The sequence below is a fragment of the Vulpes lagopus genome, chromosome 9 (genome assembly GCF_018345385.1).
Source record: "Vulpes lagopus strain Blue_001 chromosome 9, ASM1834538v1, whole genome shotgun sequence".
NCBI classification, from domain to species: Eukaryota; Metazoa; Chordata; class Mammalia; order Carnivora; family Canidae; genus Vulpes; species Vulpes lagopus.
This window is the reverse complement of record NC_054832.1, coordinates 40,856,539-40,983,319: the sequence shown is the minus strand read 5'-3', so window position 1 is coordinate 40,983,319 and position 126,781 is coordinate 40,856,539. Positions and strand designations below refer to the sequence as shown.

At 40.0% G+C, this 126,781-nt stretch overlaps 2 protein-coding genes and 1 pseudogene across 11 annotated transcripts; all 3 read left to right on the top strand.

Annotated features, from left to right (window-relative positions):
• The first annotated feature begins 423 nt into the window (after positions 1-423).
• ESRP1 (epithelial splicing regulatory protein 1) lies at positions 424-54,858 on the top strand. 5 transcript variants are annotated; one of them, XM_041769653.1, is made up of 16 exons: positions 424-907; positions 1,287-1,415; positions 2,321-2,434; positions 5,374-5,488; positions 17,204-17,302; positions 17,438-17,492; positions 19,374-19,484; positions 19,603-19,735; positions 19,826-19,868; positions 22,477-22,778; positions 26,166-26,384; positions 28,486-28,684; positions 32,636-32,804; positions 40,306-40,456; positions 44,464-44,573; positions 53,328-54,858. In XM_041769653.1, exons 1-15 carry the CDS (start codon positions 776-778, stop codon positions 44,536-44,538), a joined length of 2,046 nt encoding a protein of 681 aa, XP_041625587.1. In that variant the 5' UTR covers positions 424-775; the 3' UTR covers positions 44,539-44,573; positions 53,328-54,858. The 5 variants fall into 5 exon arrangements, with proteins under 5 accessions (XP_041625587.1, XP_041625582.1, XP_041625585.1 ...); XM_041769648.1 differs by having other exon boundaries at positions 633-907; positions 28,486-28,672; XM_041769651.1 differs by lacking the exon at positions 40,306-40,456 and having other exon boundaries at positions 633-907.
• Positions 54,859-57,950: 3,092 nt separating this feature from the next.
• On the top strand, positions 57,951-58,130 carry LOC121499208 (annotated as a pseudogene).
• Positions 58,131-65,732: 7,602 nt separating this feature from the next.
• On the top strand, positions 65,733-126,176 carry DPY19L4 (dpy-19 like 4). Of its 6 annotated transcripts, none has more exons than XM_041768990.1 (20): positions 65,733-65,953; positions 66,549-66,643; positions 70,515-70,625; positions 73,233-73,357; positions 76,643-76,733; positions 77,100-77,221; positions 77,319-77,464; positions 87,764-87,887; positions 90,100-90,234; positions 91,779-91,910; positions 92,007-92,105; positions 92,862-92,935; positions 96,641-96,799; positions 97,725-97,844; positions 104,157-104,277; positions 106,902-106,958; positions 110,658-110,740; positions 113,726-113,858; positions 120,390-120,548; positions 122,172-126,176. In XM_041768990.1, the coding sequence occupies exons 2-20, from the start codon at positions 66,553-66,555 to the stop codon at positions 122,334-122,336; spliced, it is 2,247 nt and encodes a 748-aa protein (XP_041624924.1). In that variant the 5' UTR covers positions 65,733-65,953; positions 66,549-66,552; the 3' UTR covers positions 122,337-126,176. The 6 variants fall into 6 exon arrangements, with proteins under 6 accessions (XP_041624924.1, XP_041624926.1, XP_041624927.1 ...); XM_041768991.1 differs by lacking the exon at positions 65,733-65,953 and adding an exon at positions 66,235-66,342; XM_041768992.1 differs by lacking the exon at positions 66,549-66,643 and having other exon boundaries at positions 65,752-65,953.
• The last annotated feature ends 605 nt before the right edge of the window (positions 126,177-126,781 follow it).

Sequence of the window (126,781 nt, the reverse complement as noted above, 5' to 3'; positions counted from 1 at the left end):
GGCCCCGCGCGCCCCGCGCCCCCCCGGCCCCGCGCCCCCCGCGCCCCCCCGGCCCCGCGCCCCCCCGGCCCGCGCCCCCCCGGCCCACTCCACCCCGCCCCCCGCTTCACCCCTGGCCTCCTTTCCCCTCCCCGCGCCAGGCCTTCTCCCCGCGGCCCCGTCCCCCTCGGCCCCCTCCAACGAGGGCGGCCCCGGCGCCCCCGGCACCCCCAGCCGCCCCGCCCGGCCACGGCTGCCCTCGAGGTGGCCGCCGCCCGCTCTCCGCTCCCCGCCCCTCGCCCTCCCCTCCCCATTCATCCAGCCATTGTCTCCCGCCCTCTCTCCCGGCTCCCCGGGCGGCCTCCTCCCCCACCGCTGCCACGTCGTGGTTTGAAGGAGCCAATGGGCCGGCGCCGCCAGGTGTCTCTTACCTGCACCACGTGGGGGAGGGGGAAGGGGCGGGCAGGTAGAGCCACATCCCAAAACAGAAAAGCTTTCAGCCATTGCGCGCTCCACCCGGGGTGCAGCCCTGCTCCTGGCTTTTTGCATAGACGCACGGGCGACCGCGTACAAAAAGGGCAGGCCTCCCGCGCCCTCCGTGCCACCCCTCCCTGCCCGGGGCGCGCAGCGCCGGCCAGGTGTGCGCCGGGCGGCGGTGACCGCTTCTGCACCCGCGGCCGCGCGGAGGGGGTGGGCGCTCTTTCTCGTTCTCCAAGGAGCGGCTTCGGCACCGGCCTCCCCGGCCTCGCCCCACCTCGCCGCTCCCAACCCCCCTCTCCCCTCCCCGCCTACCGTCATGACGGCGTCTCCGGATTACCTGGTGGTGCTTTTTGGGATCACCGCGGGGGCCACCGGGGCCAAGCTGGGCTCGGATGAGAAGGAGCTGATTCTGCTCTTGTGGAAAGTCGTGGATCTGGCCAACAAGAAGGTATTTCTCTCCAGGTTTCTGGCCCAAACGAGCGGAACGGGGCCAGAAGTTGGCCCTACAAGTTTGGGGAGTCGGTAAACAAGGGTTCCGGTTGGGCCGCCTACGAGGCCGGGCCCGAGGCCTAGGGGGTCCGGGCTGCAGGCGGACGCGTTGGCCGACGGCTTGGGCCCCGGTTGGCTGATCCCAAATCCGGCTCGGGTGGGGAGGCGGCGCGCGGAGCCGGGGGACCCCCGGGGCTCGGCCGGATCCGCGTGGGGGCAGGGCCGGGGCGCGCGGGCCCCGCCGCCCGAGCCGCCCGCGGCAGGTGAGCTCTGCTGGGGGGCGCGGGGGGCGCCCGAGCTGGGGAGCGGGACTGACCCCGCCGCTTTCCCGTCTGCAGGTGGGGCAGCTGCACGAAGTACTAGTCAGACCGGATCAGTTGGAGCTGACGGAGGACTGCAGAGCCGAGACCAAGATCGACGCGGACAGCCTGTCCTCCGCGCCGCAGCTGGACCAAGCCCTCCGCCAGGTGACAGCCCCGGGCAGGTGGCGCATCCCCGGGCAGGTGGCGGGACGCCGGGCCGCGGGGGCGCAAACCCGGCCTGCAGGCCCGGGTGGGCCCTTCTGCTTGGGGGTCGCCGCCCCTCCCAGCCCCCCAGCCCCCGGGACCGCGGCCCAAAGTCGCTGCTTTTCGGGTCATTCCTGGGGACCCCTGAGCCCGTCAGGTTTTGCCAAATGAATGACGAGCGCACTTTGAATGCTGGCGCCCCAGGCCCTGACTCCGGCGGCGCCTGTCCCCCGCGGGGTTTGGGTTTGGGGCCGGCACCTGTAGGGCTGCTCGTTCGGGTCACCGTGCAACGGGCGGGATCCCCTTAGTGCAGCTTTAGGGCTGCTTTGCGGTTCTGACGGGTTACAGGATCCGGGGGCGGGGCGGGGCGCTGCTCACCTGTGCACAAGTGCGTGTCCGATCTCTCCGGCCCCCACCCCCACCCCCAGCACACAAGTTGCAAATTATTAGGGGAAAGTTCTCCTTTTGGGGTTGCCAGGCTTTCCCCATTAATCACGTTTGTTTATCAGACGCTGGCATCCTTCTTAATCTCGGAACATCCAAACATAAAGTAACAGCGGGGAATGATGTAATCTGAAGGCAACCTGCTGATGAAACGAGGACCCGACTTGAAAGTCTTGAATGTGGATTTGTTGCAAAAACGGAAGAGGGGACGGGCGGGCCGATATAGATACTGAATTCTCCTGTCCGGGAAATGTGGGTTGATTGGAAAGCTTTCCCAGCTAAAGGACCCTTAGATGGTTTGTGGGAAGGGAGCTGCCCCAGCCCCGCCGCCCCCCTAGCGGAGCGCGGTGTTCCTTGGTTATCAACACGTGGGGCCACTTTGGAAATCCTGCATCAGTTGCGTCGCTGTGTCTCGTTTTCAGTTTAACCAGTCCGTAAGCAACGAGCTGAATATTGGGGTCGGAACCTCCTTCTGCCTCTGTACTGATGGGCAGCTTCATGTCCGGCAAATCCTACATCCTGAGGCTTCCAAGAAGGTCAGTGTGCTGGCTTCTCAGGGAATGATTGGACTTTTGGGAGTGACCGGAGGCTTTTTTTTTTTTTTTTTACACCTTATTTTTTTTTAATGGTTTATCCAAGTTTCTCCATTTTAAAAAGATGCATGTTGGGAGTTACTGTTTCACGGCAGGATTTCAGCTTGAGAAGATGACAAAAGAATGGTGGTGATGGTTTGATAACAATGTGAATGTACTTAATGCCACTGAACTGTACACTTAGATGTCAAAATCCGGTGTTATGGATATTTTACCACAAAAATATTCATGACCCTTCAATAGAGGTTATTTGAGATGGCAGGTAATTTTATAGATGCTTTGTGGTGACTTAATTAAAGTTTCTCTTGATGTTGAGTTTTGACCTAGTCTCCCTTTTCCGGAGCATATTAGCTGAATTTTTGACATTTCATTTACTAGCAAGTAGGAGAGAACATTGACTTTTCCATTTTTAAGACCTTGTAATCTTCTCTGTGTGGAAAATGCCTTATCCTAGAAAGGAAGGAGCAAAGCAAAAAGTTCAATGAAATCTTAATTGTAACTAATTCATTAAAGAGCTTTGTACTGGGTAGAGACTTAGCCATATAACTAGTGAAACATTAATTATAGCCTGCTGCACTTTGACTTAGCAAATGTTCAAAACTGATTAAATATTGTATTGAAACAGTAGGGTCAGCCTCATCTTTTACCTTGGCTGGTCTCCCTGATGTGGAAAAGAATATAGAGTGAGAAAAATACGACTTGACTGCAGCTTTGTGATTTCTCTCCCTGGGAAGGATACGGAGGGGCTGTGAGGAAATGGAGAGCACAGAGGGCAGGCCCAGTGTAGCCAATCATTGCTAATATAGTTGATCTTATCAACGTAATTAGCTTGAGCTGTAACTTTTTATTGTGGGTAGGCAAATACTGCACTTGAAAAGTGAAATATTTTTAAGGAAACTGGATGAGGCAAGTCTTCAAAGAAAGCTCTAGACTGACATTTGATGTCACAAGTATCATGGCTAGTCAGTGCAGATTTCCCTTTTTGACCTCACTAGGGAAGAAATGGAAAGATACATGTTAAATACATGACAATTTCAAAAGTCTGAAGGAGAAATTCAAGTTTCTATATCTTAAGAGTTGAGAAAACCACTCCTTTTACAGCAGTGTCAGTAATTGTTCCATTAAAAGGGGGAAGTGTGTTTCACTCATGCTAGACCAGTTGTTATGCTCTTGATCCAGAAATAGATAAGGATTTTTTTTTCACTCCCCCCGAACTCCTATAGAGAGGCATAAAACTTAATCCTTTCCCTGTTGGGCTGGAGGAAAACAGCTGTTTTTATTATTTTAGAGGGACTGCTTTAAAAATGGGAAAACCCCATATTTTCCTGAGTCACTTCTATTAGGATTGTGATAAAGAAACCTAAAACAATGTAGTATCCGAAAACAAGAAACTAGTTTAGTATCATAAAGTAATTCTATTTATTAAGAAAAAATAAGGAAAATGGTAAAATAATCTTGCCATTCAGAAAACTGTATTTTTCTCTAATATGAACATATTTGAAAATATTTTTCCAGGTTTCTGTAGAAAAGCAGAAAGCTTCTTTCTATTTTTACAAGGAGCATTTATACTACATTTTTTAGCCTACTTTATAATTTAATATAACATCAATATCTTCCTTTTTTAACATCAATATCTTTCATAAGAAATATAGTTTACGTGGTTACAGCAATTTAAACTAATCTTTTATTGTTGAACATGTGAGTTATCAACAGCTCTTAAATGAGCATTTTTGTAGGTAATTTTGAAGATTCACCATTTTCTTGGTAACTGACCATGGTACAATATTTATTTTATTTTATTTTTTAAAGATTTTTAAAGTAATCCCTACACCCAGTGTGGGGCTGGAACTCACAGCCCCAATATCAAACGTGATATGTTTTACCAGCCGAGTGCCCTGATATCTATTTTAAATATAGCAGAAGCAGGTCTACATCTGATAGAATCCACTTTGGAAATCTGGAAGAAAGAGACATTATTGCGTAAATGTTACAGGTTGCAAACATTAAACAGTCTTTATTTCCTTGACTTTCTAATGTATAGAGGGGTAGAAATTCCCAGTGAGTGAATAGAAACGATTCTGAGATTTTAAGAAAAATCTGAATTCAGTTTTAAAGAATTGATCTTTCAAAGTTATTCAGTGTGGGGTCTCCCCCTCCCACTAGGAGAAGCAAAAACATAATAGTATAATATTTGCCCAAACAGTTGAACGTGCTTAATAACCACAAGAGTGGTGCTAGTAGCTGAGAGCGGCAGGTAACTATTTCTCCTTTGCACTTGAGATTTGTGGTATCTTTTAAGTCTAATTTGAGTTCTCATTTATAGCCACAATCTTGGTCGGGGGAAAAATGTGGAACTGTTAACTTGGCACAAAAATCATCCTTTTTGGGTAATTAGGAATTTGCTATCTTACTGTGATTTCAGTACAGAAAATCTGTATTATACAAAACCAATATTTAAAAATACTATGTTTTGTGACTGAATCCAGTATCTAGGTAGACACTAAACATAGGTGTCTTTATGAGAACTGAAAGGGCTGATATTGCTGCCTGAAAATACACAGGTGGGTATGGCTGAAAAGTGTGTAGTTCTATCAGTCAGGAAATATGACAGCCCAAATGTATTATAGCTTGAAAAGAATTTTGAATGGAACGCGTGATGGAACACAAATGTAACCTATTACCTTAAAGTAAGATCATTTTTTTCCATGATACTTGTATATAGGATATGATACTGTGCTAGAAAATAACGTCACTCATATTTGATTTTTAAAAACTTAATTGTGGTAAAATATACTTCCATTTAATTCTTAGGTTTCTAATTATTAAAGATCCATTGAACTAAAATTCATCTAGTTAACAGTGTCTACCTTGTCCTTCCTCAGAATGTATTATTGCCTGAATGCTTCTATTCCTTTTTTGACCTCCGAAAAGAATTCAAGAAGTGTTGCCCTGGCTCACCTGACATTGATAAACTGGATGTTGCAGCAATGACAGAGTGTATCCTTTAAGTGATTACCCAAGAATCATTTGAAAAGGTAGCTCCAGACAAAATGGCCATACAAGAGATTTAAAATGTTTTCTAAAAGATTGATTTGAGAGAGTGTGTGCACGGGAGTGTTGAAGTGGAGAGAGGGGCAGAGGGAGAGGATCTTAAAACAGACTCCCCCACTGAGCTGGGCACCTAGGCAGGGCTTGATCCCATGACCCGTGAGATCATGACCTGAACCTAAACCAGGAGTCGGAGGCTCAAATGAGCCATCCAGGGGCCCCTAAAATTTAAAAAAAAAAAAATTAATTTTACAGAGAGAGTGTAGGGAGGGCAGTGGGCAGAGAAAGAGGGAGAGAGAGAATCTCCAAGAGAGAGACTCCTCACTGAGTACAGAGCCAGACTTAGGGCTCCTTCTCACGACCCTGAGATTCTGACCTGAGCCAAGGTCAAGAGTCAGTTGCTTAATTGATTGAGCCACCCAGCTGCCCCACCTCTAATATATATATGTATATATATATATTTTTTACTTTGTGAGTGTATGAATGAAATACCCTGTCCAAAATTTATCTGTTGTATTAGGAAGAACTAATAGTACAATTACAGGCATTTAGTTAGATGGATTTAGAGTTGGATTTTTGTGAGTTGAACGCATTTAAACAGAATTGAAGTTTGTATTATGGGAGTGTTTGATTTTTGTTGTTGTTGATGGAGAATGTAGAGACCACCTTCTCTGATACTGATTGATTCTAAGGCTACTTGTTCTTGACTTTCCTGGTTTTAGGGCTTACTTTGACCTCTTTTGAATGGATACAAATTTTTTTTAAGTAGTGGGTATTTACTGTTTACAAATATTTTCATGGGTACCCCTTTTAACCCTCCTTGGGTTTCTTAAATACACATGAGATTGTGGTGACTATAATGAGTCATCTTTTGAGATGGTAAAATGAGGTTGATGTTTTACCCCCAAATTCTTTCATTACCAGGATAGTATATTTGATGCACTGTGTATTATAAAAGTAAATTTTATAATCACTAATCTCGTAGTCATGACTGACGCATCATCTTTCATCCAGTAAGTCTTTAAAGTGCTAACTAATAAGCAGTCATGTGCCAACATCAGATGTGAAATTGAGTAATAGAAGAGTTGGGCAACTCACCCAAAGCCACTATGAGAACGAACTTGAAGTCGGATTTAAGTTACTTTCAGGAACTTGTGGGTTATAGATGTTTATTCTTAAACTTACTCATTCTTTTCAGGAGCTGAAGCCTGATTCTTGTTTTATTTCAAAATTTCTTTTTCTGATTGGAAAATACTGTTTGTACGTTTTTTTCCCAACCCTTTGTAAGCCGGTCAAATCCATTGTGTCTGCCTTCTTTCTGGAAGTAGTTAGCTGGAAATTTGCTTTAGCATCATTAGTGCTGGGGAGAGGGGGTGTGTATTAAGCTCATTTTGAGGGGGTTCGTGTAAGAATTAAAAGGTTGAGACAGCAAAAAAATTCTTACTAATTGTTTTGTTGGTTCAAATGCTATAGTAGTCGGCTAGGGCTACCATAAAGATTCTATTAGACGGTGGCTTAAACAACAAATATTATTTGCTCACAGATTTACAGACTTACAGGGAAGTCTAAGATAGATGAAACAGAGAACCAAAAAAACCTAGAAAAAAAAATAGGTGGAAGGAAAATCTAATTAAGTTATCTAATTTAGAAAAAGACAACTTGAGTAGAAAAAGCAGTGTATCAAGAATTGTTTATTCTTGTCTATTCGGTAGCCTCTTTTTGGCAAAAACCATCTTCCCTTAGTGATTATAGGTCACATGCTGGTAAAAATTTCCATAGCTACAAGCAAGAGGTTCTTACATTTGGGTTTTTTCAGTTTTCTCAGTGTGTTGACAGTTCAGGGAAAACTTAATAAAAGTTCATCTTTTTTGTTTTGTTTTGTTTTTGTTTGTTTTTTCTCCTCAGTTTCTTTTTAAGACCTTCACATGAATAAAATTTGGGGTAGTAAACATTTTCAGTGTAGTAAACTGGACTTTTTTACTTGCACTGTGCTTTATTATCTACACACCAGCATATAGTACTTTTTAAATTAAAAAATTGAACTATCTGACATTTAAGTGAATAGATGTGATGCTTTGCTGATTTGTTTGCTTTTGGCATTCATTTTAATTCCAGCTCTACAATTATTTGTTGGTAGGTTTTTTTTTTTTTCTTTTCTTTTCTTTTTTTTTTTTTTTTAAGATCTTTATTTACTTATTCATGAGAGACACACAGAGAGAGGCAGAGACACAGGCAGAGGGAGAAGCAGGCTCCATGCAGGGAGCCCAGTGTGGGACTCCAGGATCACGCCCTGGGCCCAAGGCAGGTGCTCAACCACTGAGCCACCCAGGGATCCCCAGTAGTTCTTTTTTCAAGTGCCATGAAGATGAAAATCGGAAATACTTGCCTATAGTAAACAAATTAATTGTGAATAAAGCTAATAACTTGGTCTCCATTTCAGGCACTTGAACTATGGAGAAGGAGCTCATCGCCACTTAGTAATTCATTCACTGGAAAAAAATAGGGCATTTTCTATTTCTTAAATTTCTTAATTATATCCTACTTTGGGCTTACATTGGAAGAGTCTTGGATTTACGGTGTTATTACCACCCAGAAAATAGAATTTTAATATTAACTTTTTATTAGTGTTTTATCTGCATATTTATTTCCCATTTAATAGGTAAGGATTCTTAAGCTTTCCTGTCAGTGTTCCCCCCCCACCCCCACATTGCAGCTGTGATCAATTATTTTATGACTCATGTTGAGAGGAAACATTATTTCCTTGACCGGGCCACCAAAGTCCCCAGGTCAAAAACAATCCTACCCAATTTGACTGTGCACTCGCCCTTCTCTATGCTGAGCATTTCTACAGTGTCTGAAGAGTCGTGCTCTTTCAAATCACTAAATATTTCCCTTTCTGATGGGGAAATGACACTGAATTTGGAAACGTTGAGGTGGACATTACACCTCCTCAGTGGTTTTGCCAAGTAGATGGGGAGTCATTTGCTCCTGAGGGATTACCTGTTCAACCAGGTAAACCGGGAGAGGGAGAGGCTCTTGGGAAGGAAAGTTACTTGCCTTTTCCAAGCCTCACTTTTAGCTCCAGTACTCCCCAAACTCCCAGAACCAAAACTCCCAAAAGGAAAGCTTTGTAAACCACCAGCAGCTATGTAAATGAAAAAGTAGGACTCCTTTGATGAAATAAAGGGTTTAGGAATTTCTTGAATGCGGTTCTAGTCCTTAGTTTTAGCACTTATTTCCCTCTTTTGTCCTCGAGTTGGTTCTGAGACTACTTAGGAGTTCTTCAAGTTGCCGTTTTGTTACCTGTGTTTTAAAGTATGTGGTCGCAGGAGAGAAGACCTCTGTTAGCAGGTGAACTGGGGGTAGCGTTTTGTAAGCTTTTTATTTAATCAAGTGAGATGCTAAGGGTGTGAAAATAGGAATTAGGATATCTGATTTTTTTTTCTTTTAGATTTTATTTATTTGACAGTGAGTATACACAGAGGGAGAAGCAGACTTCTGAAAAGCGGGGAGCCCGACGCAGGGCTCCATCCTAGGACCCTGGGATCATGGTCTGAGTGAGCCCAAGGCAGATGCTTAACCATCTAAGCCACTCAGGTGCCCCTGGTTTTTTGGGGGTGTGGAGAGAGGGAGGGAGGAGTTCTCTTTGATTTTTTTTGCAGGGAATTTATGCTGGTTTTCTTCTGTGAAAAAGACATTTCAAATATGGGACTGTTTGTATGAATGACTTCTTTTATCCATTTTAAAAGAAGAGCAACCCTATTCCCCCGCATGGTAGATGGAATTACTTCCTCCAGTCTTCTTAACCCATGTTTTCTTTTTTTTTTTTTTCCCATGTTTTCTTGGCTTTGTGATTCACAAACTAACTTATTCTCACTAATCAAGACCTTTTCCATGGTGTTTACTTTGTCAAGCTTAATAAGAACTTTTTAATAAAGTCTTGACCATGTAAGGAGAGCAGGTAAAAGAAAACGAGGGAGTTAGGTGCTCACCTGTATGCCACCAGCAGCCTCCTAACAACCGGTAGAGGAACGTCCTCTCCTTTTTACAGCTGGGGAAACAGAGACTTAGAGGTTTTAAGTGGAATCGCCAGCATTTGAGCCAGAATCATTCTGATGTAAAAATCGTGCCCCTTGACCAGGGGATAATATTCTGGAATCTATAAAGTTCATTTGAGGGTGGGGCTGGGTCTTAACACAGAGGACGTCCCTTGTAAGTTCATGTTGTGTTTCCTGAGCACATACTGACCCAAGGAGTGTTCGGCAAGAAAGGGGAATCGATTTTGTAAAATTTCTATCCAGTTGCATGTGTGTGTGTGCTGTGTATCATTAGCAAAGGCCAGTTGACTAGTGCAGTTTTCCACTGTCAGGATAAAAAAAAAAAAATCCCTAAACTACTCTTGTCTGCCCGTCTGAGGGTCAGTAGGTGTGTGTGTGGGGGGGGCGGCTGTTGGGCCACTTCTGATGGGGGTGAAGGATGCGTGTGCACCCACGTGCCGACGCCGTGACACTGGCCTATTTTTCCCATACGTTAAAGATGAAGCTAGAAACCTTAATAGCAGAGTGGTGAAGAACACGGGCACTGGAGACCTACTCGTTGGGGGTGAACCTAGCGTACCCCGCAGCCTCCCTTTTTTCCTGTCTTACCATGGGCAGGACCTACGGCCACGCAGCCACTTTCCCACGTGGACTGTGATCCCTGGAGCCTCACTGGGTTGCTAGGGGGTCTCGGATGAAGAAAAGCAGCTTCCGAGGACTTAAAAGGACATCCTTCCTGATTTAAGACCTTATTTAAACCGTCTTACACTTAAAAACATTGAACTTTGAGTGAGGTGGGATACAGACCTTTAAAACCCTCAGCCCGGGTGGCCGCGGCTGATCTTGCAGGTGATTTTGCTTCCCTCCTCGCAAAGCCGGGGGTGGCTCACTCTGCCTGTTCTGACCCACGGAACTGGGTCTTTACAATTGCATAAACCCCCTGCCCTGCCTGAGGAGGGGAGGGAAGTGCTGAAGCCTCCTTGGGACCTTTTTGCGTATGAAAGGGATTTTAAATATCGCCAAGTGTACAGTTAAGCTCGGTTAGTAGTTGACCTTGTTAGCTGCAGGGGGAGGAATTATCTTTGGCATCACATCGGCGTGATAGCAGCCAAATCCACAGATACTCTGGCTTGTGGTCTATCGTAAGTGACTGGAGAGACTGTATATTCTTGGCCAGCACTCACAGTTTTGTTAATTTTGTGTGGTTTGTTTTTATTATAAAACAATATTCTTTTAAAATAGGAGTTTGGGAATTTCAGGATAATTTTTTGGTTTGATTTAGAAGGCATTAGAACACTTGCTTTCTTAGTTTCTTTCTCTCCTAATTTGTCCCACAGAAGTGTTTTTTTTTTTTTTTTTAACTAAAGTAAAAATGGTCACTCTTTTGTTGCATTAGCCCCTACTTCTCTTTTTTCTTTCTTTGAGGGTACAGTCGAGTTGTCAGTTCTGTGTTTTGTTACACTAATACCTCCTGAAGTAGTATTTGTTATGACGGGTCTTACTGTTTTTACTCTTGGAAAGAGTAAGCTTCTGAGGAATAGAGTCGAAACTATGGTTTTAGATTTTTTCCCCCCCCAGAATTTTATTACTGGTATGAAAAAGCTATTGTTGCCATGACTCCTAGTTATATTCTTGATTTGCTTCTTTGAGAGCTCACTTTAAAACCTAGAAGGTTATTTATAGGACCTATTTTTAATTTTTTTATTTTTATTTTTATTTTTTTTAAGATTTTATTTATTCATGAGAGATACAGAAAGAGGCAGAGGGAGAAGTAGGCTCCCTGCAGGGAGCCTGGTGTGGGACTCCCTCCCGGTCCCGGGATCACGCCCTGAGCTGAAGGCAGATGCTCTGCCACTGAGCCCCCCAGGTGCCCCAGAACCTATTTTTTAAAATTATGTGACTCATTTAAGTGTAATTTATCACTTCTTTCCCTTCTTTCCTTTACACACTTGTAGGAAATTTGGTTCTTCTTTGGGGTACTAATTCCATCTTCCTGAATCCTGTTAGCTAGTCCTTTGTTCATTAACATAGGCATTTTAGCGCTCTTCGTCTGGCAGTTAAGCCATTGTGTTTTAAATAAGAGTAAGGGGAGGAAACAGACTGGTCTTCCGAAGGGTCTGTGGCAAGGTAAAAAAGGCTTGGGGTTAGAATTTTTAATTGGGATGCAGTCACGACAATGTAGCTTAAACTTGATCATCCCCCAATGTGCTTGTTATTTTTATACATGTGATTCTGAGTATAAACTAAAAATTTAGTTTCAAAACAGATTACTTACAAATGAAAATTTATAACCACATGTGTCCATCTGTAGGCAGTCAGAAAAGGTAACTCTTGAGTGGATTGACTCATCGTGGCAAGCCTTTAAGAGGTGGTTTTTGCTTTTGTTTTCTTGAGATGGTTGAGCTTATATTGATGGACTCTGTAAAATCTTGCTTTCTGAATTCCACCTTCAGCCAATATAAGTTTGAACTGAATCCTGAAATCCATGTCACTTGAAGGCGGCGCTAGGGAAAAACGTCCCTTGCATTCAAATAAAGGCAGAGCCTGGATTTCTGCGTGAAGCTGTGTCTGTGTCGCATTTTGCTCCATTGTAGCCTGAGATGTTTGTGGTGTTCCCACCACGTCTGGCTTTAGCCTTCCGCATTTCCTCCTGGCATCTCCCATTTGTAAAGCTGGCTAAGCCTGTTCGTGCTGTTGTGGTGCCTCCGGGGCAGAATGAGTAAGTTGCATGATGAGCCATAAATCGGGAGGGTATAAGACTCATCTTTCCTTCTCTCAAGATTAGACGTGCAGCAAGTAATTCAATATATAATTATAAATTGATACGGCAAAGAGCTGGTACTAAAACTTTTTTTTTTTTTTTTTTACTCTGTTATTCATGTTAAATTCTGGTAAGTATTAGGAATCGAACAAGCCTTCTGAAGAGAGGGTGTGTGTGTGTGTGTGTGTGTGTGTGTGTGTGTGTGTAAGTTTGGGTTTTGGTTTGGGCATGCAGGAGGTTGGGTGACTTTTAAAAGTTGTCAGGAGCTTAGGGCTGCTGATCCCCGGTGTGTGATGTCTTGAAGGGAAACATGTTGGGACGTGTCATGTAGAACCAAGTTAGCCAAGTGTCTAGAACATATCCCTCCTTGAAAAGTGGAGTTCAGTAAATAATTCTTCGTCTACTAATCTATGTCTACGCAGACAGTATGCTTTATATTTTTACTTTCGTTCTTTTTCTTATTTATTTATTTATTTATTTATTTTAAATTATTATTCATGAGAGACACACAGAGAGGGGCAGAGACCCAGGCAGAGGGAGATGCAGGCTCCAAGAAGGGAGCTCGACTCGGGATTCGATCCCAGGACCCTAGGATCACATCCCGGGCTGAAGGTGGTGCTAAACCCCTGAGCCACCCGGGCTGCCCTCATTCTTTTTCCCTTGACTTTTATACACACCTTGAGAAGCACCGCTGCTTATCTTAGTGTGGGGACCTCTGTGCCCGTCGTCCTGTCAGAGCTGAACTGTGACCCCGGCTCTCTCCCCCACCAGCCAGGAGACTGGGCAAGTTCCGGAGCTTCTCTCAATCCTAATGTCTTCATCCTTTTGGTTTTACCAGCGTTTACCTGGTAGGGCTATTGGGAAAATCAGAGGAAACAGCCAGTGTTTGGCATGAAATGGTGTTTAATGCCATCCGTTTAGGTCCATAAACTCTGAGACCTGCTAGATGCTGTGGTTGTCGATAGAGATCCGAGGAAGATGGGACCTGCGCTTGGGAGACGTGTAGCTCTGTTGAGGAGACAGTAGAATTTTATAGGAATAGTAATATCTAATCAGCTCTTAAATGGATGGTTGCGGCCCAGCGCAGTTAGAGAAAGTATTGGTGCTGGGTGGCAGTTACCTAGGACCCCACTGGTTAGGGGATTAGGAAGATGCGGGGGCTTCGTGGAGGGATCACCTGAGCAAAGGTGAGGAAGGCGAGATACCTCTTAGTTATAGAGAAGAGAAACCAGTGGTTGGAGTGAGATATCCTCTCCCACCCCTATTCCCTCAAAGCTTAATTTCTCTCCAATATTCTGTTTGGGGACAAAATGTTGTGATGCAGTAAGCATTCCTGTGGCATTCTCTGGTTTGGGCCAGCTGCAAGCAATTCCTTTGGTCTGAGGTCAGCAAACTTTCAGTAAAGGTCTAGGTGGTCAAGAGTTTCAATTTTTGTAGACCGCATATGGTCTCTGCTCATAGTCTTCTTTTTTTCTATCCTTTAGCCATGTAAAATCCACTCTTTTTCTGGGCTTCACAAAAAAACAGGCTGAGGACCATGGGTTGACTTCTGTGTTTTTTCTTTCATTTCCTTTTTTTTTTTTTTAAAGATTTTATTTATTAAAAAAAAAGATTTTATTTATTTATGCATGATAGTCAGAGAGAGAGAGAGAGGCAGAGACACAGGCAGAGGGAGAAGCAGGCTCCATGCACCGGGAGCCCGATTCGATCCCGGGTCTCCAGGATTGCGCCCTGGGCCAAAGGCAGGCGCCAAACCGCTGAGCCACCCAGGGATCCCCTTTTCTTTCATTTCCAAAGGTAGAGAGGGTGTGTGTGTGTGTGTGTGTGTGTGTGTGTGCGCGCGCGTGCGCGCGCGCGCATACTGACGGGCTTTGAGAAAGCACTTTACTGGGTTTGTAGGTGGTGTTTCTTTGGCAAATTTTCTTGAAAATCTGTTCAGTAATGGTCTCATATCAGTAGATAGTAAGGGGTGAAGCTGGAACAACTGGGAACTGTTTGTCTCTACTAATGATTTTCAACCTGGGGTGATTTTTGCCCATTCGGAGACATTTGACTATGCCTGGAGATCCTTTTAGTCATAACTGGGGTGGATAGAGACCAGCATGCTAGTAAAAATCCTATAATACACAAGACCCATCCCCACCCCCACACACACATACCCCAACAAAGAATTATCTGGTCTATGTGGCAGTAGTGTCAAGGTTGAAACAAATAGTGATTTATTCAATGGGATTGGTCTCCGTTTTTTGGATATTTTTGTCTTGACTCCGTTGTGTAGCCCCTGACAAGGCTAAAGGCATTATTAGAATCACAGCGTACCCAAGGACTGTTTGGTGGCAGTGTTTGTGTGATAAACTATGGTTACTCACAGCTAATCCTTCCTAGTTCCATACAGACTCTCTTTTTTTTTTTTTTTTTTTTTAAGATTTTATTTATTCACGATAGAGAGAGGCAGAGACACAGGCAGAGGAAGAAGCAGGCTCCATGCAGGGAGCCCAACGCGATGAGCCCTATCCCAGGACTCTAGGATCGCGCCCTGGGCCAAAGGCAGGCGCTAAACCACTGAGCCACCCAGGGATCCCCTCCATAAAGACTCTTTTTTTTTTTTTCCCCATAAAGACTTAAAGCCCTCCCACCTCCACACCTGCCTCCCCAGAACATTTAGGGCAGTTGTCTCCCCAAAATATCTTTATCATTTGGCTCTTGTTTCTCTGTCCTGTCATCATATTCCTTGAAAACAACACTGGATTAATACTTTATTGTATACCTTCTGTGGATAATCATTCCATCCTTTTTTTTTTTTTTTTAATTTTTAAGATTTTTATTTTTAAGTAATCTCTATGCCCACTGTGGGACTTGAACGTACAACCCTGAGTTCAGGAGTCACAGTGCTCTACCAAATGGGCCAGCAATGCCCCCACCCCCACCCCGCCCCGTAATCATTTTAATGACCCAACCCATGCTCCTTGCTCTGTTGCTTGAGCATCTCTTGGGGTGGTTTTCCTAATCCCTTAGCGGGCAGCGAATTTATTTCATCACTAGATGATGTAAAGGGTGGGATTTCAGGGGGTGGGGAAATGCAGAAATTATCTACCAAGTCAGCTTGATTGTTATCCTGTGAGTATACAAATAAGACATCTGGTGAATGACCCCTCAAAGTATGATTGTCATGGGTTATGAAAGTTGGCCACCCAAGGGTTCTAGGAAGAGGGGGAGGACATCACTTTTTATAATGCCTGCTTTGTGCCCTGGGCTTGTTTTATCTCATGTAATCTTCACAAAAATGCCCAGGGAGGTAAAGATTATCACAGCTTTGGCCTCTCAGATAAGCTGAAGTTTAGTGGGGTTCAGTAATTTGCCAAGGCACTTACGGCTGTATTTCTACCTGTGGCGTGTTGAACTGCAGAGAAGTGTAGCTGGATGAGGGACAACCCAAAGTGAATTTGCCCAGCGCAGTGGGAAAACAATGTCTCCTTAGTGAAGCAAGAGGTGGGGTGAAGGGTGTGTAGGGATGAAATGGAAAGGGATATTGCTCATTGAGTTAACTCTTAAGATGTTGGCTATAATGCTTGGTGGAAGGGAGCTCTCTGAACTGTCTTAACCTTGTGTCCTCTGATTGCAGGGAAGTAGTACTTTGATGTCTGTCTTCATTTTTTACCCTTATAAAACATCAGTTAGAAACTAAAAGAAAAAAAAACTAAAATAAAGGCAAACGTTCTAATAACCACCTCCCCAGGTAACTCTTCCTTTTAAACTTGAGGAAAAAAAAAAAAAAGAAAGGAAAAAAAAAAACCTCGAGAAAAGACAACGTCCCAGAGTGTTACCTGTTGTATGCATTGTACTACGTCACGAAATTTATGCAAATTTACACACAATGCAGAGTGTGACTATAGTATCAAAACTTAAAAATAAAATTAAACATTTAAATAACCGTTAGCTTCTTCATAAAAATACATGCTTATTTTAGAGAGATTATAAGTTAATAAAGCTTGCTGGAAATCGCTTCTGGTTTCACCCTTCAGCTTCTTAAAAGCCTGTTTTCTGGCTTCCCCAAAACATGTATTCACTTGATCAAATCCCACGTTGGCCATTGTTAGCTCTGAGTGTTTAAATTATTTCTACGAATTTGCCATCTAAGAGGACTATCCTATATGGGTCTAAAATTCTTCCAGTAGGGAAGTTCTCAGTAAGAGTGGCATTCCAGAAATGGTGTCATCAGTAATCTGAAGTGTCTTTTTTTTTTTTTCAAACAGCCTAAAAAAGCCATTTAATACCTCATGGTCTTGACTATATAACCATGTCTTTAAGTCCACGTGTTCATTGCTTTGCATATGCTATAAAGATAACAGGGGCATGGAATTTACTGCTCTGGTGTATACTTCATGGTTCAACACTAAATGAAAGTGCTTAGTATTTCATGCATTTGCTACTACTCAATTATAGAAATTTTATTTATTCTTAAAGATTTTATTTATTCATGAGAGACACAGAGAAGCAGAGGGAGAAGCAGGCTCCATGCAGGGACTTGATCCCAGGGTCCTGGGATCGTGACCTGAGCCAAAGGCAGATGCTCAACCACTGAGCCAGGACCCAGGTGCCCCTCAATAAACAAATGTTACTACTGGAGGTGCCTCAGGACAGGATTGTTTTGGCCATTTTACTCTATATTTACCCAGGACAGTTATTGGAGACTCTAGGAAGTGTGGGTGAGGTTCAGACTGACACAAAGCGGCTCTTCTGTGATTTCAAATAATGCTCTGTCTTCGAGGCATTTTACTTGGCTTCTTGGCTCTGTGTGCATTAACCCTTGGGTTAGAAGCACTTCACTTTACTTCCTTGAGATGTTTCCTTAACTTGATATCCCAGGTTTAAATTTTGAGAAGAATAGTTTGGTCTCCCGGTATGGAGCCTCCCAAGTTGAAGATATGGGGAATATAATTTTAGCAATGATTTCAGAGCCTTATAGTAAGTATTGCTGTTGTAACAGCTGCAAACCCAGAATCCCCTCCTGCCATGTTTTCCTCGTATACCCTTGAAAGCCCTCCCACAGCTCTGTCTCCTTAGTAGCTAAAACGAGGACTTCTGTGTTCTCATTTTTAGATCACAGGTTTTCAGATCCGGAGAGAGTAAATTACAAATTTGAAAGTGGCACTTGGTAAGTACTAGAGCGGTAATCCATTTGAGCTTTTTGTTTTGTTTTGTTCATATTCATCATGATATTTAGCTCCCTTTGTATTTCAGTAACTTCACTAAACCTTTCGGCTATCCGTTTTTTAAATATCAGGTTAATTTTATAAAAGAAGGTTGTATCTTAAAGTGAGCTTGGATGTTAGGATTAAACTTAAAAATATCTGCATCCTTAGTCATCATGACCCTTAGGTATCGTGTCGGTGCTTCGTATTTCAGCCTCTGAACTATTCATCCTCTCACAGGAAAACCTACAGAGGGAAAACCATAGGCTTTAAAAGTTCACGAGATTTTTACTGAGATAATTTAAAGTATGTCCTATCAGCCTGTACTTTAAAGCAAAGGAAATAACTGGCAAGAAGTATGAAACGGTGGTATCTCTTCGTGATCACAGGTAGACCTGTTTGCTTGTGAATCACTGCAGTGAATTCCTGAGATTGCCTGGTGCCCGAAGTGAACAAAAACTTCTGACGTAAAAAAAAAAAAAAAAAAAAAAAACTTCTGACGTCACTGCCCATAGAGAGACATTGGGGTCTATTTAGTTGGGGAGAAAGTGACTGATTTGGAAAGTGTCGTGGGATTACTGGAGATAGGAATATGGGAGGAACAGAGCCCCCAAAAGGTGTCAAAATGTAGACAAGGTAATTTGCAAACTGCTCACGGGTGTGGGAACTGGAACTCCGTGCGCTTCCCTAACCGCCCTGCTTGATAGGGGAGATGGTTCAGTGGCAGAGCTCTGACTGCATGCGCGGGTCCCTCATGCGGGTTAATTGCCAACTTTATGCAGATCTTAGGTTTTGCTGTCAAACTGGATTGAAACCCCCACCTGGTATACTGGCTAGATCTGATAATCGATTTAAACCTATCCTTGGTTCTAGGAACCTCCTGGCTATCGGGGTTTTGGGAGAACTCTGCTTCCTATCCATTTAGCCTGGGTCCTTTTTTTTTTTTTTTTTTTTTTTTTTATTTATTTATGATAGTCACAGAGAGAGAGAGAGAGAGAGAGAGAGGCAGAGACACAGGCGGAGGGAGAAGCAGGCTCCATGCACCGGGAGCCCGACGTGGGATTCGATCCCGGGTCTCCAGGATCGCGCCCTGAGCCAAAGGCAGGCGCCAAACCGCTGCGCCACCCAGGGATCCCTCTTTTTCTTTTTTTTTTTTTTTTTTTTTTTTTATGCCTGGGTCCTTTTGAGTTTATGGCAAGCAAGCGGCAACTCAGCCAGTGATTTGTTAAGTGGGCTAGTTGTGTTAGACCTACATAGGCATTTGGCTTTCTTTCTTTCTTTTCTTTCTTTTCTTTCTTTTCTTTCTTTTCTTTCTTTTCTTTCTTTTCTTTCTTTTCTTTCTTTTCTTTCTTTTCTTTCTTTCTTTTCTTTTCTTTTCTTTTCTTTCTTTCTTTTCTTTCTTTCTTTCTTTCTTTCTTTCTTTCTTTCTTTCTTTCTTTCTTTCTTTCTTTCTTTCTTTCTTTCTTTCTTTCTTTTCTTTTTTTTAAAGATTTTATCTATTTATTCATGAGAGACACAGACACATAGGCAGAAGGAGAAGCAGGCTCCATGCAGGGAGCCCCATGTGGGATTCAGTCCCAGGACCCTGGGGTCACGACCTGAGCCAAAGGCAGATGCTTAACCACTGAGCCCCCTAGGTGTTCCAGCAGTTGGCTTTCTTTCTTTCCAAAGAATACTTTGAACAGTGCCCACATAATTTTGAGGTTATCAAATAAATCAGGCAGTCTTACAAGTCTGTCTGAATACCAAATAATACCTTCTGCATAACTAGGAAAATGGTAGCAGGGAATAGGTCAGAGTCTCTAGCGCTGATTAGGCAACCTGAAGTTCTGCTTTACCCACAGCAGCAAGATGGAACTTATTGATGACAACACCATAGTCCGGGCGCGAGGTCTACCGTGGCAGTCTTCAGATCAAGATATTGCAAGATTCTTCAAAGGACTCAATATTGCCAAGTTGGTTTTCTTTAATCTCTACGTTACTTAGTAATCCCAAAGGGATAACGGGTGTCCTATCATTTTTTCCTGACTGTACTTCCCACCCCCCTACCCCCACTCTCTGTCCTTTTCAAAGGGGAGGTGCAGCACTTTGTCTGAATGCCCAGGGTCGAAGGAACGGAGAAGCTCTGGTGAGGTTTGTAAGCGAGGAACACAGGGACCTAGCATTACAGAGGCACAAACATCACATGGGGACCCGGTACATTGAGGTATGTCCTTACAACTTGAGATCCTTGACATGTTGAGTATTCATGTTGGAAGGCTCAGAAACTGTATTTAATTTCCCTTTCTTTTCTTAGGTTTACAAAGCAACAGGTGAAGATTTTCTTAAAATTGCTGGTGGTGAGTGCTTTTTATATAATGTGGGTATGAGAAGAATCTGAAATTTATTTATACACCAGAGTAGATAAATAGGGTCATGAATAGTTTTTATCCCCTAAAGAAACCTAGGAATTGACTTTTTTTTTAAGTTGGAAGAAATAGCACGTAGTATCAGTGAGTACAGTGTATACACTTGCCCTAAGGCTTCAGTCAGCCAACCATAGTTAACTGGCCATTAAAAATAGTACCATTCAGGGATGCCTAGCTGGCTCAGTCAGCCGGTTGAGTGTACAACTCTTCCTCTGGGTTGAGGGTTCGATCCCCAGGGTGGGTATCGAGATTACTTCAAAAAAAGAATAGGACCCTTCAGGTGTGCCTGGCTGGCTCAGTCAGTGGAGCATCTGTTTGACCCTCTTGATCTCGAGAGTTTGAGTTTGAGCCCGAGCCCCACACTGGGTATAGAGATTACTTAAAATCTTAAAGGGAGAAGAGTAGTTTTTGAAAGAAATTAAATAGTCTGAAACCTACTTTTATTTATTTATTTTTAAAGATTTTATTTATTTATTCATGAGAGACACAGAGAGGCAGAGACACGGACAGAGGGAGATGCAGGCTCCCTGTAGGGAGCCCGATGTGGGACTCGATCCCGGGACCCGGGGTCATGCCCTGAGCCGAAGGGAGACGCTCAACCACTGAGTCCCCCCAGGCGGCCCTGAAAACTACTTTTAAACAGCCATACTAGAGTACCTGGAATTGTTGGATATGTGCTTGTAGGATTTTTTTTCCTCCAGCTTCCAGAACTCCTCAATGGCCAGAACACAGTAGTTTTCTGGCTCTGATATATTTGTGAGTACATAGTGTTTGCAATAATGACATCAGAAAAGAAATGGAACAGATACTGTCTTTATCTCATTAAGTGATTTGTTACTTTAAAATCTGTAACGATGCATAAAAAATGTTGATATGGTTTGACAGATTTTTTTTCTATACATAAAACTATCTTGTAAGTTTCTAGTTCTCTGTTTATATAGCTTTATAACTTTCTCCTTTTAGTATATTATGAATATTTTCCCACATAACTACATTTTTTAAGTGTTAATATACAGTATTATGTACCATACTTTTAAAAAATATCCTGGTGGACATTTATAGCTCGTTTCCAATTTTTCCCCATAAAGATGTTGCAGTGAATATTTTTGTATCTCTGTATATGCCACTCATTAGGATAATTCTCTAACCTTAGGATAGCTAAATCCAAGAATGTAGGTAGACCTTTTAAGAGGCTTTTGAAAATATACTATTGCCAAATATATACTAGAGTGACTTTCACTTAAATATGGAGAATGTGTGTATCTCAGGGATATATAGCCCTGGTTAAAATCCTTGGAACTGTGAATTCATAGCAAAAATCTCTCATTTGCACAATTTGCTGGTTTATTTCTGTTCTGACAATTCTTTAGATCTACAAAGACTTCCAAATTCAGGGCTTCAGGTTTGATAGTGTTTCCAAAACCCCAAAGTGATGTTTGATACTGGTTGGGGATGAAATATATTGGGAGTTGCATGAGGTTCCATGATAGATAGCAAAGTTAACTCCTACATTAATACCTGAGAGTTCATGGTATGTGGGTAGTATGAGAGTCTGCTCTTTTTATTTTTTAAAGATGTTATCCATTTGAGAGAGAGAGCACGCACATGGAAACAAATGGGGACAGGGAGGCAGGCTGAGAGAGAGAAACAGACTCACCAAGCAAGGAGACAGATGTGGGGCTTGATCCCAGGACCCCAAGATCACAACGCTTAGCTGACTGAACCATCCAGGCGCCCAGAGACTTTCCTCTTAAAGGAAAATGTTAATGGGACATCTGGATGGCTCAGTAGGTAGAGCATGCAACTCTTGATCTAGGGGTGATGAGTTCAAGCCCCACGTTAGTGGTGGAGCCTACTTTAAAAAAAAAAAAAAAAAAAAGGAAAATGTTATGTGTACACGAGCTTGAAGGATGTGCCTCTGAGTATTTGCTACCTGACAGTACTGTACAAGATGCTTTATGAGAGGCAGGATGTTATAAATCTTAAAACTGGCTGCTGTGCATATTCATTATACTCCCTTTTACTTGAGTAGGTTTGAACTTTTCTTAATAAAAAGTGATCAGGAAAATAATAACAAAAATCACCAAAGTGCTTTATGTGTAGTAACTTATTTAATTATCATAATCTATGAGGTAGATGATTTTTCCCCCATTTTACAGATGAGGACACTAAAACATAGAGGTTAAACTAAAGTCCTAGCCTAGTGCATAGCAAAGTCAAGATTGGGCCCGGGCTCCTTGACCTGTGCTCTCACCTAGCATGATGACTTCCTCTCCACGAGAAGAATACAGTGGTTTTCCATGATTTAATTGTCTGGCCACCTTCCTAAGTTAAGTGCTTTATGAAAATGGTAGGGGAATAGTTGCAAATTGTTGAGGAGAGAATTTGGATTCCTAGGATGTTGTCATGAATTCAGTGGGAGTGGGAGTTTTAATTTTAAACTACTCAAGACACTGCCAAGAATCTTACCATTTTAAGTTTGGTAAAGTTGACGTCTTAACCATTTCTCCCCATGCTTCCTGGTATTTGTGTTTCCTAGGTACATCTAATGAGGTAGCCCAGTTTCTCTCCAAGGAAAATCAAGTCATTGTCCGCATGCGGGGGCTCCCGTTCACGGCCACGGCAGAGGAAGTGGTGGCCTTCTTCGGACAGCATTGCCCCATCACCGGGGGGAAGGAAGGCATCCTCTTTGTTACCTATCCAGACGGTAGGCCAACAGGGGATGCCTTTGTCCTCTTTGCCTGTGAAGAATATGCACAGAATGCATTGAGGAAGCATAAGGACTTGTTGGGTAAAAGATACATTGAACTCTTCAGGAGCACAGCAGCTGAAGTCCAGCAGGTTGGTTTTTAAGAGCATTTTGGTGGCTTTGTGTGATTATTCTATTTATTTCCAAGAACAATCCAACATTATTGTGTTAAAACTTGAAAAATACAGAAACTACAGGTGCATTTTTTAGAAAGAATTTCATTCTGTAATTAAAAGATAACCACTGTAATTTTCTATACACACAGAAAAGATGCATGTGTTTTTATATAATTAGAATATTGCTGTAGATACACTTTGTATTCTTTTTTAAAACTACATATCTTGCAAGTTTACCCATGGCTAAAAAGATTTCATTTTTAATGGTATGTACATAGTTTATTTAGAAATTCTGTTGTACATTTAGGTTGGCTTCTTTTTCCCCCATATATAAGAAATTTCTAGATACATATGCTCATAAAACTCTCAACTTCTGATTCCTTACAACTGGATAGGATGAGCTCTCTTTCTTTTTTCTTTTTTTAAGACATTTATTTATTTATTATGAGACACACAGAGGCAGAGACATAGGCAGAGGGAGAAGCAGACTCCATGCAGGGAGCCTGATGTGGGACTCGATCCTGGGACTCCAGGATCACGCCCTGAGCCAGAAGGCAGACACTTAACCGCTGAGCCACCCAGGTGTCCCTGGATGAGCTCTAAAGGTTTTTTTGTGTATGTGTTTGTGTGTGTGTGTGTGTGTGTGTGTGTGTGTGTGTGTGTGTTTTAAGATTTTATTTATTCATAAGAGACAGAGGCAGAGAATTAGGCAGAGTAGCAAGCAGGCTCCCTGCAGGGACCCCAATGTGTAACTCAATCCCAGAATCATGACCTGGGCCAAATGCAGATGTTCAACTGCTGAGCCACCCAGGCTTCTCAGGGTCTTTAATATTGTACCGAATTTATTTCCCAGAGGCTTGATTAGTTCCATACTGCCAATGATGGTGTGAAGCACTCTTTTGTCCTATTATTACCTTTCAGAATTTAGAAATGTTTTTGAGGCACAGATGGGACAGTCAGTTGCCCAAAATGATCCAGGAAGGAAGCTACCTGTGGAGCTTCAAACTTTTTGGCTATTCTTCTTGACTTCCCAGCTGAAGGGGCTTTAAGGGTCTTCGTTTTTCTTGTGTATCTGAGGTTACGCAGACTGTTTCATGTGTGGCTCTTCCAACTTATTCCACTTGGGTCCCTTAATAGAACAGAGCAACTTTAGTGATACATTTCATCTTTTATTTTTACAAGCAGTTAGGATACTGACTCTACTATTATTTCTTTGAGTTCATAGAATGACTTTGTCTAGCTTCTTTCTGCAAAGCCCATGGTGTATTGTGACTTGAAATAATTGCCCAGAGTTGAAAAGAACTTCCCACCTGCTAGGATACTGACATGATATTTATACCTGTAACAAACGCAGGTGACATTTTAAGCTAGTTCTGCATCCTCAGGTACTCGTGTTCTTGAACCCTAAACTGTGAGCATACTTAAAATTTAAACAATTCTGTTCCTTGTTGAAAATAAGTATTGTAAATTCTGACTTTCTGGGCAGCCCGGGTGGCTCGGCGGTTTGGCCCTGCCTTCAGCCCAGGACCTGATCCTGGAGACCCAGGATCGAGTCCCATGTCGGGCTCCCTGCATGGAGCCTGCTTCTCCCTCCACCTGTGTCTCTGCCTCTCTGTCTCTCTGTCTCTCATGAGCAAATGAATAAAATCTTTTAAAAAAATTCTGAATTTCTAAAATATGCTAAATATGATCGAGGTTTATAACACTAGACACATCAGTGCCAAACTAGTGGAGGGGAAAATGGGATTTTAAATCTTTAATTGGGGGATCCCTAGGTGGCTCAGCAGTTTGGCGCCTGCCTTCGGCCTAGGGCATGATCCTGGAGTCCCAGGATTGAGTCCCACGTCAGGCTCCCTGCATGGAGCTTGCTTCTCCCTTTGCCTTTGTCTCTGCCTCTCTCTCTCCCTCTCTCTCTCTCTCTCTCTCTCTCTCTCTCTCTGGGTCTCTCATGAATTAAAAAAAAAAAATCTTTAATTGGAAGCATAGTTTTATGGAAATCTTGGCCTAGAATTGACTCCTCCAGGGTCTTGGCCACTGTATATTGTATTGGTTTGGGTGTAGAGTACGCTGCCAGAATATGACTTTACCGTAATGCAGTTTGGGTGATAGATGAGCTTTGTGTCCAGCCCCCATCCTACTGATTTATGTAAGGAATGCTGAAGTCATCATATGCTCTGCACTGTCATCATTTCATTACTAATAATCATTTCGTTCAAGAACTACTTGCTCACCTCCTATTTGGTAGGTATCAGAAGGTGCTTGACCATTTTGTGTGCTGAGTTTGTCTACAACCACATGTATTTTCTATTCGTGCTTATCCTATAACATTTGTGCTGGGTCTGGATTATTTGTATAGTTTCTAAAAATTCTTGCTGTCTCTGAAGTTTCTTTGGCTGTGGTGTATTTGTCCTTTGATTTGTCACCTCTTAACTTTGATAGCAACTGGACAGGGTGGGAGTGGGGAATTTGTGGGGAGGGTTTTGAGTCTACATTTTCACTTTACGGGATGATTAAGGCTATAGTAGTAAGTTCGAGAAACCTAGTGATGTCACACACGCTGTTTGCACAAGTATATCCTACTATTATAAACTAATAGGCATGTTCCAAACTAAGGCAGAAGGAGACCAGAACCCAACAGAGTGTTGCTTGGGGAATAATCCTTTCTCCTAAATGTAGCAAACCTCTCATTCATTTTCAAGATAGCCAAATTCCATGACTTTAGAAGATAGTCAAGATGTTTTGTCTTGCACTGTCTCAAATTCACATCAAAACTGGTTATTTTTGAATTTTTTTCATTTTACATTACCAGCCATTGTCTTGAATTTGTTTTATACGATGTATATATTCATACATGTAAATACTTGTTTATATGTATAAACCCTTGCTTGGGTTTGGAGGTAGGATGTGATGACAATATTAAGGGGAAGGCTGTGCTTAGTGAAACGAAATCTAAGAGATGGCTACAGGAGTCCACATTTAACAGTATGTTCAGGTTTTTATAAAAGCAGCATACTTTTTAGGATATTTGTCCCAAGACAGTGATGTCCTTGTCCAGTAGACAAGCCCTTAATCTAAGCACGTTGTATTGCATATGGCATGTGCCTCAGCATGCATTTGACGAAAACGTGGGTATCCTGCTTCCCCAGCTGAAAAGTATGAAGCTCTTTCTCCATAAGTGCTTCTCAAACTTTAATATGCCTACAAATTACCTGGGGATCCTGTTAAAATGCAGGTTCACGTTCACTAGGTCTGGAGTAGAGCTGAGATGATGCATTTCTCGCGAGCCCCACAGTGCTTCTGTGGTTTGCAGACCACACTGGAGGAGCAAGGCTCTAAATCCCCTGTCTTTTGCTTTGAGTACAGGTGCTGAACCGATTCTCTTCGGCCCCTCTTATTCCACTTCCAACCCCCCCCATTATTCCAGTACTACCTCAGCAATTTGTGCCCCCTACGAATGTTAGAGACTGTATACGCCTTCGCGGTCTTCCCTATGCGGCCACCATTGAAGACATCCTGGACTTCCTGGGGGAGTTTTCTACGGATATTCGAACACATGGGGTGCACATGGTATTGAATCACCAGGTAAGAAGTAACTTAATGGAAAGCCCATTTGCTTATTCTTAGGATCAGGCTCTCTTTCAGTTAAAAAAAAAAAAAAAAAAGTACAGGCGTTCATCAGCTGTCTAGTGAGTCTTTAAGGAGAGCTTTAAGTGTAGATGCAGGAGGTCTTTAAGATAAAGTCCAGAAAGGATGCTGTCGTTGGTATGGTGATTTAAATTCAGCTCTGATTCCATCATTTATATCCATCAAACTATTAGTCTCAGGAAGGATGCAAATAATATTCTCTGTCTAATATTAACATTTTACTGTTGCAGCTACTAAGCTTTGTTTGCTATTGTAGCATGAAAGCGATTGTTAGGCTGTGTATAAACCAATGAGCATGTCTCTGTTCCAGAGTATTTTATCTATAGACTGTTTAGAAATTGTTTATTAAAAAACATTATTTTCTATATATGACATCAAATGACATTGAGTAGAGTGCGAACTTAGTAAAGATTTGTTGGAATGGTATGTGATCATAACAGGCGCTCAAATGTGTTAATGAATTGTTGAAAAGCCTCCATCGAAGGATAACCGATTCTTATAGTATGCGAGTATCTATTCGAAGCGTATTAAAAGTAGTTCCTGCCTTGGTGTCCCTTGATTAAATAAAATTAATCCCATTAGTTGCTGAATAGTTTACCAGCATTGTGTGCTATCATAAGCAGGACAGAATTTTTTAAAAACCTGTAAACCAGGTGATTCTAATTAAGGTTTTGAAAATCTTAAAAGCAAGGTTGCATTACTTTTTAAAAATGTTTTCTGAGCACTATGGGTTGAATATAGGTTTGTATTGGAAATACCAACGCTTTTTAAATTGCTAATCTGAGTATGAAGAATCAGAAAAGCTTCTGAGCCCCTGGCTTGGTTTCCCACACCGGCACATGCTCATTCTAACTCTTATGTCAATATTAAGCTATGCAACTTTTAATCTATATACCCTCTCAGCATGCTTCACTGGTGGGAGTCCTTTTGAATAAAACTTCCCTACAATTCAGCATCGCCAGGAAATTGTTTGGTTTCTCTTTGAGCACCATTTCTAATAACCTAGGGGTTATTATTGTTCTTTGATTAACCACAGTGGACATATTTGCCTCTTATTGACCCACGTGACCTATTGTGATTGCATTTGGGAGAAATGCTTCTTTAATGATGAGCTTTTAGCTGCCTTGAAGATGTTAGGTTTCCATCTTGGACTGGGTCTCCCTGGTATCCCTAATTTCCCTGGTATGGTAACTCTTATGGTAACTTGCATGGTTATAATTTGCACTAAATAGTCCCTTAGAGACTTTTAAAGAAATCCATAGAAAAAAGAAAATCTTAAAAGCTGATCCTGTCTTTTTCTCCCCCATAAAAATTTCCATGTTAAAGAAAAACCAAGGTGTTCTGGTTCTGTGAAACAGAAATCGACCAGCTTGGTTTTAAATAGGCTTTTTAGGAAGCTATTAGTAATCGAGGAAATACCTTTAAACACCTGTCCAAGGTTTAAGGTGGTGGTGAGAGAAGGACTCCTAAGCAAGGCGATGATACAGCTTTCCCCCACCCTCAGTGTGCCTTTAGTTCCCATTTCCTTATCCCCACATCCCTACCTACAGGAGATGTTGCAGGGCAGCGACGGACAACTGAGAGCCAAAACAGAACACTGGCTTATTCGGCTTCACATAGGAGCATACATAAAGCTCTTATACTGGTTCTGTTCCTAGCTTTTCTCTGTCACATAAGATTTAACAGGGTTTTCCAGAAAGGTGCAAAACCCCAATATACGAGCCTAGACTTCGAAGCCTCAGTTGTAAGGAGACCCTTTCAAAAAGCCCTGTACATCTGATACTAATTAGCAGAAGCAAGAAAGGATCATTTTCGACTGTGAGCTCTCAAAACTTTGTCCAAGGTTTTTGTGGGCCATTCTGCTGATCAGGTGATAAAAATGCAAGTTAGATTTCAGTAGACAACACTTGTCACCCAGATTTTGTGGCTAAAATGTCTGTACTATGGGTGATTGTCACTTTGCATGTTTTATAAGCAACCATTTCCTTGTTGAAGGAGACAGTCTCCTTTTGTTTTTATTCTTCCCCCACACGCTCAGGGCCGCCCATCAGGAGATGCCTTTATCCAGATGAAGTCTGCGGACAGAGCATTTATGGCTGCACAGAAGTGTCATAAAAAAACCATGAAGGACAGATATGTTGAAGTCTTTCAGTGTTCAGCTGAGGAGATGAACTTTGTGTTAATGGGGGGCACTTTAAATCGAAATGGCTTATCCCCACCGCCATGTAAGTTACCATGTAAGTTTTTCTTGGGTCTTGGCGCTATTCTACGCTATATGCTGGTAGGTGCTTAAGCTGCTTTCATAACTTTCTGTGCCCCTGGTTCTTTCTAAGGCAGGTGAAGTGGTTACATAAGGCTTTCCCATCTGAAATCGGTAGTATCTGGTAATCATTTAAGACCTTGGTTGTGGACACCCATAATTAGAGATGCTATGGAAACCTCCTTTCAAATTATATTCTTGCTTTTCCAGTGATAAGCACTTGATTTCTGAAGCTTAGTGTGCTCAAGATAAGCACTGACTCTGGGAGGCAACCTGGCTATGTAGATATTTTAATACGCACTTAAAGGTAAAATAAGTATGGCTGGATCCTCGTTCTTGTCTTTTTTTTTTTTTTTAAACTTTATATTTTGATTTTTGAAGGGTGATTTGATGCCCATTTTACATGTTCCATTTTTTGAGCATTAAGTATTTCTTTGGAACGGACAATCTGGGGAGCACTTCTCTTGGTCTCCAGGATATCTGGAATAAAAGTACAAATACAAATGCGTAAATAAATTAGCCAAAGTTTCCATTGGATCGCAGGATCAGTGCTTAATTTCAAGGCATGCTCTTGCTCATTGGCATCTGGGTGCAAGCCATCTGAAATCCTGTTTGAGAGGAATAAGCCCTTTAGTCTGGAGACTATGTTATGTGGTTAGTGACTAAGGAATATTTGGGGATCTGACATTAAAATTTGAATCTTTTTGACACAGTTTTCACTTTTGAATAAGACATACCTTGTTAGGAGCCATGCTGGGTATGTTTAAAGAATGTTGCACTTGGAATGTAGTCCAAAGATAATGGAGAAAGCCAACTGGATTATGTACTTGATCCCAATAAAATGGAGTGTGTTAGGACATTACTTTCTATACAGAGGGATCTATACCAATAAAACTATTTGATAAATTATTTTTCGTAGAACATTTGGTGGGGCTTAATCCTTTTTTTCCCCTCGGACTTCCTAAATGCTAATACTCCATTCATCTGCTGCTTGCTGTTGGTGAATATCTCAGAGTTGATAACTGATGAGCGTCAAGTTCTAAAAACTTATGATTGGGTTTAAGCGGTGTCTTAAAGTAATCTCAGTCCTATGTATTCTGTCCATAAAGCACTGATAATATCAGTAACTTTTATGATTTCCTTTAGTGATAATCTTATCAAACATTGTGAGATAAGGGAATTTCTTCATGCTGTGTAACCCAAATTATTCTGCTATGGTATCCTTTTACTTCTCTCTCTTCCTGGTTGAAAACTGGTCATTACAGACTTTCTTCCTAAGACTTTCATTCTATTCCTCTTTCCCTTTCCTAAAGCCCTAAAGTAACAGGAAAAAGTTTAACATGCCTTTTTCCACATAAAAATAGATTTTGATGTATTTTAATAATCTCCAAAAATGTTAACCAAAATTGACTACTTGCTATTTTAGTGAAAGAGTTTACTCATTAAAAAGAAAAAAAAAGTTGGAATTCCGACTGATACATGCTAATATCATGCCTGCTCTACTGGACTTTTTTTTCCTGCCATCTCCCTTAAGGTGATTTCCTATTTTTACAGCAACCAAAAAACTTAGAGAAATTGCATATGCTTTTTTAATCTACTCAAAACAACTAAAGAATTTAAAATAGTGATTGGTTAATCTGCACGAAGGAATTTCTTATTAAATCTGGTAAAGAAAAAAAAATCTGGGAAAGAAATGCTGTTAAGGTTTTTTTAACTTTAAGTTGTTTATTGACATTTTAACTTTTTCAAAAAGTTGACATTAGAAGGTAAACTCCACTTTTCTAATCGATGAATATACACATCTGATTCTCTTTTAGGAGTGTCATAGCTGTCCTTCCACTTGAGGAATATCCAAATCTGGGCAGCCTAATCTATTATCAAAAATTTCAACCTTTCTTTATATTGTCATAACAAATTGCATAGTTTTGAAAGCAAGATAGGGGCATAGGCTTATAATTTTCTATATGACTTAGGTGCCCCCATTTGTTTGCCCTTTTGTGGAGTTTTTAAGGTCAGGAATTATCATTTTAAATCTTTTTTACGTTAAGTATCGAGCATGCAGCACAGTTTTTAGTGAATTCTGAAGGAGATACCTAAAGGTTGAATATGAAATCAATATGTTGGTCTTTGGTTTATGTACCCCGTACAGCAGACTCTCTTAGCCCTCCATACACATGTAGAAACTCATAAGAAATGAAAAAGACGGGCAGCCCAGGTGGCTCAGCGGTTGAGCGCCTGCCTTCAGTCCAGGGTGTGATCCTGGAGGCCTGGGATCGAGTCCTGCGTCGGGCTCCCTGCATGGAGCCTGCTTCTCCCTTTGCCTGGGTCTTTGCCTCTCTCTCTCTCTCTCTCTCTTTCTCTCTCTCTATCTGTCTCTCATGAATAAATAAATAAAATCTTAAAAAATGAAAAAGACAATAGAGATTTTTCTGTGAAAAGTTATTCCTTGAGCCTCTGCTATTTGCAAAATGTATTAGATGGTTATAGGTTTAAAAGTTAAAGACAAGAATTCCAAATTCAAGCAACCATTCAGTTATCTCTCCTGTTGAATGCAGATGGCCTGGATAGTTGTGTTCATTTCACATGTTAAAGCTACTAAGCCGTGACTAGTATCACTTAAAAGAGTTATGTGGCCTGGAAGATGTTGAATAACTAGAAGATAATAGAATTTCATCCTTTCTGTTTTCTATTTAACCTGAGTCCACTTTTTATCAGCCGACCCTCGGCTTTGATTTCCTTCCAAATCAGGAAGATTTGGGTGTGTATTCTTTTAGTTATTTTTCAGGTTGGGTACTTTTTTTTTTTTTTAAACCAGTCCAAAGATGTAGATTAGCTTCAAAGCCCATCTTCTGGGATTCATTTAGATGGAAATAATAATGCAGAGTTAATCTACTTTTAGGTCCGTTCACTCTGGCACCATCTATGCTTTGGCATAATGCATGGAATTCGTGAAATCATTTTTATCGTAACTTTTTCATCTTACACTGTACTACAGAATAGATAACAGGACGAAAGAGAAGCATAGCTCTCAAAAAAGCAACAACAGCAGCCCAGCTTTTAGTTTGAAGTTACACTACGTGTCAGTCCTATGTTTCTTTCCTCAAAGGGTTAGATTGTGGTAACTGGCACTCAGGAGTAGGGAAAAAAAAAATCACATGTCATGAAATGGTTGAAAAGACTTTAAAATCCACTTGATAATCGTGTTTTCCCTATTTCTAGGTCTATATAGGTTTTGAGATTATCTTTAGGTGTTAACTATACAATCAAAAGTAAGTTGCATGGATGTTTTAATCACATTTTGTGTGGAAGATCAGGATTCAGTGATTGAGTTGAAGACTCACCAAAAAATGACCAACATTAAAAAACTTTTTCAGGGTTCCTGGGTGTCTCAGGGTGTGACCCCAGGGTACTGGGATCGAGTCCCACATCATGCTCCCCGCAGGGAGCCTGCTTCTCCCTCTGCCTGTGTTTCTTCTTCTCTGTGTCACTCATGAATAAATAAGTAAAATCTTTAAGAAAAAATTTAACTCCATACTTTTAGAAATTTGAGAATTCACATGGTTCTAACAATTTCAACAAAGATTAAATATATACAAATTTTAAAAGTTGCTTGGGCTGACAACCTGTTAAAATGTTCATGTAAGAAATAAAATGTACGTACGTATGGACCAGTGAGCTTCTGGATTTTTTTTTTTTTTAAGATTTATTTATTTTTCATGAGAGACCCAGAGAGAGGTGGAGGGAGAAGCAGGCTCCCTGGGGGAGCCGGATGCGGGACTCGATCCCAGGACCCCAGGATTCCGCCCGCAGCCAAAGGCAGCTGCCCAACCCCTAGGCCACCCGGGCCTCCTCAGCTTCTGGCTTTAATGCTAGCACGTGTGTCCGTTGTGACAAACATGTCTCAAAGTCTCTCTCTTTGCTTATCTAGGCCTGTCTCCTCCCTCCTACACATTTCCAGCCCCTGCAGCAGTCATTCCCACGGAAGCTGCCATTTACCAGCCCTCCGTGCTTCTGAACCCTCGGGCGCTACAGCCCTCCACTGCGTACTACCCGGCGGGCACCCAGCTCTTCATGAACTACACCGCCTACTATCCCAGGTAAGGCCCCGGGGGAGTGGGCGTGAGGGACCGAAACAAAGGGCCCCTTTGAGCGCAGCGCCCGAGCTCACAAAAGAATATTGTCTGCCGCTGAAGGTGAGGATGGCAGGCAGCAGCTCTGTCCCAGCTCTCTGACCGACAAGGCTGTTTCGAGACCCAAGAAGTTCATTTTTTAACCGTATATTGAGCAGGATCTTTCAGGTCACCTGCAATGTTCCTCTTTTCCTCCTCCCATCTTACTAGTGGCACTGTCAGCATTGCAACACGTGGCAGTCTCCTGTGAATGGATTATAAACCCAGAAAATCCTTCAGAGCAGTTCTATTTTTAAGTAGCATCAATTCAGATGTCAACCCGTAATAAAAGCTGTTGTAAATTTTATAGGACTCCTATTAGTTCCCCCCTAGATTAGTACGGACCAGTCCAAGATGTGATTCTTCTGTACTTTCTTAGAATCAACAGATTTTTAATCTGATTCATTCTTCTTAGTTGTGCTCAATTTCTGGAAGGCAGCAGGTATGATGGAGAGAAAGCCATTGGTCTGGAAGTTGAGAGGCCGGAGATTAGTCTCAGCTCTTATTCTTTTTTTTTTTTTTTTTTTTTTAAGATTTTTAATTTATTCATGAGAGACAATGAGAGAGGCAGAGACACAGGCAGCGAGAGGGGCAGGCTCTCAGCTCTTATTCTAACTGGGGCAAGTCACTTAACCTTTCTGGTTCTTATAAAATGATGCGATTGGCCAAGTTTTTTGGAAGTCCCTTCCAGGTCTGCTTGCTTGTGATTCTAACTTGGATGTATAATGATCTCTTGTTCTCAAATTTTCTTTTCAAAAATATCTGTTAAAAAAAAAAAAATCTGTTGAGCTAGTAACTGATTCATTATGAAAGTAAACTTTTATTTCATTTTATTAAAATTAAAAATTTATTAAGATAGTTTTTTATTTAAATAAAATTTTACACCTGCTCAAGTGATATTGCTCAAAATTTTAAAAATTTGGCCACCCCTTATTTTTCCTTCCCCAGCTGTTTTGACATGTTTTGAGTACAGCCATAAATATATAAGCAAGATTTTTTGATAAGCCATCTGGAGGGAACCTATCTGATCCCTAGTTGCTATGTCACATTGTAGTTTTCTTCGCTTTCCAATCTAGTTTTCTGGAAGGGAACAGAAACTGTAGACTCTCAGCAGTGAAGCTTGTAGCCTCTGTTTGTTACTTTGTTGGGTATTTTTATTTTTTTATTTTATTTTTTATTTTTTTAAAGATTTTATTTATTTATTCATGAGAGACACAGAGAGAGGCAGAGGGAGAAGCAGGCTCCATGCAGGGAGCCCAATGTGGGACTCGATCCCGGGTCTCCAGGATCAGGCCCTGGGCTGAAGGCGGCGCTAAACCACTGAGCCACCCGGGCTGCCCTGTTGGGTATTTTTAAAACATTCATAAAGGCTATTACACATATTCTTTATTCCGTTGGGGAAGAATGACGAGAAGGCCATAATGATTGTCAGTTGGTCGCCTTGAAGGTTTGAAAAGGCTCAGAAGCATGAATGATTCCTCCTGGTTGCGTGCTGTGTGAGGCGCCTAGGCCAGGCCCAACCTGTCACCTTCTGTGGATCCTGTGACAATCACTTGCTAGTTAGTGGACTCTGGTTATGAGAAAGATCTTTGTCTACCTTTATTGCACCCTCAGAACGTCAGGAGTCAAATGCATTGTTCCTTTGGGTGCCTGTGGCTGCTTTTCCACTTTAGGATATATTTGTAGGGTATCCAATTCCATCATTGCCTTGAAATCTGGACCCTATGAGAAGAAGGAGTCCCTTAGAAATAGCTGGCATTTGTGGCAAGATGGGAACTTGAGTCTTGAATGGCAGCCCCAAAGGCAAGAGGAACTGATGTTTCTGGTGATTTTTTTTTTTTTTTCCCCTAGTAGTTTTAAAGTTTGTAAGGTCCTCTTGGTTAATTGTAAGAGTATAGAAGTATAGTGAGTGAAAGTAGACTCCCATTTGATACAGCTCTAAGTCTAGAAGCAGTCCTGGTTTGGTTTCATTACTGATTTGGTGATATATGGACACACGTGTGTACTTCTAAATAATGTGCGATACGATACTTAGCATGTACTGCTTACGTGTCCCTTTTTTTCTTTCTTTCTTTTTTTTGTTTTTTAACTTGCCACTATGTCCTTGACATCTTCCCTAAGGAATATTTATATATTTGCCTCATTCTTATAACTTCCACATGATGTCACAACGGTGGAAATATATCAGAATTTAACAATTCCTTTATTTTTAGACCTCTAATTTAAAAAAAAAAAATTTCCCTATTAAAGAAAGCTCATATTGATCTTTAAATACTTTCATTTCTGTAAAATGAAAATTTTACAGAAATTAAGGGGAGGGAAAAGAGGGAGAGAGAGAAAGAAGCAAACTCACCACTGAGTGAGGAGCCTAGTGTGGCACTCAGCCTCACAACCCTGAGATCATGACCTTGAGCCTAAATCAAGAGTCGGATACTTAACCAATTGAGCCACCCAAGGGCCCCAGAAATGAAATTTTTAATTGAAGGTCGTGTGTATTAAATTTAAGTTTTTGTTTTTTTTTTTTTTTTAAAGATTTTATCTATTCATGAGAGACCGAGAGAGAGAGAGAGAGAGAGGCAGAGACCCAGGCAGAGGGAGAAGGGCTCCATACAGCCCAATGTGGGACCCGATCTTGGGACTCTGGGGTCATGCCCTGAGCCGAAGGCAGGTGCAGGGATCCCTAACTTAAATACTTTCACGTAACTCCTATATATTTCATTATTTTAATTGATGTTTCCCTAATTGTAGTGAAATTACCCACCCAAAGTGTTTAAATATGGGAATGTTCTCTTATTCTGCAAAATCTAGAATAATTTAAAAACCAAAATCCAGAAAACTCTAAGAATAATTCATGGTTTTGTCAGAATTCCACTAATTTCTAATCTGCCACGACTAAAAGGCACTTGAGGCTATTAAAAAAAAAAAGCTGTGTAAGTTTTCAAGTATATTTTGACCATATTCCCTCATGAATGGGGAAGGTTTAAAAGCGTATCTGTGAGATTTAAAAAGTATATTAATCAGTCTAGAATTTTTGTCTCTTTTTCAATTAAAGTTTTTTAAATTCCCTCCTTTTTTATGAAATATGTCCGTTTGACTTGAGATTCATTCAGCGTGTTCGTTACTTTAAGAGGCTAATGTATTTTGCAGATTTTTAAAAAGATTTTCTTTGAGGGACGCCTGGGTGGCTCAGATGGTTGAGCGTCTGCCTTCAGCTCGGGGTGTGATCCTGGGGTCCTGGGATCGAGCCCTGCATCGGGCTCCCTGCTTACCAGGGAGCCTGCTTTTCCCTCGCCGCTCTCCCCTTGTTTGAGCTCTGTCTCTCTTTGTGTCAAATAAATAAAATCTTAAAACTGGATTAGTTTTATTTTGTTCCAGTTGTAAGATTTCTTTACATATTCTAGATGAGAGACCTTATGAGATATGATTTACAAATACACCTTATGAGATATGATTTACAAATACCTTTTCCCAGTCTGTGGGTTATCTTCATTTTCTTGAAGGCGTTCTTTAAAGCACAAAAGTTTTAAATTTTGATGACAACCAGTTTATCGATGTCTTTTTTTCCTCACTTACAGTTTTGTTGTAATATATAACCCGAGGTTGTGGAGATTTATACTACATATTCTTGTAAGAGTTTTGTAATTTTAGCTTCTATATTTAGGTATCTTATTCAGCTTGGATTAATTTTTTATATAGTTTGAGGTAGAAGTATAAATTCATTCTTTTGTGCGTGGATATTACATTATTCTAGCACCATTTACTGGAAAGACAACAGGCATACCTTGTTTTATTGTGCTTTGTTTTATTGCACTTTGCAGATACTCAGGGTTTTGTTTGCTTTTTTGTTTTTAACAAATTGAAGGTTTTTGGCGACCCTGTATCCAGTCTGTCAGCACCATCGTTTTCACAGCATTTGCTTACTTTCTCTGTCACATTTCAACAGATTTTGAAATACTTCATGGTTTATTATTTTGTTATGATCGTCTGTGGTCAGTAATTATATCTAATGGAAAATTCAGGTGCTACTTGGCAGTTTTTAGCAGTATTTTTAAGGTACATACACTGTGTTTTTTTTAGACCTAATGCTACTGCACACTTCATAAATTACAATACAGTTTAAAAATATGTCTGTTCCCTGGGAAACCAAAAGCTTCATTGGATTCACTTGTTTTGCAGTGGTCTGGAACCAAACTCACGACATCTCCAAGGTTTGCTTTCGTATTCTTTCCTCATCAAATTGTCTTAAAACCCTTGGCAAAACTCAAATGAACCACACATGACAAATGTAAGGGTTTATTTCTGGCTACTCAATTCCCTCTCATTGACCATTGCCTACCTTTATGGAAAGACCACTCCGTCTTGATTACTGTAGCTCTACAGTAACTTTTGAATTTAGCAAATGTAATTCTGGCGTTGTTCTTTTCCAAAAGAGTGTAGCTCTCCTGAGTCCTTTGCATTTCCATGTATGTCTTAGGTTCAGTTTTTTTGCTTTGTGTAAAAAACCACTTGAAATTTTGATAGCTATTAAATTGAATCTAGGTGTCAGACAATGTCATTTTAACAACATTAAGCCTCCTGTTTATGAACACGGGTTGTCTTTCCTTGTATTTAGATTCTTATTTTAAGCAATATCTTTTAGTTTTCAGTGTACAAGTCTAGCCATTCCTGAGTTATTTTTTCCTTTTTTTTTTTTTTAATGCTATTGTGAATAGAATTGCTTTCTTTCTTTTTTTTTTTTTTTTTTTTTTTTGAAGATTTTATTTATTCATGAGAGGCAGAGAGAAAGAGGCAGAGACACAGGCAGAGGGAGAAGCAGGCTCCATGTAGAGAGCCTGATGCGGGACTCAATCACACCCTGGGTTGAAGGCAGGCACCAAACCACTGAGCCACCCAGGGATCCCCTGGAATTGCTTGCTTTCTTTTTTTGGAATTGCTTTCTTAATGTCCTATTTGTGTTTTCACTGTAGTGTGTAAAAATGAAATTGATCTAGTTTATTGATTTTTTTTGTATCTTACAACCTTACTGAATTGGTTTTTTGGGTTTAGCTTTTTTTTTTTTTTTTTAATTCTTGATTTTCTACATAGGAGCTTACTCTATGTCTTATCCCCCCTTTATTTAAAAGATTTTATTTGAGAGAAAGAGTGAGTAAGAGAGAGGGCATGAGCAGGGGCAGATGAAGATGCGAAGCAGATTCCCCACTGAGCTGGGAACTTGATGCAGGGCTGGGTCCCAGAACCCGGAGATCATGACCTGAGTGGAAGTCAGACACTTCACCGACTGAGCTACCCAAGTGCCCCCTATATATCTTGTCATTTTTATTTTATAAATTATTTTTGTTGATTCTTATTTCAATAATCTGAAGGACTTTCGCATTTAGGTTGTTAGAAAATGCTTATTCTCATGTCCTGTCAGGTAGATACACAATTATTTAATTTTCTTAAGATGCCTCGCGTCTAGCAGGAATCCTAATGCAATAAACAAGGATGTGATTCCAAGGTTAGGGTTCATGAGAATGGGTGCTACCTTAGAGATGCTGAACATAATTGTCACTTAAAACCTTACATTTCCAGTTGGGTAACTTTTATTTTTCTATTTTGTCCTGTTTGTATTTTGAAAGTACTAGGCAACTAGACTTAATTTATAGGAGATCTTTAGCCAGAGAACTAGAATGTGCCAGGACGGAGTCACAGAAGTAAGTTGTAACAATCTGAGTCTCTTACTTAGTCCGTGTGAAAAACCTAATAACTATTGAATACACAGAGAAGGCTTGGTAGTCTTTGAAAATTAGTGTCTATCATGTATTTGACATGAGCAGAATATGGTCTTTGAGTGAATGGTGGTTGAAGAATCTAGGTGACTCTTCTGGTTTGGTGAAGAGCTAACTGGTTGTGTGACCTTTGGGAAATTACTTAACTCTTAGTTTCTGTTTCTGCCTCTGTAAAAATGAAGAGGTGTGTCTGAGTGATGGCTTAATTTCTACTCAGGTGTAAAGTTCAGCATTCCCTGTCTGTGCTCTCCTAGTTTGCACGTAGTCTCTAAATAGGCTCTCCTCATACAGAGTTGTAAACATCTCGCAAGTAATTCTGTTATGCAAACAAGTTGAGGCTCACTGTTTTATAGATTTAAAAGTTAAGGGCAGCTTGATGTCACAGAATATTTTCAGGCTCTGATATTTTTTTTAAATGATGGAATGATGGTTATGGAAATAATAACAAGAATGAGGTAATAAATTACTTCTCTTCTTCATTTTAATGATTTATGGAATAATTTTGATATATCAATAAATCTGAAGAACAATTCTGTGAAACTAGGAAAGTGCTGTTATCCCCATTTTGCAAATGATGAAATCGAATTTCAGAGAAATTAAGTGACTTGCTTAAAGTTCCTATGCTAGTAAAGAAATGGAGTCTGGAACTATATGCACATCTTGCAACATTCCTATTAACCCCTCAGTTTGGATTATGTGGGATAGATAATCTCAAAGATTTTTCGTCCCTTCCATTATGTGTTTACTGGTCTTTAAAATTGGATAATTACCTACTTAGATTTATGAGATTTAATAATCTGAAGCTGTGGGTCTTTATTGCTCTTTAAGCTAATAAGGTCTTTAAAAAAAATTTCTCTATATATTTTCAATTATGGGTATCTGGCCACTAATTGTGATGGAAAACAGATTGGTGGGGGGATAGGATGAAACTCATTTCATAATATGGTAATCACTAGAGTTGCCACATAAGGAATAATTATGTATTCACTTGGCTTGTTCTCCTTGGAGATAATTGCTGCAGATACATTAGCAGATGCAAGCATCAATTTTCCCCTCGTGTTAATGGTGATTGATTTAATTTGTTATGCGTCCCTTCCAATTTACCCACTTTACTACCTTTTTTTTTTCCTGTCAGGTTGGAAGAACTAACGAGTGCTATAGTACTTTGTGTTTTGTGCTGCACAATTGCTTGTATATATGGGTAGAGCTGTCTATTCTTTGGAGCAAAAACTTTGGATACTTTTGGTCACTGTGGCTATGGTTCTTAGAAGTCCTTTGGATTCATGCCTTTCCATGCCTTACTCTTCGGGTAACAAGCCAGTTAATCATCAATGAGCTGGGCTTTGGAAATGGTGCTTTGTGGTTGAGTGACTGTGAAGGCTTAATTCTCTCCTTCCTGGCCCTTTAGGAATCTCAGAACCAGATCTCTGGGCACGCTTTGCACTTAACTCTGTATTAACTGTTCTACTTTTAACTTTTGGCTTTTGTGGAAATGTGGGGCAGATGAGCTACGGTGTTCTTACCTGTCCTGGGAGAGAGAGCTGAAAATTCTAAGAAAGAGCACCTTGAGAAAGTCTGTTTCCTTAAGTAACGGATGTTTTTAGAGTAAATATTGGATATTGTCTATTCCTGTTGGTTCACTGTGCTTTCTCTCCCTTTAGCTCCCCAGGTTCGCCCACTAGTCTTGGCTACTTCCCTACAGCTGCTAGTCTTAGCGGCGTCCCTCCACAGCCTGGCACGGTGGTCAGAATGCAGGGCCTGGCCTACAATACTGGAGTTAAGGAAATTCTTAACTTCTTCCAAGGTTACCAGGTCAGTAGCTTGAAGAAGAAAAATACACAGTGCCCTTATTACTTAAGTTGGTTTGCCTAAAAAGAATGCGGCCAGGAAAGAAGCACATTCTCCAAACCTTGTGTGTACCTGGGCTAACAGATTTGCGTACAGAGGCAAAAAGAACCAGTGTCAAAGTCAGGGGGACTAGCTGGTTGTCTGAGTGCTGACTTCAGACTCACCCCTTTGACAAAATGAGGGCTTCTCCGTGCTCTTCGGATTGTCTCAACGTGATCCGTTGGTGCTCTTCTCTGAAAATTGGGCTACTTTGGGAAAGCTCTTTAGAGCACACAGTAGTGTGGATCATTTCATCTAGAATAGGATTGGCTGAGAAGGAGTTTTCCTCAAGGTCAAATTCTTAACTAAACAACACCAAAAGGTACTTAAACATGAAGTTGGAGTATTTAAAAAGTGGTTAGAAGCCTCTGCCTAACCTGGAAAAAAACCAAAGGAGACTGAATTTTTAGATGCTAACTTACTAAAATGAGCTGTAGGATAATTAGCCTTTTATGAAATGATCTGCCCTAATTCTTGTGAAACGAATTTACTCCTACCAGATTTTTCTACCATTGCCCATGTCCATCAGTTTTCTGACTCAAGCTAAAAAAAAAAAAAAAAAGAGGTGTTTCTTGATAAGAGCTCTTTAATGTAAGAATTTCCTCAATGCCATCTCATTTGAGCACTCGCCATTCCTTCCTCAAATCATGGAATTATCTAGAACCCGAATTCCTTTCCTACAATGTCTAAAAATCAGTATCCTGAAGCTTTTTATATTGCATTCATAGCAAAAATTATCTTTCTTCTTGGAGCTGAACTTTGCTTGAGTCTCTAGAGCTGAGAAGTGTTTACAGACATAAACGTCAAATCCTAAAATAGGCCTTGAGCGTTTACAGTACAGCGTTGTATGGGTTGTGCCTACAAAGGCTGTTTCGCTATTCGAATGGGTCTACAAACTTGGCATCCGTGAATCATGGAGGATTGTCGAGTTCAGCTAAAATGATCTCAGTGGAGATGTTGCAAAGCCACCAAGTTACTATGATGGTCTTGTGGGCTTTTAACATAGAAAGTATTTTCTGGCAAATGAAGAAAATCTAAGGAAGGTTGGACAAAGGCTTTTTTTGTTGTTGTTGTTTTGTTTTGTTTTGTTTTGTTTTGTTTTGGGTACTGTGTGGCTTAACACATTCTTACTAGAAGTAAGATTTTTTCAGAAATCAGTGAGTCTTTCTCCCATTATCTGGGAGAAATCTTCTAAGTCCCGCCCCCCCCCTCAGTGGATGCCTGAAATTGCAGATAGTATCAAACCCTTCTTACATATGCTTCTTACTTTTGCATGCCTATGTTGTTTATGTGAGGTCCAGTGAGAGATTAATAATAATGAAGTACTGTAATGAGAGAGATGTGAATGTGGTCATTCCCTCAAACTATCTTACTGTAGTGTCCTCACCCTTGTTATGATAAGATGGTATGGGAAGATAAAATGCCTGTGTGGCGAGAGGAAATGAGGTGGGTGATGTAGCATGGTGATGTAGTGTTAGGATCCTCTGCTTCCTTTGGAGGGTAACTGAAATTGCTGATAAGGGGGACTATTGGAGATACTTTACTTCTTCCCTAAACCATTATGCTGCCTGTCGGGAGCTCTTGCAGGACTAAACAAAGTGACTTTCTAACCTTCTTATGAGATTCATGAGATTATGAAAGGAATAGAGCATATTACTGAAGGCTATTGAAGAGACTGCTTAATGTGACCAAGATTAACATTGGAGTTTATATTTTCTCCCAATGTTTTCCAATTCTAGAAAGTTACAGGCAGTTTTAAGTTTTAGGAGTCAGCTGAAGTAATTTTCTTTTTTGTTTTGACTAGCCAACTTTTACCTCCACACTGAATAGAATTAAGTGGTCGTATGCATAAATTAATCATGACATTAAACAAAATTGCTGTCATGAGGAATTCGGTGACTGGCTTTTGTGGGTATTTATTTTACTAGAAACAAAGCAATTTCTAGATTTATTGCTAAAAGATTGACATGCTTCAGAGTTGAGATCAGATAACTTAAGTTTGTAGCAGTTTATCTTCTAGTAGCTTCTTGGGAATCAATGAAGGTTAGAGTTATCTGGTATAATCAGAACTAAGAAGATTGTGCAAAATTATTTCATCCCAAGGCACTTGGCCTTCATTGCTCAATTGCTTAGAGTTTATGAACTGGATCACCAAATTAGGATTACGTAGGAACCTGTGGTGCTTGGCTAGCTCAGTCAGTAAACCATGTAACTCTTGATCTCAGGGTTGTGAGTTCAAGCGCCATGTTGGCCATAAAGCCTACTTTAAAAAAGGAAAAAAAGATTACATAGGAACCTCACCCAATTAAGAATATCAAATTATTCAGTGTCTTCAGTAATTTGAGCTTTAAGGCACTTCCAGTGCATGCATCCAAAATCTTTTGTATCATTCTTAGGTAAAGGCTCTTATTTTCTGTCTTTGGGAGTCTGTGTTGTCTTATTTATTTTTTTTTTTTTAAAGTACTCCGCTATTTTGGAACTAGCCACTAGCTATAGGATTTCAGATTGTTCAGGTGTAGCTTTACCATAAGACTGAATCAGTGAAGGATGACTTAAACAAAACTGTTCTCTTAAGTGTATTCTGTGTTTGTCTTTATTTACAAGCATTTTTCTTGATTTTTTTTTTTTTATTTAATAAGTTTTCATTTGATTTCTGGTTATTTATGATATGGTTATGTAATATATTCAAATAATTAAGCAAATATGTGGTAATAATTGGTTGCATGAATGAAATCTCTTGATAGTTTGATTTTGCCTTTAAAAAATATCTTGAGGTAATAATGGCATATGTCATTTTCTATAAACCTTATATTTAAATACAATTTTTGGATGAATGTTTCTTCTACCCTTAGCAAAATTCCTTGTATTTCAATTTATTTTTTCTATACTTCATATGTGGGGAGGGGATGTAAAGCAAGAACAGGCAAGGACTTACCAAAAGGGAAGAATTCTGACAGCCAAAACAAAATGAAGGAAGTGGGTTCTGCTTTCAAATCTAATTTGAAATGTGAGCCAACCACCTGGTTGGCTCAGTTGGAAGAGCATGTGACTCTTGATCTCAGGGTCATGAGTTTGAGCCCCACATTGAGTATGGAAATTATTTTTTAAAAAAAATATATAAGACAAATTCTGTAATTTTGTAAAGTTAAAGTGCCCAGGTTGGGCCCATTTTGATAAATGAGATTTATAGAATGAGGACTGAATATAAGAAGACAAGCTACTGTGAAGATACTTGGTCAGGAGAATGTCATTTTGGTCATGAAAATAAATTTGTATCTATATTTTAGTTAATAGGCCTCTTAGCCTAGACTCTCCAAATCCTTACATAATTCCTTTAACTCTATTTGCTCTTTGCTTTACCCTTGACTGTTAATGGTTTTGCATTTTCAGTAGTGGTAGTTTTGTTTCTTTTCAAAATACTGACTTTAATCAGTAACCCTTTGGGCCTTTCACTGCTGATATTTTTGCTTACTGTCCTTCTGAGAGAATTAGGCTGATATTACAAGTAGCATCTAATATTTAAAGTTCACAGAGTTATTTGCAGATGCTAGCCTTATTGAGCAATACCTTGCAAATCGTTGGTACTCAGCTATTTTCTATCTAGTCACCCTGTGGTATCCTGGAAACTGTACTGTTAGCAAGATCTGAAAGTTTTGGTGTTTATTGTGTTACGTTATTCTTTTCTTATCCCTGTGTTCAATCTAACTTCTTTCTTAAAAGGAAGTTTTATGATATTTAGACATGTTAAGTTGGACATGGCGACTTGGGATGAGTGGTTACGTATGTGGGTCATACCAGAGTTTTAACCTGTTTCCTATAGTCTAAGTAGAGTATGATACTGTTGGTAGATCTATTCACTTGAAATACTAATTATCATCCATAGTGGCAGTTTGTCCATCTTTTGATCCTGTTTGTTCTAACTTGCATTTTAGTATGCAGCCGATGATGGACTTGTACACACAAATGACCATGCCAGGAATCTACCCAAAGAATGGGTTTGTATTTAAGGGCCCCAGCAGTTAGACCATCCTCAGAAAAGAAGGTAAGGCACTATGATGTGAAAGCTAAATCAAAAAGGGCCAAATAGAAATCACGAATCTGAATTTTTTTTTAATGGATTGGGTCAGAAGTTTCCCCTTTTATCAGGTATGATGTAGGAGTGTCAGAAATCCTGGAAGAAATGGGAAACTGGAATTTAGTGTGTCATCCAAGTGTCAAAGCAACATTTATGAATATTAATTTACGCTATTTTGAGCTAAGGGAAAAGTTTTCCACTTGGAAATTTATTTGCTGTTTTTCATGTGGAATGCAGACTGGGTATGCTGCCTTTTTTTTTTTTTTTTTTTTAACTGTGATAAAAATCACGTAACATAAAATCCATAATTTTTAAGTCTACAATTCCTGGCATTTAGTGTATTCACAACATGTGCAACCACCATCTCTATATAGTTCCAAAACCTCTTCATCTCCCCAAAAGGAGACCCCATGCCCATGAAGTAGTATCTCCCTATTTTCCTTCCCCGTGGACACTGGCAACCAATGTGCTTCCTGTCTGCATGGATTTGCCTGTACTGTATATTTCATATAAATGGAATCCTATGATATTGACTCTTTTGTGTCTGGCTGCTTTTCACTTGACACATTTTTGAGGTTGATCCTTGTTGTGGCATGTAATAGTATTCCATTCCTTTTTGTGGCTGAATAATATTCCATCATATGGATAATACCGCATTTTGTTCATTTCTCTACTGATAGACGTTTGAGTTTGTGTCTACTTTCTTGCTATTATAATAGCAAGTGCTGATATGAATACTTAATATACAAATATTTGAGTACCTGTTTTTAATTATCTTGGGTATGCATCTAGGGGTGGAGTCACTGAGTCCTACGGTAATTCTATTGAGTTGGGTGTACTTTTTCCCTTTTTTCTTTTTTTAAGTAAGTATACATAGCATATAATTAACCATTTTTCAGTGTATAGTTCAGTGGCATTGAGTGCATTCACATTATCATGTAACCATTACCACCAACTAACTCCATCTTCTCAACCTGAATTTCATTTCCCTCTTCCCTCAGCCCTTGGCAACTACCTTTCTGCTTCCTGTTTCTATGCATTTGACTATTCTTAGTACCTTGTAAATGAAATAACATAATATTTGTCTTTTCATGATTAGCTTATTTCCCTTAGCATAATATTTTTAAGGTTCATTGTCTAAATCTAGAAGAAAGGGATCCCTGATTGTTTTTGAAAATAGTGTTTTCGGGCAGCCCCGGTGGCGCAGCGGTTTAGCGCCTCCTGGAGACCCGGGATCGAGTCCCACGTCGGGCTTCCTGCATGGAGCCTGCTTCTCCCTCTGCCTGTGTCTCCACCTTTCTCTCTCTCTCTCTGAACAAATAAATACATTTTAAAAGAAAAAGAAAAGAAAATAGTTTTTTCATTGATAACCTTTTCTTAAAGGATATTGGCTTTCTGTGTGAGACTGCTTGAGATAAGGTATTAGAGGGACATGGTCAGGAATTGGTATAGCTTATTAATTTTTTTATTTTTTTATGATTGGGCTTGCTGAAATTGGTTTCCTGGAATACCATTTTTAATGTTATCATTTTCATGGCTGAGGATCCTATGGACTTTAACCATATGGATTCTAAATTGGAAAATGTGGTTCCCAGTAGTATAATGTTGTTCTTGAGAAATGACAATTGGGATCTTAGACTCTCCTTTAGAAGTTTTAGAAACCCCAGTTCTGGAATGGAGGTGATGATTCTCTGTGATTTTCTGTGAGGTTTCAAGATCTCTTGGGTACCAGAGAACATCATCCCCACATACTTTGCAGTGAGAGGTGGGCTATTTTCTAGTTTAGCTCACAATGATGGGAGCACATTATTTCGGCCTTTTGTTTTAAGATTTTATTTATTCGAGAGAAAACAAGAGGGGGGAGTGCAGAGGGAGAAGCAGACTCCCCGCTGAGCAGGAAGCCAGATGTGGGGCTCGATCCCAGGACCCTGAGATTATGATCTGAGCTGAAGGCAGCTGCTTAACTGACTGAGCCACCCAGGCATCTCTATTCCAGTCTTTTTGATACTCTTTTCGGTACACACTTTGTTATTTAAAATGTTTTTTGGTTTTTTGTTTATTAGAGAGAGAGGCAGAGACACAGGCAGAGGTAGAAGCAGGCTCCATGCAGGGAGCCTGATGTGGGACTCCATCCCCAGACCCAGGATCACACCCTGAGCCAATGGCAGTCGCCCAACTGCTGAGCCACCCAGGCGTCCCTACCATGAAATGTTCGTTATTTAACTCTTAATGCTGTTTAATGGATTTGATAAGCATACTATCTACGTAGCAAAATGAATATATTGAATAAGAAATGGCTAGAAGTGAAACTTTTTGCTATTAGAAATATCTGGGGTGCCTGGGTGGCTCCATTGGTTAAGAATCTGCCTTCAGCTCAGGTCATGATTTGGGGGTCCTGAGATCAAGCCCCATCCCACCTCCCAGAAGGGAGCCTGCTTTTCACTTTTCTCTCTGCTATTCCCCCTGCTTGTGCTCTCGCTCTCTGTCAAATAAATAAAATCTTATAATTAAAAAAATATATCCTAAATTGACTATAACCATTACTCACCCTTGATTCTATCTTATGCTTGGGGTTATGATAGAATAGCAAATCAGATGCCCTGTTAAAATCCAGATTTTTGCATTTTATTCTAATTTTAGATTAATCTTTTATGTTGAGAATTTTAAAAAATTCACATGAATTACTATGTGAAACACTTGGCATAAGTAATAAGTTACCTCATTTAATGATCTCAGTAACCCTGGGAGGTAAGGATCACAAAAGTATTGCGTGCTCATTTTTAAAAATTTGGAACATATAGACCGGTACAAAGAAGTCTCTAAAAATTCCGCCCTCCAGATATAACCACAACGAATATTTCTTTCAGCCTCTTTTTTTTGTATGCCCTCATGCAGTTTGGACCTAGTTTCTCTCCCCTTAACCTTATAGTGTGACTATATATTAATAATCAGATGTGTCATCACCAGTCATCTGTTATACCAATAGAGTGCCCTGTGCTCTCTAAGCAGTTTTATGTGTCCAGTGCTCCTTGGGCCTCATCACAGCACCGTGAGGCATCGGGGCAGGTACCCCATGCTCCATCTGACGGATGAGGACGTGAAACCCAGGAGGCTGGATAACGTTCAGAGTCACGTAGCTTATGACCAAGTGGACCAAAAGATCCATCACTTCTCGTTTCAGACTTGGTACTCTTTTTTTTTTTTTTTTAATTAAGCAAATAAGAACATGCAGAGTCAGTACTTGTAGTGGACTGAATGGTGGTCCCAAATATATATGTGTGTGTGTGTGTTTAAGATATTTATTCATGAAAGACACAGAGTGAGAAGCAGAGATACAGGCAGAGGGAGAAGCAGGCTTCTTGTGGGGAGCCCAAGGGGGACTCAATCCCGGGACCCCAGGATCACGACCTGAGCCGAAGGCAGATGCTCAACCGCTGAGCCACCCAAGTATCTCCCAAATAGATGTCTCAATTCCTGGAACCTGTGACTGTTATCTGGCCCAAAATGTAAATTAAGGATCTTGGGAGGAGGGGTTTATCCTGGATTCTCTGGGTGGGCCCTTAGTGCATAGAGGCAGAAGGAGAACAGGCAGATAGAGAAGAGGAGACAGTGCAGCTCTGGAGGCAGAGATTAGAATGATGCAGACGAAAGTCAAGGGGCATCTGAAGCCCTCAGAAGCTGAAAGAGGCGATGAATTTTCCCCAAGAGCCTCTGGAGGGTGTGCAGCCTGGCTGACGCCTTGATTTCTGACTTCTGGCTGCCAGAATTCTTTCAAGCCACCCAATTGCAGTAATTTTTTAAAAAGACTTATTTATTGGGGCACCTGGGGGGCTCAGTGGCTGAGCATCTGCCTTTGGCCCAGGACATGACCCCAGGGTCCTGGGATTGAGTCCCGCATCGGGCTTCCCACAGGGAGCCTGCTTCTCCCTCTGCCTGTGTCTCTGTGTCTCTCATGAATAAGTAAATAAAGTCTTTATTTTTTTTTAAAAAAAGATTTACTTATTTTAGAGAGAGTGAGAAAGCGCACTTGTGGTTGCAAGTTGAGGCGGGGAGGGAGAGGATCTAAGGCAGACTCCGTGCTGAGCGGGGCTCAGTCTCCCACCCCTGGGATTGTTACCTGAGCCACGATCCTGAGTCAGAGGCTCAACCGCCCCCTGAGTCACCGGGGCGCCCCGAAATTGCTGTCATTTGTTACAGCAGCCACAGGAACCTGGTAACAATAAAAATGTCTTGAAAGAACAAGGATCCCTGGGTGGCTCAGAGGTTTAGCACCTGCCTTTGGCCTGGGGCATGATCCTGGAGTCCCGGGATCGAATCCCACATCAGGCTCCCTGGGTGGAGTCTGCTTCTCCCTTTGCCTGTGTCTCTGCCTCTCTCTCTCTCTCTCTGTGTGTCTCTCTCTCACAAATAAATAAAATCTTGAAAAAAAGAAAGAAAGAAAGAAAAAGAAAGAAAAAGAAAGAAAGAAAGAAAGAAAGAAAGAAAGAAAGAAAGAAAAAGAAAGAAAGAAAGAAAGAGAAAGAAAGAAAGAAAAAGAAAGAAAGAAAGAAAGAAAAAGAAAGAAAGAAAGAACAGCGTGGTTGCTGTCACAGCGTCGGGAGCGGTGGTGAAGCCCATGAGCAGCTCAGGTGGAGAAGTTCTGCTTCACTTCTCACATAGCTTTGTCCGATCTTTGCTGCGGACCCCAAGAACTACTGGGCTGTGTCTCTTTTTTGTCCTTAAAGGCCCCCGAGGGCAGCTCACTGGCTCCTGGAGATGCCCCTGGGGAAGGAGGGTTGGGGGCTGGCTGGGGGAAGCGGCTCCTCCGGAGGCCACACTTGTGGGTGCCCCGGACCCCGAACCCCCTCCCCTCCCCCCCCCTGCCCCCGTCTCCAAGCTGACACTCCCAGTGCGTCCGGGGGCCAGGGCAAGCTCACAGATTTAAATTTGTCAGCAGATGCTTGCGTATGACCATATTTTGCGTACATGGGAGATGAGCGTATAGAGGTGCTGCTTCCCTGCTCTGTAAGATGCACGTGAACATCACTTCTTCGCATGTGACCCAACCTTGCTAGGGGGTAAGAATCCGGTGGATTAATGTGTAAACAAGTCTGGCAAACTGTAAAGTCCTATAGGTAGACAGATAACTATTTTGTTGCTGTGATCACCATCATCATTACAGGAGCAGTGCTTGTGACTATGAAGTTCCAGACATTATTCAGATTTCTACCAGTTTTTCTATTAATGTCCTTTTTCTGTTCCCTGTTGCAGCTACCTGGCCTGTCTCCGTAGTGTCCTCTAGTCTGGGTTAGTTTCTTGGTTAGTTGTTTGTCATGACCTTGACAATTTTGAGGTATTCCGCTCTCGAGGTATTTTGTGGGTGCTCCTTCAGTTTGGATTTTTTTGATATTTTTCTTGTGGCTATACCAGGGTAATGGGGTAAGAATAATAGAAAATGATAGAATAATATTTACATAATAAATATATAATTCATGTACTATAATAAAAGAATAATTATGAAAGGATAATACCATAGAGGTGATGGTATCCCAAATATCCCCTCACGTGGTATTTGGGTTGTTATACCCACGTGACATTACTGGCGGTAATCTTAATCTTGATAATTTGCTGAGTGAATATCCTGGTCCATTTGGGCTGCCGTCACAAATTCCATGGATTGGATGGCTTACGAACCACAACCTTCAAGTTCTCACAGTCCTGGAGGTTGGGAAGTCCAAGATGAAGTGCTGACAGTTTCCTTTGCTTTTTTGTGAAAACTTTTGTCTGTACTAGGTATTTTTGGAGGCTCTTTGTGGTTATTCCCACAACAGTTGGGTTTTGTGGAAAGACAAAACAAGACCCAACAAACAAAAACTATGTTGCTCTCGTTTGGAGGGAGGGTATCTTCCATACCTGGCCTCTTCAGTGTATCGTTTAGATGGCTTTGTGGATGAAAATGATCTGTCTTTTGTAATATATAATTTTTTGGGGGGGGGATCAGTATAGTGACTCATTTTAGTTTCTGGCCAAAAAAGAAGCTTTCAAAAGTAGAGAGGATTTTTCTCTTTCTCTTCCAACTAGTATTTATAATATTGGGCAACAATAGCTAAGTAAATGCTTATTGTTGATTTAAGTAACAAAAAGGCTATCAAACAAATTTTCTTTAAGGAATCTGAGTTATGGGTTTTACTTTATCTTACATATGAGGAAGAAGAAACTGTTCCTTTGTCCTAACAAAGAAATCTCACAAAAGACTTAAATTTTTCAGAAAAGAGATTTCAGAATTACTATAAAGAAATAAAATATTACAACTAATCAGAACTGTAGGCTTTTTGAGGGGTTAGCGTCATGCCACAGGGCTTAACACCAATTGGTGAAATCTGGATTTTTTTTTTTAAGGTTTATTTATTTTTAGAGAGCATGGGGGAAGGGCAAATGGAGAAGCAGACTCTCATGCTGAGATCATGACCTGAGCCAAAATCAAGAGTTGAACATGTAGCTGCCCGAGCCACCCAGGTACCCCAAAACCCAAATATCTTAAAAGATTTCTTTGGGGACGCCTGGATGGCTCAGTGGTTGAGCGCCTGCCTTTGGCCCAGGGGGTGATCTTGGGGTCCTGGGATTGAGTCCCGCATAGGGGTCCCCACAGGGAGCCTGCTTTTCCCTCTGCCTGTGTCTCTGCCTCTGTGTGTATGTGTGTGTGTGTGTGTGTGTGTGTCATAAATAAATAAAATCTTAAAAAAAGATTTTTTGTACATGGTACTTTCGATGACAGTATGCAAAATAAAACATTTTTAAAAACAGATTTCACTGGAAAGGAATGACAGATTTGTGAACATTTGCAGTTGTAATTCAAAATTATCTTTGCATAATAGTTTCCTGTTTTACTGTCCACTTTTCTGCACCTAAAGGAGAATAGGAAACTTTAGTTTTTTGTTTGTTTTGGAGGTTTTTGTTGTGTGGGGGGGGAACAGTTGGAGGTTTTTCAGGGTTTGTCTTTTGCTAGCAGCTTAGAGTCTACAGTTTCATTGCTAAATACTAAAATTGCATTAGATACTACTGGGATTAAAAAGCAGGCTTGAGAAGGTTAGACTTCTAATTTCTTTCAGACTTTTCTACATTTTCACAGAATATGAAGGTATAATTTTCAGCAAATAAGTTGATTTCTTACTAGAATAACAATAATACGAGCTGGGAATGACGAAGTTTTAATTTATTAACTGATGACAGACCCAGGGTTGACGGACTTGCCTGAATCCAAGGGTACTCTTGGCCAACCTCTATCCATGACGTACTCCCAGCAACACTTGGATTCCTGGGAGTCCAATTTAAGTCCAGAAGCAAGCCAGGAACTGAGCTTCACTGGCCTGGCCTTAAGTCCGTTTCAGAAAACACCATTGCCAGAGACATACAGGGCTCTGATTGGTCGTGTATGTCATTGTTGGGCTCCATTGTAAAGTTGCCGTGTTATGGGCTTGAGGATGGATGATGGGACAGATGTCATTTAAGGAAAATCCAAGTGTTCTTGCCAAAAGTAGGATACAGTAGATCTTAGACAGTTGTATTGCTAGGCCATTGATAGAAATTTTATTTGTATTTGGTATCCAAGGAGAAGCTTTCGATGTATCGTGTTTAAAATATAATCACTTTGTAAACCACATTTTTAAAAATATATTTATTTATGAGAGACAGAGAGACAGAGACACAGGCAGAGGGATAAACAGGCTCCTCACAGAGAGCCCAATGTGGAACTCAATCCCAGGACCCTGGGGTCATGTCCTGAGCCAAAGGTAGACACTCAACCACTGAGCCACTCAAGCATCCCTGTAAACCACATTTTAAGGATGAATTCTAACAAATATTTCTGTTTTTTTAAATACCTGATTCTAAATTTGTATCAGTTTTTGAATCTCTTATTAAAGGAAATCTAACCTTGGCTACAATATCAAACTGGCCATACGAACTTCTGAACTCTGAAGAGCTGTTCTCGTTTCTATCTGCAGTCCTGTTTCCCATCTATGTGTGAAAGTATGCACGATATACCCAGTTAAAGTTTTCACTTTAAAGAAGTTTTTGTGTGGTGTGTAAGTGAAATAGCGTAATAGAGCCAATCTGCGTTCACATTCTGGACCTGCTGATTAGTGATTTAATCGCTCTGGGCCTCCATTTTCCCATCTGTATAATGGGGATAACATGGTAATCCAATAGGGTAGTTGTGGGGATAAATGAATTAATCCACAGGAAGGTTGTTAATTAGCTAGTCACTGACATACAGAGTTTTTGTCTCCTATAACGCCATGCCCTGGGGCTTCTTACTCAAATATTTTTGTTTCACATTATTTGAAATTTCTTCTACTAGAATTTAAATTTTTAGAATTTCGAATTTTTTAAAAATGGTCTTAATGGTTTTAATAATGGTATCGAGCCTCTGCTGTCAAAAGAATGCTGTGGTAACGTGGGGACCCAGACCAAGGAATGTCTGTGTGTGAATAGACGTAAAATGGTCTCTGCACAGAGGAGCTGAGTGAAGGTGAAAACATCCACGTTATCACACGTGGAAATACAAAGGATTGGGGAATTGTGGAAATGCCAGCTATGTCCGTGTAAAATAAAAATTTGGACCACCTTAAGGCTTTTTAGACCTTTTGTAATTCAAAATTATTTTTTTATAGCTCCCAATAATTGAAAAATTTAGAGACTAATATTTCCATTTGTTTTTTTTTGTTTGTTTGTTTTCCCCAGTGTTTGAAAGATGTGTGGTGATCCCGAAACCGTCAGATACGACAACTTCTAGCAACGTCAGGGGAAGTTTGTCTACACTCAGGCTGCAGTATTTTCAGCAAACATGATTGGACAGTGGGCTTTTGCCCTATCTTTGGGTAGAGTAAAAAATTTGAGCCAGTGAAGCCAAATCCTTGTAGCAAGCAGCATGCCTGGCTCCTTGCTGGTTGCAAATAGGCATTTAAAATGTGAATTTGAAATCGGGTGACGCCATTACTTCCAGCTAACATGGCATCATGAGTATTTCCTAAGTTTTAAGTCTTGGACCAAAAAAAATATTAGCGTCTACCATCTCCATGAGGAACTCTGTCGTGGAAGCTTCCTTCGTGTGTTTCCATTGTTCATTCTCCATCTCCCAGTCTTCTGCACAAGCGTGCCCTCTTCCTAAGTCATTCAAGAATAAGGTCTTGGGATCTTTAAGTCACAAACTTAAGAAAAGAAATAAAACGAATATTTTCCCACTGCCTTGGCCCTCATGATGTCTTGCAGTTAAGCCAATGAAACTTGACTTTTAACACACCTTGGGATAAATCAGAAGATCTTGCGCACCCACCACCAAACATTCATAGCTTAAAAGTCGCATCGTTTTCTTCACGTACCAGTTTGTAAATAAGAACTAACTAGGGGCCAAAATGCGAAACCAAAAATGAAGCAGCTATGTGTAGTTAGTCATTTCTAGTTTAAACTGTAACGGAACATTGTGGCTTCGTATGTGTTATTTTATATTGTACTTTTCCCATTACTGATGGTTTGGACTTTAATAAGAGAAATCCCATAGTTTTTAATATCGTAAAATGAGACTATTTGAACAGTGTATTCTAGAAAGCAATATACTAACTGAAGTGAATGCTTGTATATATTAAGATAGAGCCTTAAACCTTTCTCTCTAATGCCTTAACTGTCAAATAATTAAAACTTTTAAAAGCGTAGGATTATAGTCAGCATGCTGGACTGAGAGGTAAACACTGAAGCGGTTAGAGCAGCTATTGATGCTGTCAGTGTTTAGCACTATGTGTTTAGCTACAAAAGTGCAATATTAGACACTAGCTAGCTAGTACTGCTGCCTCGCGTAACTCCAAAGAGGAAAATAGGATCTGATTAAGTGTACATGCGTTTCTTAAGTTCCTCCTGTTGTCCTTAGCGTTTGGATGCAATGCCCTGCAGATTTATGTGGCTGCTATTTTTATTTACTTTGCATTACTTTGATTAACATCTTGAATGGAGAGCCAAACGTTCCCTCTTCACCTGACCAGCAATGGCCCTTTAACTGCAGTAGGAAAAAAAAAAAAATAGAAAACCATTTTGTGTGAAGATTGGTGACAACTGGCACTTAAGATCGGAAAAAGAGTTGTTTATACCGGATGCTTTAAGATGCTGTCTGCCCAAACCTCTGAAAGACTTTAAGATAGGAAGTAATATCTAACCACACAATACCATTGAGTTTTCGTAGAATTGTTACATTTGATAATAAAAACCTGCCCGTTTAATCTCAGAATGTGTGTTCATGCTTATTACTGGAAGAGTTCAGGTCATGGAGGAAGGGTAGGAGTAAGCCGTCTTTTTCCAAGGTGGTAAGCTTTTGTTTTGTTTTTTCCCGTTTGCCATAAGGATTTGTAAAAGCTATCAAGGAGAAATGCACTCCACATACAGTTCTTTTTCTTAAGATTTTATTTATTCGTGAGAGAGGCAGAGACCTAGGCAGAGGAGCCCGACGCGGGACTCAATCCCAGGACCCCGGGATCATGGCCTGAGCCAAAGGCAGACACTCAACCACCGAGCCCCCCGGGCGCCCCCCAGATACAGTTCTAACAAGCACCTTTATTTTTTTTTTTTTTAATTTTTTTTTATTTATTTATGATAGTCACAGAGAGAGAGAGAGGCAGAGACACAGGCGGAGGGAGAAGCAGGCTCCATGCACCGGGAGCCCGATGTGGGATTCGATCCTGGGTCTCCAGGATCGCGCCCTGGGCCAAAGGCAGGCGCCAAACCGCTGCGCCACCCAGGGATCCCTAACAAGCACCTTTAAAGCATAAATCATTGAAACTTTGATCTTGAAATGTTTAGCTGTTAAAGAAACCATTTTGCCCTTGCAGTGTATCACTGGTGCTCTGTTTGACCACGTAAAAACCCACATAAGCCCCGTAAAGCTAGCAAGACCTAGCGCCTTGCCTCCGAGTCCCACCTGGGGCTCCTGGGGCTCCCTGGGCTCCCGGGGCTCCTTGCCGGCTCCTGCAATCTTCTCAAATCCGAATTCTCACCGGTCCTCAGGGCCCCAGTTAGGTCTTGCCTGAGCTCTGCTGCTTGGGAGCCGGTGTGTTGGCATCACCCGGCCCGCACCAGCTTGTTGCAGGCCCAAGCACATCACTCCCACTTGAGACCGTGACCCCCCCCCCCAGTGGGAAGTAAGCCTGCATTTCCGTCTGTCTGGCCCCTTTCTGTCCTCACGGGATGCGAAGTGGCGATGTGAAGTGGCGGCCACCCAGGAAGGGTGCTCAGCCCTGCCTCGCCCATGCCCCTGGCACCTGACCTCACTGCGTCTCTGCCATCCTCCACAAGGGTGCAGCTCTGACCACCTTCCTCGTCTCTGCAGGCATTTAACATCGTCCAGTCCCCCCCACCCTTTTTTTTTTTTTTTAAGATTTTATTTATTCATGGGAGACGCAGGCAGAGGGAAAAGCAGGCTCCTTGCGGGATCACCACCTGGGCGGAGGCAGACGCCAACCCCTGAGCCCCCAGGCGCCCCTATTCCCATCCCTGAACCAAAGAGTTGTCTGTGCTAAGCTCATTGTTCCATTTACCTCCCTTACATAGCACACATGTAGCTGCTCTTCTCATGGCAGAAAAAATTAGGAAGATGTGGAGTAAGGGAAGGAAGAAAACGTGAGCGCAAAGAGGACCAGAGTATATGAGACCTTTAAGGCCCATCTCCTGGTTTGTAGCTGATGGCACAACTTCTCTCTACTTTTCCCAGTGCCTGGGGACAGACGGAAGTAGAGCGCGGAACACTTTGTACTATTTTCCCGGCCTCCACTATGATGAACTCCAAGCCCATCTTGCCTCACGTCCCTTTCCATTTTCCCTGTTGTGTTCTTTTGGAGCAAATCCTTTGGGTCAAGTTTAAAATGGGGCACCTGGCGGCTGCAGGCCAATACTCCGTTGGAAGCACATGGGACTCTCGATCTCAGGGTCGTGAGTTCGAGCCTCACGTTGGGTGTAGACATTAAAGAATAAACGATCTCCAAGGTAAAAATTGGGCTACCCTAGTAGGTGATGCTGACAAGCAGAGGAGAAGAACCGAACTGAACTGGAGGAGCCCCTGGGTGGCACAGTTGGTTAAGTGTCTCACTTAGGTTCAGGTTGTGATCTTGGGTCCTTGGGGTCCTGGGGTCCTTGGAGCCCCGGGTCAGGCTGTGCACTCAGCAGGGGAGTCTGCTTCCCCCCCTGCTCCCTCCGCCCTGGCTCATGCTCTCTCTCAAATAGATAAAATCTTAAAAATCACTGAACCGAAAAAAAAATTTAAAAAAAATCACTGAACCACTGGAAATAATCTGTTTATGGGTGTCTTCGGTTCAAGGCTGAATCTGATCTGTTCATGCTATAGTCTCTGTGTTGATCCAGGGGGACCAAGACTAGACAGGAGATGTTCTAAACTCTCAAGACCAGAAGGCAATCAGGATGAACTTGGAGAGCAAGAGCACTAAGTGGGTGCCTTGGGGAGAGAACTGGTTTTCTACATTGGTTCTGCTTCCTTGGTGTGGAGAGACACCGTGAGAGCCAAGATCCCAAAGCGTGGGCCTAGGGGGAAGGAAAGGTTCAGAAGCAAACTGCTTGACTTGCCCTGAGCTTAGACCTAACTTTTGTCCTTCTTTCAATGTAGTTCAGCACGTTTCCATTTGGTGGAACGTGGAGGGATATTTAGAGCCAAAAACCAAGCTGGGAGTCATTACATTGGAAGAGTAAGGTTTGGAGACGGTTGCTGTGGTTACCACTCCCACTTGCTCCTCCTCCTAGCACCGCACACACAGTGTCGCAGGGCAGGGCTTCATGGTGCTCCTTTGGCCTTTCTACTTTATCACCAGCCTGCCACTAAGTCACCACCTGAATTATTCAGTAGCTGCATGTTGTTGCTGTTTGAGGAGTGAATGCAGGTAAATGGGTAACAAAACTTCTGGTTACACACTTGAATCTGAGCCAGTGTTTTATTTTTTTTAGACTTTTTAAAGATTTTATTTATTTATTCATGAGAGACACACAGAGAGAGGGAGATTGAGAGGGGCAGAGGGAGAAGCAGGCTCCATGCAGGGAGCCCAATGTGGGACTTGATCCTGGGTCTTCAGGATCACGCCCTGGGCTGAAGGCGGCGCTAAACTGCTGAGCCACCCGGGCTGCCCTGAGCCGGTGTTTTATAACCCAAACCCGGATGGTAGTAGAATTCAACAGCAAAAAGCACATTTAAAAAATTAATGTAGGGGCTCCTGGGTGGCTCAGTCAGTGGAGTGTGCAACTCTTGATCTCAGGGTCGTGAGTTTGAGCCCTGCATTGGGTCCAGAGATAAGTCAAATAAAAAAAAAACTTAAAATGCGTATCGCTTCTCAGCCTTTTGGCTAAGATCAAGTGTCGTATGCGTTCTATCAGTTTAATATCTGTTACGTCTTCTCTCCAAGGACAATATATTAAATGGGTTTTTGGAGCAGGGAGATGGAATAGGAGTTTGCTCCGGGCACCGTCCGGCTCTTGCAGGTATCCAGGAACAGCGCACCTCCTTCGGGACAACAGTGGGAAAAAGGAAAAAATCAATGTGAAATTCTGAGCTTGTTCTTGTAGCCTCCCTTGTGATTCGCTCTTCCCTTCCTTTTTAAAATTTTTTTATTTTTTTTAATTTAAAGATTTTATTTATTTATTCACGAGAGACAAAGAGAGAGGCAGAGACCCAGGCAGAGGGAGAAGCAGGCTCCACTCAGGGAGCCCAACATGGGACTCGATCCCGGGACCCTGGGGTCACGCCCTGGGCCCAAGGCAGATGCTCAACCACTGAGTCCCCCAGGCGGCCCTGAATGAACAAGTTTATGTTCATTCCCGAAAGTGAAAACAAATGGGATTCTAAAAAATACTACTAATAAAAAAGGTAATTCTATACAGCTTTAAGAATGTTTATAAATTTCCTCAAATTAAAAAAAAGAATGTTTATAAATTTAAATGTTACTAAATAGCAAAAACTGTTTTTCTTTAGCATCATTAAAAATGTAAAAATATATCAATCCGGTTATTTGTGAGATGCTTTTTATATTGAAGTCCACATCCAAAGAGAGACAGTTTGGTATAAGATGCACCTAAACGTGATGATTTTGGCTGCTTCTGCCGCCTGCTGGACATGCAGTGCTACTGGTTCCTCGGGGTCCTATTCTCAGCCCCAGGGTTTATCTAAGATTCCAAAAGGATTTTAAAAATTTATCTATAAACCCCTGGGTGGTTCAGTGTCTGCCTTAGGCTCAAGTCACGACCCCAGTGTCCTGGGGTGGAGCCCATGTCGGCTCCCAGCTCAGTGGGGAGTCTTTCTCCCTCTCCCATTCCAGCTACTTGTGCTCTCTCAACTAAATTAAATATATATATTTTAAAGATGTTTTTTATTTATTCCTGAGAGACAGGAAATTATTTATTCCTGGGCCAAAGGCAGATGCTCAACCACTGAGCCACCCAGTCGTCCCTCAACTAAATAAAATCTTAAAGAAAACATTATATTTGAATTATGTCATAATTGATGGACTTTTTACAGTATTTAAAAAATAAATGTTATTCCAATTCACCTATTACACATAAACTGTCATGTTGCTGAGTCATGATTTTGGTGGAAAACAATTTTCCTCCCCAAATCATTATGCTCTTTTGGTTTTAAGATACCTATAATTTGGAAGTGTGATTAGTTCTCAACAAGGGCAGGTCTAGATATGCCTGGTAAGTCATCTGCCCCGGCGGAGCAGTAGTGCAGTGTTAGCTCCAGGAGAGCTCAAGGCCAAGCCAGGTCCGGCCTGAGCGCTTCACAGCCTGCTGAAACAGCAGAAACAGCTTGATATGTTGGGGCTCTAGAAATGACAGATTCTTCTTCCGAGTTAGTGCAATTGAGGTGTTCCAGGAGCACCTGGTATCTCACTGCCTTCCCTCTAGCATAAGAAAGAATTTAATCTGTTAATGACATGTTCCCAGAAAGCCTGAAGGTGGGACACCTGGGTGACTCAGGGGTGGAGCATCTGCCTTCAGCTCAGGGCAGGGTGACCACAGGGTCCTGGGATCCAGTCCCACATCGGGCTTCCCGCAGGGAGCCTGCTTCTCCCTCTGCCTGTGTCTCTGCCTCTCTCTGTGTCTCTCATGAATAAATAAATAAAATCTTAAAAAAAAAAAAAAAAAGAACCCTGAAGGCAATCAATGCTAGGTGGCTTTCAGGGGGCAGTCTCCATCCATATAAATAGAGCTGCCACAGTTAGCAAAAACAAAACACCAGGCCAAACTGAAGGAAAAAGCTAAATACTCAATTAAATGGGAATTTCAGACAAAAACATAATTTTTAGTATTAAATATGGCCCAATATTACATGGGACATAGTTATACTAAAGCGTCCCGTATTTTATCTGGCAACTCTAATATAATTCAAATCAATTCAATTTCACAACTATTTTGAGGGTTTACTATCTGAAAGAAGGGAGGAAAGAATCTTGGTACAAAGTCAGCAAACTATGTCTACTAAAATAGAAGATTTGCTGAGAAATTCTCAATAAGAGACCACTAAGTACCAAAAACGTTTCACTTTTATTTATTTATTTATTTTTAATTTTTTTCTTTCACTTTTATTAAGTATTGTTTCATATGACCAGTTTGGTCAAAAATCTCTTCCTAGAGGAGTTTTAACTCTAGAAAAACCTGAACGCCAGAAAATGTCCTAAGATACCTAATATGTCCAATTAAAACATATATAAATAGAACACACAGGTTTAAAAAAGATTTTATTTGGGGTTCCTGGGTCACTCAGCAGCTGAGCATCAGCCTTCAGCTCAGGGCATGATCCTGGGGTCCTGGGGATCCCCTGCAGGGAGCCTGCTTCTCCCTCTGCCTGTGTCTCTGCCTCTCTCTGTGTCTCTCATGAATAAATAAAATCTTTTAAAAAGAAATAAAAAAAGATTTTATTTGAAAGAGAGAAGGAACACAAGCAGGGGAAGGGCAGAGGGACAGGAGAGGGAGAAGCAGACTCCCCACTGAGCAGAGAGCCCAACGGACACAGGGCTCGATCCCAGGACCCCGGATCGTGACCTGAGCCAAAGGCAGGTGCTTAACCCACTGAGCCACCCAGGCGCCCCTAAAGAGAACACACGTTATTATATATAATTGGGAGGATTATACATTTCATAGTTCGACTCTGCTTATATGCCTGTCAGTGGAAAAGGACAGCACGTCCTTATGAGGAGTGACCATAGGGAGAAGGTATTCAGGAGGCTGGGAAGCCACAGCTTCAAACAAGGAGGACAAAGTGAGGCGTGAGGCACTTGAGAAACAACCGCAGGAGCAACTGACAGTATCACCCTTCATCCCCTTTCTAAAGACAAGGTACAGGGAAGAAAAACCCTCATTAAGCTAAAATCACAATCAGAACTAGTGAACAGAATAGCTTCAAACCAAGGGGTTTGTTCTCATCGAGACTGCCGAATATACAATTTATGTTGGTCTTCTAAGTCACACCTACATTATCATCAACTTTTAAGTCAATCTCCAAAATATTTGTCTACAATGTGTTTTCAGAGAGTTGAAAGTATGGGGATCAAACATGACCACAACACAAGCCTGAATATAACGGTGGTAAAGGTGTTACATGTTTCAAACCTGAATTGATCACATTTGGCTCAGACTTCACAAAGGAGATGGTGTTTGAGAATAATGTAAATATGCTGCTAACCAACAGATCATTAAGGCTTTATTACATAATAACGATAAAACGAAATTCCATATCTTTAATAGAAGAAAAACTGAACTGATGCAAGGATTTACTAATTCTGTTCTGTTACTATTAATAAGATGAAGCATTTGGTTTTTCTTTTGATTTTTTGAATTAATTTTATTTTTTTATTTTTTATTTTTTAAAAAGATTTATTTATTTATTTATGATAGACATAGAGAGAGAGAGAGGCAGAGACACAGGAGGAGGGAGAAGCAGGTTCCATGCCGGGAGCCGGACGTGGGACTCATCTCGGGACTCCAGGATCGCGCCCTGGGCCAAAGGCAGGTGCTAAACTGCTGAGCCACCCAGGGATCCCTGTATTTTTTGAATTAATTTTAAAGATTTTATTTATTTGAGAGAGAGAAAGAGAGTGAGAGAGAGAGAGAGAGAGAGAGGAAGCAGGAGCACAGGGGAGGGGGAGAGGGAGAAGGAGAAGCTGACTCACTGATGAGCAGGTAAACAGATGCAGGGCTCCATCCTGGGACTCTGGGATCAAGACCTGAATCAAAGGCAGATGCTTAACCATCTGAGCCACCCAGGTGCCCCAAGTTGAAGCATTTGATAAAAGAATGTTTTTGAAATAGACTTTGCCTGCATTTTGTTGGTTTCAAGCAGGTAAGTCCCCAGGGGTTTCTATTTTATGTTCTTCTCACATCTTGGCAGCACACTATACTTGGCATATAAAAACTACATGATTAATTTCAAAATAGAAACCTCAGGAATCATCTTCAACTCATCACGTATCACGTCCAATTTGTCATCAGGTGCTGTAGATTTTATCTCCGGCATTCTTTGAGTCCATTCTCTTTGAACATTTTTGTTTCCATGACCTTATTCCGAGTCTTTGTTCCTTACCCAGTGTACTGCAATAACCTCCTAAGTTCCATTTCCATGATTTAACTTCTTAAAACAAAGAGCATTTTATATCACTCCCTAAAAATATCCATTGCATACAGAAGGGATCCTGAAACTTCCAAAGTTGGCAGAAAATCATACTGTTCTTCGAGAGCATATTGCAAATAAAAGACCACTTGGGACAGCAATAGGCCTTTAGGATTGGTCAAGGTGAGGCAAAAGGCAATGAAATGACCCTTCAGACTTTGGACTGAAAACTGGCAGTGCATGATTGCAAAGGTAAGATGATAATCAAGTTATCACCAGAAATGATCTTTGGGCCATGCGTCCCCTGCCTGTGCCCACTGCCATCTGGAAGCAGCTGGTATTAGAGAATCATGGATTGAGCTGCTGAAAACTAAGGTATGATGTCTCCTGCAAGGCAACATCTTGAGCACTTAGGGTTCTATCTTTTCAGATTACATATATATTTTGGGAAAAAAAGCCTATTTCTCTCAGAGCAAAAGGAGAGATTGGGGGGAAATAGAACGTTCCATTGTCATTTTCCTTATGTGGAAGTCTCACAGTTCAGGGAAGAACAATGGGGAACACAGTCAGGATTCCACTGATTCCTTTTTTTTTTTTTTTTAAAGATTGCATTTATTCATTCATGAGAGACACAGACAGAGAGAGAGAGAGGCAGAGATACAGGCAGAGGGAGAAGCAGGCTCCATGCAGGGAGTCCAATTGGGGATTCGATCCCAGGACTTCAGGACCAGGCCCTGGGCCGAAGGCAGCGCTAAACGGCTGGGGCCCCCCTGGGCTGTCCAGGATTCCACTGATTCCTAACTCAAGACTGAATGATGATCTTTCTTCTTTCATGATTCCGTTTCCGTTTAAGAGGCTGTTTTCCCTCTGTGCCTGCTGCTGTTTAGAGCAGGCACATTTGCACGTAAGCCCCTCACCCGGAGGGGATCATGAGGGAACTGTAGGAGGAATGGCCATCACCCCAAGACTCTTGGAAAACAGCTGGCCTCAGTGGCCACGTGCTGTTCTCCAGGGAGGTGCAGCTGTCGCAGGAAGGGTCATCTGATAAGGCGGACACTCTGGTATCTCTTGCCCATGACTATGCATGCCCTCCCCCACCCTGTGGTTTCAAGGTCCACACGTTCTGTTCTCTCTGCTTTGATTCCCCGTCTTTTTGGGTCTACGGGCACCCTCAGCCGTGATTCTTAATCCTGGTCCAGTGTTGTTTCCAGGCAAGACATATATACAGGCAACAAAGGCATAGAAAGCGTTCCTGGAACGGATTTTTGCACAGCACTGACATGTAATGCACACATCCTCATTGATTTTTCTTTTCAGACTCTCAATGTTTTGCAAACCTGCTGGGTAGAAGTGTGATGTGCGTAAGTTGTTTTAACTTGCACTTCTGTGATTCACGTTCTTACACTTCAACCAGGTTCGTATGCACTGAGTTGCCTGTTGACTTTCACGTCTTAATTTGTAGTTCTTTATATATTTTAGAATATTTGTACATTGTATGTGTGTCAAATGTGTTTTCACATCCTTGATTTTAAATATTTTTAAGGATGTCTTTTATGCCACCAAACATTCTAATAATACTACTTTTGAATGTAGTAAGCATTCTTTTCCTTCATGGTATGTACATTCCATTGCTCCTTTGAAAAATCCGTCCTGCTGAAATAATAAGGCATTCTCCACCGTGTTTCTTTTTTTTTTTAAGTTTTTATTTATGATAGTCACACACAGAGAGAGAGAGAGGCAGAGACACAGGCAGAGGGAGAAGCAGGCTCCATGCACCGGGAGCCCGACGTGGGATTCGATCCCGGGTCTCCAGGATCGGGCCCTGGGCCAAAGGCAGGCGCCAAACCGCTGCGCCACCCAGGGATCCCTCCACCGTGTTTCTAACTCCTGGTCCAGTGCTGTGTCCCGGCAAGGCCTACTTACAGGCGACCGAATGCATAAAAAGAGTTCCTGAAACTGTTTTTTGCCCAACTCTGAAAAGCCATAGCTTCTCTCAAACTATCCTAACTTGACAAGGGCGCTATGAGGGGAATCCTGCCGCCTGCTCAGAATGGGACGTCCATAATTACCCCAGGACTTCAGTGAGTCCTAGTGGTTTTTTTTTTTTTTCCATGCTCTAAAACGAGCATTTTGTCACTTCCTAAGTCTACTTCTGAATATTGTTGGGGAAAAGTTCCTGGTGTTTGTTGGAGAATGCCCAGATGCAATACAAGCCAGGGCATAACAAGTTAAAACTATGCTCCCCCGCTGTATCTAAATGCATCCTGTTCCCCCCGCATCGACCCTAGTATTAATGGTTCTTTTTTTTTCTTTTTTAAAGATTTTATCTATTTATTCATGAGACACACAGAGAGAGGCAGAGACCCAGGCGGAGAGAGAAGCAGGCTCCCAGCCTGACGCGGGACTCGAACCCAGGACCCCGGGGTCTCGGCCTGGGCCGAGGGCAGCTGCTCCACCGCTGTGCCCCCCGGGCGGCCCTGTTTCTTTAAAGACTATCATGAAATGCAAGTGAATTTAAGCTGTGTGGGGCGTTAAAAGCCCTCGATTCCACCTAGAAGCTTCTCTCCTCTAAGGACCAAGTGGCTCGGAACCCGGGCGCCCGGCTGAGCTCGGCCTGCGGTGCAAGGGCGCGCGGGCGGGGTCGGACCTGGGGCAGGAATCCGACGGGTTCTCCGCCTGGCGGGAGCCACACGAGCCGCGGGGGCCGCGGGGATCCCACCTTCCCCTTCCCGGGCCGGGGCGTAGGAGGGGGGCAGGCGGGGAGGCGGGGGCGCACGGAGGTCAAGGGGGCGGGGCGCCAAGCGGGAGGCCGGGAGGGCGGGGCGTCGGGAGGCCAGGGGGCGGGGCGCCGGGTGGGGGCGGGGCGTCGGGAGGCCAGGGGGCGGGGGCGCCGGGTGGGGGCGGGGCGCCGGGAGGTCAAGGGGGCGGGGCGCAAGGCGGGCGGCCGGGGCGTCGGGAGGCCAGGGGGCGGGGCGCCGGGCGGGGGCGGGGCGTCGGGAGGCCAGGGGGCGGGGCGCCGGGCGGGGTCGGGGCGTCGGGAGGCCAGGGGGCGGGGCGCCGGGCGGGGGCGGGGCGTCGGGAGGCCAGGAGGGCGGGGCTCAAGGCGGGGGCGGGGCGTCGGGAGGCCAGGAGGGCGGGGCTCAAGGCGGGGGCGGGGTGTCGGGAGGCCAGGGGGCGGGGCGCCGGGCGGGGTCGGGGCGTCGGGAGGCCAGGAGGGCGGGGCTCAAGGCGGGGGCGGGGCGTCGGGAGGCCAGGGGGCGGGGCGCCGGGCGGGGGCGGGGCGTCGGGAGGCCAGGAGGGCGGGGCTCAAGGCGGGAGGCCAGGGGGGCGCGGCGCCGGGCGGGGGCGGGGCGTCGGGAGGCCAGGGGGCGGGGCTGAAGGCGGGAGGGAGGCCGGGAGGGCGGTGCGTAAGGCGGGAGGTCAGGAGGGCGGGGCGGGGCGGGGCGCCGGGCGCGTCGGCCGTGGGCGGTGCCAGCGCGCGTCGGACCGTCTTCCTGCGCGCGCAGGCCTTGGTGCGCCAGCAATACGCTCCGGGCGTCCTCCGCTCCCGGCTCCCTGGTTCCCGGGCCCGCGGCGGGACGCGGTTGGCGGCGACACCCGGGGGGGCGGGTCAGGAAGTGGGGGCGCGGCGGCCGGAGCGGTCCTGGGGCCGCGGAGGGGTTCGGCGTCGCGGGACCCGGAGGGGCAGTCCGGGCCTCCGCGGAGACGATGGCGGAGGAAGAAGGTGACGGCCCCGGGGTCCCCGCGCCAACCGTCGCCCGAAGTCGCGGGGAGGAGGGGCGGGGGGGGCGGGCTGCGGGCGGGCGGGGAGGCGACGTGCGGGAGCCCAGCCGGTGCCCCAAGTTTGGTCCGCCTGCGCGGGAAGCAGAGGTGGAGCTTAAAGTTGGGAAGCGGGTCGGAAGAGCCAAAGCTGGGGGGCGGGGAGCGGGATGGAGGGGGATGGGGGAGGGAATGCGACGGGGAGGAGGTTGGAGAGGAAGAGGGGTGCGGGGAGGGGAGGGAGGGGTGCAGGGGGAGGGGGCCCAGCCGGGGTGAGAGGAGCGCCTGCGGGCTGTGCTGGCGCGGGACCCGGGCCCCTCCTGCGGGCGCCCCGCGCAGGGCGTGCAGGAGCCGGTGGGGCCCCCGCGCGCCCCCAGGGCTGTGGGGGTCGGGGTTGGGGCTCGGGCGGGCAGCAGGGAGGCGGGTTCCCGGGGGGCCGCGGGCCGACGGGTGGAGGGGATGGGAGGGGTTGGGCGCAGCGGGGGCTGCAGACGCTGGCCGGGACCCCCAGGGCTGCCGCTAACAACGTGGATCTCCTCCGTCATTACTGTTTTCCAAAGGAAAATGATGCGACGAGAGAGAAACGGGGAGCCGGAGGAGTGCTCTCAGGAGAGCAGTGCCCGGGGCCGGTGTTGCAGGGAGCGTCCGGGGCGAGGTACCGTCCCGCCCGCGCCAGCCTCGGGGGCGGGTGCACGTGGCGGCTGCGCGGCCCCTTGCGTCCTGGGGCCCGGGGCTGAGCGGTGGGGCGGCCGCCTCGGCCCAGGGTGACCCCGGGTCCCGGGACCGAGTCCCGCGTCGGGCTCCCGGCAGGGCCTGCTCCTCCTCTGCCTGCGTCTGCCTCTCTCTGGGTCTCTCAGGAACAAATAGAGAAAGTCTTTTAAAAAGAAATTTGTATTCTGGGGGGAAGCCTACCGTGTACCTTCTCGAGTGCACTTGTGCATGCGACCTCCCTGGGGATGAAGCTATAACCTGAACCGGGAGTGCGAGGACCGAATGGCAAGGATCCAGCGGGAAACGATTTTTAAGAAATTGTTCTCTGTTCTTTGGCTCGCCGCCCTGTCCCGCTGCTCACCCTGGCTTCGTATCCACCGCCTCATTCTTGAATTAGCAGAGTACTAACGCTGTTCTAAATTTAGGACTCTCTACCTAAAAGCAACTTTGAAATCAAGGCTATTTGTATTTTGTAAGGAGGAATGTAATTCCATTTGTTATCTTTGGTTCCGGTAGGTGTTTATTTTTTATTTAAAAAAAAATTTTTTTTTTAAAAATTTATTTATGATAGTCACAGAGAGACAGAGAGAGAGGCAGAGTCACAGGCAGAGGGAGAAGCAGGCTCCATGCAGCGGGAGCCCGATGTGGGATTCGATCCCGGGTCTCCAGGATCGCGCCCTGGGCCAAAGGCAAGCGCCAAACCACTGCGCCACCCAGGGATCCCCATGTTTGTTTATTTTTTAAAAGATTTTATTTATACCTGAGAGAGGCAGAGACAGGCAGAGGGAGAAGCAGGCTCCAGGCAGGGACCCCCACGCAGGACTCGATCCCAGGACCCCCGGGTCACGCCCTGGGCTGAAAGCAGATGCTCCACCGCTGAGCCCCCCAGGCCGCCCTGGTTCCAGTAGTTTAAAACATTTCTTGACTGTCTTTTTTTCTGAATAGTTGCAAATCTGTGGAGTAGGTTGATAAGCTAGCTTGTATGTTTCCATGAGCACTTTGATGCTTAAGCTAAAGCATGAAAAAAAATTATTACTGTAATACTAAGTCTTTAATAATATACATCATGCGAAATGAGAAATTATTTTAGGAGATTATAGTTACATTTTATATGGAGCAATTAATGGAGTGAGGTTCTGTTAAAATATACTTCCATTCAGCAATTTTTTAAAAAAGATTTTATTTATTTATTCATGACACACACAGTGAGGCAGAGACACAGGCAGAGGGAGAAGCAGGCTCCCTGGGGGGGAGCCAGATGTGGGACTTGATCTCGGGACCACAGGGTCCCGCCCTGGGCTGAAGGCAGATGCTCAACCACTAAGCCACCCAGGTCCCCCCATTCAACAATTTTTTAGTTCCATAAACATTTGAGTGCCTACTGTGTTAGGTGCTGGGGATACAGCAGTCGACAATAAATGAGTATTTTATTTATCATAATAATTCTTGTAATATTTATGGCAAACATGTCTACGTGTTAGGCATTCTGAGTGCTTTACATTTACTTGGCACTCTACAAATTGTTTTCAAAATACGTATTGTATTAAAATTAGAGTAAATGGGGACCTCCTGGGTGGCTCGGTCAGTTGAGTGCCTTCAGCTCAGGTCATGATCTCTGGGTTGTGGGATCAAGCCCTGCACCATGCTCCCGGCTGAAGGGGAGCCCACTTCTCTCTCTCCCTTTGCCCCTCCCCATCATCCATATTCTCTCTCTCTTCCTCAGATAAATAAAAAAATCTTTTTAAAAATGAAACTCTGTGGTCTGCTTTACTTGTATCTAGATGTTCCCTATATCTTTTTTGCTTATCTTCACATTCACTTGGATGTATTTCGTTGTCTCACTATTAACTCTGGGTGAATGATTTTTTAAGAATCTCCTCTGGCAAAAAAATGTCTTCCTTGATGCGGTAGAGGGTCAGGTTGTTCACGTTGGTATTTCCTGAAAGAAATGTTAGAGCAAAGAAAGAAGTGGCAGCTTTGAGTACAGCAGTATTAACACTACATTTAGAAATTGCTGTTATGTAGTCTGGATGGACATTTGCAGGCCTATTTTTAGCTCTGCTAACTATCTCGTGTGGAGAGCACTAGACCAGAGCCTGAAATAGTGGGTTATTTTTGTGTCTGTTATCATTTTCATTTAGTTTGACTTTTTCTTAACAATGCTAAAGATGTAAGAGGGAGGAGAAACTTAAATTCTATCCTAGAGCTTTCCTATCAGAGTTAATCTAAATCATTCATTGCTTTGGCCTTTGCTGCTTTTCCACCGAGAGATTCCTGGTTTTGTATTTCAATTATGAAGTTAGGAGATCAGTATAAAGAAAATTAGGTAAAATTTGGATCTAGTCAGTTTTGTTTCTCAGTGACAGGTAAAAAAGATATATTTATTTATTATTATCTATTTATTTAAAACTATTTATTTATTTAAAACTAGACTCCATGGCCAGCATGTGCCATTCACGTCATTGCAAATGGCAAGATTTCATCCTTTCTGAGATGATTTCATCATCTTTCATTATAGTTGAATAATATTCTATTGTATATATACATGCCACGTCTTCTTTATCCATTCCTCTGTCAATGGACATCTGGCCTCTTTCCATATTTTGGTTATTGTGGACATTGCTGCTATAATCATTGAGGTGCATGTGCCCCTAAATCCTCATTTTTGTTGGGTGCTTTTAAATTTTGCTTTATCTCACAGCAGAGGAAAATTAAAAAGGCATCATGAAAAAGAAATATAGTAATATGTATCAATTGACCCAGATTTGTGTGCAAAAATACTGAAAATCTGGGGCCTTTAGGTGGCACAGTCAGTTGAGCATCCAGTTCTTGGTTTTGTTTTGTGTTGTGATCTCAGGGTCATGGGATGGAGCTCAGTGTTGGGCTCCATGCTAGGTGCGGAAGCCTACTTAAAAAAAGAAAAATATATCTCTAGGAAGAAAAGTAGTTAGGTTGAATATAGTAAATTTTTGTTTCATTTAGAATTTAGTTTACTGGTTTGGAGATACTTTCTGCTTTACTTTTTTTTTTTTTTTTTTTAAGATTTTATGTATTTGTTTGAGAGAGAGTGTGCATGAGCAGGAGTGAGGGACAGACAGGGAGAAGCAGACTCCCTACTGAGTGGGGAGCCTGATGCGGGACTCTGTCCCAGGATCCGGGGATCATGACCCCAGCCAAAGGTAGATGCTTAACTGACTGAGCACACAGGCACTCCTGGGTTCCATTTTTTATCAGACATAAAAGGGTAGCCTAATACTGGGAAGTTTTCTGACGGCTTCCCACATATAGGGATATGCCATTTCTAATACCTAAACTGTGCAATGGTAATATCACAGCACTGTGAAATTCTGCACAACTGCAAGATTATTTTAAAAATGAAGTATAGTCTTATGATCAATGTATTGTATTATATTTTGAATGATAAAAAAATTGTTAACCCTTGAATGATGAGTGTGATACTCTCAGGAAACTAGAATAATACACTAATATATTAAATAACACCTTGCTCCCCAGTTATTCTGGAAAGGAGTTTACTTATTTTGGAATATTTTGAAAATAACATTATCTCAGGAGAAGAGCTTATTGATTTATCAGTAGAACTCTGAAAGCACAGCTAGAAGACACAATCTAAATCTTTTTGTAGGAAAAACAGTTTTTCTGTCTAAATGATTTATTCAATTGTGAAAAGTTATCTTTTGTACTAAAAGGTCTCCAACTGACTTCTGCCTTAGTATAACAAAAGTGGATTCTTTTGGGTTATAGATTAGAAGAACAACTTGATACACATGTTGCAATAACATCTTAAATATTTTAAGGACCAACAGTAGAACTGCGCCAAAGAAAAAAGCTGAAGTCTTCAGAAAATAAGGAATCTGCCAAAGAAGAGAAGATCAGTGACACTCCAATTCCTGAAAAAGCCCCGAAACGTAAGTTAGATAAATTTGGAGTTTTTGTGCTATTACAAGAATGGCTTTTTGTATACTAGGTATTATATATTAATATATTTTTTTAATTTAAAAATTCATTTGAGAGAGAGACAGAGTACCAGCAGGGGGAGAGGCAGAGGGAGAGGGAGAAGCAGACTCTCCACTGACATGGGCTTGTTCCCAGGACCCTGAGATCATGACCTGAGCTGAAAGCAGACATGTAACCATCTGAGCCACCCAGGCACCCTTGTTTTATATTAATATTTTAAATGTGTATAACTACTTTGAGATTAATTATATTGTGTTATCAGTCAACTTTCATTGTTTTTGTTGTACAACTCTAAATCTCACGGTTTTACAAAAAACGCTTATTTCTGACTAATGTTCCATGTTGTGGCTTCAGGTTGGTTGGTGTAGCTTCATGTGTCATGAAGGAACCCCCCTTACTTGGGATGTTTTCTTGGGCCTGATGAAAAGAGCAGGAGAAGAGGCAGCACTGTCTCTGAAATTTTCTGCTGAACTGGCACTCTGTCACTTGTACTCTGTTGACCCAAAGTCCTATAATCAACCCAGAGTCAGATGGAGAAGTACACTCTGACTACAGGGAAGCATTGCAAGCCACATGGTAGTGGACAGAGATGATTAATCCTTTTATAGGAAAGGACAAAATAAGTGGGAATAATAATATAATAGTTTACCACATTCTTTCCTTTTGGTCATAAATATTCACTTTTCTTCCTCAAACAAAATATACTCACTACCTCTCTGACCCCAAGGAAGATACTCAGTCTTACCCAGTCCTGGCAGCAGTCTGGAGGCCCAAGTTCTTCTTATCTCTGTCAGGGCCAGTTGTGATTCATTCTAGTCCAGAGACCAGTGAATTAAAAAGTTAAGTTACGTGCTTTATGTTAGGGGTCCCCAAGACCACTCCCATATTTGATGATTAACTGGAAGGACTTGCAGGTCTCAGAATATTTACAGCAATGATTTATTACAGTGAACAATACAAAACAAAATCAGCAAAGGGAAAAGGCCAGTGGGCTAAAGTCTGTAAGGAAATAGGTATAAGTTTTCCTGATTTTTTTTTTTAAATATTTTATTTAATCATGAGAGAGAGAGGTAAAGACACAGGCGAATGGAGAAGCAGGCCCCATACAGGGAGCCTGATGTGGGACTCAGTCCCAGGACTCTAGGATCATGCCCTGGGCCAAAGGCAGGCACCAACCGCTGAGCCACCCAGGAGTCCCGCTTTCCTGATTCTTTTCCTAATGGAGTCACACGGGATGCGCTTAACTCCTTCAGCATCAAATTGTAACATTTGTAAAGTTTTGTGCACCAGGGAAACTCAGTAATGACTGCACACAATTGGTTTATTTTTTTTTTTCCCTTAAGATTTTATTTATTTATTGAGAGAGAGAGGAGAGCATGAGCAAGCACAAGCCAGGAGGAGGGGTAGGAGGAGAGGGAGACTCCACGCTGAGCAAGGTGTGTGATGCGGGGCTCAATCTCAGGGATCATGACCTGAGCTGACTGAGCCACCCAGGTGCCCCTGCAGTTTTTATTGGCAGCTGGTCATGTCCCCTCTACCTACCACATACCAAAACTAGATTCCCAGAAGGAAAGCAGCGAACATGAACCACATGGTTTGTACATACAGGTCAGGCATAGTAAACTAACTGATGAGAGAATGGTGGGAACCCTCCTGAAATCCAAGTTCCCAGATTCCGACAAAGAGCTTACCTTGCAAGCAGGCTTTTCTCCACAAAGCAGTTGCAGGGCTGCTGTGTTAACTTTTCTGCACAGGCCCCCTCTCCCAGTATGTTGTTGGACAGGGACAGGATAAGCAAAATAAATGCTTCCATTCAGAAAGAGGAAGAGTGAGAGGCATATCAGCCATTGGTCCATAACAGTTTTAAAATCCTGCCAGATGGATATGAGGGCTTCTTACTCTGGGGTAGGGATGTTTCTTGATTAAGCCCCAGTTGTTTCCTTGGGAGTAGCTTCCCGGCTCATTGTACTCTGTGGTTCCTGGTTCCACCCTCTGGAGGTCCTTCCTTTTCTATTATCCTACTGAACTATATATGAGCATGGCTTTGTAGAATGTGCCATCCAGATAGTGCAGCGTTCCCTTCTTACACCCTCCTTCTGCCCACACACACACAGTTTTCACTATTACTAACATTTTGTATTAGGATGGTATTATTGTTATAGATAATGAACCAGTATTAATTTTTAAATAAGACCCAGACTTTATTCGGATTTGCCTAGCTGCTACCTAATGTTCCTTTTCTATTCCAGGATCTCAATTACATTTAGTTGGCATGTCTCCTCAGACTCCTTTTGGGGCTTTCCTTGTTTTCAGTGACCTTGACAGTTCTGAGGAATCCTGGTTAGGTATATTTAGGATGCCCTTCTATTGGAATTTGTTTGCTGTTTTTCTCATTAGACTGGGGTTATAGGTTTTGGGGAGGAAGAATGCAGAGTTAGAATGCCATTTTCTTCACATCATATCAAGGGTACATACTACCTTTTGATTACTTTTTAAAAATAGAAGTGCATAAATATAAATATCATCTACATCTGATTACTTTTAATATGCTTTTTCAGATGTATTATTTCAGCGCTTTGCAAAGATTTTCATTGGCTGTCTTGCAGCAGTTACTAGTGGTATGATGTATGCTCTCTATTTATCAGCATACCATGAACGGAAATTCTGGTTTTCCAACAGGCAGGTAAGAAGAAAGAATTTTGAGCATATGAAAGTTGTTTTAGTATTTAATTTTAATCTAAGTAGTGTGTTTTTCAGGGAGCCAAAATATATATTTGTGGTAAGTATGACAAATGCTTTCTTATTTACAGGCATTAGAAAAAATGTTGTAGGAACTATTTTGAGAACACAGTCATAGCATCAACCTTAAAAAATTTAGTACAGTGTATTTCCAGGCTATGTAAGAGAAGCTTTATGGATGCTTTTCTTCATGCGACTCCTTTACGTGGGGCTTTTGATGACAGTGAAATGTTACGGAGTTTAGTCACACTTTCAGTAGTTTTGGTTGTTTCTGTTATTTACATTTCCAAAACAATCTGTAGAAGTTTTGGTAGTAAAATAATAATCTTTAGATCATGGGATTAGAATGTTTTGGGGGCTTGGAAATTATTAACATGCATGACAGTATTTATTAAGATGTCTCTTCATATTAGTATGTTTAATGTCTGGTTTTAAATCATGTGTATTCCACAGACCCTTAGTCACTCTGGCTACTTATGTAATTGATAATTTAACCTTTGAGTAAATTTGTTCTCTTTTACAATCAGATACATATCTTTCATGCATTGACAAAGTCCACAGTGTTACAGGTTGACTCTAAGAGCTTTTTCTTTTTTAGTCCAAACTGTTTGTTTGTTTGTTTGTTTGTTTGTTTGTTTTAAGATCTTATTTTATTCATGAGAGACATAGAGAGAAAGGCAGAGACAGGCAGAGGGAGAAGCAGGCTCCCTGTGGGGAACGCGAGATGGGACTCAATCCCGGACTCGGGATCACGTCCTGAGCCAAAGGCAGATGCTCAACCACTGAGCCATCCATGTGTTCCTATTGTTCTTATTTTTGAGCAATAGTCAAGCTGACTGGATGTTTTTAAGCTATCGATTGACCTAATCCTCCCAAAACACCAAAACATTTAGCTGATTAATTACCTTTATTGATCTGACAAAAGCTATTACTATAGCATATCCTATTTCCTTGAAAATGTTTTTTTTTTTTCCTTGAAAATGTTATACATATTAACTATTAGTAGTTTTCAATACAGGATGTACAGTAGGATTATCTGATGAGCTTTTAAAAAATAACCTCCCTCTCAGATTTTTACGTGGGATGGGGGTGGAGGGGTAATCTAGGATCAGCATTTCAAAAGATGTCTAAGCAAATCTGTTGTGTAGGCAGAATCGAGAACAACCAAGAGTTTGAAAACATCGAAGTCATTTTTAAAACACTGTGTATGAGTCAGGAACATTGACTTTACCTGGGAACTTTCTCAGAATTGCAGATTCTCAGGCCCCACTTTAGAAGCAGAATCTAATCAGAGATCTTTTAATAAGATCTCTAGGACTTTCATAAGAACATTAAATTTGAGAGAAGCATTGATTAACAATTTACATATTTGAAATCTTAGAAAGAAATCTGTTTCCATTCATAAAGAATCATTTAAAAAAAAATTATCAGATTTTTTTGTTAAGGAAATTTATTTAGATTAATAAGCTCTGAAGGAGGAAAAAAAATTCAACGATCAAGTAGATCTGGGAAAGATTTCCTCTTGGAGATTCACAATATATAAGGTATACTGAAACTCTGAAAAGTCTTGCAATAAAGAAACCCATTAATTTTTTTTTTAAAGATTTTATTTATTTATTCATGAGAGACACACAGAGAGGGAGAGAGGCAGAGACACAGGCAGAGGGAGAAGCAGGCTCCCTGCAGGAAGCCTGTTGTGGGACTTGATCCCAGGACCCCGGGGTCACGTCCTGAGCCGAAAGCAGGTGCCTAACCGCTGAGCTACCCAGGCGTCCCCATTAATTTTCTTTAATGCTGCCTTTGCACAACTTATTTAACCATAGAACTCTTTAGGTAACACCTATTTATATCTTAGGAAATTCTGTTTATCAAACTTAGGAAAAAATGCTCTGATATCTTTTGTTTTATATTAATTGATAAATATGCATGAAAATAAAGGAGTTTTGTTTTCAAAGACTATAGATTTATGAAAGCATGGTTTGTCATACAATGCACAGAACTTTTCAGTGTTTTTGGATTACTTATATTCTTGGTCCTGTATAGCCCAATATTTTATGATAATATTTTTAAAGATTTATTTATTTTGATAGAGACTATGCGTGTATGCACGCACACGTATACACTTGTGGGGGAGGGGCTGAGGGAGAGAATCTCAAGCTGACTCCTCACTCAGCATGGAGCCCAGTGCAGGGCTCAGTCTCACCACCCTGAGATCATGATTTGAGCTGAAATCAAGAGTCGATTACCTGACTAAGCAATGCAGACACCCGTTATAGCCCAGTTTTAGGAACTTAAGATATACTTATATTTCTGGAAGTTCTTTTGAAAAACACTGATTACGTATCTGCTACTCTTGAAAAGAGTTAAGGGTTTACAGTTCTGGATATATTGCTTTTATATATAAAATATATAAATACTAATTTCTCCTTAAACTTCTCTTTTTATTATGGACTTTAATACCTCAACCATCATTTTTTATTACTTACCTTACTATTCTTGCTGTCCTTAGGGCATTTTTTCTGGTTTTCCTTCTAGATTTTCCTTATACATAATAGGTAAATGACTTATGAGCTGCAATCCATTTTACTTTATTTTTATTTTATTTTATTTTATTTATTTTATTTTTATTTTATTTTATTATTATTATTTTTTATTAGAGACATAGAGAGGCAGAGACACAGGCAGGGGGAGAAGCAGGCTCCATCCAGGGAGCCTGATGCGGGACTCGATCCCAGGATCCCAGGGTCATGCCCTGAGTTGAAGGCATTCACTCAACCACTGAGCCACCCAGGCATCCCTAGAATCCATTTTAAACCCTTATGGTTTTTTTTCTTTTTAAGATTTATTTATTTGAGAGAGAAGCATGTAAGCAGGAGGAGGGGCAGAGAGAGAGAGAGAACGAGAGGATTTCAAGCTGATTCCGCTGAGCACAGAGCCCTATGCAGGGCTCAGTCTCATGACCCTAAGATCATGACCCAAGCCAAAATAGAGGTGGATGCTAACTGACTGAGCCACCCAGATGCCCCAAACCTTAGGTGTTTCATTAAAATGACTGCCAGATTATTGAAAATTTAACCTCTGTAATGTGGCCACTAATGACCAAAGGAAAATTCAAACATTTCTTTGAATAAAGGATAAATAAATAGCATTAATTTAGAAGAGGAGAGAGAAAGATTGCAGTTGTAATTTAGGATACTGGTATTTAAATAATCATTTCATTTTCTTGTAGGAGCTTGAACGAGAAATCACATTTCAAGGTGATAGTGCCATTTATTACTCTTATTATAAAGATATGTTAAAAGCACCCTCATTTGAAAGAGGTATGATAACCACATTTGTATTTTTTTCTTAATTAAACTCTACCCCCAACTTGGGGCTCAAACTCAGGACCCTGAGATCAAGAGTCATATGTTCTACCGACTGAGCCAGCTAGGTACCTCCCATGTTTGTATTTTTAATAACAACATTTTTCTAAAATACATTGTTCTATATGGGAGCCCTTGAATGTGGAGATTTGTTTTAGAATATAAGCATTATTCTTTCTTATACTTAATATAAACATTGGAAAAATGCAGTGTTATGTTTTGAGATTTTTCTTAGTAATTTAAAATATTTAATGAGCTCTGAATGATATATTTAATATTGTAAAAGCAGAATAATCTGGAGAAAAATTTTTCTGTCTCTAGGTGTTTATGAATTGACACACAATAACAAAACTGTATCTCTGAAGACAATAAATGCAGTGCAGCAAATGTCTCTATATCCAGAACTTATCGCCAGTGTTTTATATCAAGCAACTGGTAGCAATGTATGTTTCTTTTGACTTTAATGTTTATTTTTTACATATTTACAAATAACTAAAATTATTCAATGTTGTCCTATTATCTCCCTTTTTTTCTAATTAGGAGATTATTGAGCCAGTATATTTCTATATTGGCATTGTTTTTGGATTGCAAGGAATATATGTTACTGCTTTGTTTGTTACAAGTTGGCTTATGAGTGGAACATGGCTAGCAGGGATGCTTACTGTTGCGTGGTTCATTATTAACAGGTAAGAAATGTTTAAGTGAAGTTTTACAGTTTTTTTTTAAAAGATTTTATTTATTTATTTATTTATTTATTTATTTATTTATTTATTTATTTATTTATTTATTTATTTATTTATTCATTCATTCATGAGAGACAGAAACACAGGGAGAGGGAGAAGCAGGCTCCATGTAAGGAGCCCGATGTGGGACTCGATCCCGGGTCTCCAGGATCATGCGCCGAGCTGAAGGTGGCGCTAAGCCACTGAGCCACCAGGCCTGCCCAGTTTTACAGTTTTCTTATGGCTGTGGTATTTGGTTCTAAAAATGCCACCCCCCCAGAAAAAATAAAATAAAATAAAAATGCCACCTCCCAAGTATTCCACACCCTAATCCCCACCTGTGAATATGATGAGGAATCAGTCCTGTGATTGTTTTGTTAAATGGCACAATTGACCTTCAGGTAGGAAGCTTACCTGGTGGACCTGATCTAATCAACCAGATGAGTCATTAAAGGTAGAGCTCTTTCTCCGCCTGGTGCAGAAGGGGAGGTCAGAGATATTTGAAGCAGGAGATGGATTGCTGCTCTGTTGCTGGTGTGAAGTGAGGAGGAAATGAATTTTGCCAGTAAGCCTGTATGAGAGGACCGCAAGCCCTGGATGAGAACGGCAGGCCTGGCTGATGTTTTGCTTTTAGTTTAGGGAGGCCCTGAGCAGAGTATTCAGACATACTGGGGTAGGTTTGTGAGGTAATAAATGTATGTTGTTTTAAGCCTATACATTTGTGGTCCTTTGTCATGCAACAACTGAAGGATAGCCCATCTACCTCATATCTCTTTTTTTGTCAGACATAGTAACATTGGCATACATGGATATGCCTTTTCTTTGCTCTTTTATTTAATTTGTTTTTTTAAAGATTTATTTATTTATTTACTTATGATAGACCTAGAGAGAGAAAAGAGAGAGAGAGGCAGAGACAGGAGGAGGGAGAAGCAGGCTCCATGCCGGGAGCCCGACGTGGGATTCGATCCCGGGACTCCAGGATCGCGCTCGGGGCCAAAGGCAGGTGCCAAACCGCTGAGTCACCCAGGGATCCCCTACTCTTTTATTTAAAACTGATGACACAGGGATCCCTGGGTGGCGCAGCGGTTTGGCGCCTGCCTTTGGCCCAGGGCGCGATCCTGGAGACCCGGGATCGAATCCCACGTCAGGCTCCCGGTGCATGGAGCCTGCTTCTCTCCTTCTGCCTATGTCTCTGCCTTTCTCTCTCTCTGTGACTATAATAAATAAATAAAAATTTAAAAAAAAAAAAAAAAAAAAAAAAAAAAAAAAACTGATGACACAATTTCATGAAAAGAAGGAAGAGGCATCAGATACATTACTATCACCACAGATAAGGATTCTGTAATGATCTATCACAGAGTACTTGGAATTAATAAACTCATCACTTTTGGTAACCAGAGCAGCCTCTGTTCTTTAATTGTGAGTAAAAAAGAGAGTAGGCAATGAGGGCTTCTTTGAACTGGAAGGCTGGTATGAGAGAGAAATATTTTCTTGGCATTGATCATTGTCAAAAGTATATTTTTGAAGGATGAATATTCTTTCTTTCCTTAACACTTTTCTCCCCTAAAACTTACCATTACCAAATTTTTTTAAATGAAACATTTCTTCTGTTCTAACATTGACCTTTGGGGATCCCTGGGTGGCTCAGCGGTTTGGCGCCTGCCTGGAGTCCCAGGATCGAGTCCCACGTCGGGCTCCCTGCATGGAGCCTGCTTCTCCCTCTGCCTGTGTCTCTGCCTCTCTCTCTCTCTGTGTCTCTCATGAATAAATAAATAAAATCTTTAAAAGAAAAAAAAATTGACCTTTGGCAATTGCCAAATAAAAAATATGATACTTTCAAGTTACTGAGACTCAGCATTAAGGTCTATGTCTCTTCCTGGGGTTTGTCTACACTTAGTCACATGGTGCCAATCATTTGATAAAAGGATTTTTAAAAAATCTTTCTTAGGGGCTCCTGGGTGGCTGAGTCGGTTAAGTCTCTGACTCTTGATTTCAGCTCAAGTCATGATCTCAGGGTCATAAGATTGAATCCTGCTTTGGCCTCCATTCTGGGTGTGGAGCCTGCCTAGGATTCTCTCTCCTCCCCTCTCCCCACTCTGGTTGGATACTCTCTTACACACTCACTCTCTCTAAAAAAAAAAAAAAAAAATCTTACTTAGTAGTTTTCAAGTACAGCTGTTCAGCTTTATGGGTAAAGCATATCTCTTCTTATTCTTTTAAAAAATTTATTTTGGGAAGGCACCTGGGTGGCTCAGTGGTTGAGCATCTGCCTTCGGCTCAAGTCGTGATCCTAAATCGAGTCCCACATCAGGCTAGCTTGCTTCTCCCTCTGCCTGTGTCTCTGCCTCACTCTGTGTCTCTCATGAATAAATAAAATCTTTTTAAAAATTATTATTATTATTTAAAAAGTTTTAAAGATTTATCTATTTGAGAGGGGGAGAGAGAACATGAGTGGGGGCAGGAGGAACAGACGGAAAGGGAGAAGCAAATTACCGGCTGAGCAGGGAGTCTGACACGACTGGGGCTTGATTCTAGGATCCTAGGATCATGACCCAAGCTAAGGCAGAGGCTTAATGGCCTGAGCCACCCAGGCACCCCTGGTTTTAAGCTCTCTCTCTCTCTCTCTCTCTTTTTTTTTTTTTTTTTTTTTAAGATTTTTTATTTATTTACTCATGAGAGATACAGAGAGAGAGGCAGAGACACAGGCAGAGGGAGAAGCAGGCTCCACAGAGGGAACCCGATGTGGGACTCGATCCCGGGTCCCCAGGATCACGCCCTGAGCCCAACCACTGAGCCACCCAGGCGTCCCTTAAGCTCTCTTTTTAAAGCATATTTCTCTACTTTGGGATTTTCATTGATTCATTAGGGCTAGGTCCATTACTGTCATTTTTGTTGCTCAAATTGTCACAACTTTGATTAATACAAGTCCTTTCAGGCTGACTGTTGAGTTCTTTTAACACATCTTCATTAATCTTTGAAAGTTTTCTTATTTTCTGGCTCAGTAAGATGAATGGGCTCACCTTATACATTCCCTGCAAGAGATTTGGAATTAACCACTAATTAGTTCCTTAGAGAATTGATATGGATGCCAGGGGGATAAGATGATTTCTTGTTTAAGTTCCCATGTACTGGGATCCCTGGGTGGCGCAGCGGTTTGGCGTTTGTCTTTGGCCCAGGGCGCGATCCTGGAGACTCGGGATCGAATCCCACATCAGGCTCCCGGTGCATGGAGCCTGCTTCTCCCTCTGCCTGTGTCTCTGCCTCTCTCTCTCTCTGTGTGACTATCATAAATAAATAAAAATTAAAAAAAAAATTAAAAAAAAAAAAAAAAGTTCCCATGTACTTTTCTAAAACTCTATTAGGATTCATTGAGTGAATCCTACTGGCTACTACAGATTTAGTAGCCCACTCAAAGTATTTCAGAATTCATAGACTAGAAAGTTTTGCTTTTTTTTAGAATGAAATATATTTAGTACAAAACTAGCATTGTTTACAATAATGAAAGGGTTACTTTCTTAATTATGTGATGTATTATTGCTGCATACCAAGTCATCCTAAAATTTAACAGTTTAAAACAATAAACATTATGTCATAGCTCTGATGGTCAGGAATCCACAGTGGCCTAACTGGGTCCATTCTGGTTCAGCACCTGTTATTGAGGGTGCAGTCAAGAGTTGCTTAGGGCTGTAATCATCTGAAGGCTTGACTGGCCTGAACCACCTACTGCAATCTCATTCATGTGACTTTTACAAGAAGCCTCATCACTGTTTGTCATCACATGAGCCTAGCCATAGAGCTGCACACAACTTGGCTGCTGGCTTTCTCTACAGTGAGTGATCCAAGGGAGTGTGGAGTGAGTGTGCTATAGTGGAGGCCAGATCTTATTTATTTATTTATTTATTTATTTATTTATTTATTTTTAAGATTTTATTTAAGAGAGAGAAGGAGCAGGGAGAGGGCAGAGGGAGAGGAAAAAGCAGACTCCTCACTGACTAGGGAGCCAGATGTGAGGCTTGATCCCAGAACTCCGGGATCCCAGCCTGAGCCTAAGGCAGACGCCCAAACGACCAAGCCGCCCCAGTGCCCGAAGCCAGATCTCTTTTATAACCTAATACGAGAAACGGTATGTTATTCTGCTATATTCTCTTGATCCTGCAGACTAACTCTGGTATGTTGTAGGAAGTAACTACACAGTGTCAATACCTTCCAGACAATCTTGGAGACTGGCTACTATAGACATTGAACTTTGTTTTTTTAAGTGGGCTTCATGCCCTCCACGTGGGGCTCCAACTCAGGACCCTGAGATCAGGACTCACATGCTTGCTTGGGACTTCCGTTATAAAAAGAATTATATGTATTTTATATAGCAAAAAGAAAAGTTGATTACTTTGTTCCAAGTATGGGGGTAATTTTTTTAAAAGTGGAAGAGGAGTGAATCATAATAGTGGTAGGGGAGGTTAAGGGTCTCCTGTGAAGTTCAGTGGTTGAGCATCTGCCTTGGGCTCACGGTGTGATCCTGGGGTCCTGGGATAGAGTTCCCCCATCGGGCTCCCCACAGGGAGCCTGCTTCTCTCGCTGCCTCTGTCTCTCCCTCTCTGTGTGTGTCTCTCATGAAGAGAGATTTTTTAAAGATTTTTAAAAAGATTTTATTTATTTATTCATGAGAGACACAGGGAGAGAGAGAGAGGCATACACACAGGCAGAGGGAGAAGCAGGCTCCATGCAGGGAGCCCAATGTGGGACTCATCCTGGGTCTCCAGGATCACACCCCAAGCTGAAGGTGGTGCTAAACCGCTGAGCCACTGGAGCTGCCCAATAAATAAAACCTTTTAAAAAATAGAAGTTACATTTAAGAATGACTATAAAACTGAATCAGGGGATCCCTGGGTGGCACAGTGGTGTGGCGCCTGCTTTTGGCCCAGGGCGCGATCCTGGAGACCCGGAATCGAATCCCACATCGGGCTCCCGGTGCATGGAGCCTGCTTCTCCCTCTACCTGTGTCTCTGCCTCTCTCTCTGTGTGACTATCATAAATAAATAAAAATTAAAAAAAAACTGAATCATAATTATAGAGAAATATTTTGTTTTCCTGTTAGCTATTTCTAATTTTTAAATAAGATCAATATTTAATAGAATTGCATTTTAGTTACTCATTTTAAAAATAAATAAATTATCTCATTATTTAAAAAAAAAAAAGTCTAGGATCCCTGGGTGGCTCAGCGGTTTAGTGCTGCCTTCGGCCCAGGGCATGATCCTGGAGACCCAGGATTGAGTCCCACGTCAGGCTTCCTGCATGGAGCCTGCTTCTCCCTCTGCCTGTGTCTCTGCCCATCCTAAACCCCCATGTGTCTTTCATGAATAAATAGATAAAATCTTAAAAAAAAAGTCTTTGGCCCCCAAAAAGTAATTGTACATTGATAATAATAAAGAGGTAAAATGCACATGTCCTAGAGGTACAGCTAACAGAAAATTTAATGGTGACACACCATCCTGGTTCTGTTATGAACCTGGAATACTCATGGAGGTATAAGCTTTTTCAATTTTAGGTGATAGTTTTTCCCAGGAATTACAGTTTATTGCAAGGCAGTAATCCAGAAAAGGAAGACAATAATACAAAAAAATTAGAAAACCATTTAAATATAAGAGAACAGTTAGGTAAATTGTACTACATCAGTGCAAGGCAATACGCTGCCATTAGAAGTTGTACTGATACTGTGTGTTTTTCAACTTTCACACATTATACATTGATAGGCCAACTGTTTTATGTTATCCAGCTCAGTGTTACTTAAACTTCAGCTCTTTATATTTAAAACTTAATTCTCCTGGGTTCCATGTGTTGACTTAAATATTTTGAATTATACTGCTGTGTTTACATATAAAATAAAACTAAGTTATGCTCTGAATGCTTAAAAGCACTTAGGCTACTATAAAACAAACCAATTTACTAATGAAATAATCAAGGGACACCTGGGTAGCTCAGCGGTTTAGTGCCTGCCGTCAGCCTGGGGTGTGATCCTGGGGTCCCAGGATCGGATCCCACATCAGGCTCCCTGCATGGAGCCTGCTTCTCCCTCTGCCTATGTCTCTGCCTCTCTCTCTCTCTGTGTCTCTCATGAATAAATAAAATCTTTAAAAAAAAAAAACCAACAAAATAGTTACTGAAAAGATGAATTTAATGTGAAAAATGATATTTTGCTAAAACCAGATTTCTATTATTAGCGTAAATAAGGTACCATGCCAGCAGGTTCTTTTGAGTGTGGCAAACCCACACAGGTGGGTACTGTGAGATGACTCATTTCATCATGTTGCTTTCTTCAGTCCACTATGAAATCTTTTTTTTTTATTACAGTGATCAGGATATCATTTTGTTTTTATTTGGCAGTACATCATTTGGTCTTAGAATCATCTCTATTTTTTCCAATTAACTCAAGCCGATTGAAGTAGTCCTATGTTGCCAATTAGATTGTTTCTTTTTTTTTAATTTATTTATTTGAGAGAGAGAAAGATAGAGAGCACATGCAGGGAGAGGGGTAGAGGGAGACAGAGAAGCAGACTTCCTGCAAACATGGAGCCTGACCCCAGGACCATGAACTGAGCCAAAGGCAGATGCTTAACTAACTGAGCCACCCAGGTGCCCACCAACTAGATTTTTTTTTTTTTAAGATTTTATTTATTCATGACAGAGAGGCAGAGACACAGGCAGAGGGAGAAGCAGGCTCCACGCAAGGAGCCCAATGCGGGACTCAATCCCGGGACTCTGGGATCATGCCCTGGGCCAAAGGCAGGTACTCAACTGCTGAGCCACCTGGACTTCCCACCAACTAGATTGGAAGTGAGCACTGAAATCTTTGGTAATAGTGGATTACAAGATGGTCACCTAGATGATCTCAGTTATGCTTATACTATGATGTGTCTAAAATGAAAACTCTGGGGGTTCCTTGCTGGCTCAGTCGGTAGAGGCTGTGACTCTTGATCCTTGAGATCATGAGTTCAGGCCCCACATTGGGTGTAGAGATTACTTTGAAAAAAAAAAGGAAAACTCAAAATCAAACTCAGAGCTTGCTAATCTCTGTGAATATATCTATGGGCCTATGAACCCTAGGTGATTTAAATAGTTATTTTGAACTGCTCGGGGCAGCCCAGGTGGCTCAGTGGTTTAGTGCCGCCTTCAGCCTGGGGTGTGAACCTGGAGACCCGAGATAGAGTCCCACGTCAGGCTCCCTGCATGGAGCCTGCTTCTCTCTCTGTCTCTCATGAATGAATAAGTAAATAAAATCTTAAAAAAAAAATGAGCTGCTGGTTTGTGTTGCTGATAGACTCTGCCACTGGGAAGAAAAAATAGGTCTCATTTGATTTTGTCACTTCCTACTGTTAGCCTTCTGTTCTTCACAACCACTAAGCATGGTGAGGGCAAGCGAGAGTAGCTCAGGTGTTCAAGAAGATAACAATGGGGTGGCCTGTCCAGGTGAAGAGAATAACTGGCGGAGATCTTACTCAGTTTGTGTTGCAATGACTTCCTTCTGCAGTGCATTTTTTTGTGTTTTTTTTTTGTTTTTTTAAAGATTTTATTTATTCATGAGAGACACACACACACAGGCAGAGAGAGAGAGAGGCAGAGACACAGGCAGAGGGAGAAGCAGGCTCCATGCAGGGAGCCTGACGTGGGACTCGATGCTGGGTCTTCAGGATCGCGCCCTGGGCCCAAGGCAGGCGCTAAACCACTGAGCCACCCGGGCTGCCCTGCAGTGCAGTTTTAAAGATTCATTGCCCTAATCTGTGACTTGGGCAAGGATAGTGAGTGAACCTTGAGAAAGGTGAGTGCTGGGTCCAGCTTCCAATTCTGGGCTGATGGAGTAGCTGGTAGAGTCCTGAATGGAGTACAGATATCTTCTCCTTCCTCCCCCATTTCCTGCCTTATGACCCATGACTTTCTCATTTGTCTTTAGAGAGTTAACTTTTATAATTTTTCAGGGATAATATTATATGAAAATAGATGGTCTTTAGAATATATGATGTTCAATTAATGGTATTGGAACAATCATCTGGAAAAGAAATCTTATTGCACAGATACTAAAATTCCAAATGGATTAGTATTTAAAAGTAAATAGTGAAACAAATGATTACTATACAGAAACATTGGTTCAAGTTTGTTGTTTCTGGTGCAAAAGGCATTTTTTATGAAAGCAGGGTACTTGACCTATGGGCAGAAATAGCTGTCAACATTGGTTCATGTTTAAAAAATCTTTGTAAAAGATAATATCAAACAATATAAGTATATAACAATAGAAATTGGTTAGATTATGATAAATCTATATAATGATGTGTCATGACCATTAAATATTCTTGAAGTGTATTTATTGATACATATGTAATGGAAAAATGCTCCTAATATATAGTTAGGTGAAAAGTACTTCATTATGGTAATATATATATATATAAGAACCAAGATCTAATATTTACTAGGTTGTAGACTTACACACTGCTAAGTTCTTTACAGCTTTTATTTGATGTTCATGTACAATCCTTTTTCATATATATGTATTCAAACATATATACATTCATAGAAGATAAGTTTTCTTGTAATACTTTTTAAGTTTTAATTGAGGTATGACTGACATATAATTTACATATTTAAAATGCACAATTTGATCAATTCAGGCATTTAGATAAAACTCATGAAACCATCAACAAAATCAATGTAATAAACATATCTATCACCCCCAAAAGTTTCTTTGCGCCCCCCTGGTAATGCTTCCTTCTTTCCTCCTCTTACCCCATACCTCTACCAACTATTGCACTGTACCCAGAAAATCAGTGATCTACTTTCTGTCATTATAAATTAGTTTGCATTTTCTGGTATTTTATATAATGGAATCATACAGCACATACTTTTTTGTTTTGTTTTTCTTTTTCACTCAGCATAATTATTTTGAGGTTCTTGTATGTTGGGCATATCAATAGTTCATTCCTTTTCATTGCTAAGTAGTATCCTATACCATAATTAGATTGAACTAAGTTACATGCAAATATATTAATCACCATTATTTAGGAGAGTTATACAGCAATTTTCATAATTTTTTTAAAAAAGATTCTATTCACTTATTCACAAGGGACACAGTGAGAGAGGCAGAGACACAGGCAGAGGGAGAAGCAGGCTCCCCATAGGGAGCCCATTGTGGGACTCAATCCCAGGACTCTAGGATCACAACCTGAGCCAAAGGCAGACAGTCAACTACTGAGCCTCCCAGGTGCCCAATTTTCATAAAATTTTTAAAGCAGCAGCATCTTTGTTTCTGCATGGAAAAAAGTCATGGAGTGTATGAGTTTCAAATTTAACGATTGTTGGAAAGATAGTCTTCTTGAGGTGTGAGAATATGTGTAGGAGACAAGTTTCTGTCTGTGCAAATTGAGAAACTTAGGAAGAACCTGGAAAGACATTATGTATTTGTGATTGTGGGAATTTTTTAAGGTTTCTGGGTATATCACATGAAGGACTACAGTAATGGTAATTCCAGGTAACCTGCGGATATATTTTTAAAGATTTTATTTATTTATTCATGAAAGACACAGAGAGAGAGGCAGAGACAACACAGACAAGAGGGAGCAGCAGGCTCCATGCAGGAAGCCCGATGCAGGACTCGATCCCAGGACCCTGGGATCACACCCCTGAGCTGAAGGCAGGTACTAAACCACTGAGCCACCCAAGCGTCCCTAATCTGCTGATTGAAAAGATTATTAAACTAGATATTAGAACATAGGCATTTAATCCCAGTTGCTCTATGACCTTGTTTAAGTCACATCACCTCTCTGAGCTTCATATTTTTTAAGGGAGGATAAGAACCCTGGGTCTGTCAGGCCTGCTAACTATCTAATGCAGATTGTCCTCTAGAGAAGTGTAGCCATCTCTTTAAGGGAAGTGAGAATGGGACCTGAATCCCATGTCCTCTGCAACAAGCTGTGTCCTTTCATATGAGGTGTCTTCTGCTCAGAGTAGGCATACCTTTTTCAAGTTTTCACAGAGGCCCGTCTGTTCACCAAGGAGTACGTAGCAGCACTAAGCCTTCCTGGAAGGGAGGTAAGGGGAGCTGGATGAGATGCTTAAGTTGCTCCAAGATGCTGTATAGACAGTAGTGGTTCCATCTATGCCTACCTCACAGGATTGGTAGAGAAAACAATGAGATGTATGTGTAAGTGCTTTGAAAAGTATAGTGTTACACAAATGTAAAGTCTTGCTATTTTGCTGTTCATTTGTGGTTTACTTTAGGGTAGATACAACAAGAATTGAATACTCCATTCCTTTAAGAGAAAACTGGGCACTACCATATTTCGCATGCCAAATTGCTGCACTTACAGGCTATTTAAAAAGCAACTTAAATACTTATGGAGAGGTAAGATACAAATTTAATTGTCACAGTTAATATTGATATATTGCAAATGTGTAAAGTTTTAAACTTAATCATATTAACAGTTATATTGAGTGAAGCCTAATTACTACATAATAAAAGATGTATTTAGGTAGTCTGTTATATAACACTGTTAGTCTAGTCTGATATCAGATGGTAAATTATTTTTAGGAGAAAGGAGATGTGATATTTCAGTGCAGGCACTTGATAAATATTTAAGAACATATTATTATTTTAGAAAAACATACTATTTTGATAATCTCTCATTTTTCCATTTCTTTCCTGTACTAGCTTTTAGTCATTGCAAGTTAAGGAAATACTAGTGAAGCTACAGAGTGACTACAAATGACAGCAGTGTTAACTTTCATGGTAGCACTGCATATTTTCTGTTTTCTGGCAACCACTGCTCTGTTCTCTATCACTGTGATTTTGTAATTTTGAAAGATTGTATAATTTTGAAGATTTGGAAGTGGAATTATATAGTATGTTATCCTTTATGACGGACTTGTCATTTAGCCTAATACCCTTGACATCCATCTAAGTTGTTGCCTTGTATCAATAGTTTGCTCATTTCATTGCTGAGTAGTATTACAGCAATATGTATATTTTAATTACATATTTAGATCTTATAGTACCAGTCACATCAGGATTATCGAAGCTCAGATCTTTTGTGCAAATATCTGAAGCCATCTAGAGACATCTGTGGTTGATTACTGAAATGCATTTAATGTGTCAAGTAATATGTATAAAATAGTTCACAATAAAGGCATAGTTGAACATGAAATGTGCAAGGTAAGGAGGTAGATAAGAGTGCACAGAATTTTGAAAATGTTCAGAGAAAGGAAAAACATAGCTAATTGTCCAGATTATGTTTAATATATATTTCTATCTCATTTCACTGCATGTTCTTTAGAGTAGTTTGAGAATAAACCCTTGGAATTAGCAATTTGCTTCATTATATTATAGCTTTTTCCTAGTATCCTTGAAGTAATATCCACGTGTCCAGTAGATTAAATAGGCTGGATCTAGATCTGAGCCTTCATTGATTTCTGGAACTGGTTTCTCTGGGGATGATGGTTTCAGGCCTTGTTATTACAGTTCTGGTTGTTCCACATTAGAAGTTGCCAGAACACTTTTTCTTATAGCTGTGGTGATAAGAAGAGCAGAAGCTTCTATATTCTATCAGTGCTGAGCTCTTCTGGGCCTTGCAGCTGGTATTCTTCTCTTACATTCTCTTATTCAGAGTGCTGGAAAATCCCTGTATCTGCTGATGGCCTGAGTGAGGTGTTTCTGACTCTGAAATTTATCATTCAGTATAGTCAGCTGAGTCTGAAAAATTAAGTTTTAGAGAGCACACTTGTTATCTTAGGTTTCTTGACTAGACCCTTATTGCACTTCTTCTTTGCTGTTATCAGAGTAAAGTCATTTGAAATCATGGCTGGTGGAGAAATTGAGAACAAAAATGTACTCCCTGGAGGTTGTTCGAAATATGCTAAAGAGCAGTGGATTTGTCAGATTTGGCCTCTTACTAAGGGATCACTTGAAAGCTGACATTTGGAAGGACGGAAATGATTTTAGCCAGGTATTTTTCAGGCAAAGGCAAAAATCCTCATGTTTAGTACCCTAGCAAGGAAAAGAGAGTTTTATATGGTTGACAGTATACACACTGGGGAAAGATAAGGGCACACTTTTGCTGAGAAGCAATAAAAAAAGCAATGGACTTTTTTCCATCGACTCCATAATAGGCTGAGACATAAACAGACTATTTAGATGGAAATTCTTAGAGAAATATGGAGCAACACAGAAATGAAAATATTTTCTAGGGTGAATGGAGTTACTTTCACAATAACAAAAGCCAGTCAGCCAAGTCTAGCAAAAGCTACCATTTTCTTATATTTATTACTTCACCTGAGATGAAAGGAAAGTGTACTAAATTTTTTCCCTTTGTCATCGTGAAATTCTCAATATGATGTCAAACTTTGAAGGACAAGTGGTTGATTTCTGTCTGTGTGCTTTATTTAAGATCTTACTGTTTATTTAAGGATTTCATAATTATTTGACTTAAAAACAAAGTTTCTAGAATTATATAGCTTAAAGAAGAACCAGTAACAGAGCTGTAACTTTGAGGTAACAACCTCCTAGATTCTTATATTAATAAACCTACTGATACTTAGTTTCTTTCTGTTGTTTTCCCTAGAGGTTTTGCTACTTGTTGATGAGTGCTTCAACTTACACATTTATGATGATGTGGGAGTACAGCCACTATCTCTTATTTCTTCAAGCAATATCTCTGTTCTTGCTAGATAGTTTTTCACTGGAGCAGAGCGACAAGGTATTTTGAATTTTGAAATTGTTATTTTTAAATTCAGAGAATAAATGCCCTTACAGTGTTGTATCTTAAGATCATTTAGCTTTTAAGCTTTATTTTGAAATGTTTTAATAGGCTTTGACTTCTATTTCTACTCAAAAGATTGCTAAACTCATTCACCCAGCCCTTTTATTTATTTATTTTTTTCCCAGCCCTTTTAGAAGCACTTTGAAATTCCTTTTAAAGATCTACTTAAAAATAAATAAACAAACAAACAAACAAACAAACAAATAAATAAATAAATAAATATCTGCTTAGCCAGAGTCATCTGTGCTTCTGCTCCATTTCTAGCCATTGCTCCTTCCCTATTTCTTTTTTTTTTTAATATTTTATTTTTTTTATTCATGAGAGACACACAGAAAGAGGCAGAGACACAGGCAGAGGGAGAAGCAGGCTCCATGCAGGGAGCCCGATGTGGGACTCGATCCCAGGACCCAGGGTTCATGCTCTGGGCTGAAGGCAGGCACTAAACCGCTGAGCCACTCAGGCGTCCCCCTTTCTATTTCTTTAAAAAAGAAAAGTGAAATACACAACATGCACAGAAGAGTATATTTATTATACATATATTCTATAGGATAAAATATGAGTATTTGACCATCCAGGCCAAGAAATGGAACATTGGAATACCCAGAAGTCCTTCTGATATGCTTTTGAGATTCATCCATGATGATGTACAGAGCTATTTTGTTCATTTTTATTTATTTATACATTTTGTTAATGGACATTTCATTTTTTCCAGTTTATTGTCCATTTGATAAGTGCTGCTGTAAACATCTTTACTGGCACATAACTGCAAGATTTCTCTAGAGTATATACCTCATAGTGGAATTACAAGTCAAAGGTTATGTGCATATTTACCCTAAGTACCAAGACTTTGTCCAGAATGGTTACAGCAGTTTATATACCTGCTAGCAGTAGTTAAAGATTCCCATACAGCATTGGTTCCTTTCTTTATCTTTTTCTTTTTTGCCCCTCTTTTATCTTTCTTTTACTTATAAACGTTTATTAAGTATTTGATATATTGCCCAAGCCAAAAATTTGGGAATCTTCTTGCTCTTTCTCTTCTTAATCCTGTATATTTAGATGCTCCAGAATCCTGATGAATACAAACGTTTAGGTTAATTGAGTAGAGAGAATTTAACATAAAGAATAATTTATCAAATATAATGCCCTTATCTTGTAAGCAAAGTGAAATGAAGTCAGAGCCTGGGAAGAAAGCAGTTTGTTTTAGTCTGGCCTTAGATGTCCGTGGGTTTAAAGCTTTTCACTTCGTTTATGAGAATTATTTCTAAGTAATACATTTATTATATGCCATAATATTAAAGATACAGATTGAACATTTGTAGGATACTGTCCTAAATTATAATAGAGCATTTATTTTATTTTATTTTATTTTATTTTATTTGAGCATTTATTTTATAATTGGAGTCAAATCTATTCTAAACAAAACTAATGAAAAAATGTACAATAAAATTAATTTTATTCTCATTCATCTTTTGTCCCAACAGGTTCATGAAGTTTATAAAATCTATATATTTTCTCTGTTTCTGGGATATTTACTGCAGTTTGAGAATTCAGCTTTATTGGTGTCTCCTTTATTAAGTTTAGTAGTAGCCTTAATGCTTGCTAAGTGCCTTCAGGTAATGAGAATTACCTTTTTATCATTCTTGAGATAAGTTTTTTAATTGCTAATTTATCATACCTCACTTCTTTGTTCATGATTTTTTTCCCCACAGCTGAATGTGAAGAAAGGAACTTTTATAGCTAAAATAATGAAAGTGATTAACTTTTACTTGGTGTGTATTCTGACAGTGATACTGAATATTATAATGAAGGTAAATAACTCGGCGTGTGAGATTCATGTAGTAAAGCAAGTTGAATAATGAAATAACTGGGCTAGGGGCACCGGGCGGCTCAGATGGTTAAGTATCTACCTTCAGCTCAGCTCAGTTCATGATCTCTAAGTTGTGAGATTGAGCCTCACTTCAGGCTCCTCCTCACCGAGCCTGCTTCTCCCTTTGCCTTTGCTTCTTCCCCTGCTCATGCTCTCTCTCTCTCTCTCACTCTCTCTATCTCAAATTAATAAATAGAAAATCTTAAAAGAAATATATTGGGCTAAATTTTAATGAGACTAATGAGATAATAGAGTTTGTACGGTAAAATTTTGAGTTGATCACCATCATATTCACAGGAGAAATTAGGATTCTAATTCTTTTCTAGATATACTTAAAAGGTACATTTTATTTTCCATTTAATTGAAAATGTCATTGTTACCCATTTAACTAACATTAAGTAATATAATAAATTGAGATGAGTAAAAGTTTTGAAAAGAGTAGGTAAGTTATTTAAGTCGTAAGATAAGTGGAAATCTTACTACCCTGTTAGGATTTATGATTAACTATAAAGTAATATTACTGACTTAGGTCAGTAAGTCTCCGTGTTTCATAGTTACACCATGTATTATCTAATTCATTTTTAATTTATATTTTTTATTTTATAGTCTTGCTGTGTTTTCTATTTCTAGACAGAAACATATTGCTGTGAGCACAGCTGTAATAGTTCTTTGTTGTAACTAGTGTTTTTTCTTACAGATGTTCGTCCCACACAAAGAAAATGGGCACATGCTGAAATTCCTTGAAGTAAAATTTGGACTAAATATGACTAAGTAAGTTTTAGATTATATAAAATTTTACCTAACTCTGTATCACTTAGGACATAAAGAGCAGAAATAATCCAAGGAGTAGTAGACACCTAATTAACACTTAGAAAATAAATAATTTGGAATAGTGTAATATCTAGAAGAAATAGAACAATATTTTTTCTCATTAAAAAAATCTCATTTAGATGTTTTATAAATTAGATGTACTTCAGCCTTAATACCATCACAGTGTTTGGTGGCCATTTTCTCCTTTGATGTGGAACAGTGATATAATCTAAAGTCAGAATAAATTAAAGATTTAAAATGAATTAAAAAAAAAAAAACAATGTAATTTTAACTACTACATCAGCAAAATGCTTGCATTAAAAAGGGGTAGGCAGGGCAGCCCAGGTGGCTCAGCAGTTTAAGCGAAGCCTTTAGCCCAGGGCCTGATCCTGGAGACCTGGGATCGAGTCCCACATCGGGCTCCCTGCATGGAGCCTGCTTCTCCCTCTGCCTTTGTCTCTGCCTCTCTCTCTCTCTCTCTCTCTCTCTCTCTCCCTCATGAATAAATAAATAAAAATCTTTAAAAACTGAAAAAAGGTAGGCAGTCACATACTTATTTCATAGTAAAGACTGTACGTGGGATCATAATAGTGGATTAGATCAGAAGCTGACTTTAAATTCAAGAGTAATGGTGTGCCTTTTGTTAGTAAAATGCATTTTTTAAATCTAAAGTGAAATAAATGACTTATGTACTAATAATGTCCACTTGCATAACAGAAAATACGTATTTAAGTTGTTACGATGGGGATCCCTGGGTGGCGCAGCGGTTTGGCGCCTGCCTTTGGCCCAGGGCGCGATCCTGGAGACCCGGGATCGAATCCCACATCAGGCTCCCGATGCATGGAGCCTGCTTCTCCCTCCGCCTGTGTCTCTGCCTCTCTCTCTCTCTCTGTGACTATCATAAATAAATTTAAAAAAAAATAAACATTTAAGTTGTTACGATGTATTACAATTAACAAGTGTTAAACACTGGAGAAATCTTCTAAAGTGTAAGTCATATATGGATATCTACTAAAGTTAAAGGATCCCTTAAGAAGTCACATGCTCCATAAGGGCAGGGACCATGTCTTTTTCAGGTGTATATATAGGCCTGTATATACAGGCAAGGAAAAATTGGTTACTGATCTCCATAATTGACTGGCCTTTCCCCTGACTTTATCTTTACCCCCAAAAGACTCTAGAATGCACGTAGAATAAAGGGCTGCTTTTGTCTAACATTTCTTAGTTTATGTTATGTAGGGCCCCTTTGCTCAACACATCAGGTACTAGATTTACTTGACAGAGTAATACACTAGGTGTTTTAAGACTAAGACATGATGTCTGTCCTTGAGAATATTGACATCTCATTATATGGTTTTTATATAGATAATGACATGAGTGGTATAAATAGTAAAAACCTTATGCTCAAATGTGCCAACTAGATACTAGGATTTGTAGTTCATCAGAATTTCAGGGAACATTTCTGTTGAGACAGACTCTCAAGAACCACTAAAGAAATGTTAATTAGTTTTTATTGGATGTTCAGAATACTGGGCCAGGTATTGTGAGAGATAAAAAAATGACTATAATCTTAAACTAGCAAATTGTATTAAGCACTAGAAGAGAAAAATAAAGTGCCATGGGGATATAGGGAAAGAAAGATTTGAGACTGAGATATGGAGAAGAATATTCATTAAATTGAGATTTGAAACGGATCTTTTGGAATGCCTGGGTGGCTCAGCAATTGAGCGTCTGCCTTGGACTCAGGGCATGATCCCAGGGTCTGGGATCGAGTCCCACATCAGGTTCCTGCGGGGAGCTTGCTTCTGCCTGTGTATCTCTCTCTCTCTCTTGTGAATAAATAAAAACCTTTTAAAATAAAAAAAATGAAATGGATTTTTTTTTTAAAGATTTTATTTATTCATTCATGAGAGAGGCAGACTCAGCCCAGGACCCTGGGATCACAACCTGAGCCAAAGGCAAACACTAGGCACCATCCAGGCACCCCAGATTTGAAATGGATTTTATAGCATTAGTAACTTTAATAGGTAGACAAGAAAGATGTGATTCATCATATAATCATACATACAAAACATTTTGATGGCAGCCTCTTTGATACAGCTGTATTACTGCTTGACACATTGTAAAACTTTCACCCAGTGATTTGGAAAGCAGGCATTCTTAGTCCACCCAAGAGCTCTCCTGAAGATCACTCCATCTCTTACATTCATTTCCAGGGCTAGGGATTGAGGATAAGATGGAGGTTACAGATGGATCAGGTGTGAGAATGCAGATAAAACTGCATATAAGTAGGAGTCTTGTTGATCATATTTAGCTTTGGGTCAAAAAAAGTGTATCCATATTCTTATAGCTCAAAATGTTTGTTTCAAATTTTATGATTTCTGTCTTAGTAATTAGACTGTTCTTTTTAAAATGTGTCCTAGTTGAATTACTTTTATCCATATAAAACAGTACTATCCAGTAATAATATGAGTCCCATATGCAATTTTCTAGTAGCCACATTTTAAAAAGCCACATTCTTTAAAAAAAAAAAAAAGAAAGAAACAAGGGAATTTAATTTTAATAATAATACATTTTATTTTATCTATTAAGATTTTTAAAAATATTTTATTTGTTTATTCATGAGAGACCTGGAGAAAGAGGCAGAGAGACAGGCAGATGGAGAAGCAGGCTCCCTATGGGGAGCCTGATGCAGGACTCAATCCCAGGACTCCATGATCACAACCTGAGCTGAAGGCAGACACTCAACCACTGAGCTACCCATGCATCCCTGATTATTAAAATCTTATTTTAAAATGTAAACAGTATAGGAATCCCTGGGTGGCGCAGTGGTTTGGCGCATGCCTTTGGCCCAGGGCGTGATCCTGGAGACCCGGGATCGAATCCCATGTCGGGCTCCTGGTGCATGGAGCCTGCTTCTCCTTCTGCCTGTCTCTGCCTCTCTCTCTCTCTCTCTGTGTGACTATCATAAATAAAATAAAAATTAAAAAAAAAAGTAAACAGTATAAAAATTATTAGTGAGCTATTTTGTGTTTTGTAGTCCTTTTCATTCTTTTTTATGTTTGAAATCAAGAGTGTATTTTGTATTTAAAGTATATCTTGGGCAGCCCTGGTGGCCCAGCGGTTTAGCGCCGCCTTCAGCCCAGGGCATGATCCTGGGGTCCCGGGATTGAGTCCCACATCAGGCTTCCTGCACTGAGCCTGCTTTTCCCTCTGCCTGTGTCTCTGCCTCTCTTTCTCTGTGTGTCTCTCATGAATAAATAAATAAAAATCTTTAAAAAAAAAAGTATATCTCCATTTGCTTTGGTTATATTTTAAGAGCTAATAGCCACATTGTAGCTAGTAGCTACCAGAGTGGACACTGCAGATATGGAGGTTGGATGACTGAATTTTTTTTGTCTTCCAGATAAAAATAGAAAGTAATATTTCCTTGAAACCGTATTGGGTTCTAGAGATGGTCACATTATTGGATAATAAAAAAGCAGATGTTTTACATTTATTAGGGCAATTTATATTATCTTTATAAAAGGTAGGGCCTTGCTGTTACAAGTGAATAGATTTAGAAATGTGTTGTTTTGGCTTAGTTTTCATTGATATAAAAAATACTCTTACATAGTAGGTTATATCATCTATGATTTCAATTTCCTGTTTTTTTGTTTTCTGTAGGAATTTTACAATGAATTGGCTTCTATGTCAAGAATCCCTGCAGGCACCATCTCAAGATTTTTTTTTGCGATTGACACAGTCTTCTTTATTACCTTTTTATATTTTAGTGTTAATTATTTGTTTTCTTTCTATGATGCAAGTTATTTTTAGGAGAATTAAGTAAGTACCTATGAGAGTCAATCACATTGCTAATTTATACATTATGAAAGTAAACTATTTTTAATATCTTTCCAATATTTGTATATTTGGTTTAGAGTTTCTAGATCCATTCTCTTATTATCAACATGTAAAATATTCAATTTTGTTAAAATTGGTAAAATTCAAATTTGTTTTTACATCTAAATATATAATGTCCAAATTTAATGTAGGTGTAATAGTTAAATTGCCTACCAATTTAATCATTTTTACCTACTGTAAGGATATTTTTTTTTATTTAGCTTAAATGAAGCTAGTAGTATAAGTGATTTTAAATTATAAAGACTTCCAGAAAATTTTTGTCATGTTTAAAAAAATAGGTTGTGTATAGTATTTTAATCTTGAGAACTTAGCTATTCAAATTATGATTTAACTATATTGATGAAAGTAATCACTAGTTGAGTGGTAATTGATTTTGGAAAAGGAACCTAAAAATCTTTTTTTTTTTTTTTTTTTTTTTTTAAAGATTTGTTTGAGAGAGAGACAGAACCCGGGTAATAGTGAGTAGGGGGAGGGGCAGAGGGAGAGAGAATCCTAAAGCAAACTCCTTGCTGAGCATGGAGCCCCACTTGGGGCTCGATCTCAAGACCCTGAGATCATGACCTGAGCTGAAACCAAATCAGCTGCTTAATCAACTGAGCCACTCAGGCGTCCCCTAAAATCTTTTTTGTCGTATTTCCTGAACTTTCCTGTTTAGTCTTCACTGAGTTCATTGTCTTCAGGTTCTAAAAACCTTGAAAAAAATAGATCTGTAAGTTAGGTATTTGACTAACCATATACTTTAAAATTTCAAGGACCCACCTATATTTTTTTTATGAAGAAACTTAAGATCTTTGATTTTTCAAATACATATTTTCAAAATAGTAAAATACATATTTCCTTTGTGTAGTGGCAAGTCCTTGAAAGAAACCATTACTCTTGAAGATGGACGAATTGGAGGAAGGCCAGAAATAATTTATCATGTGATTCACACTATTTTATTGGGCTCTCTTGCAATGGTTATAGAAGGGTAAGTGGACTTTATTGGATCTGTTTTTACAAAGAATTATCCTTTTTAGTAGTAATAAGTGGATACTTTCAAGAATATATTTATGAAACTATAAAAACTCAAAATCTATAAACTTTCTTAACCTAACTGGGGTTTACAGAGATTGTTATAGTATAATGAACTGACATTTACTTGTTCACTCGTTTGCTCAAAAATATTGAATGTATTCTAAGGGCTAGGCATTGTACTAAGTGCTGGAGGTACAGTGGTGAACAAAAGTGGATACACAATCTCTAACCTTATGTGACTTATGGCCTAATAGAGGTAACAAACATTAATCACACAAAAGTAAAATTACAACTTTGTTGAGTGAAACAGAATAAATAATGCTGTGAGGCTAAGAGTTCAATGATACCCTTTTCCTTGAAGTTTAGACTCATGTAAAATAAGACATAGGAGTATAAATGATTTTGAAAACCTGATTTCAATTTTAGGAGGAGCTTTCCCCACACCAGTAATAAGCCGTTGTTCAGGCACCAGCTGAGTGTCCTACAATTTGACTTAATTCTGGCACTATCCACCTGGAGATAGCATCAGATTCCACAGTTCAAGGGTTCAGTCCTGTAAGATTCCACCCTACCCCCACTCAGGTGCCAGTTGCAAACCTAGGTTACCTGTGCTTCTAACCAATTGGCTATAAATCAGAAGTTCCCAGGACCCTCTCCTTGGGTTCAGTTAATTTGCTAGAGTGGCTCATAGAACCTAGAGAAACATTTTATTTACTAGAGCACCAAGTTTATTAGAAAAGGATAGAACTCAGGAACAGTGTGGAACAGATGGAAGATATGCATAGGGCAGGGGTATGGAGCTCCCCTTACCTCTTTAGGCATGCCACTCTTCCCAAGTATCTGTGTGGCCACCAACCTGGAAGCTCTCCAAACCGTTTTGCGTTTTTATGGAGGCCTCATTATATAGGCACGGTTGATTAAATCATTGACCGTTGGTGATTGAATTCAAACTCCAAATCCTTTTCCCTCCCCACAGGTTTGAGGCAGGACTGAGAGTTACAACCCCCTAATCACATGGTTGGCTCCACTGGCAACCAGCCCCAGCCTTGGGTACCTTCCAAAAGTTACCATTAACACAACCAGGGCCACCTTTCCAATTTCATCAGTTAGGAAATTCCAAGAGTTTTGGGAGCTGAGAAATATATTTGGTCATCTGAATGATTCTGATCCTGATAAATGTTGCATTGGAGAACACCTCATGTGTGACAAAAGTTCTCTACTGTTTTCCACCCCAAATTGAGCTTGGTCCTCAAACTTCAGGCCATCCCTTTCGAAAGAGCAGAGCCTTGGGAAGTTTATGCACCTATCTATACCCTTCTTGCAAAAGGAAGATACAAAATGTGGAGGCCTAGAAATGTTTGGGATGGATACACTCAGTCTTTTCTCTTGCCCACAAATCAGATAAATCACTCCCATGAGGAGGAGCCATTAAGGTTCTGAGGTGAAGGAATAGGAGGGGAAGTAGGGAGAGATGAAGAGTATTGATCCTAGTATAAGATTTCTCAAGTTAAATTTCTTTTTTTTTTTTTTAAAGATTTTATTTATTCATGAGAGACACACAGAGAGAGGCAGAGACACAGGCACAGGCAGAGGGAGAAGCAGGCTCCATGCGGGGAGTCCGATGCAGGACTCGATCCCAAGATCCCAGGATCATGCTGTGAGCCGAAGGCAGATGCTCAACCACTGAGCCAGGCATCCCTCAAGTTAAATTTCCAGCAATTATGAATATAGATACTGAATCACATTCGTTTGTAGCAGTACGTGTGGTGTTTTCCCCAGCAGATAGCATAGCTATTTTCCTATTAACTTTTTATTTTGAAGTACTGTTTTTACACTTCACAACTTCAAAGTTCCAGTTATTAGATCTCCATTTAATGTATTAAGTACAAATACTGCTGTATAGGAATTTATTTTTAATATTTGATATCAGTATGTCAATATAATTGATTTCCTTTGTAGGCCTATGTATTTTATACATTTAAAACATTTTCTTTTAAGGCATCCATGCATTCATAGACTTTATCAGACTGCCCAAGCCATGATTACTAGGACTCTCTTATTTTTTTTATTTAATTTTTTTATTTTTAAATATTTTATGTATTCATGAGAGACACACAGAGAGAGGCAGAGACACAGACAGAGGGAGAAGCAGGCTCCCTGTAGGGAGTCTGATGCAAGACTCCATTCCAGGACCCCAGGATCAAGACCTGAGCCAAAGGCAGATACCCAACCGCTGAGCCACCCGGGCTCCCTGGGAAGCTCTTTATTGAAACATGAAGCAAGAATGATGGTTCACTCTAATAGTTAGCATTTCATAATGCCTAATAAGCGAATGAAGAAATGTATTAAACCTTGAATATTTTAAGTGCATGTTTTGATTCTCATTTCATTGCTTGGTAATACTAGAATTTTGATGCATGGTTTGCCTTTTTTTCACCTTTGTGTTCTCAGTTTTATTTCTTTCTGCAGAAGAACTTTTTGTTGTTGCCACCATTATTGTAACCATTCATCCTTGTGTCTTTGATTTGCTCAGTAGGCTTATAATACTGTGATCACCTGTTCATGCAAATAAAATACATAGTTGCTCAGAAATTCCAGGCACTCTACTAAGTAGATAGTAGGGATTAAAGAAATATAAAACCTACTCTTTTTTTCAAAGAGTTCCTATCCTAGGTAAGTAAACCAAGAGTTAGAGCAAAGTAAAGTACTATGAAAAAGGCATACACAAAGGATGCTTTGGTCACTCAGAGGAGAGGTCCTCAGTTGTAGAGGGTGGGTAGAGGAAGTCAGTTTAAGGAAGATTTCCTAACTGGGGTGACAACCTTCAGAGATAAATAGAGGTTGACCAGGCTGTTTTCTTATGTGCCTGTGTGTGTGTGTGTGTGTGTGTGTGTGTAATAATCTAGACAGAATAAATATTCTTTGGGAACTAATAGTATAAGATGAATGTGAAGTTAGTATGAGAAATATGTCTCGGGGCCCCCAGGTGGCTCTGTTGATTAAGCATCTGCCTTCAGCAACTGGTCATGATCTTGGGGTCCTGGGATCGAGCCTCATGTCAGGCTCCCTGCTCAGCAGGGAGTCTGCTGCTCCTTCTTGCTCTGCTCCTCCCCCCACCCACACTTAAGCTCCCTCGCTCTCTCAAATAAATAAAATCTTAAAAAAAAGAAAAAAGGAAATATCTCTGGAAAAATAAGCAGGGACCAGATGAAGTGTTTAGAAATTTGATATCAGATTTGCTTTTTGGTAAGATCTGTCTGTCTGACAGCAATGATTGAGTAAAGCAAGATTAAAGGAAAATAAGCCAGTTGAGAATTGTAATAGAAGTGAGTAGCAATGAAGATGGAGGAGCCAAAACTAAAATATTTGGGAATTGGAAACTGAATAAGTAGTAGTAGGGACTGTGGTGGAGGGACTCTAGGAAGAGTTGCAACTCAGAAGCTACAAGAGTTTTTAAAGGAGTACATGATCAGGAAGTAGAAGGCAGAGAGTTAAGTGTGGACTTCAAAGAGTCTCGCTATAAAGGGAATCAGAGTCTAAGGTAGCACTAGACGGGTATGCTTGTGTCAGGAGGGAGAAACTTATGTACATTATGGGACAGACACACTGAGATTGTTCTACAAACACTGTTAGAACACTAATCATATTTAGGAAAGTTACAGGAGAAAAACTGAAAAGGGGAATCGAGACCATACTTTTTTTGTAAAGATTTTATTTATTTATTCATGAGACACAGAGAGAGAGAGAGGCAGAGATGCAGATAGAGGGAGAAGTAGGGTCCCTGCAAAGAGCCCGATGTGGGACTTGAACCCCGGAATCTGGGATCACGCCCTGAGCCAAAGGCAGGTGCTCAACTGCTGAGCCACTCAGGCGTCCCAAGACCATGTTTCTTGAGGGCCCTAAAAACCATTTGGATGAGTTTTCATTTATTTCAGGAGATTCTGGGGAACCACTAATGATTTTTTTTTCCTAAAGATTTATTTATTTATGATAGACACACACACATACAGAGGCAGAGACACAGGCAGAGGGAGAAGCAGGCTCCATGCTGGGAGCCCGATGCGGGACTCGATCCGGGGACTCCAGGATCGCGCCCTGGGCCAAAGGCAGGCGCCAAACCACTGAGCCACCCAGGGATCCCCCCCCACTAATGATTTTTTAACAGAAAATGTAATTAATTACATTTGCAGATGATTAATCTAGCATTTGGTTGGAGGAGAGTCTAAAGGTAGAGATGTTAGGGCGCCTGGTTGGATCAATCAGAAGAACATTTGACTTTTGATCTTGGGGTCATAAGTTCAAGCCTCACATTGAGAGATTACTAAAAATAAATAAACTTAAAATGTAGAAAGGTTCATTAGCAACTATTACAATGAAATGGTAAGGAAGAGATGAATATAGAGAAATCAGTGGATTGGACATAATGGTCTAACCTCTAGAACAGGAAGTTGGTGTTTCAGGGAATGTTATGTATGTATAATTCAACCTGAATGGTTTCTCCTGGAATTACAAACCAGACTCTCATTTGATTCTGGCTGACTTGAAGAATAGTAGGAATGAGGAAGTTAGGAGGAGATACTAGTTGACCAGAGAAAACTAATGCAGTTCCTTTGTCTTAGCAACATGTATTCTGTATACATCGACTACTTCTCTTAAAGTCCAAGTCAGTATTCATTTTTTATAGAGATTTATTCTTTTAATTTAAACAATTTTTAAAAATATTTATTTGAGAGAGGGAATGCACAAGCGGAAAGGGCAGAGGGAGAGAGAATCTCAAGCAGGCTCCACACTGAGCACAGGACTCAATCTCAAGACCCCGAGACCATGGCCTGAGCTGAAACCAAGAGTTGGACACTTAACCAGATGCTTAACCAACTGCACTGCCCAAGCACCCATAAAGTTTGGTTTTTTAGTAATCTCTGCGCCCTACATGGGGCTCCATCTTAAAACCCTGAGATCAAGAGCCCCATACTCCACTGACCAAACCAGCAAGGTACTCCTACATTTTTTTTTAAATAACCAAAAAGGATAACAGTAAACGGTACCTGAAATTTGGCATTTTGCTTTGTTGTCATATATAATTATTAATACCTACTGAAGGACAGCCAGGTTTCTAATTTTTTTGCTACTAAAACAACATATTGTAGTTAAAACTTTTGTATTTAGGGCAGCCCTGGTGGCTCAGTGGTTTAGTGCCTCCTTTGGCCTTGGGTGTGATCTTGGAGACCCGGGATCGAGTCCCACGTCAGGCTCCCTGCATGGAACCTGCTTCTCCCTCTGCCTCTCTCTCTCTCTTTCTCTCTCTCTGTCTCTCATGAATAAATAAATAAAATCTTAAAAAAAAAACTTTTGTATTTATCTCTATACACTTACGCTATATATCTATAGGCTAGCTTACGAGAAATGGAACTGTCTTGGGTTTTCAAGGTTTTTTTTTTTTTTTAATTTTTTTTTATTTATTTATATTTATGATAGTCACAGACAGAGAGAGAGAGGCAGAGACACAGGCAGAGGGAGAAGCAGGCTCCATGCACCAGGAGCCCGATGTGGGATTCGATCCCGGGTCTCCAGGATCGCGACCTGGGCCAAAGGCAGGCGCCAAACCGTTGCGCCACCCAGGGATCCCGGGTTTTCAAGGTTTTTTTGAAGGTTCTGCAAAATCATTTTCTGTAAAAATATACCAGTTTTAATCTCTCCAAGAGTACAATTTTATTTATTGATTGATTTTTAAAGCTTTTATTTATTCATGAGAGACACAGAGAGAGAGGCAGAGACACAGGCAGAGGGAGAAGCAGGCTCCCTGTGGGGAGCCCGATGCAGGACTCGATCCCAGGACCCCGGGGTCATGCCCTGGGCTGAAGGCAGACACTCGACTGCTGAGCCACCCAGGCGTCCCCCAAGAGTACAATTTTACTACAAACTCATCTATATCAAGTGCTCTTATTTCATCCTCATTTTAGTAACCCACGTGTCGTCTTGATTAAGAAATGAATAACAATTTGATGCTGAAAATTAGAGCTAAGATTTTTATTTACTCTTAACAGTGGTATTTTCACAAGTAGTAGGAAAGAACTCAGAAAAGAGAAATCGGGGCACTTGGCTGACTCAATCAGTGGAATATGAAGCTCTTGATCTTGGGGGTTGTTAAGTTCAAGCCCCATGTTAAGTGTAGACGTTACCTAAAAAAATAAGAGTCTAAAAAAAGAGAAATGAGATAGTAATAATGTTCGTGGGATATCTCATATGTCTCTTTTGTCTTTTCTAGCTTGAAATACCTCTGGACTCCTTATGTATGCATGTTAGCAGCATTTGGTGTGTGTTCTCCTGAACTTTGGATGACACTTTTCAAGTGGCTTCGATTACGAACTGTACACCCAGTATTGCTGGTGAGTCATTGTTATTTTGGGTTAAGTCCTTGTTTCTCTTTCAATTATATAAATGGAAACCACATTGAATACAATTAAAATAGCATGAGTAAATCATATTTTGAGTTGCAGGTGAAAGAGAGTTCCTGTGAAAAACTCTTTTTTATATAATGTCTGATATAAAAGTAATGCATTGGGATGCCTGGGGGGCTCAGCAGATGAGCGTCTGCCTTCAGCCCAGGGCGTGATCCTGGAGTCCTGGGTTCTAGTCCCACATTGGGCTCCCTGCCTGGAGCCTGCTTCTCCCTCTGCCTGGGTCTCTGTCTCTCTCTTTCTCTGTGTACATCATAAAGAAATAAACTAACTAACTTTAAAAAAGGTAATGTATTTAAATGCAGATGGATAGGGACACCTGGGTGGCTCAGCGGTTGGGCATCTGCCCTTGGCTCAGGTCATGATCCCCAGGTGTGGGGATAGAGTCCCACATCGGGCTCCCTGTGTGGAGCCTGCTTCTCCCTCTGCCTGTGTCTCTGCCTCTCTCTCCCTGCGTCTCTCATGAATAAATAAATAAAATCTTTTTAAAAATTTTTATAATTAATAATTTAATAGTATTCTTGGTTTGATTTAGAACTATTTTATGTTTTCAATGCAAATAGAACATTTTCACTGTGCCTGCCATGTACAATGTGCTTATAATGCAAATTAATTTCATCATGTCGATTACAGTCTCCCATTCATAAAAATGAACAATAAGAAGTATCGATAGGGTGCTGTTGGAACACAGAGAGGGGCTACTTAATTCAATTTTGTTAGGGACTCAAAGACTTTTCAATCTGAGATTTGAAAGATGATGATTGGGGACGCCTGGGTGGCTCAGTGGTGGAGCGGCTGCCTTCGGCCCAGGGCCGGACCCCAGAGTCCCAGGCTCTAGTCCCAGTCAGGCTCCCTGCTCCTCCCTCTGCCTGTGTCTCTGCCTCTCTCTCTGTGTCTCTCATGAATAAATAAATAACATCTTTTTTTAAGAAAAGAAAGATGATAACTTACTCAAATGAAAGGTAAAGAAAGGGTTTTCATGGTAGAGGGAATAAAAACAGGCAAAGAGCATGTTGTCATCAAAGGAAATGAAAGCAAAGGCAAAGAAAAGGCATGATATATTTAATTTCTCTGGCACATAAAATGTGAGATGGGGTGGTCAAGAAATGATACTGAAGTCCAAGAGGGTAGGTCATGGAAGCCTTTGAGTATTATGCTGTGGTGCTTAGTTTTATACTGGAGGCAGCAGAAATGCATTGAAATGTTTAGGCAGGGGCTTGAGAGAGTCAGACTTACATTGTCTCTTAGTTCATGCTTACCATTCTTTGAAGAATAGACTTAACGGTGACCATCTCAGTCCAAGAAGGAAGCTGTTGCCCAGGTACTGGCCATGGTAGATGGAAGTGATAAAAGCTTCAATATATTGAGTGTTCACCACATGTCAGGTACTGTTTATAAAACATTTTATGGGGGATCCCTGGGTGGCTCAGCAGTTTGGCGCCTGCCTTTGGCCCAGGGCGCGATCCTGGAGTCCTGGGATCGAGTCCCACGTCGGGCTCCCGGCATGGAGCCTGCTTCTCCCTCCTCCTGTGTCTCTGCCTCTCTCTCTCTTCTCTGTCCATCGTGAATAAATAAATAAATCTTTTTAAAATAAATAAATAAAATAAAATAAAATAAAATAAAATAAAATAAAATAAAATAAAATAAAATAAAATAAAACATTGCATGTGTCGATGCTTACAAAGACCCTAATGGCTAAGTTCTATCATCTGTAGGTTGTAGACAAAGAAACTGAGACTTAAACTGGTTAAGTAACTTGCCTGAGATCACATAGCTTATAAATGTGGAAACCATGATTCACACCCAGGTTTTTCTGACTTCAGAGCCCATTTACTTAATACTATGCTATATTGGGGTGAAAAAAATAATAAGAAGGTTAGTAAGACTTGGTGGCTTCATTAAATTAAGTATGGCGAGTAAGGAAGAGGGAGAAATCATAGATACTTCGTAGGTCTCTTGTTTGTGTGACTGTGGGTTGTGTGGTCACCAGTAGACATGGGACAGGAGGAAGAAGAAGAGGTTCTGGCAGAGAGGTGATGAGTAAATATCTTTAATAATAGTCCTGTTGTGTTTTGCCAGTCTTTCCAGAGGAATTTGTATGTTACTTTAGCATACTTGTGCATTGTTACGTATTGGCTATTTTACCTGTCTTGTTGTTAGTTTTGTAAGTGGCCCAGTTTAGTGTCCTTTGTAAGCTCTTTATAACTTAAATTCCTGGCAGAATTGTCAAATATTGATTTGTTACATGAAATATTACTCTTACCTTTTTTATGTTTTGTCTTTAATTTATATAGTAAATGTTTATATAGTAGTGTATAACTATCATAATACATATAGTAGTATGTTTCACTTTATCTCCAGCTTAATGTATCTTAAATGCCTTAGTCTTCACTCATCTCACTCTGTGAATTAGGTTCCACACTAACTTCAGTTTCCCTGACTGAAATTTTTATGACTGTAAGAATCTGTGATTGGTCATGGAGTTAATGTTTAATACTTCTAGTGCCTTCTTAGATGTATTTATCCATAATCATTTTGTTTCAATGTTTTAGGCTCTTATTCTGAGCATGGCTGTTCCCACTATAATAGGTCTCAGCTTATGGAAAGAGGTAAGAAAATCAGATTTTTATATTATTAAGATGTACTTTACCTACAACTTAGTGATAAATTTGTGCAGGTGTAACATATTTATATTGAGACACTATTCTAACAACATAAAGTATGATATTCTTAGTATGCTTAATTTTTTATCAGGAACATAGATTCTATTAATTCTAGTAATAGAGCTAAAACATTTTTAGAACGTCATGTGATGCATGTAGTCTAATGCTATTACTAATTCAATTTATAATTGTCAAAGGAAATTACTGAATAAATAGGTGATAATATTAAAAAGTATTTTGGCATGAAAAACTGACAGCTAACATCATACTCAATGGTGAAAAACTGAGATTGTCCTCTAAGGTCAGGAACGAGACAAGGATTCCCACTCTCTCCACTTTTATTCGACATAGCCCTGGAAGTTAGAAGTCTTAGCCATAGCAGTCAGACAAGAGAAAGGAATAAAAAGCATCCAGATTGGCAAGGAAGAAGTAAAATTGTCACTGTGTGCAGATGACATGATACTATATATAGAAAACTCCACAAAGACTCCACCAAAAAAACTACTAGAACTGGGGTGCCTGTGTGGCTCAGTTGGTTAAGCATCTGTCTTCAGCTCAAGTCATGATTCCAAGGTCCTGGAATTGAGCCCAGCATCAGGCTCCCTGCTCAGCAAGGAGTCTGCTTCCCCCTTCTACTCTCCTCTTGCCTCCCCCTGCTCGTGCTCTCTCTCTCTCTCTCTCTCTCAAAGAAGTAAAATCTTTGAAAAACTACTAGAACTGATAAATGAATTGAGTAAGATTGCAGGATACAAAATCACTGTATAGAAATCCATGGCATTTCTATACACCAGTAATGAATGAAGCAGCAGAAAGAAAAATTAAGAAAACAATCCCATGTACAATTACACCAAAAATAGTAAGATACCTAGGAATGAACCTAACCAAAGAGGTGAAAAACCTGTACTCTGGAAACTATAAAACAACAATGGGAAAAAAAATTGAAGATGACACAAAGAAATGGAAAGACAGTCCATGCTCATGGATTAGAAGAAAAAATATCATTAAAATGTAACTACCCAAAGCAATCTACACATTTAATGCAATCTCTATTAAAATACCAACAGTATTTTTTGAAAATGCCAATAGAATTAGAACAAAAAAATCCTAAAATTTGTATGGAACCAGAAAAGACCTCAAGTAGCCAAAGCAAGTGTTGAAAAACAAAACCGGAATTACTGCATTTCCAGACTTCAGGTTATATTTACAAAGGTGTAGTAATCAAAACGATATGGTACTGGCACAAAAATAGGCACATAGATCAATTGAACAGAATAGAAAGCCCAGACAATTAATCTTCAACAAAGGAGATAAGAATATGCAATGGGAAAAAGTTTCTTCAACAAACGATGTTGGGAAAACTGGACAGCTAAAAAGAATGAATGTGGAGCGCTTTCTGACACTACACAAAAATAAACACAAAATGTATTAAGGACTTAAATGTGAGACCTGAAACCATAGAAGTCCTAGAAGAGAACACAGGCAGTAATTTTTCTGACATGGATCATAGCAACATTTTTCTAGATGTGTCTCCTGAGACAAGGTAAACAAAAGCAAAAATAAAATATTGAGATTATATCAAAATAAAAACCTGAACAGCAAAAGGTATAGCCAACAAAACAAAAAGACAACCTACTGAATAAGAGAAGATTTTGCAAATGATATATCTGATAAGAGGTTAGTATCCAAAATATATAAAGAACTGGGGCACCTGGGTGGCTCAGTTGGTTAAGTGTCTGACTCTTGATTGCAGCTCAAATCATGATCGTGGGGTCCTAGGATTGAATCTGTGTCAGGCTCCGAACTCAGTGGGGAGTCTGCTCCATATTCTCTCTCTCCTTCTGCCCCTTCTCACCCACCATCCTCTCTCACTTGCTCTCTAAAAAAATAAATCTTTACAAAAAATGGCAAAAGACATAATTCTCCAAAGAAGACATAGATGGCCAAGAAACACAGGAAAGATGCTCAGCAGCATCTTTCATCATCAGGGAAATGGAAATCGAAACCATAATGAGATAACACCTCACACCTGTCAGAAGAGCTAAACTAAAAAACACAAGAAACAAGTACTGGCAAGGATGTGGAGAAATAGAAACCCTTGTGCACTGTTGGTAAGAATGCAAACTGGTGCAGACACTCTGGAAGACAGTATGGAGGTTCCTCAAAAAATTGAAAATAGAACTGCCTTATGAGGGGCACGTCAGGCTCCTTGCTCGGCAGGGAGGCTGCGTCTCCTTTCTCCCACTGCCTGCTGCTCCCCCTGCTTATGATGTATCAAAAAAATAAATAAAATCTTAAAAAAAAAAAAAAAGAACTAACTTTAGATCCAGCAATTGCACTACTAGGTATTTACCCAAAGAATACAAAAACACTAATTCAAAGGGATACCTGCACTCCTATGTTTATTGCAGGATTATTTACAACAGCCAAATTATGGAAACAGCCCAAGTGTCCATCGATAGATGAATGGATAAAGAAAAAGTGGTACACACACACACACACACACACACACACAATGGAATAATAGCCATAAAGGGACGCCTGGGTGGCTAAGTGGTTGAGCAGCTGTCTTTGGCTCAGGGCATGATCCTGGAGTCCCAGGATCGAGTCCTGCATCGGGCTCCTTGCCTGGAGCTTGCTTCTCCTCTCTCTGCCTCTCTGTGTCTCTCATGAATAAATAGAATTTAAAAAAATAATAACCAACCATAAAAAAGAATCATGCCATTTTCAGCAACATGGATGGATCTAGAGAGTATGCTGAGTGAAGTAAGTCCATCAATGAAAGACAAGTACCACATGATTTCATTCATGTGTAGAATTTAAGAAATAAAACAGGAGAAAAGAGAAACCAAAAACCAGACTCTTTAGAGAACAAATGGTTACAGGAGGAGAGGGGGTTGGGGAAATGATTGAAGTAGGTGATGGGGATTAAGAGCACACTTAACTTGATGAGCACTGAGTAATATATGAAATTGTTGAATCACTATATTGTACACCTGAAATGAATATAACAGTATGTTAACTACACTAGAATTGTTGAAAAAGTATTTTGACAACTCCAAAATTTAAATATTTATAAAATAATATAAATCCTTTAGTTTATTATAATGTGAAACGAATTGCTAATAAACCTGTGAATTATTTGACCTGAAATTAATTAATTGTTGAAAGATACAACTGATGATTAGTTATTTGGTAATGATAAAATTATTTATTGAGTCTAGGCAATAAACTAACCATTTAAATAGATTTAATTATTTATTTTTAAGGATTTATTTATTTATTAGAGAGCGTGTGCACAAGTGGGCTTAGGAGCAGAGGAGAGAGAGAGGGAGCCGCAGACTCCCCACTAAGCAGGGAGTGCAATGTGGGTCTTGATCCCAGGACCCTGAGATCATAACCTGAAATGAAGGCAAACGCTTAACTGATTGAGCCACCTAGGCACCCCTAAAATAGATTATTTGGGTTATTTGGACTGAGAAGGATGAGCAGCACTGAAAGAAAGTAGAAAGATCCATGAAATTTTCCTATGAGCACAATGTTACAATATTGTCTGTTAGTCTCTTAGTCTTTTGAAATACTCTGTAGCAGTTTTAAACTTTCTGGATACTTATGCATACTTCTTGGAAATTTTGTTTTGCATTTTAGTTTTTTCCAAGATTAATGACAGAATTAATGGAACTACAAGAATTTTATGACCCAGATACAGTGGAACTTATGACCTGGATAAAGTAAGAATTGAACTGCTTTTAAGACTAATAATTGATTATTGCATGCTATCTGATTTCAGAGGAAATAATAAATTAATCCTTTTCCACATTCTTCTCATAAAATTCAGAATTTTATTCCCATGCTTTTAGGGCTATTTAGTTTTCGATTGACTTAACAATTCTAATTTTCTAATTGAACTCTCCACTGAAAATATAGCATTGAGGGGCACCTGACTGACTCAGTCAGAATAGCATGTGACTCTTGATTACTTGGTTGTGAATTCAGCCCCACGTGGTTGTAGAGATTACTTAAATAAATAAAAAACTTAAAAAAGAAGAAAATATAGCATTGATAAATTTGAGACTCTTGGCATCAAATACCTAGAAATGTGGAATATAAAGGAACAAGTATTCCTTTAGATAATCAAGAGGATGCTTCTTTTGCTGTGGGTTGGAAATGGATGAGTGGTGGATTGCTAGTCTTGGTAACCAAGTATACCAAAATTTAAATTTTTAATTTTAATACCAATGCCTGTTTTAATGCCCACACAGTACAGAAGATGTGGTCTTGGGCCAGTGGATGGTGGGGACTATAGTTAAGATACCTTTTTTCCCTTTCCCAACACAGGCATATAACCAGGGGACTGTCAGAAGGCTACAGTATCAATGATAGACTAACAAATTACCCATAGAGTGCTAGAAGAAGATAAGAAAGTATGTCTTTCTTAGCCTCAGCTCTTGGTCAAAAAAAGTCTCTCTGAATTTGTATCAGTGGATCTGAATTCACATGTGTTTGCAGTTTGAAATTAGGCTTATTTAATCCAGAAAACCCCCAGGCAAGAAATTATCATAAAAAGTGGCCCTGGGTTGGTTTGGAGGGCCTGATATGTTTTCAACCCAGGCTATACAGGTTTCCACAAATAAAACTTCATGAAAATGAGCTCTAAAATTACAAAACACATGAAGAAATAGTCTAACACAGCAAGAATCAACTGTTGTTTGTAATAAACAGCAGAATTAGACCTCTAGCTACTTTTAAATTTATTTATCTGTTTATTTACTTAAGTAATCTCTATGCCCAATGTGACCCTGAGATCAAGAGGTGCATGCTCTTCCGACTCTACCAGCCAGATGCCCCAGACCTCTAGCAATTTCTAATAATAAAATTTGTTTATGTCAGTTTTTGCTGCATAATAGACTGCCACAAAACTTAGTGGCGACAAATGATAAATATTTTTTATTTGTACCATTTTGACAGTCAGCTGAATGGGGGCAGTGGGGAGGATTCTTCTGGTCTGGGGCAGCTGATCTGGGCCTGGGTAGTCTGGCATGGCCTCTCTCACCTGTCTAAAGGTATCAGCTGAGAGGATGGAATTGACTTGGCCCTGGGCCTCTCATCATCCATCCACGTAGCCTGGGCTCATTCACAGGGTAGTGGTTATAGAGTTCAAGAGAGCATAAAGAGAGCACAAATGTCGTTGTCAAGCATTTTTAAAGTCTCTGCTCACTTTGTTGTTCTATTGGCCAAAGCAGGTCACTGAGCAAGACCAGCATTTGCTCCCAGAGCACAGGTATGGGAGGAGAATCTTTGCAGCCATTTTGCAGCTAGTCTACCCCATGGAAAGACACTATGAAATAACTACATTGAAAATTATTTAAGACATAGAAGAAGAAACTAAAACATGAAAAAGAAATGAAACACTATCAAAAATAGTCAGGAAAATATGGAGGGGAAAGTAAAAATGTTTCTAGAATGAGGAATAAGTTTATAGAAGTGAGAATTGGTCTTATTACAAGGTCTTGTTACTGTAAATACACTCTTCATATTTCTAAGAATTGCTGTCTTTTGATCTCCCTTAACTGCTGCCCTTTAATATTTTTTGTGAATTGTATTTACCATTGTGGAAGACTGACTATATAGCTTTGTGTTATCAATTAACAAAAGAGGAAGTTAAGTCTGGGTGTGTGATTTATCACAGTATTTTAAAAACCAGCACAGAGGCCTGAACATTGGACATTGTACACCAGGCAATAGGACATATATATTATTGTGGTATAATTATCCTGTTTCATGTTTGTTTCCCCATTACTGGGTACACCCTGAGGACAGTAGCTGTGTGTCTTCTTTTATTTCCAGAGCTTGGCATTGTCCCTAGCATGTAGTAGGTGAATATTGAATACTGAAAGTGATTGAACAAGTAAAGACATTGGAGCAATCCTTTGGGATCTGCTTTTAGATTTCCTAGTTTTGTAAGTGGCATCTGTTTGGGACTTTGGATCATGGTTCAAAGAGAAGTTCTAGGGACCCCTAGGTGGCTCAGCAGTTGAGTGTTGGCCTCGGCTTGGGGCGTGATCCTGGGGTACCGGGATTGAGTCCCACGTCGGGCTCCCTGCATGGAGCCTGCTTCTCCCTCTGCCTGTGTCTCTGCCTCTCTCTCTCTCTCTCTCTCTCTCTCATGAATACATAAATCTTTAAAAAAAAAAACACACACACACACAACAAAGAGAAGTCAAGTCCTATATGTGTTATCTGTAGACAGGTACGTGGTAAAGGTAGGGAAGAAGCAGGAGACGAATGGATTGAGAAGGAGTGGGGTTGTGGTGGGGGATAAATTTGACAATTCACACTATCACCATTGAATTGACCACTCTCTATATAAAGGTAGTAAATTCTTGTCACTATATATACCCTGCATTATTTTTTAATAGTATATTTACCATCTGGTCTATATGTTTATTGTCCAATAACATATCTCTCTCAAAAGCGGAGACCTTGTCTCCACCCCACTTTTAAAAAAATGTCTATATTTTCAGCATCCAAAATACTCCTGGCACATAATAAGTATTCAGATTTTTTTTTAACGAATTCATAAATGAAATAAAACCTGACATTGAAACTCAAGTATACAATCATTGTTGAGTTGCCTGCTATTTCAGAGTTGGTATAAATCAGTGATCTAAATAGTAGTACCTTTTCAGTGTGTAAATCTGTGTGCTTCTTTGCAGAAGGCAAGCTCCGGTTGCAGCTGTGTTTGCAGGAAGTCCACAGTTAATGGGTGCAATTAAATTATGCACTGGATGGATGGTGACCAGCTTGCCTCTTTACAATGATGATGATCTTCTCAAGAGAAATGAAAATGTAAGACATTTTAGATTACACATTTGGATCTTTTTAACATTGCTCCCTATTTTAGTATCGCTCTGTAATGATGCATATGTTCCTGGTTAGCTAGGAAAATCCAAACAAGTTTAGAGTCAATTAGCTTTAGTTTTTAAAAAGCTGTGTAATATGTTTAAGCAGGAGGAGAGCCAAAATGAAAATACTAAGTTCCTTATTTCATGAATAGTAAAATGATATGTTTCTAGGAGAAACATTTAATTTTCCACGAAGTTTCAAAGGAACTGCTATGTCCTATTTGGAAAATATCTTTGTTCTCAATTACATTATTGAAGAAAGGCTGTCAGTTAATATCTTTTTTTTTTTTTTAAGTTTTTTTTTTTATTTATTCATGAGAGACACAGAGAGAGAGAGAGGCAGAGACACAGGCAGAGGGAGAAGCAGGCTCCATGCAGGGAGCCTGATGTGGGACTCGATCCTGGGTCTTCAGGATCAGGCCCTGGGCTGAAGGCGGCGCTAAACCGCTGAGCCACCTGGGCTGCCCCTTAAATATATTTTTTAAAGATTTTATTCATTTATTTGACAGAGAGAGATTACACAAGCAGGGAGAGGGAGAAGCAGGCTCCCTGCTGAGCAGAGAGCCCAACTTGGGGCTCAATCCCAGGACCTTAGGATTATAACCTGAGCCGAAGGCAGATGCTTAACCACCTGAGCTATTCAGGTGCCCCTTTTTTTGTTTAACTTTCAGTTAACATACAGTATAATATTAGTTTCAGTTGTACAATATAGTGACTCAACACTTCTAATCTCTGTACCCAATGTGAGGCTCAAACTTACAACCCTGAGATCAAGAGTTACATGCTCTGATGACTGAGCCAGCCATGAACCCTCTTTTCTTTTTCTTTTTTTTGCGTTTCCACAATGGATTTTTTAAAAAATGGAAGTATAATTGACACGTAACATTATATTAGTTTCATGTGTGCAATGTAATGATTTGGTATTTATATATATTGCAAAATGATTATCACAATAAGTCTAGTTAATGTCTGTCACCATGATAGCTATAAATGTTTTTTCTTGTGCTGAGAACTTTTAAGATATACTCCCTTAGCAATTTTTGAATGTGCAATACAGTGTTACTGCTGTATTGCACACTCAAAATACTGTAACATAGCAATACACTATGCTCTACACTTACTTTATAACTTTATGTTTGTGCCTTTTGACTCCCTCTACCCATTTTTACTGACCTCCCATCCCTTACCTCTGGCAACCACCATTCTTTTTTCTGTATCTGTGAGGTTGGTTGTTTTGTTCTTAGATTCCACATGAAAGTGAGATCATACAGTATTTGTCTTTGTCTGACTTATTTCACTTAGCATAATATCCTCAAGGTCCATCCATATTGTTGCAAATGGCAAGATTTTATTCTTTTTTGTATATTCTTTTTTGATTTTATTTTTTTAAATAGTTTTCTATTTATAAGTACACATACACATATATACTATGTTTTCTTTATCTGTTCATTCATTGATGAACATTTAGGTTGTTTCCATATCTTGGCTGTTATAAATAATGCTGCTGCAAACATGGGTTGTATATATCTTTTTGAATCAGTATTTTCATTTCCTTTGGATAAATACCCAGAAGTGGAATTGTTAGATGATGTGGCAGTTCTATTTTTTATTTTTTTTTAACGATTTTATTTGTTTATTTGAGAGAGAGGGAGAAAGCATGAGCAAAGGGGTGGAGCAGAAGGATAAGCAGGCTCCCCACTGAATGGGGAGCCCCATACGGGGCTTGATCCCAGGACCGCGGGATCATGACCTGAGCTGAAGGCAGATGCTGAACCAACTAAGCTACCCAGATGCCCCTATTTTTAATTTGTTTGAGGCAACTTCATACTGTTTTCCTTAGTGGCTATACCATTTTACCTTCCCATCCACAGTGCAAGTGTTCCCTTTTCTCCACAGCCTCAGCAGTACTTATTTTTTGCCTTCTTGATCCTAGCCATTCTAAGTTATGAGATAATATCTCATTGTGGTTTTGATTTGCATCTCTCTGATGATAAATGATGTCAAGCACTTTTTCATGTACCTGTTTGCCATCCATTTTTCTTCTTTGGAAGAATGTCTATTTAGATCTTCTGCCCATTTTTTTTTCTGCCCATTTTTTAATCAGATTTTTTTTTAATTGAGCTGTATGAGTTTTCTATATATTTTGGATATTAACCTCTGATCAGTTATGTGATTTGTGAATATTTTCTCCTATTCATTAGGTTGCCTTTCATTTTGTTGATGGTTTTCTTTGCAATGCAGAAGCTTTTTAGTTTGATGTAGTCCCACTTGTTTATTTTTGCTTTTGTTGCCTTCATGTTTGCTATCAAATCCAAAAAAATTATTGCCAAGACCAATGTCAGAGACTCACCCCCTGGGGTGCCTGGGTGGCTCAGTTGATTGAGCGTCTGGCTCTTGGTTTCAGCTGGGGTCATGATCTCAGCTCAGGAATTGAGCCCCAGATCGGGCACTATGCTCAGCAGGGAATATGTTTGAGGATTCTCTCTCTCTCCTTCTCTCTCGGCCCCACCCCCTGTTCTCTTCATTTTGCAAATAAATAAATTTTGTTTTAAAAAAAAAAGAACTTACAAAAATAAAAAAAATAATAATAAAAAATAACTTACCAATTATGTTTGCTTCTAGATATTTTATGGTTTCAGGTCTTACATTCAAATTTCTAACCCATTTGGGTTAATTTTTGTGTATTGTGTACAATAGCAGTTCAATTTCATTCTTTTGCATGTTGCTTTGCAGTTTTCCTAGCTTCATTTATTGAAAAGATTGTCCTTTTCCCATTGTATTTTTTTTTTACTCCTCTGTTGTAAATTAATTGACCATGTGTGCGTGGGTTTATTTCTGGACTCTCTTTGTTCCATTGATCTACGTGTCTGTTTATCCTGGTTTGATTATTGCAGCTTTGTAATATAGTTTGCAGTTAGGGAGCATGATTCCTCCAGCTTTGTTCTTTCTCAAGCTTTCTCTGACTCTTCAGGGTCTTTTTTGGTTCCATACAAAATTAGGATTGTTTGTTCTATTTCTGTGAAAAATGCAATTGGAATTTTGATGGGGATTGCATTGAATCTGTAGATTGCTTTAGGTAGGTAATATGGTCATTTTAACAGTATTAATACTTCTAATCGATGAAACTAGAATATCTTTCATTTGTGTCTTCTTCAGTGTCTTTAATTTTGAGAAGTTTCTGAATCTGGAAATAATAATAGTTCTTAAGTCCTAGTTGTGAAAATTAAATGAGAGAATGCATTATGCCTGAAACATAGTAAACCTTAAATATTAGTTATTATTATGTTCTTATTTACTATTAAATTATACATGCACACACACAGAATCATTGAAAGTATGAAGAGGAGCTCAAAAGCAGGAATAATCAGTTCTGCCTTCAAAAACCCAAGTCTTCATTAATGGCATTCCATTGATCTGGGTTTTGAAGAACTCTTAGAAACTTGTTTGGAAAAAGAATGCATGTGATTCCAAGCTGAAAAAGTAACATGAGCTATGAAATTTGTATAGCCATAGCCATGAAACTAAAAAATAAAATGAGGCCAAATTCTGAAGGACCTGGACTGTCATGCTGAAGAATTCAGATTTACCCTTGAGGCATTTGGGAGTTATCAAAGACCTTTAATAAATCTGGGAATGGAATGCTTAGATCTGTTTTTGAGAGTTAATTATGGTCAGAGCAGAAAGAACGATTGAAGCAGGGAAAGGTCAGAGATGAAGAGATCTACCTGGGAGTGATTTGTGTGAAAGACAACAGCTGCCTTTGACTAGTATTTGCTGTACTTTGAAAGGGTAGAGTCTCTTAGAATGTATAGAGCATATTTCTGAACTTTATTTTTTGTGAATTTCTTTGTTGTCTTATGATTAGTCTTTTCCTAATATAGAATTTCAAAATCACTTATAATTAGGTCAAACTTCTAATTAGGTTTTAATTAAATTTAAACATTTTAGAATTTAATGTTTTATGTAACTTGACTATGAGAATAGGAACCATTTTCTTTTCCAAAACTTTGTCTTTCTCTATAGTGTCTAGTACGTAGCAAGTACTGAATAAATTTATTGTTAAACTAAAATTCAAATCAAACTCCATAAATGAGACCATATAATTTGAATTAGGTACTATCTATAATTCATGACATTTAACTAATCTTTGTATAATCTCCTAGGCCAGTGATTCTCAAATATGGGACTGTTAGGCCCCTGGGGGCATTTGGCAATGAGTAGAGACATTTTGACTGTTATAACTATAGGAGGAATTCTACAGATACCTAGTGGGTAGGGACCAGGAATACTGCTGAATATCCAACAGTACACATAACAGTCTTCTTCTGTCCTAACAAAGAATTATGTAGCTCAAAATGTCAATAGTGCTGAGATCGAGAAACCCTATCAGTACTGTTATTGACATTGCAAAGAAGTGGGCTTGCTTATTTATTTATTTATTTATTTATTTATTTATTTATTTATTTTTAGAAGAGGGCTTTTTTAAATGCCCTATGAATATGTTACAGTTTCTCAAAATTTAAGAATATATGTGAAAAACAATAAATAGAAATAGACTGGAAAGAACTATTTCCATTGAAATGTATTTAAAAGTAAAATGAGGGGCACCTGGGTGTCTCTTGGTTGAGTGTCTACCTTTGGCTCAGGTCATGATCCTGGGGTTGTGGGACCAAGTCGCGCATCATGTTCCCTATAGGGAGCCTGGTTCTCCCTCTGCCTATGTCTCTGCCTCTCTCTTGTGTCTCTCATGAATAAATAAATAAATAAAATCTTAAAAAAAAAAAAAAGTAAAGTGACTGAGAAATTTCCTCTTGGTTTATTAGCATTCTGTATACCAGAATATTCAGGTGAGTATCTCTATCATATTGGTGGACGTCCATTGGACCTGATGGCGCTGGATAGACGACAGTCATAACATGTAGTAGGTGGCTGCTGAGTATCAAATAGTTTAGGATCTTATCCAATCTAGATTTCAAATCAGTATTTTTAGGACATATAGTATATGGTGCTTGTGGTTTAACATTTCTGATTTTATTATTTTCTAAAGGGTAGCAAGAGTTAGTCCAATGTTAGCATTTCAGAAAACCTGAAAAACTTTATTATCTAATAAGATCCAGAACTTACTATCTGAGAAGATCAGCAAAATTGTAATGAAAAATACCACAGAATCAAGACAAGTTTTAAGCATTTTTGTTCATTGAGTATTTTGTGACAGTGGTCAAATTATATTTAATCTTGCTGATTTTATCTCATGTATAAATGAGTATAAAATACTCTGTACATGGGGGGGAATCCCTGGGTAGCTCAGCGGTTTGGCGCCTGCCTTCGGCCCAGGGTGTGATCCTGGAGTCGCGGGATCGAGTACCATGTCGGGCTCCCTGCATGGAGCCTGCTTCTCCCTCTGCCTGTGTCTCTGCCTCTCTCCCTCTCTCTCTCTCTCTCTCTCTCTCTCTCTCTGTCTCATGAATAAATAAATAAAATCTTTAAAAAAAATACTCTGTACATGCTAAGAAAGATAGTAGGAACCATTCTAACTCAATAATAAAAAGACAAGGGATCCCTGGGTGGCGCAGCGGTTTGGCGCCTGCCTTTGGCCCGGGGCGCGATCCTGGAGACCCAGGATCGAATCCCACGTCGGGCTCCCGGTGCATGGAGCCTGCTTCTCCCTCTGCCTATGTCTCTGCTTCTCTCTCTCTCACTGTGTGCCTATCATAAATAAAAAATAATAATAATAATAATAATAAAAAGACAAGCCAATTAGGAAATGGGCAAAGCCCATTTGCAGCAATGTGGATGAATCTTGAAGGCATTTGCTAAGTGAAAGAAGTCAGATAAAGACAAATAACTGTATGATAACCCTTAAATATGGAATCTAAAAAAGCCAAATTCATAGAAACAGTAGTATGGTGGTTACCAGGGGCTGGAAGGTAAGGGCATGGGGACATGTTGGTCAAAGTGTACCAATTTCCAGTTATGAGATGAGTAAGTTCTGGGGATCTAATATACAGTATGGTGATTATGGTTAATAGTACTCTATTTAAAAAAAATACTGAATTTACATACTTGAAAGTTTCTAAGAGAGTAAATCTTAAATGTTCTCATCAGAAAAAAGAAATGGTAATTATTTGACATGATGGAGGTGCCAGCTAATGTTATGGTGGTAATAACTGTGCAGTATTTAAGTGTGTCAAATCAATATGTTGTATACCTTAAACTTGCAAAATATTATGTGTCGATCATATCTCAGTAAAGCTGGGGGGAAAATGGCCAAAGGATTGAATGGACATTTCTCCAAAGAAGACATACAGTGGACAGTGAGTGAATTGTGTGAATGTAAGCTTCTTGAGGGCAGGAATCAAGTCTTAGTAAATAGCTTTATTTTCCATAGATAGTGCTTAATATTAAGTCTTAGTAGATGTTTCAAATAACACATTTTAAATGTTTTTGAATTACTGTTTTAATTATATTCTTTCAGATCTATCAGATCTATTCAAAGCGATCTGCTGAGGATATTTATAAAATACTGACATCCTACAAGGCTAATTACCTAATTGTAGAGGATGCTATCTGCAATGAGGTGGGAACCATGAGAGGCTGTAGGGTGAAAGATTTATTAGACATTGCAAATGGCCACGTAAGTAACCACTTGAGAGGTTAAATCTCTTTGAGAAAAAGACATTTTAACTTTTACTCTTCAAACTTATTTTTGGGACTTAACTAAGAATATAATTAAAAGTGATATAGCAGCGTGGGGGGGGGAGCATTAAAAGTAGTTTGAAGTATTTTTTTCAATGTACAAAAGAAAATTTGGGCATTTTTGCAGAAAAAAATTTTACCAATACCTGGATTCCTTATTCATTGCCTATACTTTGTTTGTATTCCACATTTATGTACAAAAGATGGCATAATTTGATTTGAATAATGATTTTATTTTAGCTTATTATAATCTAAAGAGCAGCTGGTTGCATTGTTACATTATGTTGAGAATTTTCTGATAATTTGATTTATAGCTAGAAAAATTGCTTACTAAATCATCACAGTCCCTATTATCCACAAAAATTAGTGTATTCAGAGCTCCTTTGGTTTTTAGGATTTAGCTATATTTTAACTTTTCATTGACTTCGGCTATTTGACCAAACCTTTTTACTTCTCAGCCTGTAATGCATATATTATATATCTGGCAGCTAAAAAGAGGAGTTTATATATCTGGTAATTAGTGTTATCTGGAATGGGTGCCTTTACTCCTGGGAAGTTGCAGTTGGACGACCTTAGAATTTCAGTTGGCCATTTTGAGTTGATATGCATGTTCTATTCAGGTAGCAACTAAGATTTTTTTTCTGTCTCTTCCTAAATAATAAGCTCTTTCTCTTATTGTCCCAGACCAGTTTGGAGGTGAGAAATTAGTTTTTATGATTTCCACCTTTGTCTTTCCTCATGACCCCTTAATTCTGGAAAATAAGTGTATTCTGTTTTCTGCTTCATGTATTTTGAATTTCCTCTTTTTGGTACTTGATATCTGTGATCTTTGGCCTAATGGGTGACACCATGGAATTTTATTAAACATCAGGTATTCAATAATTACTGCTGTGTTGCTGCCAGCAGTCTGGAGCCTTTTAATTCTGATCTTGGCTATCTTTCTGTTCCGTTTTAAAGATCAAATTACTTCTTCCATATAATACCAGGCACAGACTTAAAGCTACTTCATTTTTTTATTCTAAAAGATGGTTCTCTGACATTTTTCCTCGGCATTAGGAGAATGTTTAACATTTTAGTATAGAAAACCCTTCAAACTAGTTAAGCTGTCTTAGTGAACATCATTAAGGTGAGAATATAAAGATTTTCACTGGATAAGTCACAAAAACTTGATTACTAGATAATTGTGAGTCATTTCTACATTAGAAGAGTTTGAATATATATTAAGAATGTGTCCATTTCTCAGTCTTAGTAGGCTCCATGATAAGTTAGAGGAATGATAATGAACTAGGGAGACAGTCTTCTATATTTGAGGATTTTTATATCTTTTTGAAAATTGGAAACACTTTTTACTGATTTCTCAATTTCAGTGGGAAGCTGAAGAGTTTAATGGAAATGATAACTCTCTTAATAAAGTGGGTTCTAGGGTTGCTCAACAATGTAAGATCATCTTAGTCCATGTATAGCAATAATATATTTTTTATATCAATAAGTCACTTGTACATTGTATTTCTCTTATAAACTTAGTAGCTTTTTTAATATCGTGTTTCATATCTTTCGCTAGGTGGTTTGTGAAGAAGGTGACAAGTTAACCTACTCAAAATATGGGCGATTTTGTCATGAGGTCAAAATTAACTATTCTCCATATGTGAATTATTTCACTAGAGTATACTGGAACAGATCCTACTTTGTGTATAAAATCAACACTGTGATATCCTTTCAGTCTTGAAAGATAGCAGAGCCTTCATTTCAAAGACTTATATCACTTGAAGTAAAATGTGATTTTCTTCTTACCTACATGGTGTCTTTTAGAAATCAGAGTATGGACGTTTGAAATGTTGCTGCTGCTTTTTCCCTCTTTGCTATTAACTGGATCCAGAGTTCTGTGGGGTATAGAACATCAGGCATTACTGTCCTTTGGTAAAATGTCACATCTACCACTCTGTAATATTCTGGTCAGATGTTTTCCTTATCGTTACATGGTCTTTAAAGACTTTATCTTCTCATTATCTTCTCAACTATTATAAAATTGTCCTTATAAATCTTCATTCTGTCATAACATAGGTCTTGAATTTGAGTATGTTCAATGTCAGAGTATATTTCTCAAACATAACATTTAATAAATATGTCATTTAATGTCATATAATTATAGACTAGAAGGAAGGACCTCTTCTTACCCTCAAGGCAGTTCTGAAGGTATTTCATGGTTTATAATAGAATTGAAATGTTAAAATAAAAACCAATTTAAATGTTAGCTGAAACTATGTGACATTTAAATTAAAATTTATAAATTGTGTAAAGGAATGTGATTTGATGGATATACACATAAAGATATATCCAGATTTTCCATGATACTGCTCATCATCTGCTGCTTATATAACCATGCACTTTCTTAGTAAAATATAGTACATGATCTTGCATTTTATTATTTTACAACTATTAAGTGGTTAGCTTTTTTCACTTATGCTCATAAATTTAATATCAATTTAATCATGATAAAACAGTAACTCTTGTTACCTAAATATTTTTAAAACAGACATTTAAAAGAATGTTGTTCAGGTTTTTGAAAGATATGGAATGGGATATACAGCCTATTCACATTTTCTACTGAAGTATTAAGTGAAAAATTAAATCTTCACAAGAATAAGAATATTCTGACATTAGTGACTAAAATGACAAACTAAAATGAACAATTTCTGGGGAGAAATGGGCTGATGCTATTAAACATATTTCTGCATGCAGATCTGTTTATTATAAAACACAAATGCTATTATTTAAGAAACAATGGTACAGTCTTCAACATTAAGAACAAAATGACAATTTTAATAAAATTCACAACCTAAACGCAACATTCCTTTAGGTTAAATGTTTTCATATTTTTAATCATTTATTAAAAGAAATTATTAAATGATTAGTTGGTCTGTATAAAGAGATTCAGGATAGATGTATCATTTTAATAAGATGGGATGCATGTTTAGTTTTACCTTATACATATGTTTAGTGAACAGATTTCTAAAATTTTCACTTGTTAGCGTGCTGTAAAATTGCATTTTCAGTACTCTGAATTAACTGCATTAGAAGGGAGCATCTTTTCATTATCTTTATTTTTTTGTTATATATATATCTTTGTTGTTTTGTTTTTAAGTAAAAAAGCACAAGCATTCTTAAGCTCTAGGATGCTTTGCTTTTTTGGAGCCTCATAATTGTTTGATGGCAGTGTCATATATCTAATGCACTAGTTTTATTTGTTCTCATTTCATGCTTTATATAATTTGTAACAGTTATATTAACATAGTTGAAGGTAGGGCATATCAGGTTATCTATACATTTTAATAGTGAGTCACTAGTATTTAGCTTCAAGCCTTATGAAAATATTACTGTGGTTACCTGAGTACACAGTGAATAGTTACCTGGTGGTCCTTGTGATCAGAGCATGTAAAACAATGCAATTTCAAAGTCAGCTTGCATATTTTGAAAGGGAAATAGAATAACATAAATAGCATGAAATATTTAATTGAATTTTTATTGATTTATATTATCAATTATGCTGAGTTATTTTGTGTGTTTTTTGTTTTTGGCTTTTGACATATACATACTAATAAGTTTCTTTTCCTTCTGTCAACTTTTTAAAATAGATTTGGAGAAACTTACTTTTTTAAATGATAAATTTTTTAGTCAGCATCAGTTGAAAAGGAAAATGTAAGGTTTATTATAGAAGTAACAATACTGGATATAAGAAATTAGCTTACTTGCTCCTATTTTAACTGTAGTTAAAACAGTAGCAGTAGAAAACTTTGAGTGAGGAGCATTTAATTAATTTCTTTGCTTATTTGTAGGGTAATAAATGATTTAAAGTTTTGCAAGTAATTCCATTTGGGTAACTTACAGTTGATTTAACAATAAAAATCTATGAAAGGAAACAAAGTGTATGGTTTTAGGATGGAAGCAGTTTCTCAAAGAAATACAAAACATACTTTGCCCTTGATGTTGCAAAAGCATTGAAATAAGTGCCTTAACTTTTGTTTATTGTTCAAAAATTACTATTGACTTTTTTCTTTTCTGTAAGAAGATTTTGATATCTTTTTCCTCATCATTAAGCACAGAGAAAGACTCCTCACTATGATATTTTCAGTATTAACTTTATTTCATTAATAAGCAAATCTTTGGTAAGGGTCCCAAGGGGATTTCTAGCCTGCTAAATTAATTTATTTAGCTTCCCAAATGCCAGTCTAACAAATAAATATTGATAAGGTGTATGGTATTGACTCTGTGCTGGTTTATATTTTTTTCCAACTTTGAGACCTGTAACTTGGTGCTTTTTGTTAGACTATCCCGGTATCACAGCCTTGGGAGTATGCATTGTACTTCAGAACTAACTTTTTTTCTTCATTTCTTTTTGAGTACATAGATGGCATGTTTCTTCAGGACATTAACCCAAACCACCAGTAGCCTCACTGTTGTGGCGCTCTTACATGTACTCCAGGTTGATTCAAGGAAGAGCAGAAATGGAGGTCAAAGTGTGTTACATGTTGGGGCTGGAAAATATGCTTTAAAACAGTAGGTTATTAATTTCTTGAAGGGCACAGTGAACAGCCATCTTACTCATCTGTTTTGTTTTTGGAAAACCACTTGTTTTTTGGCCCTTTCTATTTTTGAACTGTTAAAACATTTTATTGCCTTTAGTGTGTAGATAAAAGTAGTGCCTCTCTTTATAAAATTGATGGGATTTCTAAAAGTTGTATGTAAGTCGATCTTTTCGGTAAATTTATTTTAAGTGCATGAATATTTAAAAATCACGTGTTACAAATTATTCTGTATATTTAAGAACCTTTTGTAAAGCAAGGAACTACTTCATAATTTACATCCCAATATATGCTCTCATTTGTCCACTTTTAAAAATATATAGTCTCTATTGTTGCTATTTGTTAATAGTTTTAGATCACGACATGTATTAAAATCACAACTTTAAAAAGTTGCAAGTGAAATTGAACAATTTCTTCTTAATATAATAGCTCATTATTAACCTTTTGAATGTTTAGAGTTTAATATTTTAAAATTAGATTTGAAAATCACAAAGAATATATTTTATTCAACTATCTTCCGCCCATTAAGTTTTCTATACATTATACCTACTTGTTTTCTGTAATAAAAAAGGGTTATTTAAACACCAGATTTGGCGAATTTAGCAAAAAGTCCTCTTTCAATCATTTGCTTATGTCCCTTAGAATTTGTAACATTTTACTCTTGGCTTATGAAATCCTAAGTGCAGTTCTATGAGAGATACAGTGAACATCTGACCACTATATTTAGTGGAATAATGGTATCAGATAGAAAAATGCATTCCAAACTTCTAGTTTGAGATATCTCATAAACAACTTCTTAATATTTTAAGTTGGTAGCTTTGTACAGCTATTTAGCAAAGATGAATATAGCTGCTATTATGTATGTTGACTTCTGAATCATATCGCTAACAATGTATAACAGATTAAAATGTGTTCCTCCTGTACTAAAGTTACATCTTTCCAAAAGAATAAAAGTTAATTTCAATAAATATAAATCCTTTAAAAGAGTTGGGTTATAAAGTAGTTTACTTCAGATTTTGTAACATTAAATGTACTTTTATCAAGAATGAAATTATTTATTTCATGCTTAATTACACTCCTTGTTTTGTTTCTATAATAAAACTTTTTAGAATTTTAAGTTGTCTTTCATTTATGTGTATTTTTTTGTTATAGCTTTAATGAGACATAACTTATATACTATTTAATTCACTCATTTAAAGTGTACAGTTCAACAGTTTTTAGTATATTGAGTTGTGCAGTTATCACCACAATTAACTTTAGAACATTTTTAGCACCACAGAAAGAAACCCCATACCTTTTGGCTGTCACCCTAAACCACTCTATCCTTAGGCAACTCTTACTAATATACTCTCTGTCTCTGTATTTGCCTATTCTGGACATTCCACGTAGATGGACTGGACATTCCATATAGATGGAATCATGATATATGGTCTTTGGTGACTGGCTTCTTTATTTAGCATAAGGTTTTCAAAATTCATTCATGTTGTTGTAAGTATCCCTTTATTGCCAAATAACATTCCACTGTATGGATGTACCACATTTTGTTTATCTGTTTATCAATTGGTGGATGTTTGGGTTTCCACTTTCTGGC

Coding starts and splice junctions, on each gene's coding strand:
- ESRP1 (XM_041769653.1), top strand. CDS start 776: ATGACGGCGTCTCCGGATTACCTGGTGGTGCTTTTTGGGATCACCGCG. Junction 1,416..2,320: donor TGGACCAAGCCCTCCGCCAG/GTGACAGCCCCG, acceptor TCTCGTTTTCAG/TTTAACCAGTCCGTAAGCAA. Junction 2,435..5,373: donor ATCCTGAGGCTTCCAAGAAG/GTCAGTGTGCTG, acceptor GTCCTTCCTCAG/AATGTATTATTGCCTGAATG.
- DPY19L4 (XM_041768990.1), top strand. CDS start 66,553: ATGATGCGACGAGAGAGAAACGGGGAGCCGGAGGAGTGCTCTCAGGAG. Junction 76,734..77,099: donor AGCACCCTCATTTGAAAGAG/GTATGATAACCA, acceptor TTCTGTCTCTAG/GTGTTTATGAATTGACACAC. Junction 90,235..91,778: donor CACTGGAGCAGAGCGACAAG/GTATTTTGAATT, acceptor TTGTCCCAACAG/GTTCATGAAGTTTATAAAAT.